The sequence below is a fragment of the Pipistrellus kuhlii genome, unplaced genomic scaffold, assembly GCF_014108245.1.
Source record: "Pipistrellus kuhlii isolate mPipKuh1 unplaced genomic scaffold, mPipKuh1.p scaffold_m20_p_2, whole genome shotgun sequence".
NCBI classification, from domain to species: domain Eukaryota; kingdom Metazoa; phylum Chordata; class Mammalia; order Chiroptera; family Vespertilionidae; genus Pipistrellus; species Pipistrellus kuhlii.
In genome coordinates, this window is record NW_023425515.1 from 112,993,152 (window position 1) to 113,135,056 (window position 141,905).

The following is a 141,905-nucleotide window of genomic DNA, read 5'->3' on the forward strand; positions in this document are numbered from 1 at the left end:
CCAAAAAAAGAGAAAGGAAAAGAAGGCCAGGTCTTCAAACAGAACCATGGTCGGAGGTGCTCAGGCCACCTGCATTCCCGCTCCCATCAGGCCTCTGGACACACAGTGATGAGAGGAGCCTGGGGCATGAGGTCCATTGAGAAACCATGGGCAAGTCTTGGTTTCCCTTGCTAGCCAACCAGCCCATTAAGAAAAGCAGGGAAGCTATGTAGGGGTCACCATCATGTTCAGAGAGGCACCCATCTCTGTGGGGAATGCATTTTGTATAGCCACTGTATTAAAGGGTTACCTCAAAAATTAAAAATGGAACTTCCATATGGCACAGCAATTCCACTTCTGGGAATGTATCCCAAGGAATCAGAGACATAAATTGGAAAGAATATATTCACTGCTATGTTCATTGCAGTGTTATGTACAATACCAAGATCTGGAAGCAGCCCATGTGCCATCAGTAGGGGGGTGGATAAAAATGCTTTGGTACATTGAGATCATGAAATACTGCTTGGCTGTGAAAAGGAAGGGAATCTGACTATTTGTGACAGCCTGGATGGACCTGGAGAGCCTTATGGTAAGTGAAATAATATGGATGGACCTTGACATGTTTAGTGCAAAAGCCAGTGAAAAGAAGACAACTACTGTGTGATTCCATGCACATGAGGTCTTTAGCGCCACTGGAGTCAGAGATGGAAGGTAAGATGAAGGTACCAGTGGTGATGGTGGGGGGGGGGGGGGGGAAGGATAGGAGGGTAAGATGCAGAGTTGTTTTTATTTATTATTATTATTTTTAAAATATTTTATTGATTTTTTACAGAGAGGAAGAGAGAGGGATAGAGAATGACAAACATCGATGAGAGAGAATCATCGATCAGCTGCCTCTTACACTCCCCCTACTAGGGATGTGCCCGCAACCAAGATACATGCCCTTGACCAGAATCAAACCTGGGAACTTTCAGTCCGCAGGCCAAGGCTCTATCCACTGAGCCAAACCGGTTTTGGCGAGAGTTGTTTTTTAATGGGGCCAAAGTTTCCATTGGAGAACATGGGAAACATGATGGAGATGATGGTGGTTTGGTTCCCACAACAGTATCAATGTCCTTATGCCACTGCACTGTGGATTGAAAAGCAGTGAGAATGGAAAATGTCACTGTGATAAAATTATCCTAAAAAGGAGAAAGGAAAAGAAGGCCAGGTCTTCAAACAGAACCATGATCAGAGGTTCTCAGGCCACCTGAATTCCCACTCCCATCAGGCCTCTGGACACACAGTGATGCGAAGAGCCAGGGGTGTGAGGTCCGTTGAGAAACCCTGGGCAAGTCTTGCTTCCCCCTTGCTACCCAACCGACCTATTAAGAAAAGCAGAGAAGCCTCGAGGGGGGCACCATCCTGTGCAGAGAGGCACACATCTCTGGGGAAGGCATTTTGTGCAGCCAGTATGGAAAGCAGTAAGGAGTTACCTCAAGAATTAAAAATGGAACTTCTTAATGGCAGAGCAGTTCCACTTCTGGGAATGTATCCCAAGGAGTCAGCGACATTGTTGGAAAGAATATATGCACTGCTATGCTCATTGTAGTGTTATGTACAATACCAAGATCTGGAAGCAGCCCATGTGCCCATCAGTAGACGATTGGATAAACATGCTTTGGTACACTGAGATCACAGAATACTACTTGGTTGTGAAAAGGAAGGGAATCTTTCTATTTGTGGCAGCGTGGATAGACCTGGAGAGCCTTATGGTAAGTGTAATAAGCCAGTCAGAGAATGACTAATGGCATATGATTTCATTTATATGTGGAATCTAATGAACAAAATAAATTAACAAAGAAAATAGAACATAGAAAGAGAACACACTGACGTTTGTCAGATGAGAAAGGGGCTGTGGGGCTGGGTGAAAAAGGTGAAGGAATTAAGCAAAGAAAAACAACAACTCATAGACAAAGATATCACTATAGTGATCACCAGAGGGAAAGGGGGTAGGGGGGTAGAAGAGGGTAAAAGGGGTGAAATGATCATGGAAGGAGATGTGACTTGGGGTATTGGGCACACAATACAACATGCAGATGATGTGTTATAGAATGGTACACCTGAGGTCTACATGACTTTATTAACCAATGTCAACCCAATAGATTGAATTAAAAACACAGGAAGAATATTGTGACAGAATCTATAACTTGGATGGACCTTGATGACATGTTCAGTGCAAAAGCCAGTATAAAGAGGACAACTACCGTGTGATTCCACTCGCATGAGGTCCCTAATGCCATCGGAGTCAAAGATGGAAGGAAAGATAAAGGTACCTGTGGTGGTGCTGGTGGGGGTGGGTGAGGGTGGGGATGCAAAGTTGTTTATTGGGACAGAGTTTTGGTTGGAGAAGATGGGAAAAGTCATGGACATGATGGTGGTGTGGGCCACACAACAGTATGAATGTGCTTAATGCCACTGCACTGTTCACTGAAAAACAGTGAAAATGGTAAATTCCACTGTGATAAAAGGATCCTAAAAAGAGAAAGGAAAAGGCCAGACCTTAAAACAGAACCATGGTGGGACGTGCTCAGGCCACCTGAACCCTGCTCTCAGGAGGCCTCTGGACACACAGTGATGAGAAGAGCCAGGGGTGTGAGGTCCATTCAGAAACTCTGGGCAAGCCTTGGTTCCCTCCTGTCTACCCCACAGGCCTGTTAAGAGAAGCAGGGCAGCTGCGCGGGGGTCGCCATCGTGTGCAGGTGCAGAGAGGCGCACAGCAGGCCAGCCCCTGGGACGCTCACACCTGAGGGAGCCCAGCCGCCCACCTGAAGCACAGCCGTCTGCAGCTGGCGATGGAACCCCCATGGCAACCGCACTCGCCCACCGTGTCACCGAGACGCCCTTGGAGGAGAGAGCTGAGAAGTGCCAACGGGGCTTAAAATGGGGGGCTTTTTAATGTTTATATTAATAAATATTTTAACTGCAAATAATTGATTCCCTATGATAATTGTGCCACCACAGAAATTGTAGATTTTACTCTCTAAAGTACTGACTCACAGGGCTTCTTCGATGATGTCCATTGTGGGACATGTGCTAGAAGCAGATGGTATCATGGTTCAAGGCTGGCCATGTCTCGCTGTGACTTGAACTTCATCTGAATAGGAGACCAAAGGTCTACATTTGAGGCCTTAAAGTTATAATGAAAGAACTCCCTTCCCAGGGTACAGACACACACACACACACACATGCACATTCATATACACCAATTCACAATCATTCATACACATTGACATTCACACAGCCTCACACACATGCACACACATCCCTTCATATATGCTTACATACACATTCACACATTTAGTCACACAATTCATACATTCACATACATATTCATACACCCCTACAAACAACCATACAAGTTGACATTCACATGCCCCTACACACACACTGTCACACACACTTAAGCACACAGTAACATTTAGTCACACACAGTGACATCCATATTTATACATATCTTCACACATGTTTTCACACACACACACACACACACACACACACACACACACACGAGCAGGAATAAGATAGAGAAGTGGGGAAGTCTCTTCCTCCTCCAGGAGCTCAGAATAACTGAGAATTTGCAGGGGGAAGAACAGGACTTTCTGGCAAATTCCACTGCAGGTAGCACTTAGAGAGCATGGCACATTTAACAACTCAGGGAAGCCTTCAGCTCCCTGAAGTTTGCCCGCCTCTGCTCCCCCTCTGCCAGATCCCTACCCTATGCGTTAGGTCACTGTGAGTGAAACCATGACTGGGCTATGGGGATAGGACCAGCCAGACAAAGTGACCTCAAATTAAAAGAAAAATAATCTCCACCCTCACAGATGTGTCTTGGAAGTCAGCCTACCCTGACTACGTACAGGTTTCTCTCAGGAACAGTTTAGCCTTATTGAAAATGTCACTATTTAGATACCTGAAATCTACAATTAATTTGCCAGTAATGTAATTTTTTAAAAATACAGAATTCTTAGAGTTGATTTTTAAATGAACCCTAAGGCATTATAGACTTTCTACTTTTAAAAAGTAGTTCCTCTCAGGAAATAATTTAATAGAGTTATTCTAGTGTATAAATCTGGGTAAACTATGAAATCAGATCCAAACACAAGATCTAATATTTAATTTAAGAAACAGTCTAAGCCGAAACCGGTTTGGCTCAGTAGTAGAGCGTCGGTCTGCAGACTGAAAGGTCCCGGGTTCGATTCCGGTCAAGGGCATGTACCTTGGTTGTGGGCACATCCCCTGTAGGGGGTGTGCAAGAGGCAACTGGTCGATGTTTCTCTCTCATCGACGTTTCTAGCTCTCTATCTCTCTCCCTTCCTCTCTGTAAAAAATCAATAAAAAATATATTAAAAAAAAAAAAGAAAGAAAGTCTAAGAAATCTTTAAAAAAAAAAAAAGGCACAATAGAATGTAAGAATTGTGGTTTTGACTTTGAAGAAAAAAATTAACTCTAGTTGTTCCATTAGAGATTTCAATTTTGTTTATCACATCTTAAATGGATATTAGCTGAACCCAGTGTGGTAATCATTTCACAATATATGCAAATCAAACCATCACCCTGTCTGCCTTAAACTTATACAGAAGTGTATGTCGATTATTCCTGAATAAAACTTGAAAAAAGGAAAGTGCCTTGAGAAATGGAAAAAGTGATTTTATAGGTAGAAAAATGCATACACCATAACTAAAAGGAAATAAATCAGGATAAACACATCATGAATGATATCATCAAGACAACAGAGCTGAAACCCATTTGGTTCAGTGGTAGAGCCTTGGTCTGCGGACTGAAAGGTCCCAAGTTAGATTCCGGTCAAGGGCATGTACCTGGGTTGCGGGCACATCCCCAGTAGGGAGTGTGCAAAAGGTAGCTGGTCAATGTTTCTCTCTGATTGACGTTTCTAGCACTCTATCTCTCTCCCTTCCTCTCTGTAAAAAATCAATAAAATATATTTTAAAAAAAAGACAACAGAAATAAAAATAAGTATGCAATTGAGCGTGGACACGTGTGTGTGTGTGTGTGTGTGTGTGTGTGTGTGTGTGTGTGTGTGTTGAACATTGCAGGTCTCACTAGCTTATGCATACAAAGAGGTCACATCGCAGTCCAGATTACAATGGCTTTACAGCCTTACAACCCTCTTACCAAGCACATACCAGCCTGTGCTCAGCACCAAATCCAAGGAGGCCACTTCCCTCATTCATCCCCCTCATCAGGGCTCTTTCCTCTGACCCTGCTGTGAATGTACTTCATTAGGACTCTCTGGAAGCTGAATTACTTGGCCTCAGGAATACATTCTATTAAAAAGAGATGCTCTTCATTCTAAAATTTTGCTTGGCTTTTTAAGAATATGTTTTTATTGATTTTAGAGAGGAAAGGAGAGGACTAGAGAAAAACATTGATGAGAGAAACATCATCAATCGGCTGCCTCCTTCATGCCCCCTACTGGGGATCGAGCCCACAACCCAGGCCTGTGCTCTGACAAGGTCTAGTGACTCTTCGTTCATGGGTTGACACTCAACCATTGAACAACTTTTGCTTGGCTTTCATTCTTGAATGCTAACATTGAGCTAAGGAAGCCAACAAGAAAACAACAATGTAGCTAATTGTACAGACCTTTTCTAGGCCCTCCACCCAAGTTATCTTATCATTTCTCAGTTATCCTCACCCTTTCTTTTTCATGTGGAACTTCAATAGATCTAGATGGCATTCTGCTCAGTCATTTTAGGCCTGGGGTGCAATTTTGCTCTCGTGAACTCTACAAAGATAAGGAGTCTTAAATCTGACCCAGACTCAGTACCCGAGTAGGCTACAGTTACCCACTGACAGATGCTGCTAACATGGCCTGCCTGCCTGCATCTCTGACTACTGCATCTTGTAGCTGTGCTCCATCTGCCACCTCTCTGGACTTCTCTGATGCCCCCTGCTTGCCTGGCCTCCCACCAGTTGCCTAATGACACTCTACTTGCTGGAACCCATGTTCCACCTGCCTCTCATCAGCAGCAGCTGAGGTTGAAGCTCCAACACCAATCCCACCACAGCAGACAAGTCTAGTTCCAGGTCCAAAGATCTCCCAGCCTGCTGGTAACGGACAGTGAGCTGAGGGTTTTTTCCTGGGGTTGTGTCGAGATGCCCAAGAATGAGCTTGGTAGACCAGAAGATTTAATAAGCAAAAGTGTGGAAAATTGATTACAAGCAGGTTCAGACTCACCACATGGAAAGGGGGCCCAACAATGGGCTGCCTGGTGAAGCCTTGTAGTCCAAGCTTATATATTTGCTCTAAGCTTGCTTTTATATCTATTCATGTCATCACCTGATTGATTCTCTCAATTGTTCTTGCCCAGCATTGAACCTGAACTCTCCCTATTTCTATGTGTTCTTTTGTTTCTATGCTGAACTTCCTTTGTTTCTATGTGTCAGTATACCTTATTGTTACAGGCCCTCTCTTGTTTTCCTATGCCTCCCACTTTGAGTCCAGAAACACTTTATTATTTCTGCTTGGTTGGTTCCTATGGTTAGGCTGCTCAAACTGCCATGTCTGTCCCTGTCTATGTTCCACCTACCTTTGTTTTCCACTGGACCCCTGCCCTGTATGCTTATGTCAAGCTAACTTTTCTCTCTACAATGCCCACCACAGTAACCCTACCATATCTGGGTATAACACTTCAAGGATTCTGTGGAATACATTTGGGATATTCCATTTTTTATTGTTTACCTGTTCCAGTTTCTTCAAATTAAGTTACCTGGAAAAAGTAAACAGCTGAAATTTGAGTGTATCTTGCAGATTAAGGACTGATAAGAGAAGAATATTGGACTGATTTAACACTGTCTTTTGATCTGCTTCACACTGCAGAATGGAGGTGATGCTAGATTGTGAAAAGTAATAAAGGCAATTACTTGTCTATTCCTCAGTGTGACCTAGTGCCATGATTGTACAAGTCTGAAATCTGTGGGGCAAATCTGAAATCTGATGCTGCAGTCTTAAGGAAAAATATTTTCTTCTATTGGAAATCTCAGTTTTTGCTCTTAAGACTTGGGTCAGCAGCTTGAAAGGTGCCAGGGCAGAATTGTCTAAGCTTCAGGAAGAGAGCTGGGAGGGCAGCTTTCCCATACAAAAGTGCCGGCAGAGGCATTCCTTTGCCCAGCCCTCCTCACACAGAGCCAGGAAGTGGGCGCCATATATGAGTCTCCACCCCATGTTTTTATTTTTTACTTTATTTTTAAATATTTTTATTGATTTCAGAAAAGAAGGGAGCAGGGGAAGGAGGGGGATAGAAACATCAATGATGAGAGACAATCATTAAATGGTTGCCTCCTGGGGACCAAGCCCAAAAGCTGGACACATGCCCTGACCAGGAATTGAGTCGTGACCTGCTAGTTCATAGGTCAACACTCAACCACTGAGGCACACTGTTCAGCCTCCATGTTTTTATTTTTAATAAATAACATAAAATTAACCATTCTAACCATTTTTAAAGATTTCCACTTCTATTTTTTCCATTGATCCTTAGAGAGAATGGAAGGGAGGTATCTCACATTGATTGGTTGCCTCCCATCCCCCATCCCAACTGGGGGTGGGATCAAACTTACAACCCAGATGTTATAATAATGTAACCCCTCTAATTATTGTGTGAAATGTTTGCTGTATGGAAACCCCCAATACACTGTAACTTCCAAAATTAATGAACACCCCAATATCTTGATATAAAAGCTCTGCATCCTTCAAGTGTAAATGCCCTGCTCCCAGTATAAGGCACACTGTCTGGCCCACATTGATAAGGACACAACTTGTTTATGGAGGTCTGTATAACCTCAGGACCAGCTTCAGCTGAGGTTTCCTGCCCAATAAGAGGAGGACTCCATGTCGCTCAGAGAGACAAGTCCCTGATTGCTCTGCTGTGCGAGCCTGAACCACCTGCGGCCGCCTGTCTCCATCTTCATTATCTGTCTTTTGGTGTATATCTCTGGGTTGCCTCTGCTGGAGCCTAGGACCCACTAGGAATAGGTAAATAACCGTTATGTGATTGCATATTAATTCTGTCTTGTGTGTCATGTGTTCAGGTTCAGCTCAGCTTTCTAAACATTGAAGTACCAGGGGATAGGCCATTATTGCTGACCCCTGGTCACCTGCATTTGTCCCACTAAGTCTAGACAAATAATCAATTAATTGAGGCTTAATTGGGACACCAGATCCATGTCCTTGAATAGGAATTGAATCCCAATCCTTTGATGGTCTGAGTGACACATAACCACTGAGAAACACCAGCCAAGGTACATTTTATAACCATTTTAAGTGTATGGTTTAGTGGCATTAGGTGCACTCACAACGTTGCACAGCTAGCACCACTGTCCAGAAGTCTTTTCCTTTTCCCTGTCTGAAACTACCCATTAAACAACTCTCCACCCCCTGCCCCAGCCCCTGGCACCATTCTACTTTCTGTTTGTATAAATATGGCTACTCTGAGTATTTCATATAAGTGGAATCATACAAATTTATCCTTTTGTATCTGGGTTCTTTCACTAGGCATAGCATCCTCCAAGTTCATCCATGCAGTAGTATATAACAGGACTTCCTTCCTAAAGGCTAAATAATGTTCTGTTATATATATATATATATATATATATATATATATATATATATATATATATATATATATATATATCACATTTTGTTTCCCCATCCATTGTTGAGGGACACTTGGGTTGCTTTGAATGCACATTCTTACCCTTAAGGCTGGCTTCAGGGGGACATAAGATAATGCCTCCCTCAGACGTTTTAATGCTGCCCAGAAGGAAATGTGATGTGTTGGTTGCTGGAAGTTGGAATCATGGCGGGACCCCAGAACCACTCTCCTCAGCCTGAGAAGGCATCCACACCCTCAATAGGCAGAGACTAGCTGGTGTGGAAACAGCTGGCTTCAGACTGGGTGCAGGAGTTAAAAAAAACAAGGGTGATATGCAGAATTAAACTTTGCAATGGATCCAATATTTAAGCAAGGTTATGTGTTAAGTGCTGTTACATATCAGATGACTATTGAATATTTGACTAAAGTCCTGAACTACAAAAGAAGCACATATGCAAAGGTTACAGACTAAAGGAATGTAATATCTAGCAGGTTTATCTAGTAGTGCTATTTTCCTTCATTATATCAACAATACACTTGCTACAAGAGGTCGCAGTGGATTTATAAATATTTGGGGCCCAATTACCATTCCATTGCATGCCCTTCACCATGATGTCACTTGCCTTTAGCAATGAGGGGACCACACTTACAGCAGGTATGTATGAGAGGATGAGATAGGTGACACGGGCAGGCATCCTGAAGATGCTGTTGGCGTGCACTAAGGGTCAGAACCCATGTCCACTCACTATCCGGTAAGAGTAGAAATTACCACTGCGGAAAGCTATGTCCACTTCCTCAAACATGTGCATATCCCAGAAGGGACTAATATGGACACATTATTGGGCACCTGGGTGTTTTCTCTCTCTCTCTCTCTCTCTCTCTCTCTCTCTCTCTCTCTCTCTCTCTTATCTTATTAGGACTTTATACACTGAGTGGCCAGATTATTATGATCTCTGAATGCATAATAATCTGGCCACTCTGTAGACTGACTACATAATTGGGATTTTAAGATAATGATTTTCCATGTATAAAAACTGCTTTGTGGGTAGTTGGAAAGAAGCAGAGGACTTACTAGTCAGAGGCTGGGGGCCATTATCTTTTGGTCCCTTGATATATCAAGATTTGCAAGCTTTCCCTTATACATAAGCATACTGAGTGGCCAGATTATTATGCGTTCAGAGATCATACTAATCTGGCCACTCAGTGTATATAACAAGGGTGCTTATGTTGCTTAGAGTTGTGCTGGAACCTGAAAAAAATGTTTTCTTTGGAAATTGCTTTTCCAGCAATTAGTCAATGTGCTTTGACTATACTTATTCTATACAAGCAGTTTGAGCTCATATACCTTGTTTTTAAAATCTCTTTTTCTCAGATATCTTATTTTAAACTGTTATATCTGTACTGTCCTTCAAATCATAGATTCAAAACTTTAAAATAACTAGTGTTTTTAACTATTGGCTGTGCCCTGGGAACAATACCAGTGGGCAAGGAGGAGGTTATTTGCTACATCAAAAGCTAGGAAACTGGAGGTGAGCTATGGTATTAGAAAACGGATTCCCCCTGTGGGGCCTCATACTGGGGGCTCCTACGTGGTATTGGACAGGACTGAAATAAAGCAAACTCTAGTGGAACTGGAAACTTCTACTTTCAAATCACAACTATCTTTAATTTTGTTATTAAAAAACGTCACAAATTTATCTCTTTATCAGTTTTATTGAGATGAATTGACATAGCACGGTATAAATTTAAAGTGTACGATGTGTTGATTTTATACATTCATATATTGGAAAATGATTATCACCATAGCATTAGCTAACACCTCCATTACACAACCATTTTCCACTTGTGTTGAAAATATTTGAGATCTACTATCTTAGCAACTCTCAAACACTGGTATATAATCTATATAATCACCACGCTGCATATTATATCCCCAGAACTTGTTATTCTTGTAACTAGAAATTTGTACCCTTTGGCCAGTATATTCCATTTCCCCACCCTCCGCCCCTGGTAACTACCACTCTACTCTTCTTTTCTCTATGTAAAGCTGAATGATTTCTCTATGAATTATACATTCCCTTTTGCTTGGTATGATTTTTATATACATCTATGTTTATATTATTATATTATAACATTAATAACAACATTATTACATAGTATTATTTATATTATATATTTGAATATATTTAAATAATTATATATATATAACCCTATCTAATAAAACAATAATATGCAAATTAACCATCACTCAACTATACCCAAAAGCCGTGCCCACAAGCCAATCAGGAGCAAATATGCAAATAAACCCAACCAAATGGGTATGCCACAGAGAGCAGGAGGGAGGCTTGTGTTTCCCCAGCAATACAGGAAGCCAAGCTTTCCACCTGCCCTTTCTGGCCTAGGCCTCCACTCAAGGCTACAAAGTTTCAATGATAGAAACACATGAATCCACACAGAAATGGCAGCAGCCACAGAGCTGGAAAGAGCAGGAGGCTAGGATTGACCCCGGCAATGGAGGAAGCCAAGCTTTCTGCACACCTTGGCCAGCCCAGGCCTCTGCTTAAGACTACAAAGTTTCAATTATACAAGTTACATAAATCCCAACAGACATAGCAGCACCCACAGAGTGATCAGAAGGCCTGGCTCTACTCCAGGATACAAAGTTTCAATTGTAGAGGAAAACAAATCTCAGATACCAGGGCCTCCACTTGGTTGCCCGGAGGGCGTGGCCAGTCTGCAAATTGCCACAGGCCCCTCGCAGAGGCTGCCCCACGCCCAAGGAAACCTCCACCCTGATCCTTAAGGGCAAACCAGCCAGCCCCCAGGGGGATCCCTCAGCCCCCCCTGCACCAGGCCTCTATCCTATCTAATAAAAGAGTAATATACAGATTGATCATCACTCCAACACACAAGATGGCTGCCTCCATGTGGTCAAAGATGGCTTCCCCCATATGGACACAAGATGGCCACCACAAGATGACCAGCACGGGAGGGCAGTTGGGAGGGACCAGGCCTGCAAGGGAGGGAAGTTGGGGGCGATCAAGCCTGCAGGGGAGGGCAGTTAGGGGTAACCAAGCCGGCAGAAGAGAGAAGTTGAGGGCAACCAGGCCTGCAGTGGAGAGCAGTTAGGGGCAAATAGGCTGTCAGGGGAGCCTTGTGGCCTAAACGGGCAGTCGGACATCCCTCAAGGGGTCCCAGATTGGAGAGGGTGCAGGGTGGGCTGAGGGATCCCCCTCCTCCCCCATGCATGAATTTCATGCACTGGGCCTCTAGTAGCTTTATAACTGGCATTGTATAGATTTAACATCCAGATGACTGTCTCTAATTTTTTCTCAGTGCATGGAAAAGAAAACCTGTGTATGCATCCCTGATAGAAGAATCCTTTGTGCCAGTTTTCCTCCGGATAAGACTTCCAGAAGGCAATATCTAGTCCATTATAAATCTTCCTAATTGCTATTTCTTGCCATGAACATCAGTAAGGCACCTTGGCAATGTACAGATTGTTGAGAATCACAGAGCAGACAGATCTCATTAGGAATCCCTCCCAACCCACAAAACAGCTGGCTCTCTCTTCCCTACTTGAAAACATGTTTTGATGAAATAGGTATTCGTGTTTTTTTTGTTTGTTTGTTTGGTTTGTGTGTGTTGTGTGTGTGTGTGTGTGTGTGTGTGTGTGTGTGTGTTTTCTAGCAAGAACGTACATTTCTTATCTGCAAAGTCTGGAGCGAAATCCCAAGTGCTCTTTAGGAGTAAATGGAAAACAAGGCCACAAATAAGCACAGTTCCAGAAGCGGCAGGTAGTCTCTGGACTGGTTCCCAGAAGTGCACACAAAGGAACTCTAGGCCTCATGTCACCGGAGGCTGGACGGCAGGACGGTGTTCCCGAAGCAGAGACAAACAACTCCCCAGCCAGAGCCTCTCAGGAACGCGTGTGGGCAGTAATTAATTCATGGCTGCTGGTTCCTGGATTCCAGCGAAGGAAACTGAAATGTCATACCTTCATTCACAACACTGTCTCATGGAATTATTTTTTCCGGATTCCTTGGGAAGTTAAAGTATTTGAGAAGAATATCAGGAACTGTTGTTTCAGCCTGTTTTGTGAGTAGATAATTGCCTTCCAACTCCATTATTTCAGGAAATGATATGTGCGGCATTGTTCCTGGATGGGGGTAGCACTGGTTTTAACGAGACCTGTGCATGCTTATTAAACAAAACAAAACAGAAGCACGCAGTCTAAGCCACTTCGCTGAACTCAGACGTTTTGCATCTGGTCTCTAGATAAGAGGCTGGCTCCAGACAACCAGCCCACATACCAATAACATTCTTTCAAAAGGGTGTAAGGAAAACATGTTTTGAGAAATGAGAAATTTCACCCAAATTACTAAATGTGGTAATAAATAACTTCGGTAAATTATCAAGTTGGGTTCAGCAGAGACCTATTTGAGAGGCTAGATTTTCCTCCAATTTGGGTCTGAATCAAAGGCCAGCCTGGGAACTACAAGTAAGACACATTCTATCCTGAGAAGTGCCTTTGGTTCCATGGAATATATTAGCTGGTCTTCCTGAAACGTGATGTCATTTGTGGTACCAGCTGGATGGGTGTGCCAGCTAAGGATTTACAAAACTAGTGTTTCCTTGCTTTAATGTGTATTTTAAGATCACAGAAAGCAGTCTAATCCAACTACGTGCTCCAAGGGGAACCACTTTGGACTTCATTTCAAGAAGTTTAAGCTACTTATGGTCATGACCTGTCAACATTTTTACGAATGGCTTATAAAGAGTGAATTCCCAAATGGGCACCTAAAATCAATGATGATGGTGATAAAATTCTCATAAAAGCAGACACTGAATGTAGCACATATATCAAGGCTGTATTTTAAAATATTACATAAGTTAACTCATTTAATCCTCAAAACAAACTTGTAAGGTATGTTTTGTTACTTTTACCACCTTTGTTTCACAGACGAGGAAGCTGAGGCACAGAGAGGTTAAGTAACTTGCCCACAGTCTCTTAGTTTACTGGCCGAAGAGGTAGAATTTGAACTCCTCGTGGACACTCTTACCCCTTAGCTACCCCATTTTTCATGGTCCTCAGACACTTCTGACTCAGTGAGGATACCGTGGACCCATGTCCTCTTAATAGAGACTAGAGGCCTTTGTGCATTGGAGGAGGGGGTGTTGCTCAGCCAGGCCTATGCCCTCTCACAATCTGGGACTGCTCACTTCTAACCACCTGCCTGCTCGCTCCTAACCACCCACCTGCTTGCTCCTTACTGCTCCACTTGCCGCTTCTTAGCGCTGCTGCACTCTAGCTTCTGAGCCCAGCTTCTGGCTGAGCAGTGCACGGACACCAGAGGGCAGTTCCTACATTGAGCATCTACCCCCTGGTGGTCAGTGCACATCATAGTGACCAGTCGTTACAGTTGCTCCTTCATAACAGTTGCTGGGCTTTTATATAGAGAGATTATTATTTGGATAGTCTGTCTATAAAATGAAATGTCCCAAAAATTTTTTTAAAAAAATCATGGTAGAGCTGAAACCGGTTTGGCTCAGTGGATAGAGCATGTACCTTGGCTGCGGGCACATCTCCAATAGGGGTGTGCAAGAGGCAGCTGATTGATAATTCTCTCTCATCGATGTTTCTAACTCTCTGTCTCTCTCTCTTCCTCTCTGTAAAAAAAAATCAATAAAATATATATTTTTTAAAATCATGATAGAGTCTCTATCATGATTTAAAATTAATTTCCTATAGTTGCTTTGGGGAAGTTTTATTTTTCCCTGAAGAGTACTAGTATGCTGCTACTATATGATCCTATATAATAAAGGGTACTATGCAAATCAGCCAAATGGCAGAACCGGTCACTATGACGCACACTGACCACCAGAGGGCAGACACTCAGTGCAGGAGCTGCCCCCTGGGGGTCAGTGTGCTCCCACAGGGGGAGCGCTGTTCAGCAGAAAGCCCTGAGCCAGGCTTACAGCTGGCGAGCGCAGCAGTGGTGGCGAGAGCATCTTTCTTCTCCACGACAGTACTAAGAATGTCCGACTGATGGCTATACCTTCACTATGTGTAGTTTACCTTAAAAGCTTTCCAGGACAACAAGCAAATATCATAAATTAGCTGGTGATAGATGGGCCTACTGCTTTTAGACCAAAAATAATTCAACCCCTTCATCTAGTATTTACCTTCATACTCAATCACTATAAAACAACTGTAAACAGCAAAGACAATTCAAATCTTCCTCAGTCAAACTCAGGACCAGCCTTACAACGAGGAGAGAACTTTCCTTTTTAGATACACAGCACATGTTCAAAGCATGAGATATAAAACACATTCTTTGTTCTTGAACAATTTAGTCTTCTGGGAAAGAAAATGGGAAATCCTTATATAGGGGCAGCTGCTTAATAAAACCCTACAGTATTTTCAAATTATATAAAATCAAAACATTTATATAGACAAAGGTACATTTTTTATATCTTAACATATTTTTTATTTCCCTAATTTATAGCACTTAGTGTTCTCAAAAGAAAATAATTCAGGCACTTGGGATAACAGTTATGAATATTTATGTATATCATATATATATATATATATATATATATATATATATATATACACACACAAAGGCAATAGAGCCAATTACGTAAATCTACAGCTGGGCTAGTATTTGTCATAATGTAAACAGTACATAGACATATCTATATATGGATGCTAAAAATTCCCACTATCTTAAATTCCAAAACAAGAACTTCACCTCTAGCCCTACTCTGTCTAGACTAGGAGTTGCTATAGTAAGCCACATTCTAACAAATCCATGTGTAAGGTAGTGAATTACTCTATCAATCACACATCTGAATCTATAGAGTAATTTTGTAACATTTCCATCATGCCACTTACTCCAATAATCTCATTACCTACAGAAAAATGACAACATATTAAAGCTGGAGATGCTGAGAAAATTGTCTAAGTGACGTGTTTAAGTTCCTGTATACATTCAGCGACAGGAACAGAAGTCTGTTACACTCACAGTGATAACTGCACCGGTAGCTGCCGGGCAATCAGGCACACTGGCCCCAAGGTTCTCAAAGAAGAGCCATAACTCCTTCCTCTGTCTCCATGGAAACATCAGTGTTGAGAGAAAACAATCAATTGGCTGCCTCCTGCAAGGCCTTGCTTGGGACTGAGCTCATACCTCAGACATGTGCCCTGACTGGGAATCAAACTGTGACTTCCTGGTTCATAGGTCTATGCTGAACCACGGAGGCACACCAGCCAAGCCCTTGCTCTACCTCTCCAGACCTGTTTTCATACCAGATGCAAACTAGACCAGTATATGGGGCTGGTTAGAAGTTTGGCTGTGGAGTCAAGTTCTGCTGGACTCTTCTACTCTACTACATTCTATGTGATTTTGGAGAGTTGTTCAGCCTCTGTGTATCACAGGTTTCTCACTGTAAAATGGAGATGATAATGTTATCCACTTCATAGAATTGTTGTGAAGATGTAAAGAGAAAATATGTATAAAGTCTTTGAAACAGTGAATAACTGTTGACAAGGTCAAAGGGTATGTGTGATAGATATAATTACTTGCATTTGAAATGAGAATCTTAAATCAGATTTAGTACTGTCAACATGTATGATAGAGACTTTAACCAAGACAAGAATCAGGAGGCCCATGGGAGGAACTCTCATATGGTATGCCATGAGAAAGCCCTATAGAAATAATTGTTTAAAACAGCTCTATGGTTATAACAGTCCCATACACTTCCTTTTTCCACCTGAAAGGAACTTCCCTCTTTTTTCACCTTTTATACAATTATTTATTCACTAGTGGCCCAGTGCACGAAATTCATGCATGAGGAGGGTGGGTGAGGAAGGGGTTCCCTCAGCCCAGTCTACACCTTCTCCAATTGGGGACCACTTGGGTAATGTCTTGATTGCTGGTCGGGCCTAAACCAGCAGTCGGACATCCCTGTCAAAATCTGGGACTGCTGGATCCTAACCACTCAACTGCCTGCCTGTCTGCCTGATCACCCCTAACTGCCCCTTCCTGACTGCCTGAATACCCCTAACCCCTATGCCTGATCTCTAACCCCTCTGCCTACATGCCTGATTGCCCCTAACTGCCTCTGCCTGCCTGCCTGATCACCCCCAAACTGCCCTCTCCTGACAGCCTGGTTGCCCCAACTTCCCTCCCCTGCTGGCCTGATCTCACCTCCAATGGCCCTTCCCTGCTGGCATGTTCTTGCTCCCAACTGCTCTCCCCTGCCAGCCTGATCTTGCCCCCTAACTGCCTCTGCTTGCCTGCCTGATCACCCCTAACTGCTCCCCCTGCTGGCCTAATCTCGTCCCCAACTGCCCCCACCTCCATGGTTTTGTCCTGGAGGAAGATGGCTGGTTAATCCAGTATAATTATCATATTATCATTTTACTAGTATAAATAGATTATATAGGATATAATTGCTTAAATTGGGAGGAAAGCCTATTTCTGCAGGAGGAGATGCTCTTGGTGGACAAAAATATATAATCCCTATATCTGGACTGATAGCCAGCCATATGCACTATACTGCCAAACTGGTCATTAAAAAATTGAACTGCTTTCTTACACCTTTCACCAAACAGCTGTTGCCCTTAAAACCTCTCGTCAGCCCCCTCCTTAGGTTCTGCCTTCGCAGTTCACTGATTTGGTTCTGATTGGTTGGTTTTTATACCAGTCAGCGTCAAAAACTCTGCCTCCTAGGCAGCCACTGGCTCCTCACAGTTCACCCAGCTTTGGTTCTGATTGGTTGGTTTATATGCCAGTCAGCATCTTTGACCAGAGAAGCGGGGCTGATCAGAGAGGTCAGGCTGATCAGCAGCCCCCATGGAGGCTGGGAGAGAAAGAGAGGCACAGCTGCTGGCGAAGCCTGGAGAGAGAGAGGCAAGGGCTGATCAACAGGTGCCATGGAGGCTGTGGATCAGAACCTGCCTCTCTCTGGGCCTGATCCGCAGCCCCCTTGGCAATCAGTGCTGGGTCCCTGTGCTTGCAGTGGCATCAGTCAGTGCTGGCTCATCACAGCAACCCAGCACTGACTGCAGAACTGACTTCTGGTGTTCAGTTGAGCCTTCGGTCATTATGGATTAATGACCTAATATTAAACATAATATATATTAGGATTAATTTTAGAGAGAGACAGAGAGGGAGAGAGATTTGTTGACTAGAGATCAAACTTGCAACCTTGACATATTGGAACGATGCTCCAACTAACTAAGATACCCGGCCAAGGCTGGAACTTCCTTCTTTTTGCTCTCAGGAATCCTGTGTGACTCACCATAACTGCAATTAGCAGACTGCAATGCCCTCTATCCCTAAGAGAAAAAACAACACCTTCTTTACTAATGAAATATCTGCACAACTTCTTGTATACGGGCAATAATAGGTGTGTTTCAGAACAGCTCTGGTTTAACCTGAGGAAGGAAGAGGGTCTGCTCTGGCCCTGGCAGATCTCAGCATACCTTGGCCTTTGCTGAGCTGCTTCAGGCTCAGGACTGGTGGCAGCTGGCCACAGGTCAGAGCTTGGACCCTCCCATGTACATTGATGCCCAGCAGAGGCAGCTACTAACTGTGGATACCTTTATGGCTTCTAACAGGTAGCCTAAGGCCAATCATAGGCAGCATCTGACATTGACCTGCACCAGATTCCCTCCTCAAAGTCACAGAACCAACACATCCAGAGGCTGTCTTCAGACCACCAGAGTACCACCCAAATAGCTCCACAGTTGGCACAACACAAAGGGAGATCTCAGCAGGCACCTGAAATCAGCTCTTACACCATGGTGGGGGAGATCTTCATAGTCAACCAGGCTGAGGGTCAACCCCACCCATGGACATGCCAACAGATATCAAGGCTGAACTACAACAGGAGGGCACACATAGTCCACACAAGGAAAAAAACAATAACTTAGTGACAGAAGCATGATTAAAACCCTGGACTTCTGACTCTCAAACCAATGCACGATACAATATCCAGTCTTATCTACCTCTATTTTCAACATCAAAGTCTATTATCATTTTATTTTTCCAGTATTTCCATGTGTGTTTGTTAGGATCCCTACTCTCTGCACAGGCCTCTAAAGTGGGAACACAGTTGCCCCATAAATGCTTATTGAACTAAACTGAACCCCTGGCTGGGTAGTTCAGTTGGCTAGAATATCATACCAATACAGCGATTTCAATCCCATCAGGGCTCATACAATTATCAATCAATGAGTGCATGGATGGGTGGAATAATAAATATTAATGTTTCTCTCTCTATAAAATCAATCAATAAAATTTTAAATGTATATTTAACTAAATCAGGCATTTTGCCATCCTTTTTCATTCTCTAAATCCTACTCAAAGTTTTATTTTTATTACTGGGGAAGGGAGGTCTCCTCCAGCCCAGCCTGCGCCCTCTTGTAGTTCGGGACCCCTCTCTCCTTACTGCCTGCCTGCTCACTGCTCCTTACTGCTGGGGTCACTGCTTCTTAGTGCTGCTGTGGAGGTGGGAGAGGCTCCTGCCACCACCACTGTGCTTGCCAGCTGTGAGCCAGGCTTCTGGTTGAGTGGCACTCCCCCTGTGTTGAGCGTATGCCCCCTGGTGGTCAATGTGCATAATAGTGACTAGTCATTCTGGTCACACTATTGTAATGATAGCTTAGGCTTTTATTATATAGATAATTCTTTGATTATAATTCAAAGATAGTTCCTACTGAAGTTCACTTAATCATAATCTGCTTGCTTTATATATCATGGCTTTTAATATCTTATTTAATATCATAATCTTGGTTTTTCTATTTTATTATTACATGTGCATAACTCAATTATAAATTTCTTTAAGGTGGAGTGCCATTGTTTCTCTCAGAATAGAATCTAGAGATAACACAATGTTCCAATGAATGAATTTTTTTTTAAAATATATTTTATTGATTTTGTACAGAGAGGAAGGGAGAGAGATAGAGAGTTAGAAACATCGATGAGAGAGAGTCATCGATCAGCTGCCTCTTGCACACCCCCTCCTGGGGATATGCCCACAACCACGGTACATGCCCTTGACCGGAATCGAACCCGGGAACCTTCAGTCCCCAAGCCGACGCTCTATCCATTGAGCCAAACCGGTCTCGGCCCAATGAATGAATGTTTTATTAAGTTTTACTTTGGCTCCCATATCTGACAACTAGCTCTTTAATTCCTATTATTATTTTTTTTTTTTACCAGTTACCATATTTTTGCCTCTAAAGATTAATTTAGAAATTATAACTCTACCTTAATTTGGAAGAAAGGATCAAAAGTTTTTAAAAATCCATTTTAAAATTTACTAAAAATGCTGTTTCTTAATTTAATTTTGGCTATACAGTTGTAATCCAGTGAATTGTACATTATTCTCTACTTCAATATAAAGTCCAAAACATCAGCAGGGGTATTTTACTGTACTTTTACTGTTAATAAAACTTTGAATGTGAAGAAATTTAAGAAAAAATACAATTCTCTTAAGTACTTCTAACCCTCTAGGTATACTACATGTGCTTTCCTTCATTTTGGTATTTTTGTTCAGTGATACAACCTACGTCTATTGTCTCTTAATACTCCTTCGTTCATAGATGTTATGTAGCCATCTTACAGAACTGCTTAGAGCAGCGTTTTTCAACCGCTGTTCCGCGGGAGATGTTGCCTGGTGTGCCGTAGGTGCAGACAAGACAAGAATTTTATAATTTTTCACTATTTTGTTTACTTAATATTTCATAATAAAGTAATTATAAAATACTTTCTTTGTGTTTATTTGATTCCTATTCAAGAGAATTACTTTATATATAGTCAATATAGGCACAGAGTTACATTTTTTAACATTTTCTAATGGTGGTGTGCCTCATGATTTTTTTCATGAAACAAGTGTGCCTTTGCCCAAAAAAGGTTGAAAAACACTGGCTTAGAGGGAGAAAAAAAAAAATCTGTTATCACAGTGACACCTGCTGGTTTTTAACTATACATTTTAGATTCCAAGTGAAAAACAGATTTAGTGTCAAAGTTTTTCTTAGTAAAATTAAATATTTATGCTTTAATATTTTTAAAATATTTTAATAAATTATTTGATGTATAATTAATTTTAAAACAAATTTAATCCACAACCGACCACATAAAACATTTTTGGTGACAATGATCTCAATGTAATTTTGTGATTTTTTTTCTTAAAAAATATAATTTCTAAAAAAGTTGCTTAAGCATTTCAGAGTACATGATTTTTGTTTTTTTAAAAAATTGGTTTATCTTGTGGTTTTCTTTTAAAATTCTTTACAAATTCTATTTTAAGGGAGTGCACTGTATTAAATTTTAAAAACATTTAAAAAAAGAAAAATTGTAATTTTTGCAATATGGGTAATTCCATATAAGTCAAGAATGAGATATGTAGTAATAGAGAAACTTTTCAACATAATCTAGCTGACCTCCTACACTGACTTTTTCTCCCCATTTTATTGAAATATAATTGACAAAAACATTATATGTTTCAGCTACACAGCATGATGGTTTGACATATGTATATATAGTGAAATGATCACACAATAAGTTAGCATCAATCACCTCACAGTTATAATATTTTTCTTGTAATGAGGACTTTTAAGATTTACTGTCTTAACAACATTCATGTGTACAATACAGTATTATTAACTGCTAGAGCCCCGATGAACGAAATTCATGCAAGGGCCTTGGCTCTGGCCCCCGCCTGCCGCCACCTCGGCCTTGGCCCCTGCCTGCTGCAGCTTAGTCAGGAAGGACAGACATCCAGAAGAATGTCCGATCTAATTAGCATATTACCCTTTTATTATCATAGATAATCTCCATGATGGTCACTACATCTCTAGAATTTACTAATCTTTAAGTCTGGAAGTTTGTATCTTTTGACTCCCTTCACTCATTTGGCCCACCCCCTATCTCTGGCAACCATCAATCAGTTTGCTGTTTCTATGAGTTTGTTATTTTTGTTGCTGTTTTAAGATTCTACATATGAGATTGTGCTGTATTTCTTTCTCTATTTTATCCTTTCTTATGGTTAAGTAGTATTCCACTGTATACATCTAACACATGTTCTTTATCTAATTATCCATCAAGGACACCAAGGTTGTTTTGGCAGCATATATAATGCTGCAATGAAAACAGGAGTCTATATTCCTATCTAAAAAAAAATAAAAAGAGTAATATGCAAATTGACTTGTCACTCCAACACACAAGATGGCCTCTCTGATGTGGTTAAAGATGGTCACCCCATGTGGACACAAGATGGCCACCACAAGATGGCCAGCGGGGAGGGCAGTTGGGAATGATCAGGCCTGCAGGGGAGGGCATTTGGGAGGAACCAGCCCTGAAGAGGAGGGCAGCTGGAGTGACCAGGCTGGCAGGGGAGGGCAGCTGAGGGGGGAGCAGGCCTGCAGGGGAGGGCTGTTGGGGGGGACCCAGGCCTGCAGGGGTGGGAAGTTGTGGGGGACCAGGGCTGCAGAGGTGGGCAGTTGGAAGGGAGTCCAGGCCTGCTGGAGGCAACCAGACCTGCAGGGGAGAGCAGTTAGGGGCAATTGGGCAGGCAAGGGAGCAGTTAGGCGTTGATCAGGCAGGCTGGGAGTGGTTAGGGGGTGATCAGGCTGGCAGGCAGAAGCAGTTAGGTGCAATCAGGCAGGCAGGCAGGTGAGCAGTTGGGAGCCAGTAGTCCTGGATTGTGAGAGTGATGTCTGATTGCCCGTTTAGGCCTGATCCGGTGGCCTAAACGGGCAGTTAGACATCCCTCGAGGGGTCCCAAATTGGAGAGGGTGCTGGCTGGGTTGAGGGACAAACCCCCCCTCCATGTACACAAATTTTGTGCACTAGGCCTCTAGTCCTATATAAAAAAAAGGGTAATATGCAAATTGACCCTAATGGCAGAATGACCAGTCACTATGATGCGCACTGACCACCAGGGGGCAGACACTCAATGCAGGAGCTGTCTCCTGATGGTCAGTGAGCTTCCACATGGGGAGTTCCACTCAGCCAGAAGCTGGCTCATGGATGGCCAGCGCAGTGGCACTGGCAGGAGCTTCTTCTGTCTCCATGGCAGTGCTAAGGATGCCCAACTGCTGGCTTAGGCCTGCTCCCCTAAGTTGTCAGTTGGACATCCCCCAAGGGCTCTTGGACTGCAAGAGGGTACAGGCCGGGATGAGGGAACCCCCACAGAGTACACAAATTTTGTGTACCGGGCCTCTAGTCTTATTAACAATTAGAGGCCCAGCACATGGAATTGTGTATGGGTAGAATCCCTACGCCATCTTCCACCTGCTCACCAGTCCCCAGTCCCACCCTGCCACCACCCACCCTGGTTCCCCATTTGCCATCCGGTGATCGGAGCCTGCTGGCTTGGGGGGAGGGACCAAAAGGTGGTCAATGCACCTCAAAGTGACTGGTCGAGTGGTTGTTCTGACATTATAGTCACTGGGCTATATTATATAGGATGGCCATTCTGGCAGGTGTGACATAGTATTTTATTGTGGTTTTGATTTTCTTTTCCCTTACAGCTAGTTAAGTTGAGCATCTTTTCGTACATCTATTGGGCATTTGTATATATTCTTGGAAAGGCCCTGTGCTCATTTTTTAATTTGATAGTTTTATTGTTTTTTTTATGAGTTCTTTATAATTTTTGGATATTAGCCTCTTATCACATGTATTGTTTAAAACATCTTCTTTCATTTGGTTGGTTGCCATTTTTGTTTGTTGATGGTTTCTTTTGCTATGCAGCTTTTTAGTCTGGTGTAGTCCCATTCATTTATTTTTGCTTTGATTTCCCAAAGGCTCAAGTTCAGAAAAATCCCTTGGAGGATGTCCAACTGACAACAAGGTCCATAAGTTTATAGTGTTTTCTTCTTGTATTTTATTATTTCAGGTCTTATATTTAAATAAGGGGCCTAGTGCATGAAATTTGTGCACTGAGGAAGGGGTCCCTCAGCCCAGCCTGCTCCCTTTCTCATTACTGGGGATGTCCTACTGATGGCTTAGGCCCGCTTCCCATTGGGAGCAGACCTAAGCCGCAGTCTGACCTCCCTTTGTGGGAGGTGACTGGACTGACCAGGGGAAGGCACCAGCCCCATCACCCTGATGCTGCAGCCACTGCCAGTCACCGCAGCCACCAAGGTGTTTTCATCAACACGGACTCCAGTCCCTTCACTATGAAAAAATGACAACTTTCTTTAGGCATTTTCAAGATGTGTTTTTCATAGGCTATGACCTTTCTTTATTTTTCTTTTTATCCTCACCTGGGGATATGTTTTTATTGATGTTTTCCCTTTCCCTCCGATTGCAGGCTTGGCCCCTTCCCAAGCCTAAAGCCTCTGATTGGAAAGCCCTCCCCCCCCTTCCTCCAATGGCTGGCTGGGTGCCAAGGAGGTTCCCAGGACCCAGGTATGTATGCAAATTAACCTCCATATTTGTCGGGTTAATTTGCATACTCACTCTGATTGGCTGTGTGAATAGCAGAGGTACGGTCAACTTACATGTTTAATATTAGGTAAGATATTTAATCCATTTTGAGTTAATTTTTGTATATGGTATCGCTTCTTGGCCTTTTGGCTAAGATCAAGTGTATATGGTGTCAAATAGCAGTCTAGTTTCATTCTTCTGCATGTGGGTTTCTAATTTTCCCAGCACCATTTATTGAAGAGGCTTTCTTTTCTCCATTGCATGTTTTTGGCTCCTTTGTAAAAAATTAGTTGCCCATATACATGGGGTTTATTTCTGGGCTCTCACTCTCCTGTTCCTTTAGTCTGTGTATCTGTTTATCTGCCCAAATCATACTGTTTTGATTATTGTAGCTTTTTAGTATAATTTGAAGTTAGAGAATGTAATACCTCTGGTTTTGTTTTGTTTTTATCAGGATTGCTTTGGCTATTCAATGTCTTTTGTGATTTTATAAAAATTTGATGATCTTTATTTCTTTGAACAATGCCATTGGGATTTTGATGAGAATTGTATTTAATCTTTATATGGCTTTAGCTAATATGGCCATTTTAAGTAGATGATAATTCTAATTGATGAACACAGTATCTTTCCATTTGTTTGTGTCTTCTTCAATTTCTTTTACGTATGTCTTGCAGTTTCCAGTGTATAGGTCCTTAATATCTTTTGTTAAATTTATTCCTAATACCACTTTCCATATTTTCTTTATGCATTCATCTACCCATGGTTACTTAGTTATTTACATGTCTTGGCTATTATAAACAATGTTGCAATGAACGTGGTATAGATAACTCCTCCAGATAGTGATTTTCTTCCTTTTGGATATATACCCAGAAATAAAATTGCTGGGTTATATGGTAGTTATAGTTCAATTTTTTGAGAAATCTCCGTATTTTCCATAGTGGTTATACAAATTTGCATTCCCACAAACAGTGCACAAGGGTTTCCTTTTCTTCACATTCTTGCCAACATTTATTTCTTTTTTGATAATGGTCATCTTACAGGTATAAAGAGATATCTCACTGTAATATTGATTTACATTTCTGATTATTAGTAACTAGAGGCCTGATGCATGAAATTTGTGCAAGGGGCTCAACCCTGATAGCCCTGGCTGCCTCAGCCCTCAGGGCCCCAGCTGCCTTGCAGCCCCAGCTGCCTCGGCCCTCGCTACCTGCCCCCCGGTCATTCCATAAGGTCATTTCAGGTCTTTCTGCAAAGTTATTCTGCCATCCAGTCTATTTAGCATATTAGCTCTTTATTATATAGGATAGTCAGTACTTGTTGCCCATTTTGTATGCCTTCTTTGAAAAAATGTCTATTCAGTTCCTTTACCCATTTTTTAATCACATTTTGTGTTTTTTTATTGAGTTATATGATTCTTTATATATTTTTTTTATTCTAATACCTTCTTAGATATATGGTTTGCAAATATTTTCTCTCATTCCATAAATTGCCTTTTTAATTTTGTTGGTTTCCTTTGCTGCACAGCTTTTTAGATCGATGTAGTGCCACTTGTGTTTTGCTCTTGTTGCCTTGGCAACAACAAAAAAATCATTGTTAAGAACAATGACAGCCGAAACCGGTTTGGCTCAGTGGATAGAGCGTCGGTCTGCGGACTGAAAGGTCCCAGGTTCGATTCCGGTCAAGGGCATGTACCTTGGTTGTGGGCACATCCCTGATGAGGGGTGTGCAAGAGGCAGCTGATCGATGATTCTCCCTCATAGATGTTTCTAACTCTCTGTCCCTCTCTCTTCCTCTCTGTGAAAAATCAATATATATTTTTTTAAAAAGAACAATGACAAAGAGCTTGCCCCCTAAGTTTTCCTCTGGGTGGTTTATGGTTTCAAGTCTCACTTTCAAGTCTTTAATCCATTTTGAGGTGCTTTTGTGTACGGTGTAAGATAGCGCAGTCCAGTTTCAATCTTTTTTTATGTGACTGTCCAGTTTTGCCAACACAATTTATTGAAGAAACTGTCCTTTCTCCATTGTATATTCTTGGTTTCTTTGTTGTAAATTAATTAATCATATATGGGTGTATTTATTTCTGGACTCTGTTCAATTAGTCTATATGTGTTTTTATGCCAATACCACAGTATTTTGATTATTATAGCTTTGTAATATTGTTTGAAATCAGGAAGTGTGATGCCTCTAGCTTTGTTCTTCTTTCTCACAGGAATGTTTTAGCTATTCAGGGTTTTTTGTGATTCTGTACAAATTTTAGGACTGTTCTAAATCCTGATAGGGATTGCTTTGAATCTTAGATTGCTTCAGATAGTATGGACATTTTAACAGAATTAATTATTCTAATCCATGAGCATGAATTATCTTCTATTTATTTGCTTTTTCTTCAATTTCTTCTGTCTTGTAGTTCTCAGTGCACAAGTCTTTCATCTCTTTGGTTAAATTTATCCCTAATATTTTATTCTTTGTGATGCAATTGTAAGTTGAATTGTTCTCTTATTGTTATAGTGTATTGACACACCACTGATTTTTGTATATTGATTTTGCATTTGCAACTTTACTAAGTTTATTAGTTCTAACAGTCCTTTGGGTAGTCTTTAGGGTTTTCTAAACATAAGTAAAACTGTCTTTATATGCAGATGACATTAACTTCTCTTACAATTAAATTTTTCACTAATAAATAGTGATATTTCTATAGAGTCTAAGTTTTCTATGCCAACCTGGTCTCAACCAAACTTTCTTTTTTTAAGTTTAACAGGGAAAAACAATTACCCCAAAGAATGATGGAATTCTGCATTCAATTCAATTTTTAAAAAGTCTAATACTTCCTGGGTTGTCTATGGAGTGGATTCATATATAATAGAGGCCCGATGCACTGGAAGGGGCTGGATCTTCTTCGAGCTCTGCACCTTGCTTTAAAAATTCAAAAATGCTGGACAACTTGAACCTGGTGGGTATTGATTATTCTCAGTGACCTTGAACTGCACTGGTCTCTATCTTATGGCACAGCCTGACCACCTAGTAAATTGTGAAACAGTAACAGATACCTTTAATAATTCAGAATAATTAATAAGACTGAAATTTCACATATTGACTTACTAATGTTTGTAGTACATGAATCATTCTTTATATAAAAAAAACTATATTATTTTTAAAAATTGGCGATACATCTATACCATAGATTTTCATATTATTGATGGAATTTTTTTTAAACATTAAAGTATCATTTATTCTATTTATCTAATGTGTTGTTGCTGACCCAACATAAAGTAAGCAGAATACTAAAGTCCATGTATTTCTACCATTGTACTCTTTCTCTAAAAGAATAAAGTGAGTGCATCTTGGTTTTAAGGATAAAGATTAAATCTTTATTAATAAATATGTGGTTGCCACGCCCTCACACTGAGATACCCTCACGTAGAAACAATCCATCACCAGCAGGCTGTGTGTGCAGCAGGCATGCATGGGTGGGCGGGGACTTGATGCTGTGTGCGCAGCATGGAGGGGGGCTCCTGCGGCTCTGCGCGGCGATGCCAGGAGCAGGACCCCCAGCCCCAGCTTACCTCTTTGGGACAATCCATCAAGGAGCTTCAGATGGGTGGGCAGGGGCCTACCTCTCTGGGGAGATCAATCACGGGGCTCCTGCACTGTGAGAGGGCACAGGCCAGGCTGTGGAACCCGCCCCCCGACCCCTACAAGTGGACAAATTTCATGCACTGGGTCTCTAGTTATACATAAAACTCTTACAAGTATACTGTAAACTGCAAGCTGTAAGCTGTGTTATGCAAATAGAAGTATTGTGTTTACTTACCTTAAATTTATTTTGACTATTTCTTCAGAGATTATTTGAATCTTGAATTTTTGTGAGGATCAGATGTTAGTGTATTTACTTACTAGAGGCCCGGTGCACAAATTTGTGCACAGGTGGGGTACCTCAAGGTAGCCCGCAAAGATGGGGCTCCAGCTTGCATTCCCAGCCTCGCAGCCCCACCTGGTGCCCTGCCTTGACTTGGTGCCACCCCCTTACCTGTTCCACCATCCCACCTATGAAGTGATGGATTGAGCCAGATGGCACCCCCCCCCCCCCATCTCCGTTGGTCACTGTCTATGGGGTAATCAGGCCCCTAATCGCACCCACCTTGGCTGGTGCTGCCTGCTCACCTGCTCCACCATCCCACCATGGTCCCACTCTCGTCAGGGCCCAATGGGGCTGGCAGCATTTCCACTGCCAGCACTATGTCACCGATGCCCTCCATGTTCCACACTGCCCCCTGGTGGTCAGCACATGTCACAGTAAGCAGTCAAACTCCCAGTCTCCTGGTAGGAATCCTGGCCAAACAACTGCCCCAGGGGACAATTTGCATATTAGGATTTTATTATATAGGATTGCTCTGTGGAGTGTATCACATTTGAAAATCCACATTACTTTTTTCTTATTTATAGGACAAAATATAAATATATCAGAGAAAATATTGTTTTGCTATTGTTCGTAATCAAGGCGAACAATAGCAAAAAATACTATTTTCTGCTACTAAAGTTAAAAAATGAAAATAACAAGATCAGGGTGCAAGTAAAATAACTAATTTTGATCCTCTTTTCATTTTATGACCACTAGGCAATGTAATATTAAGATTTCACATTTACTGGAGTTAAAAATGAATGAAATAATTATAAAACCTTTTGGTAATATTAAGAATAATCTATTATATTAATAAAATATTTTTTCTATATTGGTAACTTCAAATATTTTGGCTGAATTATTGTTTAAAATATTTTTCTGGTATTTTTTTCCCCCCGAGATAAAGACTTACAGTTCCACATGGCAAAAAAGAGCCCCTAGGATAAAATTTAACCCTTTCAGGGGACATCGGAATTCTAGCATATCACTAGGATGTCCCCTCTCAGGGGGGACATTGCAGTTTATTAGTGATTACGGGGAATTGAGTTAATTCAACGCACGTGTCCGCCGCAAAGTAGCGTCGAGTAGCTGGTAGCCAATGTCCAGAATGGTTCAGAGTGTAAAGGGTTAAGGGAAAGCTATCATTATGCTAAATTCCAGAGTTGTAAAGCCCTCTGCCTTTTAGTTTGCAATGCTAACCAGAGTCCAATGTATTAAAACATATATACAGGGTGTGGCAAAAGTAGATCTAGTATTCATATAGATAATTAAGACAATACAAAAATAAACTCTGTTGTGTGTGCTTACAACTGTAAACCTAATTTTGCTCCACCCTGTATATTAGAAAACTGTTTAAAAGTAAATGGAAGTGTTCAGATAGATAATTTATATGTTAAAGGAACAAAGTAGAGAATTCACCATGTGGCTGGAGGCATTTGTGACTCCTCCGTATTTACATGTACTTTGGGTTTAAAAACTAGTACTTCTTCCTACACACCCATAATAAATTTCTGGGCATTTTCATAAACCACAATAATGTTCTAAAAAGAAAAAAACAAAAGGAAACCAAAATGAAGTATTCAAATAAAAGTTATACAGGTTTTAGAAAACTACAGTAATCTTACTTGATTTCTTTCTTTTAAAAAATGTTTTTTAAGTGATTTCAGAGAGGGGAAGGGAAAAGGAACAGAAACATTAAATGATGAGAATCATTAATCGGCTGCCTCTTGCACAACCCCTACTGGGGATTGAGCTTGCAAACCAGGCACATGCCCTGACCAGGAATTGAACTGTGATCTCCTGATTCATATGTCAACACTCAATTACTGAGCCACAACAAGTTTTTGTTGTTGTTAATACTCACCCAAAGATACTTTTTCCATTGATTTTTTTAGACAGAGTGGAAAGGAGGGGGAGAGACAGAGAGTGAGAAACATCAAGGTAACACATCCATTGATTGTCTCCTGCACATGCCCCAACCAGGACAGGGATCTGAGCCTGCAACTGAGATATGTGCCCTTGACCTGAATTGAACCCAAGATCCTTTAGTCCATGGGCCGACACTTCAACCACTGAGCCAAACTGGCTAGGACTTGAAATGTGAGTTAATGAAAGCAAATCTTATTTGCTTTCATTAACTCACAAGTAGTAAAAAAATATCCATAGAAGCTATAGAAACAATCAAATTAGTTCACAGGTAGTAATAAGAAACAACTAAATAGAAGATATCTAGCACAATATTTGAAAGGAAATGTATCATCTTTTATACTAGAATAGGGTCATATTCTTGGGGGAAATATTAATATAATAAAATCAACATACTTATCTAACATGCCATATCTATACAGAGAAATCTCACTAGCTGCTGAATACCAAAAAGGCTAGAATAAAATTTAAAACCAAATAAAAATAAGGGAAAAGTGAAATTCTATAGGGTAATTTAGCTCCAGAACTTGTAATTGTCCTAAAGGCATCTCTGTCGCCTTGCAGCCAGAAGGACCCCAGTCATAAGGAGCTATGGCTGTATGGGGGACAAGAATCATGGTCTGGGGCTGTATTAGTCTGCTCTGGTGGCTATAGTAAAACACCACAGATGTCACAGCATAAACAAACATTAATTTTCTCTAGTTCTGGAGGAAAGTAGTACAACAATCAAGCTGTCAGAAAATTCCATTTCTGGTGAGGCGTCTCTTCCTGGTTTGCAAATAGCCACCTTTTTGTTGTGTCATGCAAGCTTTCCCTGTGTGTAGAGTGTGCTCTGTGGTCTCTTCCTCTCATAAGGACACCAGTGCTTAGGGCCCCACCCTTAATACCTCCTTTAACCTTAATTACCTCCTTGAGGCCCTATCTCCAAACATAGTCACATTGGGGTTAAGGCTTTGACATATACATTTTGAGGGACAGAATTCAGTTCATAACAGGGTTGAGGTGGAGAAACAGGATTGAGGAATCTCCATAGGGAACCACTTTCAGTGAGTGAACTAGGAAACCACCTAAAGTTTCTCTCTTTCCTTGAAGTAGAGCTTTGAAGGGGAAACAGTCTCCTCTAGGAATGCCACTCACGGCCCAACACTATGTTTAAGGATGAAATTCACACTACTTCTAAAAGTGTGTGAGAGTGCATGTGCCTGTGGTAAAGAACAGAGGAGGGGGAGGCGGGAACCCAAGGTGGACATTGACTTTGAAGTGGCCCAGGGTTAGTAGTGTCTCAAGGAACAAACCAGTGGTTCTAGAAAGAGAAATCTCCTCAGTGTAAGCATACTTAAAAGATTCTCTAAAATCAAGTAAAGAAGAATATGAACTCACAGTCCAAATCACTGATCACATTAGAAAACAAATTACCATAAACTTGTGGAAAAAATAGCAAACAACAAATTGTAGAGTCAGATCCACAAAAAAAGTAATTTAATATGTTTAAGGAAAAGAAAAAGAGGGAATAATGGAATTATCCTAAATGACAGGAAAGTGTGAGAAAGAACCAAACAACATCTGGAAATGAAAGAAAAAACACACAACCATAATTTATGATAGGTTAAGCAGGTTAGAAACAGTGAGAAGACAGAATGAGTGAAGTGAGCAAGAGTTAAAGAAACTATCCAGAATTTGCATGCATGGTCAAAATTCTACACACAGACAGAGGCAGAAAATATGAATCAGAGATACAGAGAACAGAGTGAGACCGTAAAACATAAGTCTAATTTGATACCCGAAAGGAGAGAATAGACAGAATGAAGGAAGTACAATATTCAAAGAAATGAAAATTGAGAATTTTTAGAGTTTATGAAAGATACAAATTCGTAGATTCAAGAAGCTCAATGAATCTGAACAGGATAATTTTAAATACTGAGAAAAAATGACTGTCAACACAGCTAACTTTCAGGAATAATGAAATGATAAACTTATAGGTAAGTCTAAATAAATATTGACTGCATAATTATTTTTGGAGTTAAACTGAGATAAAATAAACTTTAGACGCTAATTTATAAGTTGGGGGGATCAGACTTTGTACAAAAGTCTCATGTTTAGAAAGAAAATATTTTATGCTAATTATGCAAATTAAATTGGTAAGCACTAAAAGATAAAAACTGAGTTTTTTTTACCTTCTAAAATAGTAGAGAAAAAGTAAATGGAAAAACAAAACACAACTTAATCTGAAAGAAGGCAAAAAAAAAAAAAACCACCTAAGACACCCCAGAAGAGCAGTAAGGTAACAGAAAAAGTGTTAAAAAATTATAAGATAATATAAGTAAATCATAATATAGTAGTAAGTTCAATAAATATAGATTGATTAAACTCTTCAGGTAAAAGATAACCAGGTAAAAAGAAAGAAAAATTACAGTTTTTAAGAGGCACATCTAAAACATAATAGAAAGGTCCATCAGAAGGATAAAGAAATATATACCATACAAATATTAACCAGCTGGTGTGGCCTTTATATTTGTTAAAGCACAGAGTTTTAAAGCAATGTAGAATGAAATAAAAACATTATTAGGAATAGAGGTCATGACTATAAATATAAGACTCAATTCTAAACTTGGAAGATAATTCTAAATTTGTATGTACTTAATAACTAAGCTTCAAAATATATGAAACAAAAACTGACAAAATTACAGGGAGAAATAAAAAAATGGAAAATAAATTTTGCCATATCAACTTTATATGGACCCATCTCTGACCACAATCCAATTAAAGCAGATATCAGTAACGAGACAGAATTAAAAAATCTATGTTAGGAAATGAAATAAAAGTAACACATATGTAAGTAAAAAAAGAATCATAAAAAATAGAAAACACTTAGAACTTAAAAAAGTAAATATTTCTATAGCACTTACGCATTATTCAAAAGAAAATCATCATGTGAGCTACACAGAACCCCTCTTATCTCTGCTCAAGGGCATAGACAGCAAAAATGTTATAAATTATGTAATTACCATATAAAAGTTAATATATATGTGTAATACATATAAAAAGTGATTTGGAGATCAAGAAATATAAATGCAAGTGCTGACTACCAGAGTATTAAAAGGGAGGCAAACCAACCATCTCTTTTAGAAGTTATACTGAATAGCTAAAGAAAGAAGTTAGTATCTTAAATGTTTAAAGGTCAAAAGCCAATTTTTTCATTTTGGATTAAGAAGTCCCTTAGATCCTTACATAATATATACAAACTCATATGGTAAAGTACTTATTATTCCTATGAGATGGACATCTGCTATCAGAAATCCTTATTGCACCAGTTGAGTAACCACAGTTAAGAGTACATTCCTGCTCACACACAGTCCTATTTCTTGGTTATAGCTTCTGTTCAATGGTGCACTGGCAATTAATAGCATTCCAAAACTGCCTACAGTACAAAGGGAATTTTCATTTAAGGCTCCCCTAGCTTTTCATGTGTGGGATATTTTTGAAAAGTCTGTGTTTTTTTCCATCCACAGAAAGAGAATTAAGAAAATTCCAACATGCCTCTGTGTCAGCAAGAGCCCTTTTGAGTCCAGGTACCAGAGGATGATTGATGAACCTGTCAAGCCTACAGTAGCAGACAGAGAAAGTTGGCAGAAGTTCAATGTTATTGAAAGAAATCTCAAATACTTATTTCATCTCCTCTATTAACTTTAATCACATTTTCAACATGCAGCCAAGAATGCAGCTTTGACAGTACGCCATAAATTTACACAAGCCAGCATTGTCACTTTCTGCACTGGTAAGACTGAGATACATGAGAGAGTTGGATATGTTCTTTCTGTGCCTTTCTTTATTGAAGGGCAATAAAAAATATTTGGAAGATTTATCCATACCTCAAATTCATTTGCCATAAACCTCTTGAAATATTGCATTTAATTTTGCTTTGTTTATGGCAAATAAAAAAAATAACTTAGTTCCTCAATTACACTGTTAAATGCAGATTTTTAAAGCTCACAGTGATGACTGAGTTGGTACATGTTTCATCACAATACACCTGCTTATGAGAACAGATGCTAAACACTAAAAAGGATTTACATTTAACATGGATTATTTGCCATGAGGGCAAATACTTTTGGCATATTCAGAGCCAGAATAATTGTATGATTCCAGAGGAACTCCTTGCAGATTTTGCTGATTACTCATTACCCAGATGAAACATATTTAGAGATTATTTGTCTTACAAAGCTCACCCACAGCAAGAGAGACACAAAAATGAGGTAAATACTATGGGCAAGATTATGGTTCTTGGAAAGGCTAAAAGTCAAACTATATTTTTGGTAAGCTTTTCCTTCAAAGCATGTTTTAAAAGCTGGATGTATGAAGTGCTGGAAGGCCACAAAACTTAATAAGTGTGTCTTGTCAGCAGTGAAACACGTGGTATTATGCTGCACTGCAGACTTTGTAACCTTTCAGCAGTTCAATGACCAACATGTCCACCTTTGCTACAGTAGAGAGTGTTTTACTCTCACCGCTTAAAGGTGATCTCTGTTCCAAGGACCACTGTTTTTGTCTACATTACTCATGGAAAAACACTTGACATATTCTTCCAATAGCCAAGGAGGCTAAAGCGGGCAACTATTATATCTGCTTTCTAAGCCACAATAATAAACTAATATTAACTCCGTATAAGAATGAATTATTTTTCTAAGAGGTCTATACTTTCAGTTCTCTGAGACAATCAATAAAACAAAAGACCAATTCTGATTAACAAAAAAGTAAATTTATCCAATTTTTCTTCATACTCTTGCCCAAATAATCATATATAGGCACTTAAACAGGAAAGATATAGCACTCTTTTTCCACTAAACAATTAGTACTCAGGTAGAAGTTCCTTTCTCCTGATAGGAGTGCCACTAAATATATTGCTAGGCTTGAAGCAGAGGCTAAATGGTTTGATGAGAATAGTTAGTTCTTTGGGGGAAGTCAATGCTTTCACACTGTTGTGGTTCAGGTTCTTAAAAGGTTGAAAATTTTCCAAGGTCCTTCTCCATCTCAGCATATTGTTCTTTAAGCCTCTCCACAGCTTTTCTGTGCTCTTCATCCACTTCAGCCTGTTTGTTGTGTTGTTCTTTCATGAAGTCTTCCCACTGGATTATATGGTGGTTTTCACTAGCTATTAAATGGTCATTATAAATCTGAGGAAAGAAAATTTGAAATTCATGTGACATTTTCTAGACAATTATTTTTCTATGCAGAAGAGACAAACATAACTCTAACTCTTGGTATGTAGTTACTATAGCAACCATAGCTTGAAAATCACAATGATAAAACTGCATTATAGTTTTAATGTCCAACAAGAACATGACATATTAGAAACTTACTATGACTGAACATGGGTATCCACATTGCCAAAATTTCAAAAAATGTCTAGTATTGTTAAATGACAAAATCAAATACAATTCAAGTAAATTTTCATACCTCTATTTCTCCTCAAATCCCATTTAACTGCATTTAACTTTTAAACCAAGCTTAAAGAATATATGCTAAAAATAATTATTATAAGAAATTAAAATGTATGTCTTACACAAAACATTTTTTTAGATGCATTAAAAATAATTATGCATTGTTAGCCACTCAAGAAATCTCTTCTGGTTCAGTTCCATTCCTTAAAGCAAACAAACTCCAAAAGCATCTGTTGTCAAATATCTGGAGATGCTCCTTAATATTTCTATATGAAAATAAAATTTTTGCTTTTGAATATCACAACAATAGAGATAAAACAATGTATAAGTAAAAAAGGCATAAATTTAGTACAATTTCAATTATTACCTTTGAATATGTACAAGCTAAAGAGAAAAAGAGAGCATGAAAAATAATTATACCTCTGCCTCAAATATTCTACACACATCTTTAGCAGTTAAGTTTTGAGACAAGTTAAGTCCTATTCAACAAACAAGCAAAATGTGATGATGCAAACCATAGAAACTTACAAAACACCTGAAGCCATTACTAAACCCAGCACGCTAATGTAGACACCTGGTGTACTTACATATTGGTAGCTCAACTGCTGGAAGAGAGCTATGGGAAAAGATAAAACCAGGTTTTCCTTTGGCCTCTAAAGTACTTGCGGCCTTACTTTCTCTCTTATTGGACATGATGAGAAGCAGGAAGAAGAGCTGGATAAAGCATCACACTCTAAGTACTTATGAAATGCATATTTCTGTTAGCTGTTTTGTATATCTTATCTACTTCTATAAACCTCTCTTACAAGGTTACATTATTCTTACTTTACAGACGAAGAAATAAAGGCTTACGGACACTAAATTTACTTCTCTCTCCATGGCCACTCAGCTATGAAGTTGCAGAGTCTAAAAAGTCTTTCTAACATCTATGCTTTTTCTATCACAAAATGCAAATCAGATCTTTCCAGAGGAAATTCTACATAGGTAGCTAAAAGTCTCTCACAGACCAAATGAAAAAGGCTATTGCAAGAGCTTTTTCTGACAATCCTAAATGAAGTTCCTCAGCACTGAGGCTTCTCAAGTAAAAAGAGGGTGAGGGCCTGAAGTTTGACTTATAGTAAAACATTAGCCTAAAATATGTCCCATAGACTTTTGGAATTTAAATAGGTATTACAGTGGTGAGGAGAGAAGGTTAAGGAGGGTTTTATAGATCCAATAAAGTTGGGAAGCAGGTTAAACAAAATTCAAAACTTTACTTTTTAACTTTTTAGCCTCATGAATTATAATTGTCCAAAAGATGTGTAAAATAAATTATTTTCATAAAACTTTTGCACAATTAAATGAGAAAAGCCATTAGACTAAAAAGAAAAGACAAATACAAATAAATTTCCTCAAAATGGTATCTTGTTTTAGCTGTAAATTAATTTTTTATAATATAGAGAACAAGCTCAGATGTCACTTATAAGTTTATTATTTTATTTTTAATCAAAACACCATAATTGGCTCATCTGACCCTGTGATTTGGACCTGGTTCCACTTCCCACCAGGCAGCTCAATGAAGATTTGGGAGGCAATAAACCTTGCTTCAAATTCTGGTTCACTTATTACCAGTTGTATGATGCTGAGCAAATTAAAAGTTTCTTTAACTTTATATTCATAAATAATATTTGTAAAAATCAGAGGTAATACATTTCAAGTTCCTAGCTCAGTGCCTGTGGTGCTTAATAAAAGATAAATATTATTATTATACAAAATCACACTCTGGCCGGTGTGATTCAGTTCGTTGGATGTTGTCCCATGCACCAAAAGGTTGCTGGTTTAATTCCAGGTCAGGGCACATACCTGGGCTGCAGGCTCAATCCCCAGTACGGAGTGTGCAGTAGGCAGCCCAATAGATGTTCCACTCTCATATCAATGCTTCCCTTTCTCTTTCTCTCTCCCTCTCCCTTCCCCCATCTCTCTCTAAATACTCAATACATTTTTTAAAAAACTCACAAGCAAAGAATCCAGAAGGCATGTCACACTACTTTTTATCCCCTCCAATTTAAGTTTTTTTGCTCTTTAACTGTAATCATTTAATTTTAGTAATACTTTCTTGTAATAATTCGAACAACAGAATTTAACTCAAATAAAAGTAAGTATCCTCTTTCATTCCCGTGTTCACTTCAACATCAGGATTATTACAAATAATTTGTCGGGGAGGGGCTTAAAGATGATCTATTCTAGTGTCAAATATAGACATCTTTCCAAGGTCACACAGTGAGAAAGGGGTAGAATCAATAGTAAAAATCTAGTTTTCTGCTCTTTTTTGCTATATAATGCTGTTCAAACCAAATATTATGAGTCTTGAGGATTGGTTATGTTTTAAAATGGCAAAAATAAACATATTTCACATTTCCATATCAAAATAATTAAGAAATTTTAAAAAACACTATGTGAACCACTTAAGAGAGATATACCCTGTTTCCCCGAAAATAAGTCAGTGTCTTATATTAATTTTTTCTCCCAAAGTTGCCCTAGGTCTTATTTTCAGAGGATGTCTTATCTTTCCATGTGCTAGGTCTTATTTTTGGAGGATGTCTTATGTGGGACTTTAAAAATAAAAGTACAATTAACTTTGGTCTCGTTTTTCTTTGTTTCTTCTAGCAAGTGATCATATGAAATCATGTGGTATTAAAAATTAAATCACACAAGGAGCAGATGACTTTATTAGTGAATCCTACCAAATATTTCAAGAATAACACAAATCCTTTTCCAACGATTCCCAAATAAATTAAAAAGGATAGAAGATTTAACTCATTTTATGAGGCCAACACTGTACTAATACTAACTGATACAACATATACCTCAACAAAAAACTAGCAAACTAAATTCAACAGTATATCAAAAGGATCAGATGCTATAATCAAGTAGGATTTGTTCCTGGAATGCAAGGATGGTTCAACACACGAGATTCAATTGATAAAATACACTACATCAACAGACTGAAGAAAAAACACATAATCATCTCAATTGATACTGAAAACACATTTGACCCACAAACTAGTAATAGTAGAAAACTATCTCATCATAATAAAGGCAATATGTGAAAAACTCACAGCTAATATCATATCTGATTGTGAAAAACTGAAAGGTTTCCCTCCAATATCAAGAACAAGTATTCTGCTTTTCAACTTCTATTCAACATAGTATTTGAAGTCCAACCCGAGCTATTAGGTAAGAAAATAAAAGGCATCCAAAAATGAAAAGGAGAAAATAAAATTATCTGTATTCACAAACAACATGATTTATATGTTAAAAATTGTAAGATTCCACAAAAAAATGGCTAGAAATACTAAAAAAAATTGAGCAATTTTATAGAATACAAAATCAACAGGCAAAGTTAGTTGCATTTCTATACCCTAACAAAGAACAATCCAAAAAAAATTTAAGAAAACAATCCTAACTAATAAAAGAGTAATATGCAAATTGACTATCACTCCAACACACAAGATTGCTGCCCCCATGTGGTCAAAGATGACTGTCCCTATGTGGACACAAGATGGCCAGCATAAGATGGCCAGCAGGGGAGGGCAGTTGGGAGGGACCAGGCTTGCAAGGGAGGGCAGTTGGGGGCGATCAAGCCTGTAGAGGAGGGCAGTTAAGGGTAACCATGCTGGCAGAGGAGGGAAGTTGGGGGCGACCAGGCCTGCAGGGAAGGGCAGCTGGAGGGGACCCAGGCCTGCAGGGTAGGGCAGTTGGGGATGACCAGGTCTACAGGGGAGGGCAGTTAGAGGTGACCAGGCCTGCAGAAGAGTGGTTAGGGGTGATCAGGCTGGCAGGCAGAAGCAGTTAGGGGCAATCAGGAAGGCTGGCAGGCAAGCAGTTAGAAGCCAACAGTCCTGGATTGTGAGAGGGATGTTCGATTGCCTGTTTAAGCCTGATCCTACTGGGGCAATTGGACATCCTTTGAGGGGTCCCAGTTTGGAGAGGGTACAGGAGAGACATCCCCCACCCCCTGCCCTCTGTGCATGAATTTCATTCACCGGGCCTCTAGTTCCATTTATAATAGCATTGAAAAAGAATAAAATACTTAGAATAAATTTAATCAAAGAGACAAAAGACTTGTATGCTAAAAACTACAAAACATTGTTGAAAGAAATTAAAGACACAAATCAAAGGAAAGGCAACTCATGCTCATGGATTGGAAGATTTTATTTTGTTAAGATGTCAATACTATCCAAAGTGATCTATAGATTTGATAAAATCCTTATTAAAATCCCAATGATGTTTTTTACAGAAACAGAAAAATCCATCCTAAAATGTATATGAAGTGACACCAAATAGTCAAAACAAAAACAATTCTTGGAAAAGAAGAACAAAATTGATGTCTCATATTGTGTTAACCATGTGTTCATGATGTTTTTACATCTGGGGTCTTGCTGACCCTGGAGAGACTGTCCCTTCCAGAGCTAGCTTATTCCTAGAGACAGTAAACAACCACCCTGTGAGCATACCTTTTATATGCAAGCCAACCAATACAAAGCCCATACCCAACTATGTTCTTTATTGGACTCACACATTCTAGGCCACTATCTATCTACCCTAGGCCAGGTACCAGACAACTATGCTCTTATGCCCTAGAGCTTGATAAAATTATTCAAACTAGACAACCCTAAACCTGATTACCCTGCTTCACATATAACTTCCTTTGGAAACGACAATAAAAGCTCTTGCCCATGTTTTTCCTCCCTTTCACTCTGCCTGACAAACCCTAGTGCTTTGTTACATGGTCCTGTGTACACAGCATGCCCCCTCCTTTTGAGAACTATGAGTAACAAATTATCTTTATTGGAGATGGCAATCAACTCCAATCTGTTGTCTTAACCAAATCTAAACAATAAAACCTACATTAAAAAACACAATTCCTGCCGAAACCAGTTTGGCTCAGTGGATAGAGCGTCAGTCTGCAGACTGAAAGGTCCCAGGTTCGATTCCGGTCAAGGGCATGTACATTGGTTGAGGGCACATCCCCAGTAGGGGGTGTGCAGGAGGCAGCTGGTCAATGTTTCTCTCTCATTGATGTTTCTAGCTCTCTATCCCTCTCACTTCCTCTGTAAAAAAACAATAAAATATATATTTTTTAAAACCCAAAAAACACAATTCCTAATTTCAAAACATACTACAAAGCTACTATAATCAATGTGGTACTAGCACAAAGATAGACATTTAGACCAATGAAAAAGCCCTTTGTCCATTATCAAATTGTCTTTTTGTTGTTGTTGTTATTGAGCTATATAGAAGTTTTAAAAATATATTTTGACTATTAACTCCTTATTAGATACATGATTTGCAAATATTTCTCATTTTCTGGGGATTGCCTTTTCATTCTGTTCATAATTCATTTGATGCACAAACATTTTTAATTTTGATGAAGTAAAAACAAAAATTTATTTTTACTTTTATTGCCTGTGCTTTTGGTGTCAGAGCCAAGGAATCATTGACAAATCCAATGTCATGAGGTTTCCCTGTTTTCTTCTAAGAATTTTATAGTTTTAGGCCTTACATTTAGGTCTTTGTTCCATTTTGAAATAATTTTTGAATATGATACAAGGTAAGGGTCCAGTAACATTTTTTTTCTCTCATGTGGATATATAGTTTTCCCAGCACTACTTGTTTGAAAGATTGTCCTTTAGCTATTGAATGGTCTTGGCATATAAAGATTTAATACAATTCTCATCAAAATCCCAATGGAATTTCTACATAGAAGACATACAAATGTCCAAAAATCATAAGAAAAGATGTTCAACATCAATAATCATTAGGGAAATTCAAATCAAAACCACAATGAGATAGCCATTAGAATGGCTACTACGAAAAAACACACCAGAAAATAACAAGGATGTGGAGAAAAATGGAACCCTTGTACACTGTGCTGGTCGAGAGTTAAAGTGGTGCAATTTTTGCAGTTCCTCAGAAAATTAAAAATAAAATTACCACAAGTCCACTTCTGGTTATATATCCAAAAGAAAGAAAAGGAGAGATTTGAAAAAATATCTGTTCACCCAAATTAATAGCAGAATTATTCACAATAGTCAAAAGGTAGAAGCAACCCAGTACCCATGGATAGATGAATGGATACACAAAATATATTCATCTTTAAAAAGGAATGAAATTCTTATACATGACACAACACAGATGAATCATGAAGACACTATATAACAGAAGCCAATCACAAAAAGATAAATGCTATATGATTCCATTTAAAAAGAAATCTATAGTAGTCAAATTTTGGAGACAGAAAGTGGAATGGTGGCTACCAGGGGTGAGGAGGGGAGAATGGGGCATTAGTATGTAATGGGTACAGAGCCTCAGCTGGGAAAGATGAAAAAGTTCTGGAAATGGATGGTGGTGATGGTTGCAGAACAACTTGAATGTATTTTATGCTACAGAACTGCATGCTTAAACTGGTAAATTTTATGTTTTGTATATTTTATCACAAAAAAATTCAAATAAGGTTTCAGAAGATTCTTCATTACATCCTATCTAATAAAAGAATAATATGCAAATTAACCATCACTCCGCTATACCTACCAACCACACCGAATCAGAGTGAGTATGCAAATTAACCCCAACCAAGATGGCTGCAGCCAGAGAGAGCAGGAGGGAGGCTTGAGTTTCCTTGCCAATGGAGGAAGCCACGCTTTCCACATAACCTGGCGGGCCCAGACCTCCATACAAAGTTTCATTATAGAAGGTAAATAAATTCTAATAGAAATGGTGGCAGCCATGGAGCTGGAAGAGCAGGAGGCTAGGGTGATGGAGGAAGCCAAGCTTCTGAAGCCTTGGCTGGATCAGGCCTTCACTCCAGGCTACAAAGTTTCAATTGTAGATGATAAATAAATTTCAGATACCAGGGCCTCCATTTGGGTTGCCAGGGGGCATGGCTGGCCTGCAAACCACCACAGGCCCCATCACACAGGCCACCCCACACACCAAGGGAATCCTCACCCTGATCCGGGACACCCTTCAGGGCAAACCAGCTGGCCCCACCCATGCACCAGGCCTCTATCCTAGCTAATAGAGTAATCTGCAGATTGACCATCACTCCAACACACAAGATGGCTGCCTCCATGTGGTCAAAGATCCTGCCCCCATATGGACACAAGATGGCCACCACAAGATGGCCGGCAGGGGATGGCAGTTGTGAGGGACCAGGCCTGCAAGGGAGGGCAGTTGAAGGTGATTAGCACTGCAGGGGAAGGCAGTTAGTGGTGACAAGGCTGGCAGAGGAGGGAAGTTGGGGCAAACAGGCTGGCAGAGGAGCAGTTAGACATGAATCAGGCTGGCATGGGAATGGTTAGGGGGTGATCAGGCTGGCAGGCAGAAGTGGTCAGGGGCAATAAGGAAGGCAGGCAGGTGAGCAGTTGGAAGCCAGCAGTCCTGTATTGTGAGAGGGATCCCAGATTGGAGAAGGTGAGGGACACACACCCAGCCCTCCTCCCCCCATGCACGAATTTCGTGCACCAGGCCTCTAGTTCTTTATAAAGTGAATGCAACTGATTTTCTGAAGATATATTTAGAAAATGCCAAAACAAAAATGAAGAGAAAGTTTGTTTATGAGCTACAACTGTGTACTAGGAGTAATTAGCTTTAATGGTTTTGTCTCTTTCTACAAAAAGTAAAAAATAGAATTAATAAACTGCCTTACATATATATTTCATTAGACATAAATTTAAAGAGAAGCCAATCTTAAAGCCAAAACATTCAAGGGATAGGTCTAGAAATGAACTCTGGGACACATAATAATACATTTCTGCATGCTTTAGTCTAAGTCAGTGGATCTCAACTGGAAATGGATTTTTTTTTTTTAATATATTTTATTGATTTTGTACAGAGAGGAAGGGAGAGAGATAGAGAGTTAGAAACATCGATGAGAGAGAGTCATCGATCAGCTGCCTCTTGCACACCCCCCACTGGGGATATGCCCGCAACCAAGGTACATGCCCCTGACCAGAATCGAACCCGGGACCTTTCAGTCCCCAAGCCGACGCTCTATCCATTGAGCCAAACCGGTCCTGGCTGGAAATGGATTTTGATGCTTCTGTATCCCAGATTTCTGTTTATCATAGTATGGGTTAGGGGGAGGTGTTCCTGGCATATAATGGGTAAAGGCCAAGGATGCTGCAAACATCCTACAAAGCACAGGTCAGTCCCCCCTCCTCTATCCTCAACAAAGAATTATCTGGTCCAAAATATCAATAGTGCAGAGGTTGAGAAACCCTGGTCTCAGAGAAAACTCAGTCTAAAATGCCCTATGGAACATCTGTCAGTAACACACATGACATTAATTTTACATATGCCCGACACAAACAAATGAAAAAGTATTAACTTTGGTAAGAAGTGTTAGAATAACAACTGTCAGTAATGATTTTAAATAGAATATTACTTATTGATCTATTAACTCTGCATTTTCACACTCTATCAAGAACAATGTATAATCTATGCTATCTCACTGAACTCATAAAAATCATACTGAGACATAACTAAATCTAATAAATATTTGTGAACAAGATAAATCAAAGGATTCATGTTTACTTCATTACTATCTCTAGTTTGGTTGAATGTGGCTTCAAAAGTTGATACTTGTGTATGGAAACCAAGTTTAAACTATTCACACATATTAGCAAACTCACTTCCCTTGATGGAATATTTTAAGAGCCAGTGAATTTTATAGGCTACTTGTATTTTCTTTATTTTATTTTTTTGCTACTTGTATTTTCATTGCACTACTCTTATTGCTAGCACCCAAAATGCAACTTTGTATTAGTGAGTCGTTTTCAAGACATTTATTGTTCTTATAAATGTACTTTTAGATATCAATTGTGGGAAATGTGATTTGGATGAATGACGTTTATCATAATTTACTTCCCACAGAATTCCACAAATTGTCTTGACATAAAAGAATTAATGATTAATGGCAAGAGTCTATTTTATTCCATTACTACTCCCATCTTTCTTTGTTCTGAGAGCCATTCAAATACACAAAATGTAGCCAACAGTATAATTAAGGACAACAATTAACAGATTGCAAAATGCAGCTAGACGTCAATTTTGCTTTTTATGTATTTGCTAGATGAGAAATTAAACTTTACCTCTATGTCTTTTATATATGTGTAGTGTTGAAACCTTTGTCATGTCAAAGTTTTGGCAAAAGCCAGATGACAGAAAAAAAAATTCTTAAAGATACATATTTCAAATGTTTTGCTAACTACATAAACTCTGAAAAAGAAATAAAGACTAAAGGTTCATTGCCTTGGAAGAGTATAAAGAATTTTTATTCTTCTAGGAAAAGCACATCGTTGTGTGACTTATAGCTGGTTAATTTTATTACGTTATCTTGAGAAAAGAAAACAGTCAGGGTGGCTGATAATGCAAGTAGATTTCACAGACTCCATATCAGTCCTTAGGGAAACACAACATTTCAGTACATTCTAAAATAGTAACTTTAACGTGTACTCTATAGATAGTTCAGTAATGTTCTCTAACATAATACCTACAGAAATATGTTTAAGACTAAAATATTCTAAGGGCTTTATTATTTCTCAAGGCTATTTTAAGAAAAAACAACCATGAGACAGTATTTTTAATTCAGAAAATCATGAATGGGTAGGATTTTCAAAGGCTTTGCCAACTCTAATAAACCACAACAGGGCTCTTCTGCACAAAGTGCTTGCCTGCATCTTAAACAAATGATTGAACTGGCAGGGAAAATGTGCCACCTTACATATGAAGAGTGATATACAATTTGCAAAACGATTTCACATAAACCACATAATACAATCTATCAGGTAAGTAAAACATCCACCAGGTTAAGTAAAATAGGTATTTATTTTGCAGATGAAGCACTTGAAGCTCTAGGCGTTGCCCAAGAACATACAGCTAGCTAATAAAGAAAACAGCTAGAACTAGAAGACACTGTATTTTTTTTTTTTAAACCAAATCTGGTCATTTCCCTACTTATATATAGTTAATATACCAAATGTGAAAAAAGTTCAAAGTGCCAAGAAGAACCATTCCAATTCCAATTTAATTTTAGGTTAGTTCTGTTCAAGGATTAAAAGAATCGCCATTTTATCAGAATCCACTCTGACAAATAACGTGAGAGCATTTTCACATGAATCTGCTTAAATCACACAGCAACATGTTCAACATGCATTCACTGTGAAAGCCAAGAGAACTGCACGTTACACCCAGGAATAGCCAGTGTTCTTACAGAAAAAGTCTTTTTGCTTCTCAAACACAGAAATGCTCCTGGAGCCTTCAGAAACAACTTGTTTAATATTAGTTATCAAGGTTCTCAACAATCATCCTCAAATATAACCCTTTAGATTGAGGTGGGGAATGTCTGGCCCACAGGACATACGAAACCTGCGAAATCATTTGGTCTGCCCCTGCCAAGGCATTAGGGGTGAGTTAATTCAATGTTTGACCAAATATAGTAGGCTAATTTTAAAAATATGTATTTGTATTAATTTCAGAGAGAAGGGAGAGGGAGAGAAACATCAATGCTGAGAGAGAATCAGTGACCTGCTGCTTCTAGCACACCCTCCATTGGGAACGAGCCTGCAACCTGGGCATGTGCCCTTGACAGGAATTGAACTGGGGACCTTTCAGTCTACGGGCCACTCTCTATCCACTGGGTCAAATCAAACCGCCTAGGCCCTAGGGCAAGCAGGCTAATTTTTATGTAGACATCCCTCTCACAATCCAACTGGTGGCCATCTTGTGGCGGCCATCTTGTGTCCACATGGGGGCAGCCATCTTTGACCACATGGGGGTGGACATCTTGTGTGTTGCAGTGATGGTCAATTTGCATATTACCTTCTTATTATATAGGATTAGAGGCTTGATGCATAAAATTTGTGCAAGAATAGGCCTTCCTTTCCCTGGCTGCTGACACAGGCTGCCCTCTGGCACCTGTGACCCAGGCTTCCCTCCGGTCCAGGCTTCATCCGGAATGACGTCAGGAATGATGTCGGTCTAAGTAGCATATTATCCTTTTATTATTATAGACTAGTGCACATGTGTCAAACACAAGGCCCGTGGGCCAAATCCGTCCCACCAGGCCTTGCAATGTGGCCCGCACCGCGCTGTCATCACTGCACTCCGCTGCGTTTCCATCACAATGACAGTTTATGACTGTTCAGTAAACCATTCGACCCGCGATTTAGGCTGGATTTTAGATTCTGGCCCCTTCTCTGATTGAGTTCGACACCCCTAGACTAGTGGTTTGGGACCCCTAGTCTTTTACCTCCTGAGTATAATATACAAACTGTTTCAAACTTAACAAAGTAAAATTTTCCCCCTAGAAAAGTAGAGGATTAAAAAAAAATCTGTCCAGTCAGGAACAGCCCATTGAAGACCCTGTTCCTGCCTATACAGTGCTCTCTAGACACAGGGCAAACACTCCACCCAACCCAGACTTTCCTGCCTATGGCTTTGCCTTGCCTTTTATCAAGCTGCTCCGCAATGGCCCTGTTTCCTGACCTGGCCTGCTAGAAACAATCCTGCTCTTCTTGGGCAGCCTTCCCACCTGGCTTGAATGTCAAGTTCTTTCAGGAGGCTTGGTTTATCAAACTATTCAATGTTTAAACTTTATATCAATATTTAAAGTTGAGCAGAGGGTGAAGACATTCAAACAGGGGCAAGGTTCATTCCATTATATATTTTTATACAATGCCAAATCTGAACCATTATTGTAGTTTAAGCACAACACCTTCCAGAGAAATCGAGATAATAACACTCATTGATACTTGCACATGCAAAAAGGTGTGTATCTCAGAATGACTTAGTATTTTCAACATTTCTTAAGTGTGTCTTTATTAATTTAAAGCAATAAATAAACTATATAAATACTTCATGAAAACTATATGTGAAAACACCAAATTATAACACGGACTTAAACCTTTAAGCTATTTTTCCACATCTGAATTTAGTTAAGATATAATTAAAATAAGCAAAGCACTACCTGGCAAGTGATTCACACCCCTTACGACTATTCATTAAATAACCCATCCACATGCTTCCTTTCCTAGAAGAAATATACATACTATACTCAATGCTTCAGGCACGAAGGAAGATTTATATTTCCAATCTGGTGGGCATTTTTGTTCCATGTAAATGTCCTATTCTCTGTCCTCCATAAGACAAATACCACTTTTAAGGAAAAGATGGAAATGTTGAAAAGGTGGGGAAAAAATGGTCAAGGTATGTAATTAAAATTGTAAACATATAGATGGTGCAATCATGTACCCATACCTCTTCAAAACATTGTGAATGAATTAGCCATTTAAAAATTTTTTTTTAAATCATCGCATAAAAAAACAAATTTAGATAATTTATTTTAATCAAAAGCTAATGATATGATTATAAATACCCAAATGATCTATTTTTACCTTTTTTCGTTCCTGCTCCCTCTGTTGGAGTCTATAGACTGAGTCAGTAGCTGTTTGCACTGAAATAAAAGAGAATGGGTTTTCAATGAGCAACCCTTGATCAACAAAAGAATGACCTGGGGAAACAAATACTTGGATTGCTTTAGATCTCAAAAAGCTATGCAAAAAAACCTGATATTATTTTGGTTGTGGTGGGATAGGAAAGAGAGAGAGAGAGAGAAAAAGAGAGAGTGAGTTCTACCAATATATTCAGTATGTCATAATCAGAACTACCATCATTCTTGAGCTTTGAGTTGCAAGCCAAAGGCATTTAAGTACCTAATTCCAATGACAAATTGTCAACAATAACCTTAGAATTCTCTAAAAAGATATAAACTTAGCATTACATTTTGACTGTGCCTTTGCAGTGTCTTTCCCATCCACTAGTCCCCTTTCCCTTTGTCTCATGCATGCTATTGCTCTCTTGCAGGCATTACTGGAATGCTTCAACAACTTTCTACTATTCTTCTAGCCTCTGCTCTCATCTTCAAATTCATCCTGGCTGCCGCTGCTAAATTCAGATTTCTCCAGTTTATTTTCATTGAGTTGTTTTCCTTTCTAATAGACCAAAACTGTTAGTAGTAATTACTATAATTATTTATTATTATTATGTGCCAAGTATAGTAAGTACCTTCCATGTATTACTCCTTCTAATCCCGTTTTTCTATTTAGAAGAGAATCACTGTCACACTTTACAGAGTATTGGCTTTTGTAAAAAATGGGTAAAAGGTGAATGTCCCTCAAGGAGGTAATATGACCAATAAGTACAAAAAGTAAAATTAAAATCAGATCTCTGACTCTAAAAACTTGACTCTTATCCTCAATACTCCATTCCTCTTACAATTTCATCAATAGTTTTAATCCATGAGTTATTTAACCTTCTTCATTTACTGGATCCACTGTATTTATGTAGATAAATGTCATCACTTCACTGTTTAGTGTGCAGGCTAAGGGTCAGACTTTGGTAAATCTGGAGCTGAGCACTTATAAGCTTTCTCACGGATCTTGGGCATGTTTGCTTACTTATTCTTTCATTCATTTGCCAAATATTTATTGCCAGGTGCTGTTATTGCTACTGTTGCTAATTTTATAGCATCTTAGTTCCCCATTTGTAAAACAAACTACTAATAAGAGGATTTCAAAACTGACACAAGAATTAAGATAGCACATATTTAAATACTAATAAAAGTCACTTAACAAAGTTCTTCACACATAGTAAGCAGAGTAATAGATCTATTTAAAATAATCTATTTAAAATTACTTCTGACTGCTGTTATTTACTTCTTACCAAAGTAAATACCTTTTCATTTGTCTCTATAAAGATGTGTAGAATTAATGGCATGTGTAATACTAACAAATGTAAGCAGCCAAGATATGCTACTGTTCTATTATTAGAACTATTAGAAGCCCGGTGCACAGAATTCATGCACTGGGGTGGTAGGGTGGGGTTTCTCAGCCTAGCTTGAACCCTCCTCAGTCCAGGACCTCTCAGGGGATGTCTGCCTGTAGCTGACAGTTGGAAATCCCTCTCCCAGTCAGGGACCCCTCGCTCCTTACCACCCACCTGTTCGCTGCTCCTTACCACTCCGCTGGCCACGTCCCCATCACATTTCCACTGTATCCCAGCAAGGGCCCAGAGCTCCCTTTGGCCGGCGGCCCTGGCCAGGGCCCAGGAGTCCTTTGGTCATCCCTCACCGTCTCCCCTGCCGGCCTGGTTGCCCCACACAGCTTCCTGTTTGTTGTCTGTTCCGGTCATTTAGGACGTGACGACCCTTGGGTTTTTATATATTAGGATTATTCTGTTTCTGTACTATCCCTACTGAAAGTGCTTTCCTTATTCCTTTCCTATAATTAAAATGTTTTACTTGTTTCAAAAGCGTAGTTCAAGGTTACTTCCTTCATAAAATCACCCAGATTAATCCTTTCCCTAAAAAATTTCCCCTTATTTGGTATGTAACACCCTCCCACTTTAGTTTGCATTTGCTTAAATAGAGGTTTACCTAGCTGTTTTACATTTATGCCTTCCTATATCACCTCAATCTGGCCCTGACTAGTTCACAAGTTCCACAACAGGGCAGGGACTGTGATTCTCTTTCAGAAGAATTTTAGGACCCATCCTATGAATATATGGTTAAGAGGAGGATTCTGCTTTTAAAAGTCAGGTTTTCATCAGTAACCATTTGCTTTAGTCATATCAAAGATAGTATTTTAGTATTGAAAATTAGATTCCCTATCATTGTTTGTTCTAACAAAGAAGATGAAAACAAACCAAAATAGGAGCTGATTAAATCTGCCTTTTTTCTGTGGTATATTAATATTACATCATCTTTCCTGAGCAGTGGTTTTTATCATTTCCTGGTTGGTTTTCTTTTTTTTCTTCTTTTTTTGGAGGGAGGTGATAGAAGGAAGGCTATAAACATAACTTAAAAATATCCATTTTGTGGTCTTTGTTTCATTATTTTCAGGTTTTTCTTGGTTTAATCTGACAAGAGTTATAGAACATGACATTTACTTTGTCATTTGTTATATCCTTTAAAATTTAATTAGAACAGCCGAAACTGGTTTGGCTCAGCGGTAGAGCATTAGTCTGCGGACTGAAGGGTCCCAGGTTCGATTCCAGTCAAGGGCATGTACATTGGTTGAGGGCACATCCCCGGTAGCGGGTGAGCAAGAGGCAGCTGGTCGATGTTTCTCTCTCATCAACGTTTCTAGCTTTCTCTCTCCCTTTCTCTCTGTAAAAAATCAATAAAATAAAAATAATAAAATAAAATTTAATTAGAACAGATCGACAAAGTCATACTTTTGTTTCTTATTAGAATTGTCTCGGTGCTTAAACAAAATATATATTTTTAGAAAATTCTTTTGAAGTAATTTAGTTTTTAATTCTTTAGCCACACAATAAAAAAGGTTTACCGTACTTTCTGAGTATAATAAAGTCTGCTTTTCTAAAGTCTAGGAAAATCACCTGACTACGGCAAACATTCACTTTCTTCACAATTAGAGACTCAAAGAGGAAAAGGTCCATTTATCCAAACCTTCCTATCACTTCCACAGGACTTACTGGTCAATAGGAAGCACTTCCCCTGTTGTCTCAGTGTTTTAGGAGACTATACTGACTTTAAAAAGTCAAGAATTTATCTAATTATTTTTGCTCAATTGAAAGATTATTCAAGGAAATTAGTATCACAATACAATAATTGTGCTGCATATAGTAGTTAACAATGTCCCAACTGCCTTCACATAAAAGAAACAAATTCATCCTGTCATGGTAGGTATGTGTAAACCTCAAATACATACATAAGAAAATAATTCTGGTTTGGTATGAGGAGCAGATGTTGGCTGAATTCTCATGCATTCATTCATTTCAATAAACAAATAATTAGTGGTTACAATGTGCCAGCCACTGCTGTTCTAGTGATACTGCAGAAAACAGAGTCCCTGAGTTCATGAAACTCATTTTAGTTGGGGAGACAAAGCATATAAATATTTAGCACTTTAGGAAGTGATGGAGAAAAAGCAAGGTAGGGAGATCAGAGAATGCCAAAGTGAGGGTAGATGAATGTTAGAGTGGCTGAGTTAGGTCTCTGTTGACATCTGAGCAGAGACAAACAGGAAATGAGAATGTACAGAAAGCTGAGAAAAGAGTATTCCAGAGGGAGTAGCAAGTGCACAGGCCCTGAGGTGGAAGTGTGCTTGGCACATGAGAGGAAGTATAAAGTGGCCAGAGTAGCAAGACAAAGCAAGCAGCAGGGTGGGTGGGAGGGATAGGTGGGAGTGGTGGTGGTAGTAGAAAATAAAAGTCACTGAGCCAGAAGGATTTGTTAATGAAATACACATGAGGGGATAAAGAAGGAAAGAATGAAAAAGGGAAAAAGAATAGAAGGAGTGGAGACGGAGAGGAAAAGAATAGAGGGAGGAGAAGGGAGGGAAGGGGGGAAAGAGAAAGGACGAGTAAAGGAGGGAAGAGGGAAGTGGAGGAGATGAAGTAGGGGAGAGAGAGCACTCCAGAGAAAGAGATGAAGAAGGGAGAGAAAGACAGGAGTACAGATTTTTCAGCCTGAGCATCTAGGGAATAGTAATGTCATTCATGAAATGGTATAAAATGAGGTAAAAGCAGAACTGAGGAAAGAATTCAAGTCTGGTTCTGGATATGTTATACTATGATGCTTATTAGACATCTAAGTAGACTAAGCAGTTGGATGTAAAAAGTCTAGCAATCTAGAGTGGAGCCTAGGATTAAAACACACATGTCAAACACAAGGCCCGCGGGCCAAATCCGGCCCGCCAGGCCTTGCAATGTGGCCTGCACCGCGCTGTCATCACTGTACTCCGCTGCGTTCCATCACAATGACACGAGGTGACATAGGAGGCTTGTGATCTCGCCGGCCGCGGTACTTGCTATCTATTACGCATGCGCATAGATAACAAGTCACGGGAGATTCAGGAGGCGTGACCTATAGTCCGGCATCCGATGTGGTTGTGCGGGTGGCAGAGCAGAGGAGAGAGTGAGTGTGCGGGCATAAAAAATACACAGCAGAAGCTGCCAGTTCCTGGCATAAAGTGCAGGCATAAAAATCGCAACAGAATCTGCTATCTGTACCCAGCCAGGCATTTATTGACTGACTTTTTTTTTTCTCCACTCCATCTGCCAAATCAAGCTATCCCTGTGCAGTTTTCAACTTTTTCCTTCTAACGCAGATTTCCAATAAACTACATCTTTTACTGCCAATATTGATCCCAAAATGTCCAGGAAAAGAAAAGTTGACGGTGAAGGCAGACAATTTAATGACAAATGGGAAAATGAATACATGTTTGTGCTTAGAGAGGGCAAACTAGTGTGTATATTGTGTTATGAGACAGTGTCGGTGATGAAAGAGTACAATATACGTCGTCATTTTGACACCAAACATAATGTTAAGTATGGCAAATATACTTTGGAAGAAAAGCATAAAATTGTTAAAGAACTAAAAGGCAAACTACAATCACAGCAGCAAATGTTTACAAAGGCTACAGCGAAAAATGATGCTGCAGTGAAAGCAAGCTTTATAGTGGCTGAAGAAATTGCTCGTACTTCAAGGTGTTTTTCAGAGGGTGCCTTTTTGAAGCAATGCATGCTAAAAGTGTGTGAGCAAGTATGCCCAGACCAGATACAGAGTTTTCAAAATGTCAGTTTGTCAAGAAACACCATTGCAGATAGAGTTCAAGAACTCTCAGGAAATCTATCATCACAGCTGGCCGAACAGGCATGCAGTTATCTCGCTTTTTCACTTGCTATCGATGAAAGCACAGACAACACTGATACAGCGCAGCTGTCCATCTTTATAGGTGCTACGAAGACCGACCTCTCTGTCACTGAGGAACTTTTGGATGTAGCTGCCATGCATGGGATGACGACTGGTAGAGATATATTTGAGGCTGTGGAGAAATCTATAAATAATTTTAAATTACCCTGGGAAAAGTTGGTGGGGCTAACTACCGATGGCGCACCTTCAATGTGCGGAGAAAAGAAAGGCTTGGTTGGACTAATGAAGGAAAGAATGCAAAAAAGTCACTGCCACACACCCTTGATTACTTATCATTGCATTATCCACCAAGAGGCTATGTGTGGAAAAGTTCTGACATGAATGACATAATGACCACAGTCATTAAAACTGTTAACTTTATACGGGCACGTGGCCTGAATCATCGCCAGTTCCAGCAGTTTTTACAGGAGGTGGGTGCAGAGCATGGAGACGTGCCATACCACACAGAAGTAAGATGGCTGAGCAAGAGCGCAGTCCTCAAAAGATTTTTTGAGCTCAGAGAACAAATTGCTCTTTTCATGGAAAGTAAAGGAAAGCCCTTGCCTGAACTGTCGGATCCTGCCTGGCTATGTGATTTTGCTATGATGTGTGACATATGCGAGCATCTCGCCCAACTGAATCTGAAGCTGCAGGGATGCAAACAAGTCATCACGAAGATGTCTGACATGATCACAGCATTCCAGCGTAAACTTCAACTATGGAAGTCCCAACTGGAACAGGACAATCTTGCCCACTTTCCCGTTTGTTTGAGTATCTCAACCACTATTTCTGGTACTTTTCCTTGCAGTCGGCTGGCTACCAAAGTTAGCCGTTTACTAAGTGAATTTGAGCGGCGCTTCTCTGACTTTAGAACACAGCACTCAGGCTTTGACATCTTTGCCAATCCTTTTACAGTTGATGTCAACAATGTGCCCCATCACCTTCAGATGGAGATAATCGAGCTTCAGTCTGACAGTGGCCTGAAATCAAGGTTTCAGGATGTTGAAATTGAGGACTTCTACCCTCTACTGCCCCCTGACTCAATGCCAGAGCTCCGACTTCATGCTGCCCGTATTCTATCCATGTTCGGGAGCACCTATCTTTGTGAACAGATGTTTTCAATAATGAATCTGAACAAAAACAAGCACAGATCACGCATTACCGATGACAACCTCCATGCTGTTTTGCGGGTTGCTACAGCCCAAGAAATAAAACCGAACATTGACTCACTGATCCGGGGAAAACGGTGTCAGACATCTAGCCAGAAAACAAAACAGTGAGCATTTTAGGTACATTCCAATATTACTGTTTTGCTTGATACCAATATTACTGTTTTGCTTGATAGCATGTGAGTTGGTTAACAGCACTGTTAAGGAAAAGATTGTTCCACTCATTTTAAATTCACATTTCTGGTTAACATTGTCAGTTTATGACTGTTCAGTAAACCATTCGGCCCGCGATTTAGGCTGGATTTTAGATTTTGGCCCCTTCTCTGATTGAGTTCGACACCCCTGGATTAAAACATGAATGTAAAATGGGTGAATGACACACAGATAATATTTAAAACTGTGATTCTACATGAGACCACCAAGCAAGGTTATATAGACAGAAAAGATATCCCAGACCAAAGCCTTAGGACACTGATGTTAAAAGTGAAGAAAAGGTGTGAACTAACGAAGTAGAATGGAAGGAGGCATCTGTGTTAAACGAGAAAATACAAGAGAAAGTGATGTCTCAGAAGAAAAGGTGGACTTTGCTTATTACTTTCTCAAAAATGCACAGAAGCAATATTCTAAAGTTGAAAGAACTTGAGCTTTGGAGCAGAATTAGGATTGCGTGGCAATTCCTCTGATTATTATTGGAGAACCATGGATGTTAAACCACTATAAATTTCAGTTTCTATAAAGTGGGGAGGATAAAAAATATTTTACAGAGTTATGATAGTTAATGAAGAAAATACAGGTAAAATTCTAACTAATAAAGTACTTTAAAAATAGTACTGTATTTTTCGGACCATAAGACGCACTTTTCCCCCCAGAAGTGGGGGGGAAAAGTCCCTGCGTCTTATGGTCCAAATATAGCCTACACATATACTTTAAAAAAAAAGTTTTTTTACTTGCCCGGCTCTGTGTGGTCTCTGTGTGCTTGCCCGGCTCTAAAATGGTTCTAAATGCTGCTGTTTACTTTACAGGGTTGATTACATGTGTTTATGACTGTGATGTTGGGTTTTAATGCACATAAAATATTTTAGGACACTATTTGTTTCAGAATCTTTTTTTCTTCATTTCCCTTCTCTAAAAACTGGTGCGTCTTATGGTCCAGAGCGTCTTATGGTCCGAAAAATACGGTATTTTAAATCATAAGCTCTTAATGATTTCCAGGTAAAGAGGCAGAGGGTAGCAAAAACAAAGTTAGCCCCTTAAATACCTCATAGAATACATAAAAATCTATAAAAGAGTGAGAGGGGGAGAAACCTCCATTCTTTACTGAAAAAGGAAATATTATAATTGCATACTATAAATTTTGAAAAGTGGTGGCCAAGAATAGGAACACAGATTCTAATAAAGAACTGAGACTCCTAACCTCACCATAACTATTCCTCCCTCAAAAGTCAGAGAAAGAAAACGAGTAGGCAAAACTCTGAGAACTCTGATGTACTTTCATTTATCATTTATAGAGAAATAGATATGGTGGGGAAGGGAGAAGGAACATAATATGTGAGAGGCAGATAAGACAAAGTATCCATTCTGAAAGAAAACCTAATAAAATTCTCCACTGGTACTTTGTAATACAAAACAAACAAACAAACAAAACCCACCTCAATTGAATCTATTAAAAGTGATCAAACATACAGCATGAAATGAAAATGTGACTGTAAGGCTAAAGAAACAAACTGAGAACTATAACAACATCATTACAGATCTAATAAACAAACCAGAAACAAAAGTTGAATAGTTAACTGCAGAACAGAAACAAATACTATAAATCCTACCAAAGCTAAAATTCACAAGTGAGAGGTTGGGGAAGAGATGCAAGAGCAAAGGTTAAAAGTCTTAACCCTCCACTTCTCAAGGCATTAACTAATGCAGAAATAATGATGCTAACTTCAAAATGTCTTTTATTACTTTTCTTTGAATGATCTTTTAGTAACTACTACCTTTTATAGTAAAGAAACACATATTTTAAGATATTTCTTTCAGCTTTAAGTTTTTGTTCTGTTAAATTCAAATAAACAAAAAATTTTATATTAAAAAACTAGAGGTCTGGTGCATGAATTCATGCACAGATGGGAGCCCCTCAGGGTGGCCTGCCAGGATCAGGCTGAAACCCACAGTCCAACGCAGCCTGCAGTTCCTGCCTGCCACTCCCGCTCATCCCGTTCCCACTCATCCCGGCCCCACTGTGCCTGCCCCAGGCTTGTGCCCAATCAGTATCAACGGGGAGAGGCTCATGCTGCCACAGCAGCGCTCGCCAGCCCTGTGTCTGGCACCTTCCCAAGGAGAGTGGCCTGTGGGATTGGCTGAAACCAGTTCTCCAACATCCCCCAAGGGGTCTTGGATTGTGAGAGAGTGCAGGCCAGGCTGAGGGACCCCACCAGTACACGATTGGGCTGGGAAGGGACTAGTGGAGGGCTCCAGGGTGTGCCCGGCCCATCTCGCTCAGTCCGGATTGGCCAGACGGCAGCAGCAAGATAACCTACCAGTCAGAGCATCTGCCCCCTGGTGGTCAGTGCATGTCATAGTGAGCAGTTGAGCAGCCTTAGCATATCATTAGCATATTATGCTTTGATTGGTTGTTCGAGTGTTCTGCTATTTGGTCTATTTTCATATTTCCCATTTATTATATAGGATTATACGATTGCATTCTTATCAGAAGTTCTCACACAAAGACACTTTGCAAGATAGGTGGTGCTACATAGCCAAAAAGCAGAAACAATTCTGAGCTACAGATTCTGTAATAGGTCTCATTCAAATAATTGGAGATGTCTCCACTTTACTTTTGCAGTTATTTAGTTCTGTGCACCAGGTTAGATCACGATCCACAGTAGAGTTCTGAGATGCAGCTGATCGCACTGCCAGCACAGATCTCAAACACGCACAGAAGAGACCAACGTGGCAGTTCTAACTGGCACACAACAAAACTCAACTCATCACTAGTCTTGTAAAGTATTATATAACTTAGATCAGAATATATTCCATATATAGATCCACCTGATCAGTTAGTAGTGAAAATAAACAAGCCAGCACTATGGCTTAAAATGTCAAATCTTTAAACACAACAGGCCCAGGTGAATTTTTAAACTACATCAGCTTAAAAAGCAAGTAATTATCTCCATTATACCTGTGCTATTCAGGATAATTACTACATGAAAATACCTATATTGGAGCCTACTGAGCTCCAAAAGTCATTGATTAGTTTCTAAAACTAACAATGAGACCCAAAGCAGTCTATATATGTCAAAACCTTAATTATTAACTTTGCATTTTGTGTTTTAATTCTTCCTTTCAGGAGAATACATTTAAATTTCAGTTAATACTGTTTTAATGCATTGTAAAGACTCTGCTTTTTAAAAATATCCTATATAATAATAAAGGAATATTCTAATTATTTGTTACATGGTAACATCACGACTGATTGCAGGAGGCTGCCTGCGCATGCATAGGGAGGCATTGCTCCAGAGATGTGGTGGAAGCGGGGATGTGCCCGAAAGAGGCGGGACAATCCCCTGGAGGGGAGGGCAGGGGTGAGAGCCTGTGGCACCCCCTCACCAGTCCTTCACCACCCACCACTCACACTCAGAGCGCCCGCCACCCACCTGCCAGGGGAAGGAGCATAGCGCAGCAGGTGGGAGGCGTCCACGCTCTCCTCTCGCGCCATGACCGCGTAGAGCCGCAGCATTGCTCCAGAGATGGGGAGGAAGCAGGGAGGTGCCCAGAGAAGGCAGGACCAGCCTGAGGCGACTTGAGGGACCAGAGAAAGCCACAGGGGTAGGGGGCTGGGCCAGGCAAGCAAGGGCTCTGCATGGAAAGGTTCGGTGTCAAGGCAGGGTGGCAGGTGGGTGGGTGGGGCTGCGCAATTTCGCACGCTGGGCACCTAGTATATATGTATGTACGTGTGCGTGTGTGTGTGTGTGTGTGTGTGTATATGTATGTATATGTATGTATGTGTGTGTGTGTGTGTATATATATATATGTATATATATATATATATATATATATATATTTGAGAGAGGAAGGGAGAGGGAGAGAGAGACAGAAAGATCAATGATGAGAATCAATGATCGGTTGCTTCCAGCAGGCCCCCTACTGGGGATCCAGCTTGCACCCCAGGCAAGTTCCCTGACGGGGAATTGAACCGTGACCTCCTGGTTCATAAGTCAATGCTTAACCACTGAGCCACAGCAACTGAGCTGAAGACTCTACTTTTAAGAGGTCAGTCCTTGAAGGGTCCCGGGTTCGATTCCGGTCAAGGGCATGTACCTTGGTTGCGGGCATATCCCCAGTAGGGGGTGTGCAAGAGGCAGCTGATCGATGACTCTCTCTCATCGATGTTTCTAACTCTCTATCTCTCTCTCTCCCTTTCTCTCTGTATAAAAATCAATAAAATATATATAAAAAAAAAAAAAAAAAAAAAAAAAGAGGTCAGTCCTTACATCAGAAATAACTTTAACCCAAGAATGAAGCAAGTCAAAATAATTGTTTATAGATTTTTACCAAGTTTTATCCAATTTATTTTTATATACTCAAAATGTGGAAAAGGCAAGTTACAGGCAGAGTTCAAATGCATACATAAGCATTCTTATTAATAACTAGTGGCCCGGTGCACAAAATTCGTGCACAAGGGGCGGGGGCAGAAGTGTCCCTCAGCACAGCCTGCATTCTCTCCAATCTGGGATCCCTCTTGTAATCCAGGACTGCTGGCTCCTAACCACTCACTTGCCTGCCTGCCTAACTGCCCCTAACCACGCTGCCTGCCGGCCTGCTCACCCCCAACTGCCACTCCCCGCCAGCCTGATTACCCCCAACTGCCCCCTCTGCCAGGCTGCTTGTCCCCAACTGCACACCTGCTGGCCTGCTCGCCCCCACTTGCCCTCCCCATTGGCCTGCTCACCCCCAACTACCCCCTCTGCCAGCCTCCTAACCCCCAATGTGCGCCCCTCCCCCCCGACCTTATCAACCACAACTGCCCTCCCCTCTTGGCCCCTAACCACCTCTACCTTGGCCCACCACCATGGCTTTGTCCAGAAGAATGTCCAAAAGGTCTCCTGGAAGGTTTCCCAATCTAATTAGCATATTACCCTTTTATTAGCACAGATAGAAGCCTGGTGCACTGGTTTGCCCTCAAGGGTGTCCCAGATCAGGGTGGAGGGCTCCCTTGGGGAGTGGGACTGCATGGGTGAGGGGCCTGTGGTGGTTAGCAGGCCAGCCACACCCCCATTCAGGAGGGGTTCCCCACTGAGGACGGTGCTGGCCCGCTAGAGGGGTTGGGGAAGTACGCAGGCCGGCCACACCCCCATTGGGTGAAGGTCCCCTCTGGGGGTGTGTGGCCAGCCTTGGTGAGGGGCTGAGGGCCGTTTGCAGGCACCTCCCTCGGCGGCCAGCCGGGCAACCCAAGCCTTCCGCACTCAGGACTGCTCCGTGGCCACTGCCCTTAGGCCCCTCCTTCAGCGGCTAACCAGCGTTTGCGTGAAGCTTGGGTCACCCCTGGCGAACCATACCTTCCATGTGCCCAGGCTGGCTCCATGACTGCCACCCACAGGCTCCTTCTTCATCGACCAGCCCAGGTAGATGGGAAGCGTGACTTCCTCCATTGCTGGGGCGACCCAAGCCTCCTGCCCCCTCTGGCTGACCCCATGGCTACTGCCACTTTGTCCCACTAATTTGCATACTCACTCCTGATTGGCTGGTGGGCATCTCAAAGTGATGGTCAATTTACATATTTCTCTTTTATTATATATAATTTTAGTTTTATTTTTAGCACAATGTCTAGAATGTTTGTCAAGGTTAAGGAAGTGACAGTGTGAACAAACAAGGGCAAGTTTGTAGTAAAATGCAAAAGCCTGAGGTTAATTTTAGACTTCTTGTTGCTCCACTCAAAGAAACTAAACGTGAGCTTAGGGGATTTTTCCTCTCCAATCTCCTTTTAACATCAGAGTACACAAGACTAACCTGGACTTGCACATAAAGCCTTAACTCAATTACTATCCAAGGACTCTCAGCTGCTTTCCTTCATTGACCAGTTTTCTCTCTCTCCTCCCTGCCCAGAAGACATTTTTGATTTTGCACTTCAATAATCCATCATTATTTAGCAGCATTATCCTTGGACAAGCTGAATAGTGTCAATACAGATGCAAGGAGTAGCCTTGTATTTCTGATATATTATACTTCTAATTTTAAAATCAATTAATAAAACTCCTTTTAAACTATGATTTGATATGTTTAATATTCTTTTTGATTAACTATGTCTTCAAAGTAAAATATTTTACTTAATGAAAATAAGTAATAAAATACTATTATAATAACAGGATTTTTTTTTTTAAGTTAAAAAAACACTCTAATATCCTATCTATCTGAAAACATTTTATTTCAGTTCTTAAATCTTGGTTATCAAACTTTTTCTAATGGATAAATTTTTTAAGGTAAAAAAGGTTTCAATTTTCTCAGATCATAAAAGGATAAATAATCTTGTGCACTGCAGATGAACACATCTCACTTAGGATACACATTAATCACTAGATAAGCACTTCCTCTGAGACAGGGCATTCATCTCTATCCTCTCTTACTCCCACCAAATACTCAAGATACATTTTGGCATAGAACTCATGTGAAATAAAGCAATATAAAAAAATAGCTGGCTTACATCTCTGGAGAACTTGGTTTAAGTTGTCATGCATTGTTTCTCGACATTTGGGAAGAGCATGTTCATTTGTTTCATGGATCATGTTCTTCAAATTCTCAAGAACTCGCATTTCTCGAAGACCACGCTTTTCCTATTAAAAGAAAGTAAGAGACTAGTACATATTGTGCCTTAAATCTTAGTAATTACTCTCTGGGATTCCCACCCAGGTTTTGGTTGTTATGTTATTTTTTATTACTAAAATTTACAAGGCCTTCTTCTAATTATTGGCAATAAATGAGATGACACACAATCTGGAGACTTTTTAAAAAATTATTATGAAATGCTTCAAAAGTTCAAAAGTTACAATATGAGTAATAATTTTTATAACAATACTTTAAAATGGACATGAGAGCCTAGCTGGTATAGCTCAGTGGTTGAGCATCAACCTATAAACCAGGAGGTCACGGTTTGATTCTAGATCGGGCACATGCCTGAGTTTTGGGCTTGATGCCAGTTTGGGGTGTTCAGGAGGCAGCCAATCAATGATTTTCTCTCATCATTGAAGTTTCTATCTTCTTCTCCATCTCTGAAATCAATGAAGGCATGTATTTTTTTTAAACGGGCATGAGAAATTCTTAAAGAACAAAAAAAGAGGCCTAAATTATGATATATTTCATCCTGTACAGCAAAAGAAGATATTAGATGTCCTTGATTTTTTTTAAAAAAAATTTTCATTCTTACCATCTTATTTTCACTATATATATATATATATATATATATATGTGTGTGTGTGTGTGTGTGTGTGTGTGTGTGTGTGTGTGTGTATTTTTTTTAACCTGTTTCCATTTTTCTCAAGTAAAAAGTATTAAATAAAGGTAACATGAGGATACTTCCCTGTGCAGAAAAGAGCTAACACTGAAGGCCTAAGATTACTATCCCTTAGAAAGGCCTGATTGCTGTGGGCTGAAATAAAGGCCTGAAGAACTGAAATAAAGGCCTGATTGGCTGTGGGCTGGGAAATTGACCAGTAAATAGTTCCTTTCACTGGTATAAAACTTTCTACAAATGGTAAGACACCACTTTCGTTCCAGGAATCTGGAATGTGGATACATGCTAGGCAGAGATTGCCTACCTGACCAGTCCCCAATAAAAACCCTGGACTCCTGGCCTAAAGCAAGTTTTCCTGATGGATAACATTCCACGCATGCTGTCACCGCTAAGGAATGAAGAACATACCCTGTGACCACTAGAAGAGGACTCTTGGAAGCTTCTGCCTAGTTTCACCCAGACTCCTCCCTGTGCACTTGTTCACTTTGCTCTGTATTGCTTTGCCATAATAACACTGAGCCACCAGAACAACCATATGCTATGTCCTTGAGTTCTAGTGACTCACTGCATTATGGGCAGGGTCTTAATACCTCCCAGTTAAGGTTGGGCTAGACTTAGTGACTTGCTTCTAAAGAACAGAGGAGAGAAAACGAAAAATAATAACTTGACAGTGGAAACAATGACGGTTGATATCATCAGTGATGTCATGGTGATAGCATCCCCTGATGTAAAGTGATGACAAGAGCTATTTACTTCTGTGGTACTCTTCCCAAAATTTACAACCCTAGTCTAATATTAAAAAAAAAAAAAAAAAAAAAAAAAGGAATCAGACAAACCCAGATTGGGGGACATTTTACAGGGTACTGGCCAGTACTCAAGACTATCAAGATTATGAAAAACAAGAAAAGTCTAAGTAACTGTCACAAACCAAAGAAAACTAGAGACATGACAATTAAATGCTAATGTAGTACCTGTCCTGAACAGAAAGAATGTAATGGAAAAACTGGTGAATTCTATCTGGTGCTTAGTTAATAGTAATGTACCAATGTTGGTTTCTTAGGTTTTACCAATATAGCATGTTGATATAAGACATTAATAGAGAGAAAATGAGGAAAAAGTAAATAAGAACTCTCTGTACTATCTTAACATTTTTACTCTAAATCTAAAACCAATACAAAATAGACATTTTAAAAAAGAAAGGTGGTAAATTTGATCATAAGGAAATAAGAAGTTAGTTATGTTATCCTAGGTTTTTGTTTTGTTTTGAGTCATTATTATGGAGCAGCTGTGGTCAGATATTTATTCTTCTTAATTTTCCCATAGTAAAAAATTTAAAACTTATAGAAAAGTTGGGAAAATAAAACAATGAATCCTCATATTCCTATCAACAAGCTTCAAAAATTCTCAACTCATGGCTAGCTGAGTTTGTTCCTTCTATAGCACCCCATACATCTCCCTACACAATCCTGTATTCTTTTGAAGCAAATCCCAGACAATGTATCATTTCAACTCTAAATATTTCAACATCTACCTTTAAAAGACAAAAACTCATCTTAAAAAGCAGATACAATAAGACTACCTCTTTCACACTCAACAAATCTTTAATATTGTTAAAAATCAAGGCGGTGCCCAGCCGGCATGGCTCAGTGGTTGAGCATTGACCTATGAATCAGATCACGGTTTGATTCTCGGTCAGGGCATATGCATGGAGTTGGGGTCTCAGTCCCCAGTAGGGGGTGTGCAGGAGGCAACTGATCAATGATTCTCTCTCACCACTGATGTTTCTCTCTCTACCTCCCTTTCTTTCTGAAATCAATTAAAAAAAAATTTTTTTTTTAAGAAACACTCAAATCAAGGTAGCGTTCTCTCAACCCATGAATGTTCTTTTTATCCTCCAGTTTGTTTAAAACAAATTTGAAGTAAGATTCTTACATTGCAATTGGTTAGTATGTTTCTTTAATCTTTTTAAATCTATAGATTTGTCCTCCATCGTTTTTCCCCCCTTTGCAATTTGTTGGAGAAAAAAGTGAGTCATTTATTCTGCAGTTTCCCACAGTCTGTTTTTCTGCTGAATGAATCCCCATGGTGTAATTTAGCATGTTCCTTTGTCTCTTCTCTTTCCTGTAAATTAGTAGTTAGAACTAGAGGCTTGATCAGATTCAGGGTTTTATATTTTGTTTATAAAGAACATTTCAAAGGTTGGTTGTGTACTTTCAAGAGGACATTGCTAGCATTCTGTCTTCATTTATCAGCAGGAATATATCCAAAATGAAAAATTTCCCCTCATTGAGTATTTGGCTACTCTGAAGATTGCTAATATGAAAGGCAAAATAAAACACCTGATCATTTCCCTAAAAACAATGATTTGGTTCCCTAGTATTGTCTAAAGGTTTTTGTTTGTTTTTACATATTCCTGTAAATCAAAAATTTTAAAATGTTTCAAGTTTTTCATCCATTATAGTATTTCTCCTTCTTTGTGGTTAAATTATCCTTTGTCCAGTGGGAGTCTATTCAAGTTGGGTCTGGAATGCTTTAAACCAGGGTGGGGAACATTTTTTCTGCCAAGGGCTATTTGGATATTTAGAACATCATTCACGGGCCATACAAAGTTATCATTTTAAAAATTATCTTGCTATATTTGATCAAACATTTAATTAACTCATCCTTAATGCCTTGGCAGGGCTGGACCAAATGATTTCATGGGTCTTACATAGCCCATGGGCTGGACGGGCCCCACCCTGCTTTAGACAAAATTCAAATATTCTTTAGTAGTTTCTTTACTTCTGGTATGGCCTGATGCTCCAGGCTCAGACTTTAATCAGTAGGTCTCTAAATACCACTAGTATTTACATATAGTATGTGGAGACTGAGCACTAGGGGTGTTCACTCTACTGGCTTGGTCATTATTTCTAGAACTTTCAGTAGACAAGGCTAGGAGATAACTATTTTTTTTTTAAAAGGATACTTCTTAAGTTCTTATTCATTAGTCAAACTTAAATTCAGGACTCTAGGGTTTTTAATTACCCTTCTCTGCCTCATCTCTTTCCAGTTCTCAAACTGCCAATATAATTACTCATTTACTTTATTACCAATTTAAACAAATAATACCAATATTAGCATCAACAAAATAATTAATGAAAACTATTTTATTACTGTGTTTTAAAGTTATTGTACTTGGGATGATTTCTCTCTGCATGGTAATACCAACATCTACAAACATAGATTTGCTTTTTTACTTGATTTGAAGAGAACTGCTCATTAAAATTTAACTTTTTAAATTATGTAAAATATTTACATGACTCCAAAATTCTCTCTTCAAAAAAGTCTAGCTTCTATCCCTATCCTTTACATTCTATTCCCTCTATTACTCTGTTTAGGTAATTCTATAATTTTTTTTATTCCACCATTGTTTTAAAGAGTTATTGAAAGAGTTATTTCTGGTAGCAGGCAACCTAGCAGTCACACATTGTAGCAAGCGAATTTGTAGTCTCGCCTCTCTAATAGCCTATTAATGACAATAATTAATTATACAACAAATAGGCCCAATGATAATGTTACACGAAACAGGGTGTCAGAAATAGTCTCTGCCCTTAAACTTACCATCTGGTATGTGCTTTTTTATATTGATACTACTGACACCTATTACAAAAGGAAAACCAAAACGTCATTTTATTTATATATTTATTTTATTTCTGGGTCAAAAATTCTCAAAACAAAGCTCAGCACCTGGTTTCCAATGTAAAATACCCTAAAATTTTTCATATTCAGGTAAGTCCTTGGGTTAGGGCGGACTCAACATACGTCGTTTCATGGTTACATCGCATCTCCCATTTACAATATTTATTAAATTCCATCACTTCGATATATGTACATATGTGCTTTATGTTTTTTATCATTTATTTACCACAAATGAAGGTCAGGAATTATCTTTCTTTTAATTTTTTTTTTTACTGTTTCGCTTCTTTACTGCTGTATTTGTGCTCCATGTGAGTGACATAGGTGCTTATGTAGGTGGGTTCTGACTTATGGCAAAAATCATGTTACATCGCACCATAGGAACGGATCTCTGAATAACCCTAGGACCTGCTGTACAGTTAATTTTTCTTATGTTGAAAGTAATAGTAATAGTAAGTGCTCATGTAATGTGCTTCAAACAGTGCCTGGCAAGTAGGCACTTTAAAACGTTTACAATTATTAATAATATTAGAGGCCTGGCCCACAGACTCGTGCACCGGAGGGTCCCTTGGTGTGGCCTGTGGGGATTGAGCTGAAACAGGCATCTAACATCCCCTAAGGCAATGGTCGGCAAACTGCGGCTCTCGAGCCACATGTGGCTCTTTGGTCCCTTGAGAATGGCTTTTCCACAAAATACCATGGCCTGGATGAGTCTATTTTGAAGAAGTGACATTAGAAGTTTAAGTTTAAAAAATTTGGCTCTCAAGATAAATTTCAATCATTGTACTGTTAATATTTGCCGACCACTGCCCTAAGGGATGTAGTAGTGCAAGAAGCGACAGGCGGCCACTCCCGCTCATCCCGGCCCCACTCATCCCAGTCAGCTGAGCATCTGCCCCTGTCTCCCACCACCTTCGCATTCCCTGGTCTGCCGCACCCAGCTATGGAAAAGTGGGTCCCTGGGGCAGAGCTCCCGCGGCCTTGCTAGGGGTTCAGACTGAGACTTGGAGAAGTGGGGTGAGTGCCTGAGGGGTACCCAGGGCGGACTGGGGAGTCACCATAGCTACATGGCAAGGCCGCCCACTTCACGCATGCTTTTGCAAGTCCTGGGGTAGCTCTGATTTGATAGGAGGAGGCGGGCGCTAGGGATAGAGTTTGTGGTCTTTTTCCCTCCCTCCATCCCACAGTCCCAGCTGCCTGGGGAGGACACAGCCAGCCGGAAGAGTTGACAGGGGTCGGGGGCACCACACCTCTAGAATGGTGCCTGGAGAGCAATGGCCCAGCCTCCCAATGCAAACTGCAGCTCAGCCCCACCTGCTTGCAATCTTTCAGAGACTCAATCGCCTGTTTCTCTTTTCATCTGTTCAAAGTGACTGCCTGCTGGTGGTAAGTTCATTTCATAGTGACTGTTCATTCGGTCACACATACACAGACTAGAGGCCCATGCATGAAAATTCATGCTCTGGGGTGGGGGGGGTCCCTCAGTCCAACCTGTCCCCTCTCACAGTCCAGGAGCCTTCAGGAGTGGGAGGTGACCCAGTGATCAGGGGACAGCAACACCCTATCACACTTCTGCTGCTGCCACTGCCAGCAGTGCAAGCCTCAGCTGGCCCTGGTTATCTGAGCCTCAGGTGCCCTGGGCAGCGGGCAGCTGCCATCCAAGGCTTGCCTGCACCTTGAGCCAGTCCTAGGTGACTGGGGGGCTGAGGAAACTGGGGGATCCTATAGGCAGGTGTGGTGGGATTGAGGGGAATGGATGCCACCATCTTGTGCCTGTGGGTGCTGCCATCTTTGAGGGTGTGACAGTCAATTAGCATATTCCCTCTTTATTGGCTGTGGGTGTCACCATTTTTTAGGGTAGGGCAGCAATTAGCATATTATCTCCTTATTGGCTGTGGGCACCGTCATATTTGCAAAGACGTGAGGGTCAATTAGCATATTCCCTCTCTATTAGATAGGATTAGTACAGTTACTATCCTATCTAATGAAAAAGTAACATGCAAATTGTCACTCCAACACACAATATGGCTGCTCCCATGTGGTCAAAGATGGCTGTCCCTGTGTGGAAACAAGATGGCCACCACAAGATGGCCAGCAGGGGAGGGCAGTTGTGCGTGATCAGGCCAGCAGGAGAGGGCAGTTGGGAGGAACCAGCCCTGTAGGGGAGGGCAGTTGGGGTGACCACGCCTGCAGGGGAGGACAATTGGGAGAGAAACCAGGCCAGGAGGGCAGTTGGGGGGGGGGGGGGGACCAGGCCTGCAGGAGAGGGCAGTTGCCTGCAGGGGAGGACAATTGGGGGGTACCAGGCCTGCAAGGGAGGGCAGTTAGGGGCAATCGGGCCAGCAAGGGAGCAGTTAGGCATTGATCAGGCTAGCCAGGGAGTGGTTAGGGTAGGGGTGTCGAACTCAATCAGAGAAGGGGCCAAAATCTAAAATCCAGCCTAAATCGCGGGTCGAATGGTTTACTGAACAGTCATAAACTGTCATTGTGATGGAAACGCAGCAGAGTGCAGTGATGACAGCGCGGTGCGGGCCACATTGCAAGGCCTGGCGGGACGGATTTGGCCCGCGGGCCTTGTGTTTGACACATGTGGGTTAGGGGGTGATCAGTTAGGGGCAATCAGGCAGGGAGGCAGGTGAGCAGTTGGGAGCCAGCAGTCCTGGACTGTGAGAGGGATGTCCGACTGCCCATTTATGCCTGATCCCGGTGGCCTAAACTGGCAGTCACACATTCCTCAAGGGGTTCCAAATTGGAGAGGATACAGGCTGGGCTGAGGGACACCCTTCCACCGCTGTGCACAAATGTCATGCACCGGGCCACTGTGTGTGTGTGTGTGTGTGTGTGTGTGTGTGTGTGTGTGTATATATATATATATATGAACAATTTAATTTGATAATATTAGAGAGGAAATGAGAAACCAATAATTTAAAATTTTCTTTCAATTACAAAATTGGTTAGTCTTTAAGATTCAAAACCATATTGTGTACACATATACTTATTACATGATATATGGGACAGACTGCATACTGATATTTCATAATATGACAGTTACTCTAATAATCTAACTAAGAATGAGAGCTTAGGATGTCAAGTGAAATTCTAGCTTGTGCTGCCTTTTAAGGGATATTTTTCTTGATAAATTTAATCCATATTCAAACTCATCAACAGAATCCCTCCCAAACCCATAATAACTATACTTACTTGAAACTTTTTTTTGCCTCTAATTTTAATCATCAATTTTTTTCCTATCAGGATAATATCTGTTTTTCTTTCTCAGCTCAAACATCACCCCCTTTATGAAAAGTTTCCTCCCAGCTATCTTGGGAGTTGTTTCCTCCTTTGTGATCCCAAGTGCTTTGTGCCTATTTTATCATCACACTTCCACCATTAAATCTCTTTGTCCCTAGACTGTAAACTTCTGCAGGTAGAGACTGTTTCTTATTTTTACATATCCAGAAAGACACAGTCCTGAGTCTATTCCCCTCTCCTTCCTTTTTTAGCAACATCGAATAATATTTGGAGTGGCAAATGTGCCTATAACAGAGACTGCTAGATGTTTCCTACCTGTCTTCCTTTTGCTATATGAAATACAGATGTCAAGGTTGGAGCTCCACAGCCACCTTATAAACATAAGCATAAGAGCAACACCTCAGGGAAATAGAAGAAAAAAAAATCAGAAAGAGAGCTGACATCATAGAGCCACCATAACAGCCCTAGGTTCTGGGCAGTGTGAGAGAAAAATAAGTACTTCTTAAAGCTGTTATTTTCCAGGTGCCTGTTACTGGTAACTAAATACATCCCTTACCGGTATACCTAGGTATTCAATAACTATTCAATAAAGCATTCAAAAAATGAAGTTTTCTAAAAATAAGGAACTTGTACAGGACTACACACCCATAGCAAGCATACTGACTAACATGGATCTCTCCTCTGTTCTATGTGAGAGAGGACATGACATCTCCTTGTGGCTAGAAAGACAAAGTTGCAGAAGACGATGTCTCTACCCACAGACACTATCAAACTGATGCTCACTGAGAGGGCCCCACTGGGATCTCTGTTCAAAATGCTCACTGGAATCAAGGGAAGAAGAGATTTGTATAAAGTGGGGAAAAAGGGAGTCAATTGCCCAGAAAACTAGCAAACACAAAAAGAAAGCATAAAATATTATAATAGAACTTCAATAATTTAAGTAATGCTGCCACCATGTGGCACTTACTCCCCTCTTTTAGAAATAAAATTTTATAAAGAAAAAGATGATTGTGGCCATGTGCATTAACTTTTTAAAATATATAAATTATAAACAACTTCAGTTTTAAATACTAGGCAGTTTTTCTTAAAGTGAACTACATTTAAATGGTATAAAAGCAGATAAAACCTCTAGGAAGTACTGACAGCTAGCTCTGCTCAGCATTCCTTTGTCCAGCCATGCAATCTGGGTAAAGACCACATGGACTAACTGGAGGGTGTTATTGTTTGAACCAAGATAGAAGAGAACTATAAACAATGCGGATATCCTTATAACTCTAAAGTCATTACAGTGTTTTTAGCTTTTCTTTTCTAATTTGAGGAAAATGCTAGGAATATAATATACATAAAAGGTAACAGAGCCTGATATGTAAGGTTTCCATACTACACTACACCTCAGGAAGACCAACTGGGGAGGTCACTGTGTGAAAAGATTGGATCAGGTACACTTCAAGAAGATATATTTAGTTGAAGATAATGGCTCAAACTTAGCTGACAAAATATTTTTGAGCTCTCCCGAGACTATTTTTCAAGGACAATATATGAATGCCTTTTTCCCTAGCCAGTGTGGCTCAGTTAGTTGGGTATCAACCCATGCACTGAAAGGCTGCTGGTTTGATTCCTCGATCAGGGCACATGCCTGGGTTTCAGGCTCAATCCCTGGTGTAGGGTGCATGCAGAAGGCAGCTGACTGATATTCCACTCTCTTGTCAATGTATCTCTTTCTCCTTCTCCCTTCCCTCTCTCTAAAATTCAACAAAAATATTTTTAAAAGAAAAAAAGAATGCCTTGCTTCATGAAAGATGGGTCTGTGTCTGTCTCATTTACAATATAGTATTAGTTTCTGACACTCTTTCTCACACAAAATAAGGGCTTTAAAACATTTCTATAGCATTGTATCTATCATGCCCAGGATGAAATTTTATTTTTTAGTAAACATATTCCTTGGGTAATGCCAATAGCACTTTCTTAGCAAATCCCTATTCTCCCTATGACATCAAACACTGAACCCAAATTCATAAAAATTATTGTAAGTTCTGAATTAATACATGTTTATTTGATTATACTTGCTACCATTTTCTCTTAATAAGTTACCAACATTTGTCTAATACCTATATACCAGGGATTTTTTAAAAAGATGTTCTATTTAATGCTCACAAAACTTCTGCAGTATACATTATTCCCTTTTTTTTTTTTTAAATTAGGAAACTAAGCCTCAGTAAAGCAAGTAATCATAACTAGTAAGAAGAGTGCCAGGACTTGGACTTAGATATGTCAAGCTCCAAGGCCCATGTATTTTCTACTCTTTAACACAGCTTCTTCTCTAAAAAGATCTTAAGGGCAACAATGTAGAGTGTAGATACAGCTGGTCCTCGGTATAGTGAAGGACTGGTTCCAGGAACCCCTGCAGATACCAAATACCCAGAACGCTCGAGTCCCTTCTATCAAATGGCATAGTTCACCCATGTAACTTAATAACCTAAGCTCATCCTCCCATATACGTTATACCATCTCCAGATTACTTATAGTAAACACATAACACAAGTAAATGCTTTATAAATAGTTGTTATACTGCACTGTTTAGGGAATAATGACAAGAAAAAAAGTCTATACGTGTTCAATATAGACACAACCATCATAGGCTTAGCTATTTAATACACACCAACAACTTAACTTTTTTCCTGAATATTTTCAATGTGCAGGTGCAGAACCTATAGATACAGAGGCCTGACTACAATTCCTCTCCGTTCGAACATGCTCCTGGCAACGATGTTCCATCCTAGTTAAAAGAGGTATTGCTTTAATAGGAAGTGAGCTCTTGAATAGACATACTCAGCAGCATAAATGTAACACTTCTTTCATTCCATTCAAGATTCATTTCATAGAAAACATCTACATTATTTAAAGTATGACACCTGTATTCTTGGGATAATTAGCCAGTGAGGGAATTGAATTAGAGAATTCACCATTATGCCAAAAATCTATACTTCTTTTAGTATGTAGATCTCCCTGGCTGGATAGCTCAATCAGTTACCAATACACTAAGGCAGTGGTCGGCAAACCGCAGCTCGCGAGCCACATGCGGCTCTTTGGCCCCTTGAGTGTGGCTCGGCATTAGAACCACTTCTTCAAAATATACTCGCCCAGGGTGAAAACCAATTTCTTTGCATGGGCCACGAAGTTTCAATCGCACTATATGTGCACGCCGCATGTAGTATTTTGTGAGAGAGCCACACTCAAGGGCGAAAGAGTCACATGTGGCTCTCAAGCCGCGGTTTACCGACCACTGCACTAAGGTGTCAGGTTCAATCACCAGTCACGGAACATACAAGAAGCATAAATAAGTAGAACAGCAAATAGATATTTCTCTCTCTCTAAAATCAACAAATAATATTAAAAATATACATATAAAGTAGATCTTTAAAGGTATATCTAAAATTTTTTAAATAATAACTATTTAGTACGTAACCATACTGGCAAAAAAGGATGACTTATGAAAAAGATGATTGGTGATATCACCGAATGTCGAAAACCCAAGTTTTAGTCCAAGTTTTGCTAGTTACTCTTTTGAATCAGAGTAAGCATCCACAATGCAGCAGGCTTATTTTAGGCATTTTGAATACAACAGAAAATAAAAACACTAGGTCCTTATTCTCATGGTGCCTATATTCTAAAGAAGGAAGTCAAGTAATAAGCAAGTAGATAACAAGAAAAGTATCAGGTATTTATGAGAGCTTATGGTAGGCAGAATTCTAAGATGGCCCCTGAGACTCCACCTCTAGTGTACACACACATTCTCTCAGTTATGCAATCACGCCCTAGTCTAGGTGCTGCTCTGAAGATACTCTGAAGACATATTTTAGGTCCCAAATCAATTGACTTTAAAAAAAGAGAAGTTATCTCAATGGGCCTGGCTTAAATCAGGCGAGTCTTTAATAGGGACTGGACTTCTCTTGGCAAGCACGACAGGATTCCATTTGACGAAGACTCCATTGACAGCTTTGAAGATGGAGGGGGCCATGTGGCAAGGAATGTGAGTGGCTTCTAGTAGCTCACAGGGGCCCCTGGCTGACAGCAAGCAGGGAAACCTATTCCACCACAGCAGAGAAGTGAGTCCTGCCACAATCATGTGAATTAGGCAGAGAACCCAGAGCCCCAAATAAGAACAAAGTCTTGATCACAGCTTTGAGAGACTGAGCGGAGAACAGCCAGGCTTTACTCTCACTACTTTAATCTCCTTTAATCTCACTAAGGAATCCGTGATAGTCTTTATATAGTATGATAAGGGAATAGTCTCCGGGTAATTATATGAGTTTTCCATATTACTGTTATCCCACAACAATAATAATAAAGATAGCTAACAGTTATTCCTACCGTAGGTACCAGATAGTATACCAAAACACACACATACAGACATGTGCATACTTGCACATACACACCCCTTTCATCTTCACAACAACACTTTGAGGTAGACAGAGGCAGATTTTGAGTAACAGAGTCTGTTGAACTCAGAAATGGTATCTAATGCTGCATTGCTGTCTCTCAATTGTTGTTGCTCTGCACCACAGGCTTTTTTGTAGTGATAAGTGGTTTATGAAAAGGTTTTCTCCTTTGGCAGGTTTAGACTTCCTACTTGTTTGGAGTCTCATTTGAAAATAAACCCCAACTTACCCAGAATCACAAAATTGTTTGTGTAACATCATTTACCATCTATCCAAAAGTAGTTTGAGATGTTGAGATTTAATGCACAATGAATCAATTACAGATGTATAGACCAACGGTAACATGAAATAGGATAGCGGGTTGGTGTATCAGTATTGCCTGAACATACCATACAAGGTGGGATGGCAGATGGTTAAGCCAGAAAAGTAGGGAACAGGTTACAAAATGACGTTTGGATTTTATCCTATAGATGACAAACATTATAAAAGAGTTATGTCAGAGCACTCTGGCAAGGGGAAAAGACTGGATTTTACTGGGTTGATAAAGCAGGCACATAAGTCAGAAGGATTAGAGGTTTATGAGGTAGCATCCAGAAGACATGGTCACTAAATACGGGCCCTAAAGGTGAGAGAATAGCTAAGGATAATTATCATGTTTTAACTTGAGTGCTTTAGGCGGGTGCTGATGCCCCAACTGAGAAAAAAATATAAAAAATGGGCCTGAAAAACCTAGACCAATCAGTATTTAAAACCTTTTATTTTTTGCCATAACCGGTTGGCTCAGTGGATAGGGTCCCAGGTTTAATTCCGGTTAAGGGCATGTACCTTGGCTGCAGGCACATACCCAGTAGGGAGAGGCAGGAGGCAGCTGATCAATGTTTCTCTCTCATTGTCTCTCTCTCTCTCTTCCTCTCTGTAAAAAATCAATAAAATATATTAAAATAACAACAAAACACACCTTTTTTTTTCACTATATGTCACTGCATAGATGAAAAAAACTGAGGTTAGTAGACATTAAATATGCCAGAGTAGGACACCGAACTTGAGCCCAAGTCACCTAACGCCTAGTCCTATGCTCCTTAAGAATTACTACCATTACTATTAAAGCTTTGTAGGTTTTATGAACCATAAACAGAAATCAGAAACTTTAAAACTAAAGAATGTCCCTTCCATATATGAAAATCACTAATAATTAAGGCAGTATTTTTACAAAATAAATTTTAAATACTCACTTCAAATTCTTTCACAAAATAACGGGTTTCACCCTGAATAACCGGTCTGTGATCTAACAGCCTTGAATGAATTTCTCCAAGATCTATAAAGACAAAATAAAATTCAAGGTGAATCCATGTTAAGTGGTACAATCTCTAGCTTGTTTTTAGTCTTTCTATTTCCCACAAATATATGAATTTTAAAATTTAGTTTAGACAATGGATTAAGAGGAAATCGTATCTTATTAATAGACTCTTATAAATGAGTGGGATGTCAAAAGAAAAAAGGGAATAACCTAAACATATTCATGACAAAGTACTATACATCAGCAAGTAAAATGAATACACTAGAGTTACATTTATGAACATGAATAAATTCTACAAATATAATGTTGTACACAAAAAGGTCACAAGATAAAGCTATTTATATAAACTTTAAAAATATACAAAATGATACTTCCTTTTTGGAAACATACAGAAGAAATAAAACTACAAAGAAATGTATGAGAACAATAAATACCAAATTCAAGGCAGTGATTATCTTTAGAGGAGGGAGAAGAATGCAATTTGAGCAAGATAAATTATTATTATTTTTTAATAGCAGCTTTGGGCTCATAGCAAAATTAAGCAGAAATCACAGAGTTCCATTATACCTCTCACCCCCACATACACACAATCCCCCCTTTATCAACGTACCTGCACCACAGTGGTACATTTGTTACAATCAATTAACTTACATTGACACATTATTATCACTCAAAGTAAACAGTTTACATTAGGATCCACTCTCGGTGTTGAAAAATGTATAATGACATGTATTCAACACTGTAGTATATAGAATAGTTTCATGCTCTAAAAAACCTTTGTGCTCTATTCATCCCACACAGTGGTCTTTTAATGTTTACTTAGTAAGACGGTGGGTTAGTGTTCATTATAAGTCTCTGAACTTTTTAATGGGTTTGAAAAAGATATAATTAAAAAAAAAAGTTCTGAATTTTAACTGTTTTGAGTGTCATTCTATTCATTCTACTTAGTAACAACTACATAGTTTAAAGGGTAAACCTCATAATTCCTGGAGGAATTAAATCTTCAAATAAGAACATATACCACTCATTGGTATAATCTGTTCCTCAAGTTTCTTATTTTTACAGATATGCAACAGGGTAAATTTCAAGTCTCTATTTTAATGAGTTTTATTGGGATACATTGTGGAAAGTATGCTAAGTAAAAATACATAAGTAAAAGTACTACTTTTGCTTAAATCATTCAATGATTCATTACCTAAACAGTTCTCTGGGAAGATACTAGGAATTAATTTTTTTAAAAATTCTACTTAGTTAAGTTTGAGAAACAGAGAAAATCAAATTAGACGCCTTTACCTTCCATTTTCTGGGAGTCTATAGCATACAGACATGAACTATGAATGCCCAAGTGAGGACTACGCTATGCAGAAATTTATGGACCTAATTTGACAATTGAACTTATTCACATTTCAATAACCACCAGTGTCTGGGTAAGAGACAAGATTCCAAGCTCCTTAGAAGCCACATAAGGGCCTCCATGGTCTGGCTCCAGCCTCATCACCTCACCTGTCAGCAATTCTGAACTACCTGCAGTTTTCCAAACACACCATGTTGCCTCATGCATCCTAGCCACAGTTCATACTATTGTCATCACCTGGAACCATTCCCCAACCCCCTAATCCCTGTGATCTTCCTTCAAAACTGCTCAGACACCGAACTTCTTTAAAATTTTCACTAATTCCGCCGAAGCTGGTTTGGCTCAGCGGTAGAGCGTCGGTCTGCAGTCTGAAAGGTCCCAGGTTCGATTCCAGGCAAAGGCATGTACCTTGGTTGTGGGCACATCCCCGGTAGGGGGTGTGCAAGAGGCAGCTGGTCAATGTTTCTCTCTCATCAACGTTTCTCTCTGTTAAAAATCAATAAAAAATATATTTAAAAATAAATAAATAAATAAAATTTTCACTAATTCTATCTAGCTTCCTTTAGGTTTCAAGGAATATCCCTATTGTATGTTCCCAAAGCACCCAGTGCATATATTTCCATCATATCACTTACTAAAATTATCTCTCTCCTCCAGCAAGCATCTTCAAGACCAAATTATGTGTCCAGAGTGCATAAATGAATTAACATTTTTCTATGTGACTAAGAAGTCATTAAGCTTTGTTGATTTTGGGAGATCTATTTCTGTGGCCTGATATAATGGATATTTACTTAACCTTTTGGTGAGATGATTAAATTGTTTGGAAGTAGCTAATGATCACTTCTAAAACCATGAATTTAAGATAGTAAAGATTTGGGTGGGGGGAGTAGAGGAAGAAGACTCTGAAACACACATTACTATAGAAATTAAGCCACTGACTAGTTTTGTTTTAACATTACTAGAGGCCCAGTGCCAGCCAGGGGGGTGGGTAGTCCCTCAGCCTGGCCTGTGCCCCCTCGCAATCTGGAAGCCCTCGGGGGATGTCCAACTGACGGCTTAGGCTAAGGTGACCAGATGTCCCGCTTTTGGCGGGACAGTCCTGATTTTTAACAATTTGCCACACGTCCCGCGGTGTTTTAAAAAAACATTCTGTCCAAAAATCAGGACTTTTTTTTAAAACGCTACGGGACAAATTGGTAAAAATCGGGACTGTCCTGCCAAAAGCGGGACATCTGGTCACCTTAGGTTAGGCCACTCTCCACAGGGAATGGGCCTACGCCCAGTCAGACATCCTTACCACTGCCGGGGAGATGGGAGAGGCTCCCACCATTGCCACTGCACTCGCCAGCTGTGAGCCCAGCTTCTGGCTGAGCAGTGCTCCCCTTGTGGGAACGCAATGACCACCAGGGGCAGCTCCTGCTTTGAGCGGGATATGGTCAAAACCAGTTAACATCCCCCAACGGGTCCCAGATTGTGAGAGGGTGCAGGCCAAGTCGAGGGACCCCACCAGTGCACAATCAGGGTCAGGGAGGGATGTGGGAGGTTGGCCAACAGGGAAGGGACCACAGGAGGGCTCTAGGGAGTGTCCAGCCCATCTCACTCAGTCCTGAACGGCCAGACCCCATCATCGAACTAACCTACTGGTTGTAATGTCTGCCCCCTGATGGTCAGTGCATGTCATAGAGACTGGTTGACCAACCAACTGCCTGCCCCCTGGTGGTCAAATGTATGTCATAGCGAGCAGTTAAGCAGCCTTAGCATATCATTAGCATATTACGTTTTGATTGGCTGAACAGACTACTGGACACTTAGCATATTAGGCTTTTATTATATAGGATAAGATAATAAAACAAGCACATTATAATAATTCAGAGTTTGTTGGAGTCCCAAGGATTACAAATACATTAAGTCTCTAAAAATAATGTAAACAAATGTAAGCTACAGATTTTCACACAACTACGTGGGAAACATTCTTTTTTTGCTTGATATCTATATATATAAAAACCTAAGCTACCATTATGACCGAATAACTGGAATGACCGGGCGCTATGATGCACAATGACCACCAGGGGCAGACGCTCAATTCAGGAGCTGCCCCCTGGTGGTTAGTGCACTCCCACAGCCAATCTCCCCTGGCTGGCCAACCTCCCATGGTTCCTCCCCCGAGGCCAGTCAGCCTCCTGTGCTTCAATTCCCCCAAACCCCCCCTGCCCCCATCCTGCATCATCCGATCAGGGCCAGGCCCCAGGCTGGAATGGGGGACCGGGAATGGGTGGTGGCAGACAAGGCCCCTTTCCCAAGCGGACCAAGGGCCAGCTCCCTCCTTGGGGCTGGCGGCCAACCTCCCATGCCCTGTCCCTCCCCCTGCCGACAGTCAGCCTGCCATCCACCTGCTGCAGTGATGGCACAGCTGTGAGGGAAAGAGGAAGGGGGAGGCGGGAAACTGTGTGGTGGCGGGGCACTAACGATGGTAGCATCGGCATCCAGCATCCATTCCTTCTGTGCCCAGTGACTACTGCCTCCTCTTCTGACCCTGCTGGGGCCTTAGGACCCCAATCTGCCTGGCCCCAATCTGCCCTCATCACTGGCTAGGCCTAGGGACCCCACGCATGCACGAATTTTGTACACCAGGCTCCTAGTACAAGATAAAAGATACCATCTTCTGTTCTCCAAAAGTTCATACTCTACTGTGGGAGTTAGACAAATATCCCTTCACACAAAAGATAGGATAATCACTTTAATGGAAGATCAATATGCTATGGAATTATGGAAAAAGGAGAAATATAGAAAACTGCAGATCTCTCATTAAATAAGTTTTTTACTCTGACCTTAAATTTGGAGGCCTTCAATGTATTGTAATATGTGAAGCTTTGTATATCCTAAGGAACAATTTACTGCATTGCAACTTTTCCTGTTTATACCTTTGGTGTCAACATTTAGATGTTATTCTTCCTCACAACTTATCAGATCATCCCCTTTTCCATCCCTCCTTGTCTCACTTGGACTACATCAACAGCTGGTCACACCTCTCTTTAACCCCCTCCATACAAAGTCAATTCTCATTATTTGCAGTATTTATGTTTGTAAAGTTGCCATGAACATTAAACTATAGAATACTGAACTATTGCTCTTAAAAGTAATGTGAGGTTAGATTCCTGCAAACCTCTTGTCATATTTTTGTTAACCAAAATGCTATCTGTGTCATATAGGTTTGTTTGCCAAGATCCTTGTAAAACATCCCAGCCTTGGTGTTGAAGATCTGCTCTTCCAATAACACTTTTTCCTTATAACACTTAGCAGGTGTTTCTAAATTTCTACAGCCTCCTGATCTGCAGAACCTGCTTCATTAGCAAGTCTAACATTTTTTCACACTGTACCACCTCTGAGAATGCCAGCCAGCGCTAGGATTTAACATTTCCCTGACCCTTGGTAACTGAACTATCGATTTCTTTGGCTTTCAGCTTTACACAATGCTGTCCACTACACTTTCTCTATGGTTCATCATCTCATAAACCCATAAAGTTAGCCGCTTTTCCATTGCTTCATCACACCACCATAAATGTTACCCTGGCACTTTCTGAAGTGGCCTCACATACAGATTGATGAATTTTATTCTTTTTGTCTAGATGGCTGACTAACAGAACTCACAGCAAACAGCACTGCAGCTCACACCTGAAAGAAACTTCTCCAACACATGTATTGTCTCTCTAAGGCACAGCCTTCTTGTGTTTAGGGCCACTTCTGCACTATACCTGGAAATCACTTTAACAGCAAAACCAACAACGAAAGTTACATAAAAGTGAAAAACATGGTACTAAATAGAGAGCAATAAGGACACTTGTTTATTGTATGAGAGCTGAAAGAAAAAGCAGTGGTGTGTTGTTCAAACTCAGCTATGGCAGCTAAATTTTTTTCTCTCCTCTGCCTATGTGGGAATGACTACAAAAGCACCACCAACATTTTGGAGTTATGAATTTATCTTAGCAAACAGACAAACTCACAAATATGCAATCCGTAAATGAGGACCATCTATTATCTGCCCAAGTGCTTTACTTAAAATACAAATCTAATCACATGATTCTCATACTTATTATTGGACAGTTTCCTGCCATTGAAGAGAAAGTCTTCTATGGTCTGATTTCCATGGAACTCCACCTCATTTCCCAGACACTGCTGCTGCTGTAGGCCGCACGTCTTTGCTGGTGGTGTTTGAAAGTCCAAAATACCTTGCCCTCTTTTGTTAACGGCCAATACTTTATTCCTCAAGACTCAGGTCAGACACCCTATCCTCCAGGAAGATGTTCCTGTCTCCCAGTCCCCACCCCTAACACCCACCTAAGGGCCAGAAACCCCCAAAGACCCAGGGCAAAAGTATTGAAATCATTTATTTATATACTTCCCTTTCACTAGACTCTAGCAACAAAATTAAATATCCGTTCACAATTGACAGTCTTCAAATAAGATGAACTAAAAATAGATTTTTTTAGAACGAAAAGAATGAACGGTTCCATTGAAAAAGCCAAGGCTATTCAGACATATTTTCAATTGCATCTCAATTCTGGATTAACTTGAAAAACTTCCCTTGAATTATCTTTATTTAAAAAGTAAATTAAAATTTAAAAAAAAGTTTGTGCATCAAAGAATGCAATCAACAGAATGAAAAGGCAACCCATGAATAGGAGAAAATATATGCAAATCATGTATCTGAAAAGGGATTAATATCCAGAATAAAGAACTCCTACAACTAAAACAACAACACATCCAAATGGACATTTCTCCAAAGAAGCTATTCAAATAGCCATTAAGCACATAAAGATGTGAACAACACTGTATATTAGGGAAATGAAAACCAGAATTACAAGATACTACCTCATACCCATTAGGAGGAACTAGCAAGAAAACAGAAAACGACAAACTTTGGTGAGGATGTGAAGAAACTGGAATGCTCGTGCAGTTAGTGAGACTATAATATCATACAACCTCTATGGAAAAAAACATGGTGATTGTTCAAAAAATTAAAAAACAGAATTATCGTTGACCCAGCAATTCCAGTTTTAGGTATATTCTCAAAAAAAATTTGAAAGCAGGGACTCAAACATAATGTGCATACCCATATTCACAATAACAAAAGGTGGAAGCAACTGGAGTGTTCACCCACAGATAAATGGATACACAAAATGTGGTGTGTATACATACATACAACAGAATATTACTTAGCTTTAAAGAAGAAATTCTGCCCTAACTGGTTTGGTTCAGTGGATAGAACATTGTCCTACAGACTGAAGGATCCCAGATTTGAGCATATCCCCAGTGGGAGTGTGCAGGAGGCAACTGATCAATGTTTCTCTCTAATCAATGTTTCTAACTCTCTATCCCTCTTCCTTTCTCTCTGTAAAAAAGCAATAATATATATATATATATATATCGGGTATAGTAATAATTAATGTCGTTTTTAAACATTCGTTTAAAATCTTGCTTGGCGTTGACTTGTATTGACATAACCTTCAAACACGTGGTATCTACAGAACGTGTGAAGTGCAATTAACAAGTTTTGCTTGAAAAAGTTTGTGTTTGGTTTGGTTTTTGTTGCAAAACTAGGGCTAAGAAGATGGCGGATGAAGAGCATATTCGGCACTGCATGCTTTACGAGTTCCAATTAGGAAGAAAAGCAAGTGAGGCTGCAAAAAACATCTGTAGTGCTCTTGGTCAAGATGCAGTTAGCGCCAGAAAATGCCAGCATTGGTTTGAGAAATTTCGCGAGGGGAAATTTTTCGTTAGATGACAAGAGTGGTCGAGGCAGTGTGTCCAATTTTGATCAAGAAGCTCTTCAAGCTCTTTTGGTGCAAAATCCTCAAATTACCCAACAAGAGCTTGCGACAACTTTAAATTGTTCACAAAAAACAATTTCCAATCAATTGTGTGCACTTGGCAAAGTCCAAAAGTTTGGAAAATGGGTTCCCCATGAGTTGACCGACAACAACCGTAATCAAAGAGTCACAATTTGCAGTTCGCTCCTCTCTCGTCAAAACCGTTTGCCGTTTTTAGAGCAAATTGTTACCGGAGACGAAAAATGGGTGCTGTATGTTAATTTGAAAAGGCGGCCTCAATGGTTGTACAAAAATGAGGCTCCGCAGCCCATGCCAAAACCTGACTTGCATGCGAAAAAAGTGATGTTGTGTGTTTGGTGGAATTTTAAAGGAATTCTTCATTATGAACTTTTACCATCTAACCAAACCATTATAAGTGCAGTGTATAGTGCCCTATTGGAAAGGTTAGTCCAAGCTTTAAGAGAAAAAGAACCCGCGCTGATTAATCGGAAGGGCGTAATTCTTCACCAGGATAACGCACGACCGCATACTGCAAGAATCACTGCTGAAAAACTGCACCAGTTGGAATGGGAAGTTCTCCCTCAACCTGCATATTCTCCTGATATTGCCCCTTCCGATTACCATTTGTTTCGTTCTTTGCAAAACTTTCTTCTTGGAAAAAAATTTAATAATGAAGAATGCCTCAAAAATGCATTGACCGAATTTTTTGCATCAAAATCACAAGAATTTTACAACAGAGGGATTAAAATGCTTCCTGAGCGTTGGGCACAAGTAGTAGAAAACAACGGCAACTATATTGTTGATTAAATTTTGTTGTATTGTTTAAATAAATTCGATTTAAAAAAGTATTAGAAAACAACATTATTATTACTAGACCTAATATCCTAATATATATATATTTTTTTTTCTTTTTATTTTTTTTTATTTTTTTTTTTAAAGAGAAAAAGAAAAGGGAAATTCTGACACATGGGTGAAACTTGAGGATGGTAAGTCAAATAAGCCAATCACAAAATGACAAACAGTAATCCTCAAAGACAGGATAGAATGGTAGTTGCTAGAAGCTGCAGGGTGTTAGTGTTGAATGAGTACAGACTTTGGGAAGTATGTGACAGCTGCACAATGTGAATGTATTAACGCCACTGAACTACACACTTAAAAGTGGTTAAGAAAATTGGTTACGATGTATTTTACTACAACAACAAAAATAAACAATTATAATGTAGCCCTAACACCTAGGCCCACTCCTGCACTCTACAATCACAGCAGCTAAGGTTAAAATGAAATAGGCGGCATGGGGGGCTGCCTCGGGGGTGCAGAAGCGCTCGGGAACCCTCCGAGGGCTTCTCGAGCATTGCACTGTGGCGGGGCTGACAGGGTAGGGAAGGGGTGTAGAGGGCTGGCGATGAGAAACTGGCAAAGATCTTGTTGCAGGAAACACGGTTGTGCGCTTTGGACTCTACCAGCTTCTGTGAGAATCCAGGTTGTTACTAGGCTGTAAGCTCCCAGCTCGAAGCACACAATGGACCTCTGTACACGTGTCTGGAGCTTTCCTGCTTGCAGACGCTTTCAAAGTTGATCTCATTAGCTCCCGCCTGAGCAGGAGCAGACAGAGCTGGAGGGGGTAAAGCCAACAACCTCCCCACAGCCCCGCTCCGCAGCCCAGCCCGCTCCGGCTCCGAGTTCCCTCATCGCCGGGGGGGCCGCGCGCCGCGCCCGCGGAGGCACTGCGCCGGGGGTCCGGGCTTGGGGAGGGGAGGAGGCTCCCGTCTAGGTTTTGTCCCTGAGGAAGTAAGAGAGCTGGGGCTGGTCCTTCCTGGGAGAGCAGAGATCTAGGGGGCGCGGCCACACCCGGCTCGCCTCGCCACCCCCCGGGTCAGAGGGCGCCGCCGGGGAGGGGAGGCTGCCCTGGCACCCACCAGGGCCATGTCCCCTTCACTCCGTACCCTTGATAATGAGGTGCGCTGGCGAGCCCGCGGTCCCCAGCGAGTCCTTCTTTTTGTGGCCGCCCGCCGCGGGGACCTCACCACCCACAGCGGCCTCCGCGCCACCGCCACTCATCTCGTCAGCTCCGCCCACCGCGGCCGCGCTGCGCCTGCGCGTACTTGCCCTCCCGGTTCCCAGGCGCGGGTGCGACGTCATCATAGCGCGACGGGCAGCGGGGTCTAACGTTCCCCTGCTGCATTAAGGCCCAGCGGTGTGACTGGGGATGTGACTGGAGGAAGCCCATGCCGCCATGTTAGATTGGGGCAGGTGCTGCCCGGATTGGAAGGTGCCTTAAGCAATTTGTTCAAATCATTTATGGGGCTCATTTGTGCTGACGTGAAAAAGAAAAAGAAAATCTGTTCTTGTAATTACAAAATTTAAACCAGCTGTTATAAGGGCTACGTTAATTGTTGAAGGGTTGGGTTTTCTAGGTTGCTTTTAATTGTCCTGGTCATGAAGAGACATCTATGGGGCAGCCCTGTATCAAACTGCTGCCATTTGGTAAAACTCCATAAAGTTCATCTTCTAGTCTCAACAAGTCTTCACGCTTGTTCAAAGTACAAACACTGTGCAACTTTGCAGTGGCTTTTTCATTTCCTGTTCATCCAGGGGTTCTTCTAAGAACCATCTCTTAATAGGTGTACCAGTTAATAATGCAGACTTTTTTTTTTTTTAAGAGATGGAGTTACACATATGTTGATATATATGCAATTTGATATGTGTGCTACTTTGTTGTACTGACAGCAAGCTTCAAAGCTTCAAAGGTCAAATTTGCTGAAGATGTTAACATCATAGATATTTTTACACTTAAAAATGTCGAAATTTGTGCCCCCCCAAAAAAAGCATTTGCTGGAAGTTTTAATTCATTATTTTGAAGAAAAATGCTGCTGAAAGTCATCGTATACTCTGGGAAGCTTATGGTGAACATACTCCATCTCAAGATACTTGTAAACGCTGGTTTAAATGCTTTAAAAGTAATGATTTTGATGTGAAAGATAAAGAACAACCAGGTCAACTGAAAAAGTTTGGAGACAACAATTACAAGTATTATTGGATGAAAATGCATGTCAAACTCAAAAACAATTTGCAGAAAGATTAAACGTTACTCAGCAAACAATTTCCGATCGTTTACAAGCAATGGGAAAGATTTTAAAGGAAGGAAAATGGGTGCCACATCAACTGAATGAAAGACAAATAGAAAACCGAAAAGTCATCAGTAAAATGTTGCTTCAATAGCACGAAAGAAAGTCTTTTTTGCATTGAACTGTGGCGATGAAAAGTGGGTTTATTTTGAGAATCACTAATTCACAGAATCATGGGTTGATCCAGGTCAACCATCAACATCAACTTCAGAAAGACAATGATCTGCGTTTGGTGGGATCAGGAAATTGTGGTGCTTCTAAAACCAGGTGAAACCATTAATACTGATCGGTACTGACAACAAATAATCACGCTTTGATCGTGAAATGACCAGAATGTGCCAGAAGACACAGCAAAGTAATTTTGCTTCATGATAACTCACCATCACACACCTCAAAACCAGTTCAAGACACGGGTACTTCCCAGGCAAGATCTTTTAATGGTTAAAAGATCTTGCCTGGGAAGTACCCGTGTTTCCCCGAAAATAAGACATCCTCCGAAAATAAGACCTAGTGCATGAAAAGATAAGACATCCCCTGAAAATAAGACCTAGTGCAACTTTGGGAGAAAAAACTAATGTAAGACACTGTCTTATTTTCGGGGAAACGGTATTAACCCACCTGCTGTATTCACCAGACCTTGCTCCTTCAGGTTACCACTTGTTCTGATCGATGGCACATGCACTTTCTGAACAGCACTTCAAAATGTACGAAGAAGTTGAAAATTGGGTCTCTGTATGGTTTGCCTCAAAACAAGAAAAGTTCTATTGGGACAGTATCCACAAGTTACCTGAAATATGGGAGAAGTGTGTAGCTAGCGATGAACATTACTTTGAATAAAGCACTTTTGATGTTTCTCTTGAAATTATCATGTTTTCTTTGATTACAAAATTCGAATTATTAATCAGTACACCTAGTAATCTCTCCTCTCCCCCCCCCCTTCCTATACAAGGTTCTCCTGATTATTGCTGAAGGAGGCACACAAACCAAAATTTAGGGCCTAAATGATAGGATGGAAGAAGGCACAGCACACATGTGGAACCACTGGGGGTGGGAGATGGCCAGAAAGAACTTCTCAAAGAAGGCACACATCTCTCATCAGACCCCAAATGAATAAATATTAGCCAAGTTGGGGGGAGGAGGATAAAGGAACTTGGGGTTTTCTAGCACAGGAAATAATAAGCCCAAAGGCAAAAAGGCAAAATAAAAATAAAAATTGATGAGTCAATAAATAAATATAAATTCAGTTATTTGCAAGTTGTTGGGTCTGACTTTTAACTTTTCTAGTCTTACTTTCATTTACCAGCTTTAGTATTAGCCTCTAGAAAACATAATTATTCTCCCAATAGCTAGACACTTTTCTTACTTATTTTCTTCTGCACCTGCAATCCTACATTTCCTCTGAGCTGGTCTTCGTAGTGTACAGTGAGGTTCAATGTTTCTCCGACATTAACTAGCTGTTAAAAATGGAGATTATGAGTTCTGCCTCTAAAAAAATTGTTTCAGTATTTCTGGATAGCTGCTATCCCCCCTTACCCAATTGCAGATTGATTAGATAAAAGTGATTTAAAAAACTCTGGGTATAGTAGTTAAGACTTTGGAACCAAACAAAATTGGGTTCCAGTTCTGGCTCTGCCACTCACTTGGAATTTCTTTCCTGTAAAATAAAATGAAATACCCATCTTTTAAGGTTTGCTGTGGTGATTTAAAGAAAATACTTGTAAGACACTTAGTACAATGCCTGGAATATAGTATATGCTCAATAAATTTTATTACAATCTATCTCCTTTTATAATCTCTCATTCTTCCAATCTACCTTTATCACCCACCACTATAATATACTAGGAGCCCGGTGCACAAAATTGGTGCACTGGAGAGGGTCCCTCAGTTCCCCTCTCACATACTGGGAGCCCTCAGGGGATGTCCTACTGATAGATTAAGTCCGCTCCCCATTGGCAGCGAACCTAAGCCGCAGTCTGGTCTCCCTTTGTGGGAGTCAACCAGACTGATTAGGGGAAGGCGCCAGCCCCATCACCTGCTACTGCAGCCACTGCCAGTCAGCACAGCCACCAAGGTATTTTCATCAACACGGACTCCAGTCCCTTAACCATGAAAAAATGACAACTTTCTTTAAGCATTTTCAAGATATGTCTTTCATAGGATATAACATTTCTTTCTTTATTTTTCTTTTTATCCTCACCTGAGGATATGTTTCCATTGATATTTTCCGCTTCCCTTCAATCCCAAGCTCAGCCCCTTCCCAAGCCAAAAGCCTCTGCCCCAGGCTTTAGGCTTGGGAAGGGGTCCCCCCCACCCCCGCCCACCAGAACCTCCAAATCACAGGCTCAGCCCTTCCCAAGCCTAAAGTCTCCACCCCAGGTTTAGGCTTGGGAAGGGGTTGTCACTTCGCCGCCCTGAACCTGCCATCCCAGGCTCGGCCCCTTCCCAAGCATAAAGCGTAGGCCTGATGAGTTCCCTCCCTCCACTCCCACCTCTCCCACTGTGGCAGCAACCACCTCTGCCACCAACTCTGCGGCCCTGTGCACCTCACCCTGCCCCACCCGCACACACTTGCCAGTGCTTTCCCTCCAGCAGTCTCAGCCACCTTGTTTTCCACTTTCCCTTCCTCTTCCTTCTATGCTGTCTTCAGTCTTCACTCCTCCCTCCTTCTGCATATGCAATTAACCATCATCTCTGGGTTAATGTGCATACTCACTGACTGGCTGGTGGGCATGGCTTGTATAGCGGAGTGATGGTTAATTTGCATAATGCTCCATTAATAGGTTACATTAGGTTAGATTGTACTTGTTTAGCCCTTTACAATTTATAAAATGCAGTCAATTATACATCATGTGTCTTAATCTCATTAATCTAGTTGAAGTAGATAATAGACATTTTCATATGAGTAAGCTGGGAATCAGAGAATATGGTAAAGTCTCTGAAGACAGCTGTGATGATTCCTTCCCTCACTGTATACACATGCAACATGCTGCTTCTCCCATCAGAATATGGAATTTGTTCCCCTTCCCCTTGAATTTGGACTGGTCTTGTGACTTGCTATGACCAAAAGAACATGACAACTAATGTACATGCCCTTGACCGGAATCGAACCTGGGACCTTTCAGTCCACAGACCAATGCTCTACCCACTGAGCCAAATCGGTTTCAGCTATTTTTGTTGTTTTAATCTACTAAATTGTGTGTGTACCTATTTAAATTATGTCCCCCTCTCGGAGAAAGGATTCAAGCTGGCTTACAATGATCCCTATATTCCCACAAGATGGCACCATAGTTATCGAATAGCAGACCCATGGACAAAACCCTGGTCCTTCAACTTCAAGGCTGGCACATTCCAATATAGCAAAGCTGATGAGCTAAGAGGTCTTTCTACTGTACCATGACTATACCACACTTATTTCTGCCTCTTTATTTTTAGACACCACCCCCCACTTCCTGAAATGCTTTTTTTTTGCCCCCCCCCCCCCCTTCTGCCTATCCAATTTACTGAAATTTCCATAGGTTGTATAATAAAGAATTTGGCTGATATTTGTCCCTGGCTTCTGGGAGATAACCTCTAAACCCTTGAAATGTCCCAAGTAGGAAAGAAAGGGAGGCTGGAGCCAATGATTCAATCATCCATGTCTGTGTACTGAAACCCGATAAAAACCTCCCGGACACTGAAGCTGCAGTAAGCTTCCTGGTTGGTCCTTATATATTGATATGCTGCCAGGTAAGGAGTGAGGACAAAGAAGCTTCCTGTTTGGGGCCCTCCCAGGCCTTGCCCTATGCATCTAGTCATTTATCTGGCTCTGATTTGTATTCCTTTACAATAAATCTGTAATCCTAAGTACATCATTTTCCCAAGTTCAATGAGTCAACCCAGTGACTAATGGAATCCAAGGGGGAGTGGGAACCCCCCAAACTTATAGACAGTATGTGGGTAGCATAGGTAGCCTGGAACCCCAGAGCTTGTGGAGGAAGATGGTGCCCTGCACCTGCCATGTCTGAGCTAACTCTTAATCTGTGTCAGAATTAGGTGGCAGTTGAACAAACACCAACATGGCACTTACAGTCTGCCAAATACTGTTGTAAGTGCTGGCACACATTAATTTTTAAAATTCTTATGACAGTCCTTCGAAGCAGATACTATTATTACCCTTGTCTCACAGGTGAGCAGGGCAGAGGCACAGACAGGTTAAAGGACTGCCCAGCCTCGATCCCTGTGTATGTGTGTAAGTGTAGGTGGTGGGTGAGGAGAAAATGAAGGATATATGTAGGGAAGGAAAAACCATCTATAATTAAAAAAAGCAAAATATGCTAATTAGACCAGATGACCTTCCAGACGAAGCTGGAGCTGCGAGGGAAGCCCGAGTCCTGGGTGCCAGAGGAAAGCCAGTGCTGGCAGGAAGTCTTAACTCCTGCATGAATTTATTGCATTGGGCCTCTAGTCTATACTAATAAAAGGGTAATGTGCTAATTAGACTGGAGTGTCCGGACATCTTCCAGATGTCCAAATTCCTTCCAAACAAAGCCACGGTGGCAGAGGCAGAGGCCGAGGCGGTTAAGGGTGATCAGGCCACTGTGAGGGAGCAAGCAGTTAGGGGCAAGATCAGGTTAGCACAGGAGAGCAAAAAAATTAGGGGGCTATCAGGCCAGAAGGGGAGGGAAGTTGGGGTCGATTAGGTTGGCAGGGGAGGGCAGTTAGGCGGCGATCAGGCAAGCTGGCAGGCAAGTGGTTAGGAGCCAGTGATCCCAGATTGAGAGAGGGATGTCTAACTGCCAATTTTGAACATTGAACACCACCTGAAGAGTCCCAGATTGGAGAGGGTGCAGATTAGGCTGAGGGACACCCCTACTCCTGTGCACAAATTTCATGCACTGAACCTCTATCCATTCTAGTAAAAGAGTAATGTGCAGATTGACCATCACTCCAACACACAAGATGGCTGCCCCCATGTGGTCAAAGATGACTGACCCCATGTGGACACAAGATGGCCATCACAAGATGGCCATCACAAGATGGCCAACAGGGTGGGAAGTTTGGTGGGAACAGGTCTGCAGTGAAGGGCAGTTGTGGGCCATTGGGCCAGCAGGAGAGGGCAGTTGGGAGGGACCAGGCCTGTAGGGGAGGGATTTGGTGACAACAGGACCTGCAGGAAGGGCAATTGGGAGAGGGGGCCCAGGCCTGCAGGGGAGAGCAGTTGGGGAGACCAGGCCTGCAAGGGAGGGTAGTTAGGGGTGACCAAGTCTGCAGGGGAGGGTAGTAAGGAGTGACCAGGCCTGCAGGGGAGGGCAGTTAGGGGCAAATAGGTTGGAAGGGGAGCAGCTAGGCATCAGTCAGGCTGTTAGGGGGTGATCAGGCTGGCAGGCAAAGTGGTTAAAGGCATTCAGAATAACAGGCAGGTGAGCAGTTGGGAGCCAGCAGCATTGGAATGTGATAGGGATGTCCAACTGCTCACTTAGGCCCGATCCAGGTAGGATTTGGCCTAAATGGGCAGTCGGACATCCCTCGAGGGGTCTCAGATTGGAGAGGGTGCAGGCTGGGCTGAGTGACACACACCCATGCACGAATTTCATGCACTGGGCTTCTAGTTACTATATAACAGGCCATATGGGCTCTTCAATTTTTTCATCCAAACACTGTGAACATGTATTGAGCATTTTCTAAGTGTCAAATGCAGTGCTAGGGGCTGAAATATAACAGTGAGCATGACTGCTCATTCCTCTACTTCCTGGTGGAGTGTACAGTCCACCTGAGGGGATAATATGAAATTACTTACTACACAATTACTTTTCTGCAATTCTGTTGCTGATACCTTGTAGAGACATGTTTTAGCCGTTTGCATTGCTCTGTACACTATTGAGTAGTTGTTTTCTGGGGTGATCTGGTCCAGTGTATGCCTCTATTTCATTCCCTCCCTTCCCAGAAATCTTTCAACTGGAGCTCAGATAGCAAGGAGTTAGAGAAGGGCCCCTTTGGCAGCACTGTTCTGCTTGGGGGCAGCTCTGAGTGTGTCTTTGGCATCCAGGGTTAAAAAGGTCTTGTATGTTACCTCTTATTGTTTCTGGATTGATGAGACTATTTTGCAGTTTTTAAATAAAACTTGAGATCACACAATTGTATAGAAATTTCTCATACATTTTGCCTCCAATTGTAACATTTTGCAAATGTCAATATGACAATCAGGATATTGATATTGATACAATCTACCAATCTTATGCAGATTTTCAGTTTTACTTGCGTTCATTGTGTGTATTTAGTGCTGAACAATGTAATCACACATGTAGGTTTATGTGTTCATCATCACAGTCAAGATATTGAACAGTTTCAAGGATCCCCCATAGGGCCTTCTCATAACCATACCTACCTTCCTCTCTGCCCTCTCCCAACCCCTGGCAACCTACATTGTATTCTCCATTTCCAAAATTTTGTCATTTCAAAGATATTACATAAATGTAATCACACACTAAATACTCCTATGGTTTTAAGATTCGCTGTTCTCATCTTCATAGCACTTTATACAACATAATTTTATAGAGATTCTCAATACCAGATCCTTTAAACCTTGAAATTGTAAAGGGATTTTTAAAAATTATTATCCTTGTGAGAATTAAGACACCTAAGTCATGGAAATAATGTGAATTTAGTAGAAGTTCTGACTTCAGGGTTAAATTATTTGCTAATTCTCTGTTGAATCTTATAAAAATTAGAAAATAAAAATGAGTATTCAATTACATGCATATTGAGATCTAAAATTGAATTCATTATAGTATAAGCCCATCCAGGATAAGCATAATTGAGGAAGTAGACTCCTAAATTTATTTATTTTTTTATTAAATGCATTTCATAATGTTTTTTCCTAGAACATTTTCTGTATTACTGTTTGTCCTTCTTTTGTAACATATTTTTGAAGTGGGGAAGAAACTAATTAAAGCAAAAGGAGGGGGAGATTAGAGGGTCTTGGGGGTAAAATAGTAAATATTACTGCATATTAATCCCATGAAGTTTTGGAAATGCATCTGGCACTCTAGACCTGAGAGGTTGTTTGGTGTGAAGTGGAGGCTGTGCATCTCATCAGTGATTTTCTAGGCCAAAGCAACGTCAAAGTCCTGTGCGAAAGCTTCCAGCACTGAATTCTGCTGGCCCTCCTAGAGATGCTTCAGGTGCAGCTACATCACTTGGAGAACAGGTGGTGTTTTACTGAGAGAGCTACCATGAAGACAAACTGTGCTGGGTGACAGGGCCAAGCAACAGAATGCAGAGTGCTCCACCACACTGGCCACTCCTTCAGAAAATTTGACTCAACTGCAAAAAGACAAAAACACGAATTCTTTGATGAATGGCACCTAAAATTCAGACAGATGTAGGACAGCGGTTCTCATGGTGTGTTCTCTGCACCAGACTCTTCAATCAGAAACTCAAACTGGGCCCAGCAACCTCCAAGCTCCATGCATGATTACCGTGCATGCTAACGTCTGAGAAGTGCTGCATTCGTTAGTGCAATGCCTGTTACCTACTCCCCTAACTCCTGACAATGATAGTTAACTCCACAGTTCTTTCATCCAAGCAACAGGGCTTGTGTCAAATGCTGAAAACAGGCAGGAACTGCAAGGCTGGTGAAGCCAACCAGAGAGTTAAAAACCTCTAAGGCCCATTAAAATAAGGATGAAGGTGTGTGTGTTTGTGTGTATTTTGCAGGCCAGGAAAATGGGGCAGTGGAAGAAGGATAACATATACTACCCAAAGACGCTAGTTCATGGACTGCACCAAAGAAACTTTTGAATTTGTAATCAAATGGCTGTAAGTTTGTGGTATTGGTCAAAGCAAGCCTGTGGCCTTATTGTTTAGAGCTATGTCTTGTCCAATTAGTTGTGTGGCTACTTTATTTCAAGCTTAACTTGGACAGACAGGCCTGCCAGGCACAAATTTCTCAGATGATATTAGAGAGGACAAAAATTATCCACCGCAAGACTGTGAGGACAGATGACACCCAGCAGGAATGGAAAGCCAAATCTGCAGAAATCCATAATACAATTGGCTAGCCCTAGGGGCCCAGCCTCTTTGAAGCGGAAGCGACAGCATGAATAAGTCATCAAATCAACTCACCAAGTTGGAAAATATGCAAAGCTTTTATTCTCCCCACAAAGAAATTAAAGTTTAAAAGATTAAAACATTCCTAAAAGAACTGTGCTAATAGGAACAGATATCCTTGAGACACAATAGTAAAAATTGCCAACATTTCAAAATCTCCTGACTTCCTATCTACCTTTTTTCCCCCCTCAAAAGTGAAAGATGAGTTTCACTAGATTAGGTAGCAGTTGGAATGAGTTTTATTCAACAGCAGTATGGGGAATAAAGGCAGAGCCTACAGGAATGTGGGCTCCAGCAACAAGTAATCATTATTGCAAAATCAAATTCCCCATCTCATCTCTGATATGCCCGTATGTAACCCTAGAGCTGGGCCTCACAGTGTTATAAATCCAGCATACAAGGCAAAGAGCAGTGGGATATAGAGCCCCTTGTGTATCTAAAAGCTCTGCCCAGGCAAGAGAGATATATGATGGCAACTTTCTCCCCATTGCTTTTGCAATAAACTTCACCTAGAGCTCCAGGAAGAGTTGGGAATGTAATTCAGCTCCCATAAATCAGGACTAAAATTAAAATAGCCAGATATGTAGCAGCCTGCTCAGGTGTATGGAGAATTTGAAATTTAGTGGCCTGGTAATGAGTAGGAGCAGCTTATCCAATTAGGTAGAGAAAGAAGAAATACTGCTCTCTGGGGTAAAAAGCTAAATGCTTTAATCCATTAAAACACCACATCTCTGTCAAAACTAGATTAATATTAAAGTTCATGTAACATTTAACTTTTTTCAAAGAAATAAGGTAAAATGTTAGCGAATTACATAAATGAAAAAGCTATACTTAACAATAACTCAAATTTGCCTACTTACCACTTATACAATTACAATTTTAACACAATTTACAATTCTAAATTGTCTACTTGTCAGTAAACAAATTACTTGTGTAATTAACCTTTGGTGGGATGTACAGGCACATATGTACCTGATTATGAGTTTTAGTCTTTCCTACAGCACAACTTGAAGCTATTCTGGAAGGCCTTTCAGCAGGGCTTCGGTGATGTGCTAGCCATGTGTTCTTCCCATTTATCCCGTTACTACTTCCCTGCAGGAGACCCAACATGCCAACTGGGTGGAGCCAACGGAGGGCCTATATTTAACAGGAAGTAAAAGTGGGAATGTTTACATGACTGTTAAAAACCTCAATGCAATGGCCTTAGAGCTGAATCTGCATGGAGATAGGGCAGTTTAAACTGGGAAATCAGGTCATGTAGAGATGATTTGTCCTTGAAGTTATGCCACTTTTTTTTTAATTTTTTTATTTTTACTGTACTGTGGCAGCAGCTACTTGAGATTTACCACAGAATTTCACAAAATACTTCATGACATCTTAGATGTTTTGTGCCTAAAGACAAATGGCCTTTAAAAAATAAAAATTAAAAAAAATATATATATTATTGATTTTTTACAGAGAGGGAGAGGGATAGAGTGAGAAACATCGATGAGAAACATCAATCAGCTTCCTCTTGCACACCTCCTACTGGGGATGTGCCCACAACCAATGTATATGCCCTGGACCGGAATCGAACCCGGGACCTTTCAGTCTGCAGGTCGACACTCTATCCACTGAGCCAAACCAGTTAGGGCAAGACAAATAGCCTTTTGATATTGCTTGCAGTTTTATTATTTCTATTTGTTTTACAATCAGTATTTAAGACAAATTATGATCTTTTCTTATTTGGGATCTTTTGTCTGTGGGAGAGGGAGGTAAGGCCAATTGTATAGTCAGGACAGTCAAATCAACTCCAGGGCATAACATGGTGACAGATTATGAGCTCTAACTCTGAAATTGCATGGTTCTCATTCACTCCAGCCATGGACTGAGATGTTAGCATGTGAGTGAGTTCCCCTACACAATTTCCTAAACTAACATGAGATAATAAGATGGTTGTCAAGTGTCTGGTATAGAGCCCATAACATAGAACACACTCAGTACCTGGTTATATTTATTTACTTTCAAAGAATGTTGAGTGGCTGGTAATCTTGCAAAGAATGCTTCACATTTCAGAAATCTGTTCACAGATGGCTGGATTGTAAACTCTCTGAAGGCAAAGATGCAATAGTGTTATTCCCAGGGCCTAGCAGAGAGTCTGATACATAGTAGGTGTTAAGTAAATATTTGAGATATTACTGAATGACCAGTGCCACAGGCTTTTGGGAATTATAGAGAGAAAAAATGCTTAGAAAAGGGCATCTACTTTGTAGAAAAAATAGCATGGACAAAGATGGCTCCACTTTGTTTCAGAGGAGTGTCATTGATATTTAAGAAAAGATGAAAAGCAGTATGGTCCATTTCTCAACAGCTTGAAAGATGTGAGGACCAGAGACTTGAAAACTGGTAAGCAAATTGAATTAATGCTTTAGCAAAATTCAAGAGATACACGGCCAATTTGTCTTATCTCAGATAGGCTTACACTGAGCAGGTGCCTCAGGGATGATAGATATAGGTGGGGAAAAACTAAAGAATTAGTTTAAGAATTTGACCTTAAAAAAATCGATCTTTTATTGATCACTTTGTGTGTGCTAGGCATGGTGTTAGGTAATGCTTATACTGCCATTGCAAATTAAAAAAAAACACATAAAATCAGTCATCTTTATTTCTTTTTCTTAAGAAGAATTTCATGTGCACTGACTTATCCAATGTCTCACAATACTTGGTGAGGCTGAAGTATTTGATTTCACTCCTTTTTAAAAACACTGGTTTTGTGCAATAATTCACAAATGATAAACATTTACCCATTTAAAATATACAAATCAGTAGGTTTTAGTACATTCTGAGTTGTGTAACTATCTCATTTATTCTTGAAGATACACACACACACACACACATATATTTTATTCAATGTCTAGGCAGCTTTTTTCTAAAGTTTTAAAAACTACCTTCAAAAATTGATTAAGCAGAACTTTACTGGTACACCAATAGGATTACAGGTTAAGTTTGAGCCAGACACTAGTCTGAATCCCAGCCCCTTGATATTGGTTGTGACCTTAGGCAATTTTCATTATCTGCAAAAAGGAGATAAAATTAGTAAATTCATTTAAAATGCTGTCTGATACATACTAATGCCAATAAGTTAACTATTATTGTTGTTGTTATTAAAAGTGCACATTAACAGATATTCCTGGTAATTTAATATTGTGGGATCCTGAAATAACTTCCGAATCATGAAAATTGTAGTCAGTACTTATTTTATCGTATTCTTTGCAAATTAGTAATCCATGGAATGTTAACAATGTACTAATAAAAATTATTTTACAAGTTGATTATTTGGCATTCAGAGGCATTTTCCCAAACTATTTACTGGGACAGAGCCAGCTAGCCGCCTACTCAGTGTCCCTTTTCCCTTCCTCCTCATTGGCAGGGCACAGGCTTGATCTGGAAGGCCGTGTGGGGGGTAAAGGACTCTATTTCCAGACTCTGTCCCAGCAGGGATGCCAGAGATATAGATAGATATTGCTGAATAGGACTTCTAGGAATTAGTTTCCAAAGGAGTCTTTTTGTACTTCTCTTCCTCTTTCTCTGGGTCTTGATTATGGACTTGTCTGGAGCTCTGATAGCCATCTTGGATCATAAGATAAACTCAAGAACATTACTTGTTCAGTGTGAAGAAAGATGGGAGCTAGGGGTGTAATACCAGCAGGGGTCCTCAAACTTTTTAAAGTGGGGGCAAGATCACAGTCCCTCAGAGAGCTGGAGGGCCGGACTATATGAACTACTAATTCCTACTGTAACACCTTGGCTGTGCTCACTGCCCAAAAAACCTGGCGGGCCAGATCAGACTCCTCTGCGGGCCACATGTGGCCCGCAGGCAGTAGTTTGAAGACCCTTGAACTATGGACTGTCTTATGCTCATTTACACGAGAGAAAAACAACCTGCTTTAAAGTTATTTGGGTTTTGTGCTCTACACAGCTGTCTCTGATTTCAATTCACACTTTCACTTTTCTTTGTCAGCCCAAAATGGACTTTAAAGCGTACTACACTCTTTCAACAAGCATGCATTGAGCACCTGCTGTTGTGTGCCAGTCACTGTTTTGAGGGCTGGACATGCAAAGAAAAAGGAACCTCTGCTTTCAGGGATTAACAGTTTGGTGGAAGAGACATATAATAAAAAATAGTACAATGCCATTGGTGCCAGAAACAAGGCAGGCAGAGATGGGTCGATTGGTCTTAACAGACCTGACTTTCAGGAAAACATAAGCAAGCTGAATACTGATGAGGCCTTTAAGTGAAGGGCAAAGGGCATTTCAGGCAGAGAGGTACATGAAAAAAATGACCATTATGCACAGCAGCATTTCTATTAGAAATGTATTGTTTCGATTTAGACACTGAGAACAACATCTAACTTTTGCAGGAGCCAGGCCTTCATATTTATGCCTTCCCCTTATTCAGTAAGATCTAAATTGCTAGAGAGATATCTTGGCCCATAGTAACACTGGGAAACGTCTGTTGAAACAATGTTGTGCACTTCAATAAAGAACTGGTTAACAGATGTAAGGATTGAGGGTTAAGACTACAAGGTAGAAATTAGGTGTCTTCTACCCTTCCCTCACAGCAGACCTAAACTGAAGGGAAAAAAATAAAATGGTTGGGATGGGAAGGCTGGGTAGCCCATCTCTTGTCTACCCTATCTGTCCTGCTGACCTGCAGTCCAGGCGGATAGAGCAGTGTGAGGACAGGAATAATTCGTAGCAGTGAGGCATAATGTGAATGCTGTCTATTTCCTATCCTGCTCTTTCTACCTGACCTTTGATTCATATACTAGAACTTAGATTTAGAATCAAACCAAAATACTAACTAGCGTTAAACAGTCAGTTGCTAGAAGACTCGATTTTTCTTATTTGGAAATATAAGTTCTTTAGTTCTCAATAAATGATTATTTAATCAGCCACTAAGAGTTATACATTGTATAGATTTGTTAAATAAAGTGTCTTTGTTTTTTACATTTGCTTCAACAGCAGCCTTTCTATAAAAGCTGGCTTTTAATCTAGTATAGTTATCTAGCCCCAAATTAGTGGGATAGCAGGAATCTCCCATCTCTTTTTATCTACTGCATATTCCACTAAACTCAACAACAACAAAAGAACCATTAACTCGAGAATGAATCTTATTCTAGTTCCCTCTAGGGCAGTTCAGTAGTTAGTTTCACTTCAGTGAATAATGACTACAGAAAAGAAATAAGCAAACAAAAAAGACTTTTTCAACCACATTTACTGGTTCACATAAATATTTGAAAACAAACACATATGTCTTTTTCTCTATCCTTGGCACAATTTATTATAGATCTTAATAAACAAACAATGAATAAATATTCATAAGAGGAAACAGCATTTTAAAATATAATAGGTCAATAAGTAGCCAAATAGGTCAATCATTAAAAGGACTGTTTTTTTTTAAATTAAGCCACTGATTTGCAACTTTTATTAAAATAAATTTCATCTATAAAAACAAGCTGATTTATAACTTGATCTTAGCTAAAGTTTTGATAGCAGTTGAATTTTTACATTAAAAATTGCAAAATTTCAACTAAAGAAAAAATAATACATTCAGACATATTTATACTTTAAAAATTATATCAACTTCAGCAAATAAAAAATAACTACATATCAATTTACATTAGCCCTCTGGTCCAGAATACACTTTCCATTTAAAATATTTTTAATCTCTCTTCTGCACGGAATTGGGTAGCTTCTAGTGGGAATTTGTATACAGTCTGTTCTTGATGAAGACAACACTAGACAGATGTTGCCTGATGCCTGGATAATGCTGAATGTGACAAAACCAGCGAGACACATTAAGATATTTCTCTTTTTCTTGAACTGTCAGGTCAACCTAAGTAGAGATTAAAAACAACATACAGAACACATGCATTACATAAACACAACTATTAATATCATCTGAATAGAAGATAGAAACTGGGGTGGGGTGGGGGGGGGGAGGAAGAGGGGATCCCAGTTCTCAAAACAACATGTTCAGATAGTAGTGAAAAATTTTAGCCACTTAGGAGAACTATCCAATTGTTTAATACTTTTATGTTCAATTCAAAACCAGATATGCTTTCCAAGGAGATCTGGAGTTTTCAACAAATGCCAATTTTACATTAACTGAGGATCTGGAAGCCCAAAGAGTTTTTTTTTTTTTTTTTTTTTTTTTACTTTATTAGAAAAGAAAACAGGAGAAAAAAGAAAATAGCTTTAAAGAGACTAAGATATAGTTCTCTTTCTCTAATATTTTTCAGCACACCTAAAAAAAGTTTATTGGCATTTAACAATTTAACAAGGAAATACTAAGTAAACTCATTAGATAGATAGATGATAGATAAACTTAAGGGAATACTACCGTGTTTCCCCGAAAATAAGACATCCTCCAAAAATAAGACCTGCTTAGAGGTTTCCTTCTGAGTGAAATATAAGCCCCCCCGCTCCCTAGGCTAAACATGAGAGATTTGGCCCACTGATTCTGAAAGAAATGGAGTCACAAGAAATTCACCAGGAAATTCAGGAATTGGATTGTTATGATGTTCCAGAAGATGATGACATGATTGTCATTGAATAAATGAGTAAATTCTTGATACTGTAGGATTCACAGTTTGTCTGGTTTGTGTTAACAACTACTGTACTACCGTACCATATACAGGTAATAAATTTCCTTTATTTTCATTTAACAATAAATGTGTACCGTATTCTTCTTCATGGAAAAATAAGACATCCCCTGAAAATAAGACCTAGCTCGTCTTTGGGAGCAAAAATTAATATTAATATAAGACACTGTCTTATGTTCAGGGAAACAGGGTAAGTAAACTCATTAGATAGATAGATGATAAATAGGTAGTTGGCTATACATGGTTGGTGTATACATATGTGTACTATTGGTTCTTTTTATTGAACTCTGGGGGAAAAAATTCACTAAAGAAGACAATGATCCATTTAATTTTAAGTGATCTATGCTTACGACAAAGAAGGAAGAGCATTTCCAGTGGCAAGTGCCTCAAATCGACAAGAGATCTTTGAAATTCTGTTTGCAATAAAACTGAACTCTATCTTCAGTTGATGTAACACAGCAGTTCACTGAATTTACTTTCAAGCTATAAGAATGCACAGAGATTTGGCTGGAGAAAGATGCAATAATAACGGTTCATGACAATCATTTCACTGGGCTTAAAATCCAAAGTAGGAGACTTATAGACTTTTTTCTAAGACAAATCTTAGATTGGAATCATGAAGAGTTGTCAGGTAAAGAGAAAGCCAATAGGGCAATAACTCACAGCCATGACCCATGTAAAAGTAGAGCAGTTCCATCTGCTGTTGTAAATTCAGCATTCATTTAACAGATATTGTACGCCTCTGTGAAACTGACATGCATCTTAAACAAGGAAAAACACCTCTGTCACTCTTCTGGGTTCAAACCCATTAGTAGTCTGCTTATTGGAAGGTACTTTAAGTGAGATGGACATCCCATATCTGCTCAGAATTTAGCATATACATAATTGTGCTTATAGGAAAATATTCTGTTAAGTTACTGGGTCAAAATAACTGAAGGATAAATCCCTCTAGGGTGCAATTAATACAGAACAAAAAATAGTATTAGCAATAAAAGGACAGACGACAATATTTTCTCAATAAGTGTTTCAGTGAAATTCTATTTCCATTTTATGTTTACTACAAGGCAATTTAATAAGAAAAACTGAAGTAAGTTATCCTGCCTTCCTTTTTGACATTATGACATCAGGATACTATTGTAACATTTATCTTTGGTGGTTTCAACTACCGTATCTCTGTTGGCCCAGTTTACTTAAATTATTAGTAGTGAGAGTCTCACTGCTTTTGTTACATAAGAACTTAAGTTTGGGTTTAAGACCCACATACAAGCTGCTATTGCAAATTGTAAAAATACTGGAGGCCCAATGCATGAAATTTTGGGCACTGGGGGCCCTGTGCCCTCTCGCAGTCTGGGAGCCCTAGGGGGATGTTTGACTGCCGGCTTCCTGCCACCACTGCTGCACTTGACAGCCATGAGCCTGGCTTCTGGCTGAGCAGAGCTCCCCCTGTGGGAGTGTACTGACCACCAGGGAGCAGCTCCAGCATTGGGCATCTGCCCCCCGGTGGTCAGTGTATGTCATAGCAACCAGTTGCTCCGCCATTTGGTCAATTTGCATATTAGCCTTTTATTATACAGGATACTCATCTTGTTTCAGGAGGTGTAAGGTTGCATCTAGTTATCAGATATATGCTACTATAACTTTCACCTACAACTTAGTTAATCCTTGGCATAGAGATTTAAAAAAAAATTAACACGTGTCAATAATATCTTTTTTATGCAAAAGGTACTTTTTGTTAAACGAGATGTCATAGTTTCACATGTGAGAATTATGTTATTCTTGTCTGGTGTTGCTGTGCACAGGAGGCGCTTAAACACACATTGTGGAATAAAATAAATATCCATCTATATTTCAAAAGGTAAAGCATTTTATAAATAATTTTTTGGTTCTTTTTCTAACTCTTTTTAAAATATATATATATTATTGATTTTTTACAGAAAGGAAGGGAGAGGGATAGAGAATCAGAAACATTGATGAGAGAGAAACATTAATCAGCTACCTCCTGCACACTTCTCATTGGGTATGTGCCTGCAATCAAGGTACATGCCCTTGACTGGAATTGAAGCTGGGACCCTTGAGTCCACAGGCTGACTCTATGCACTGAGCCAAACTGGCTAGGGCTTTTTTCTAACTCTTTACCATATGTGAACTTCACCACTGATTTAGAAAGAAAATATAAAATTTTTTTTATAATAGAAGCTCAACCACTAGTAAACATAGCTGCAAATCTAAAAGGAAATGGGGGGTGAATTTTCTTAAATAAATAAATAAATAAATAAAATTCAAAATCAACTCCAGCAAACCTCTTTGCTGATAAAGTAAACAGATAAACAAGTTTTACTACAGGTTAGTTTCATGATCAGTTAAATCTGACCACTTTTTTACAATTTAGTCTCTCCAGAACTCTTTCTTTTAAAAAAATCTCCACTCAGCCATTTTGTGAGATGTTATTTTTCAGAATGAATTAAACTCCACTAAGAAGAAAGCAATTCCAAACAATTAAGTACAACTGCTTGTTGATCTATATTCAAGCTGCTCTTGCAGATTTTGAAGCAGTAAAGAGGGCAACATATTTTCACTATTTACATTTCAGAACAGCAGCGTCTGCTCTCAGAGGACTAGCATATGCTGCTACCACACTCATTATTTAAAATAACAAGCAAAATCAGTATTCTTCAACTTAAAACTTTCATACTTAGAGTCTCTAGTGTAAGGATTGTAACAGACCTACAGTATAAACTTATTTTTATTCCAAGACCTTAAACTTTGTCTAACATTTTATTCTAATGATTTTAAACCAGATGATCTATTTTAGAGAATGCAAATGTGTTCATTTTGCCTCAGAAAACTTTGCTAGAAATACACAGAGCTTTCCTAAAATGATAGTCACCACTTAACCTCCTTTTGGTTTAAACTCTGGAGCTTATCCCTTGAGTCTTAAGAAAATTATGACTGGCCTCAATGTGCTACCTTTGCTACTTTTTCAGTGGATTATCTACTTTTGAACTTACAGTAAACAAACAGATTTTCTGCACGAAACTGTTTTCTTAGAACATTTTGGATGGGATCCCCATCAACTATCTTACTTATAACACTGATTTTCCCTCATCCTTTCCTAGTGGACTGGTTTGGGTCCCCAACCCCACCCCCACCCGCTTTGTACAACAGGAAACACAATGCAATTGTTCTAGTTACTACTTCCTGCCTCTTATTGGTCTACATGCCAGTGTGTCTACAGTGATGCTTGGCTCTCCCTTCTTAGCCATTCCTTTTTTATTTCTATTGGCACTCTATAACTAGTTTGAACTTTAAAGCCAAACAGATAATATTCTTAGTCATTAATTTTCCATGAAGACATGTGAGAAACACTTAAAGGGACTCATTCCAGATCAGGGAGAAATGCTGGTTTGCTACCTTTCCAACTGGCACCCTGCAGCCTTTGAGACATGCTTTATGGCCAGCAGTCCTGGACTGCTCTACAGCTATTTCTTTTACTTTTCCTTTCTTTCTAAAAGAACAGCATATCTCCATCGGTGTTCCGAACTTCAAAACAAATGGATTTTAGAAGATAATAATCTTATACTCAAGCAGCACATAATGTTACAAAGGATTATAATAATCTTGAGAAACAGTCTGCTCATAGGGACTGCTATCTACTAGTGAAATCAGTTAAGAAAGCAATGAGTCACTGGAGTGATAATAAACACAGCCACACTAACTGGCAGTTTAACAAAGGAAGAACAGTATTATTCCTCAGGAGAATTTAGACAGATCAGATCTTAGAATTAGAGTAAGTCAGCCGCAACTAAAATTGGGCTCACAGTGAAACAAAACACAGTTAGATTATATGAAGACTTGAAGGTTTCCAGACTGCTGTTTTGTACACAGCACTGATTATACTTTAAGTATTCAATAACATGAACAAACAAATGAAAGAATGAGGGCAAAACTAAATATACTGCCAAAACAGAGCAGGGGAAACTGTCTGATGAATTTGAGCAGGAAGCCAATCTGAACTTTACATCTATTCTGACTCATTTAATATCTAGTAATTATTTTTTTCCTCATGTGGGTATATTTACACCTAACTCAACAAGATGTCAGTTAACACCACAGTGCAGTTCTGTCACAGTACAGGTTTTAGTCTGCGAGGCCTGTTCCTTGAGAAAGTATTTCTCCCAGGTACTCTGTACTTGGACCAAGGGTGGGAGAGATGGTTTGGTTATGAACTCATTTTACGAACACAAAAGGATGGCTAACTTATACATTATTCCACTCAATTACGTTTTTAAAAAGATAAGCATAATATCCTTAATTGCAATATGCTAGTCACTATATATAAAGAGGGTATATACATTACTAAATAGGAACTATAAATAGGTCCAGATCATTAATAATGTCAATGTAACCCTAGTTTTAACATGCAGCATTGAATGAAACACTACTCTGCTTGAAAACCAAATGCTCTGGAAGGCACCTAGATCCATAATTAAATAATTCTGCAGCCGGTGCTATGAATATTTTGCATTATGGAATTATGACCTTGTTCACTCTGCTGGCAAGGAAATTCCACACAAGCTCCCTCCTTCTCAGAGTATTCCTTTCCCTATTGCATGACTGCGTAAGCAAGGGAGAAAAATGTAAATATACACTTGGTTTGCAAGAATTATCTTTTTTTTTTTTTTAAATTACACTGTCCTTCTTAAGGGTCCTGACAGGCCTTTGTTAGCCTGCTGAGAAGCATAACATAGGATTAGAGATGGCACCTCTCTAATATTAACTTTAAAATTAAGTAATGCCACATTTAAATATGCATTTAAAATGACAGTATGTTGTTACTGTTTTATATAAATTATTCTTGGTCCTTTCTATAAGGTAGCTTTGCTCACAGCAGCATAGACTAATTCAAATCAAGTTATGCACTTCCCCAGGCTGAAAGACTCCTGGGTTTGCACCAGGAGATAGATACCTTAATAGCAAGCTCTCTTTACCTGGAGGCTTTTTACACTTCAAAATGAAATAAAAAACAAAACAAAAACTACTAACAAATTTTGAATCATAATGGAATAGAAACAGGCTGGTATGATCCAAGTATTTCATCTCTACTTAAACTGCCTTCACATTTAAATACTTTAGATTTAATTATATTGAAGTACTAAAGGCCTGACGCATGAATTCGTGCATGGATGGGGTCCCTCAGTCTGGCCGGCAATTGGGGCTGATCAGGGTTGGCGGGCTGGGGAAGGACCACGGGAGGTTGGCAGGCAGTGGGAGCACACTGACCACCAGATCCTTCATTGAGTGGGGTGGCCCCTGGGGATCAGTGCATATCATAGCGACCAGTTGACCAGACATTCAGTTATCTGGTCAGTCCTTCATATATACACACAATTAAAGCTTATACTTTCACTATAAAGTTATGCAATCTAAAACAGGATATATAAAGAGATTGCTAAATACTGCTAATCTCAACTAGCATTTAGCTACACAAGGCATTATGCTAAGAGCTGAAGAGGTCAAAGGGAAATATGACACGATTCTCTTCAATCTCATTTTGCTTTAAAATGAATCTCTCTTTTTAAGGGTGGGAAACATTCAATCCACTTATTCCTGTTGTACCAGTATAATTACTAATAGCCCCAATGTCACTGACAAAAGTGTTGGTTTGGATAACAAACCATATGATCATCCTACTTACAAGCAATATTTAGTCAAACTTACTGTAAGCTTTCTAAAACAATAAGTATTTCCTCGGAGAGCCAAAGCTATCTAAAATCAACATATTTTTTTTCCTGATAATTTAATGATTCTACTGTACATTCTACTTTTCTCTAAATGTCTCTTTAATTGGTCACTTAATATTCTGATCAGAAATTAGCACTAAATTCCATTTTCTCTTATTCACTAATTATTTTTCAAGTAAGAGTCTTCTCCAGCTGGTGTGACTCAGTAGTTGGGTATCAACCCATGCACCAAGAGGTCACTGGTTCAATTCCTAGTCAGGGCACAAGACCGGTTGTGGGCTCAATCCCCAGTAAGGGGCATGAAGGAGGCAGCCATCAATGTTTCTCTCTGATCCATGTTTCTCTCTCTCCCTCTATATTCCTCTCTAAAAATCTATAAAAAGTTTTATATCTTCAATGAGATTAAAAATTGCTTGAAAATAGTTTTATACTTTTTTTTATGTAACTTCAGCATAGAATAATGGGCATACATAGTAAGCTCTTACTAAGTAAACTTATAATAATTAAGAGTACTATGCTAAATTAAGGGTCAGACCAGGCCATTACAATAATAATGTTATAGAACTTGACACAATCACTTAGGTATCTTATCAAAATAATGCTTCATAAGTCCTGTAAACCCAAACAGAGGAATTACAGCTCTGCCAGAAGACAGAGTTTTCCTTGGCACGTCCAAAACCTGAGCTATATCTTTGTATAAAGTACTCAATATTCCTAAGCATTTGTTTCCTTCTCTGTAACATTCAACTAGTCTTCTCTCTTTCAGAGCTATGAGATAATGAGAAAAAAATACATATAGAACTCTGAAAAACATAAGATATGTGAATTATGTTCTTCAATGTTTATGGAGAGGACAGACTACATACACATATCAGGAGTTATGCCAAATAGTGGTGCTACAAATATGAATTGCTATAATCTTTAACTCAAGCAGTTTATAATATAAAAGACAGAGAAATTTTCCAAGAAGAGTTAATAGTAAAAAATAAAACAAGCCAGAACTGAGATAGCCTTCGAAGTACAAAAAGAAACAGAGGAAAGAGTACTTGAATATGCTTTAGGATCTCAAGAAGACTTCATCAGGAAATTAGTGCTAGTGATTGATTCTTGATGAAATACAAATCAATTTTGGAGGAATATAAAGGCTAGGCCAAGAAGCAAAAGAGAAAAGCAGTGCAAGGACACTGAATAGAAAGAGCAAAGACTGTGGAGACTCCAGGGAGTACATTATGGCTCAGAGAGGCGTGTAGGAAGAATGATGACGATGAGGTCAGAAAGGGAGGCAGGGCCACATGAAGAAGGGTCTCCTATCCTAGGGAGTGAAAGAAAGGAAAAGGGCCTTAGCCGGTTTGGCTCAGTGGATAGAGCACCAGCCTGTGGACAGAAAGGTTCCAGGTTCGATTCTGGTCAAGGGCACATGCCTGGGTTGTGGGCTTGATCCCTAGTAGGGGGCATGCAAGAGGCAGCCAATCAATGATTCTCTCTCATCGATGTTTCTCTCTCTTTCCCCCTCTCCCTTCCTCTCTGAAATCAATAAAAATATATGTTAAAAAAAACCCAAAAACCTGTTCGTAAAAAAAAAAAAAAATTGCCTTAGTAGCAATAAAGATGGACTGTAAGAGATGTGATTGGTTGCAGGAGGCCATTTCAATAGCTCAGACAGAACATAATGAATTCTAGAACTAGGGCAATGTCATCTAGAATTACAGAAATAAACACACGGTAGAGGTATCCATGAGGTAAAAACAAGACCTCACTGATTGAATGCATGAGGTAAAGAATACAGAAAAACATATGAGTTATTTTATCCACAGGGGAAAGATGGATGTTGGGAGGAGGTTTTAGACAGAGATGTAAGAAAGTACAAACTCTGAACCTAACTGTCTGGTTTCCAACATTTGCTTTTGCGATTCACTTGGGTGATCTCAAAGAAGACACCAGACCTCACTATGGCTCAGTCACTTCATCTGTAAAATGGGAATGATAATAGCACCTATATCACAGGGCTGTTATATGGATTAAATGAGTTAACATCTATAAAGCATACAAAACTGTCCCTATATAGTTAATGACATATAATTGTTTGTAAGTGGGAAACAATTTAAGATGTAAACAATTTAAAGTAATTGACCAGATAGAGGAAAATAATTGAAGATATGAGAAAGAAAGAATATAAAATTTGGGACAAGATCCAGAAAAGGGGCAGAAGGTAGAGAGGGAATTGAAGTAAGAGGTTAGATGAATGGATTAGCCTAGGAAAACAGCAAGATGATTCTTAGTCCAGAAAGAGGAGACAGGATGAATAAGAATGTACACATAGAAAAGGCTGAAAGGTGAGTAGAGTTAAAGGCTAGCCTCTATTTTCTATCTGAGTAAGGGAGGAAAGCTCTGTGATAATGATTGAAGATAAACAGGGGAGGCAAAAAATGGGATTGAACAAAAGGCTAAAGGTCTGAAATTGTGCCTGGGAAGAATAAAAGAGCTGATCAGTATTACAGCCTGGGTGAAACTGAATAGTATAAATTTATAGTGGTACCAATCTTAGTGTAATTTCTCCAACATAACTCGGCCTGGCTTTAGTATTGAAGGCATCTATTTAGATTAACCAAGAATTGGGGATTGGCAGGGAAAGGGTGGTGAGTGTAAAGTGGAACAAAGAAGCTGAAGATATTATAATAAAGGATGGATGTAGTTGAAGTTACACAAAAGGGATTCTAGTTTGGGTGGGGAAGAAAGTATACAGGTCAGAAAAAAGAAAGGGGTGACTTCCAATGATGGAATTTAGGGAGTAAGAGATTAAGAGCTAAGTATAGGAGGTTGCACAGAACATGCAGTACTGGAATTAAGAAGGAGAGGTGGGGTCCAGGTGATGAGGACGATCAAGTCCAAAGGGTGGCAAGAGAAGTAGCTGCAAAAAGGAGAAGTACAAGAAACAAATAGATCAAGAAACAGGAACCAACTATTTGATGGACACATGGAAGAAGTATTTGCATAAGGTACCTTGTATTAAAAATTATTCATTAAAATAAATTTTTTTTTTATTAATTTCAGAGAGGAAGAGAGAGGGAGATAAAAACATCAATGAGAGAATCATTGATCGGCTGCCTTCCGCAGCCGATCCCCTACTGGGGATCAAGCCTGCAACCTAGGCATGTGCCTTTGACTGGAATTGGACCTGGGATCGTCCGCAGGCCGATGCTCTATCCACTGAGCCAAACTGGCCAGAGCTATTCCTTTCATTTTTATTTGATAAACTGAAAATTGAAATTACTTAATTCAAGACAAATAAATATAATCATCTGAACATTATAGGAAAAAAGCCAATAACTTCAAATACTCACTATGAAGCGATGGAGTCCATAGTATAAAACAATATCTGCTAAGGTAAAGTTATATCCTGTAAGATAGACTTTATCTTCAAGATATGAATTAAGATCCTAGAAAGAAAACAAAATGTTTATTTTAAAACCAGTAATACTAAAGTTAACTACTGTATTTATCATCTGATTTTAAACATTTAGAAAGCTATTAGAAAACACAGTACTGACATTTTAGTTTAATAAATTATCTTTGACATTAATAGTAAGATTTATTCAAAATCACAAGTCATAATCACCTCATTTAAAAAAAAAACTAGGACAAACATTGTTAATCTTATTTTAAAGAAATAAGAAAAAATTTTAAAATGATATTCAAACTGATCATTTCAGACATCTAAATTTTTTTTGGGGGGGGTATGGGGGTGGATATGGAGAGGAACATTTTGTAAACATGCTCATGTTAGAAATATTTTTTTCATTGAAATGGAAAAAGCTCTTCGATTTCTAACTCTTTAGAGAATTATACTTTGTGTTTCATTTTTATATATTTAAAAAATTTTAAATGTGGTAGAATACATGGAACATAGATTTGCCATCTTGGAGAAATAGGCATAGGTAAACACCTGAACTGCTGCCTTGCACAACTATTGCAAAACTACAACTAAAAGACAAAATGGACATCATCCAGAACCCCAGGAGGGCTAGCTGAGTGGAAATTCTACAACTAGAAGGAAAGAGAAAAGCACACTGAGACTCACAGCAGCTGCGGAAGGTAGAGGTACAGAGGCGCTCGAGGAGAGGGCTGGCCACTAAGTATGCAGCTGGCTTTCTCCATCGGGGGAGGGAGACAAAAAGCTCCTGACTGCTCTGAACTCTGGTTCCAGGTGAGTCTCTGGAGACTCAGACTCATATGGGGAGAAACTGGGCTGTCTGGCTGTGGGCAAAATGCGAGGGCAGCTTTCTCTCAGAGGTGCTTGCACTGATTATCACAGGGCACTGAGACCCAGGGTCCACTTAGGGCAGGGCTGACAGGAAGCCATTGCGGTTTGCTCTGCCCTGAGATCCTGCCCCATGAAGCCCTTGCTGATGGCTCTGCCCTGAGACTCAGCCCCATCCAAGTTGAGCGCAGAGGCTTTTGCATATGAATGGCCTGGTTCTTTGAATTTTAAACTTACCTAACAAACTGCAGCTGAGTCAGTGAGACCCAGAATATCCAAAAGAAGACCCAAGGCCCCATAGCAGCTTGCACTGCTTCACAGCTGGGCCTCATTTGGACACCTCCAAAACCCATACAAAGAAGAGGAATCTGCAGATCTCCCTGTAGCTCCTGCTGGGTGGCCTCAGGCAGAGCCTAAATTACCACCTCCATGGAGATCCAAGAGCCAGTGTACCCTGGGGTCAGTGTGGGACCATCCAGATTACAACTCCTCAGATTCATAAGGGACACACTCAGGGGGCAGACTGAGCACCAAAGTCCCATTGAAGCAAGTCTTGTCTCATAAGGAATGTCTCCAACACAGAAGTTCTCCCATTATAGACACAGCTTATTCTCACAACCAATTGGCCTGGAGGCCAATTCCTCCCAGTGAGACTAACAACAATCAAGGCTTAACTACAAGACTGTGCACACAGCCCACAAAGAGGTGCATCAAGAGTGTTCACTTCAGGTAATTGGGGAGGCTGAACCACTGGGCCCTATAGGACACCTAGCACACAAAGCCACTCTATCAACTCAGGAAAGCAGCCAAAATGTGAAGACAAAGGAACAGGTCATTTAATTTTAAGAAGCATTTTAAAATAAGGTCTGAAACAATAATTTAACACTCCTTAATATAGTGTACATATTCTTAAAATAGAATCTACATCTATGTTTTAGTTATACAAACTCATAAGGTTATAATCTTATAACCAAGGACAAAAAACTGATTAGGTAATATTTCTGATTAGTCACATTAATGTCTTATGTTTATTTCCTTTTTAAAAGATTTTTAAAAAGTGTTTTTATTGATTTTTTTTTAGAGAGAGATGAAGGGAAAGGGAGAGCAACATCAATTGGTTGCCTCCCACAAACACCCTGACCAAGCAGCGGGCCTGCAACCTGGGAATGTGTCCTGACCAATAATCCAACCAGCGACCTTTCAGGTGCACAGGATGACATTCAACCAACTGAACCACACAGGCCAGGGCTGTTTATTTTATATGATGGAATACTAAGAGGTTATCAAAAAGATAATTTAAGTGAATATTTATAAACATGTAAATACATTCACAACACACTATCAGTAAAGAAAATAAAACACATGCCTATATGCAAAGAAAAAGCTTGGAAGGAACACAAAAAGGGTTCAGTAAATATCTGATGACTAAACATAAATGTTATTAACAGGTCTTTCTTCATGGAACTACTGTACAAATGTTTGAAATCTCTTTTATTTGTTTATTTATATTTTCTAATTTCTATAATACATATCTATTCTCTTTAAAATAAAAACAATATCGTAAAACAGCAAAAAGCAAAGAAAAATAAAATAGAATATAACCCTTCTCATCTGTGCTCATATGGCCAAAATCACATTGCAGTCCATTATCTGTATATCTGCCTCTCCACTGGTTCAACTTCTGTGAGGGCAGGGACTGTGTCTGATGGGTCACTACCACATCTGTTAGGTACAGACACTGTGGCAGAGCAAGGACCATAACCCAAATCACCCAGAACCTCATATATTTTGAAAATGGCAGCCAAATTGTCCCAATTAAAACTTATATATCTCAGATACAACATTTTGGTGGAATTACTTTTTATGCTCCTAATAGCAAATCTATTTTTTGAACTTAAAAAGCCAATTCAATGAAATCCTGCTCCTATGTTTCAGAATCAAGTACTTTATTACCGTCCCTTTTCTGGAAAACTATAAGAGATAGTTATATTTTTTATTTTTTTACTTGCCTGAAATATCACATTCACTTAGGGAAGATAAGCTTGTTCTCATCTGGAAATGCTGCCAAGCATTGCAGGGGGCAGAGGAAAGGGTCAGTGTGGATATTAAGAATGACAGATCACCAGGACAGGCCTACAAAGGAACAAGGCCTGAAATTTATTTCCTATCAATTCTATTTTGACAGTTTCTATCAAAATCTAGTTTAGCACTAGCCAGTTTGATCATGATCAAAGGCACAAACCTTATGCAGGCTCGATCCCCAACCCTGGTCAGGGCATGTGCAGCAGGCAACCAATGAATGTGACTTTTTCATATCCAAGTTTCTCTCTCTTTCTCTCCCATCCCTTCCACTCTCTAAAAATCAATGGGAAAATATCCTCAGGTGAGGATTAACAACAAAAAACAACCAACCAACCAAAGAAACAAAAAACATAGTTTAAGCCATTTTCCTCAGAATGATAAATGAAAAACTTTCAGTACTATAACATCATCTTGCACAACTTACTAGTATATGATTGATTTATATGATAATGGAAACAAAGTTACGTAGGAAGGAGTCCCTGCAGTGATATGAATGGATCAGCGGTCGCCAACCTTTCGGACCTCACGGACCACTGGTTGGCAACTGCTGGTTTGGATGATCTCTAGATACCTTTAACTTTTAAGCTTTCACAATTTTTAAGAAATTTGCTTTATTTTTATTTATTTACTTAAATATGTTTTTATTAATTTCAGAGAGAAGGGAGAGGGAGAGATAAAAATATGGATGAGAATCATTTATTAACTGCCTCCTGCATGTTCCCTCCTGGGGGTTCGAGCCCACAACCCAGGCATGTGTCCTAACTGAGAATGGAATCCTCACCTCCAGGTTCATGGGTTGATGCTCAACTGCCGAGACAATTTGCTTTATTTTTACAAACATAATTAAGAAAAATAATTCCAGTTGGAATATTTTTCATTCTTGGTGACTCAGAAGCCACATTTAGTTTATATTTTATCTCAACAGATACTTTTATTCTAATGTGATTTCTTCAGAAAGAAAATAGAAATCCTAATGTATTTAAGTCTTAAAGGAGGAAAATATAAGCTTTCTTATATCAATCTGACATTTTTTTTAAACTACAATCCCCAAAGATTCTAATTATCTTTGTCTTTAAAAAAATTACTTTACCGATTAAGGAATCAGGATTTCCTAGTGGAAAAATAAACATTAAGCCATCAGATTAAAAAAAGAAATCTTACGAAGTTTTAATTACTAGCTATGATAAGTGATATGGAGGAAAAGTACAGGGTGTGGAATTCTGAAGGAAAAGCATATAGGACAAGGAATGGCATCTTTTGAGAGAGAAGTGCACAAGGATGTTTCTGAGGAAGGGGTATCTAAGCTGAGATCTGAACAGGGAAGGCTGGCTGAGTCAGTTCAGGTAAAAACAATACCAGGTACAAACCCTGAGGCAGAAGGAAATAAGGACAAAGTTTCAGCTACTGACAGGGAAGAAAGATTCCTGCTATTAATAGGTCGTTCATTTTAGACTATAAAGAGAAGTCACAATACCTTCAACAGAATGCGGACATCATCTTTATTGGAGTTTCCATCTACTCGAGTAACTCTGAATTCTAACCATTGTTGAACTATTGCTTTTTCTTCTGCAGTGCTCCCAAGCAAATATTCTTTGTTGGCTTCCTTGACTAGATGAGCTGCTATAGTAGCCAATCCTGTTAGACATGGACCACTGTTTGTTTGAAGAACTGGAATCTTAAAAAGAAAAAAAAGAGTTCATGTAAATTTTTAAAACAAATACTAACAGGACTGCAATTCTAAGTAATTGCTCATTCCCTCAACTATTTTTCAAATACTCTAAGATTTCAATTTAAGGTTTTTTTTTTCAAGATGGCAGCAGAGTAAGTGGACTCTTCTTGCACCTCCTCTCAAAACCAAACAAAAAAACAACAACAATGCACAGGATTTTAAAAAATATATATATTTTATTGATTTTCTTACAGAGAGGAAGGGAGAGGGATAGAGTTAGAAACATCAATGAGAGAGAAACATCGACCAGCTGCCTCCTGCATACCTCCCACTGGGGATGTGCCAGCAAACAAGTTACATGCCCTTGACCGGAATCGAACCCGGGAGCAGGCCGACCCTCCATCCACTGAGCCAAACCAGTTTCGGCAAAGCACAGAATTTTTGTTTGCAGCCACTCACCTGAGGCTTTGATGGAGATTCTGGGGTGGGAGATATTGGGAGGAAGAAGGGGTGGAACTGCAGGCGGGAGAGCTGAGCTCAGTCACCCCATATTGCAGTAGCCATTTTTCCTGAGAGGCACAAGCCTTTCCCAGCATCAGCAACCTGGGGAAAGGCAAATAACCTGCTCGCGAGGATGATACACCTCACCCCACCTTCAGGAAGCCTGCTTGCCCTGCTTCACAACCCCTGCCTGAGGAGCCTGCAGCAGAGGCCAAGCCTACAAGTTGTGCAGTCTCAGGGAACATCAATGATTGGCTTTGAGATGGGGTGATCTTCTCCCTCACACCCCCCACTGTAACATGACTAATACTTCTCCCTTGCAGAACTGATAAAAAACCACCAATTTCCAGCAGACCCCACCAGACTAAATATGAGATCCACTCTGCTGAGATCAGGGGAATATTCCGTATAGACTCAAATGAGTGGCTCTGGGATGGGAAAACACACCCACAATCTTCCCTGGAATCAGAACAGCACCTCCCCCTCACAGCAGACTCAGGGGTCTCATCCTCCCAATTCTGCCAAAAGCCCTTTCAGAGAGAGCCTTTTTAGTGACTAAGTCTGACGTTGGCCAGCAGGCAGAAGCAAGCAAAGGAAGAGCCCAGGTGCCTTTGGACATTTGCTGACATGGCCCTGTCGACAGGCCTAGAGCACAGTGTGGCCTCTCCCTAGCACAGCCAAGCTCTGAGGAGGCAGCCATAAACTGTGGATTGCTCGAAGCTTTGAAAAGGTTGCAGAAGAGCAAAACATGGTTGGCTTTGGACAGCAATTAGCACCAAATTACCTCCCAAGACGCCATAAATGGCATACAAAACAGTCAGCTTCAGTCAACATAAAGCAGGATCCAAAGGGAGCTCCCATAATGAATTTAATTCTGCTGAGACAAAATCCACCTTAATTTCTTTTGCATTTTTTTATTGTATTGTAATTATTTTTTACTCTCTTTTTCCTTCTATATCTTTTTCTCTTTCCTTTTCTTATTCTATTTTTCTTTTCTTACCCCCTTTATTTTTTCCTTTTAGTAATTTTTTACCTTCTTATACTGTTTTCCTTTTCCTATTCTTTATTTTTGTAATTGCTCTCCCTTCTTTTCACATTCTCTTTTCTTTCCACTTTTTTCATCTTTTGTAATATTCCCCCTTTCTTTTATACTTGCTCTCTTCTAAATTCTCCTTTGTTTTGAAGTTGCTTTTGTTGTTGTGGGGATCTTCTGTATGTTTTGTTTATTTTCTAGTTTTATTTCGTTTTGTTCTATCAACACCTGCATAACAGCTCACACAATATGGTGGTGGGGGTGGGGGGAGTTGAGCCTCACAGTCAGCCAGCCTGAGGGAAGATCCCACCCATGAATGGGACAGACATAATCAAGAACCAGTTGCAATAGGAGAACCCAAATAACCAACCTAGACCAGATAGCTTTACAGGAGAGTTCTACCAAACTTGCAAAGAAGAACTAACACCTACCTTCTCAAACTATTCCAGAAAATTTAAGCTCTTTTTACAAAGTTACCATTTTCTTAATTTCAAACTAGATAAAGATACTCTAAGGGCCAATGTCCTTGATGAAAATAGATGCTAAAATCCTCAACAAAATTGGATCCAGCAGTACATTAAACAGATCATACACCATTACCAAGAGGGATTTTTCCCAGAGATGCAAGGCTGGTACAATATTTGCAAACCAATAAATGTGATGTATCACATAAACAAAATGAAGGTTAAAAAAAAAAAATCACATGATCATAGTAATAGATATACCACAACATAATAAAGGCCATATACAACAAACCAAGAGCCAATATCATATTCAATGGACAAAAATTAAGTGTTTCCCTTAAGATCAGGAACAAGATAAAGGTGTCGCTTTCACCACACTTATTCAACATTGTATTGGAAGTCCTAGCCACAGCAGTCAGATGAGAAGAAAAAATAAAAGACATCCAAGTTGGAAAGGAGGAAGTAAAACTGTCATTATTTGCAGATGACATGATATTACACATAAAAAACCCTAAACGCAATCTACAGTGTCAGCACAATCCTTATTAAAATACTAATAGCGCCGGGACCAGTTTGGCTCAATGGACAGAGCGTAGGCTTGGGGACTGAAAGGTCCCGAGTTCGATTCCGGTCAAGGGCATGTACCTTGGTTGCGGGCATATCCCCAGTAGGGGGTGTGCAAGAGGCAGCTGATCGATGACTCTCTCTGATCGATGTTTCTAACTATCTCTCTCCCTTCCTCTCTGAACAAAAAATCAATAAAATATATTATAAATAAATAAATAAATAAAATACTAATGGCATATTTCACAGATCTAGAACAAATATTATATGGAACCAAATTTATATGGAACCGGAAACAACCTCAAACACCCACAGTAATCTTAGAAGAATCACAATACTGGACATCAAACTATACTATGAAGCCAATGTAAGCAAAACAGCCTGATACTGGCATAAGAACAGGCATACAGATTAACAGAACAAAACAGAGACCCCAGAAATTGACTCATGCCTTTATAGTAAATCAACATTTGACAAAGGAGGCAAGCGCATAAATAAAGACAGTGTATTCCATAAATGGTTTGGGAAAATTGGACAGGTACATGCAAAAAAAATGAAATTAGACTACTAACTTATACCATGCACAAGAATAAACTCAAAATAGAAAAGACTTAAATGTAAGTTGCAAAACCATAAAAATCCTAGAAGAAAACATGAGCAGTAAAATCTCAGACATTTTACATAGCAGAATTTTCACTGATATAGCTAAGGCAAGAGAAACAAAGAAAAAATAAACAAATGTGACTATGTCAAACTAAAAAGCTCCTGCATGGCAAAGGAAACCACCCTCAAAATGCAGAGGGAACCCACTCTATGGGAGAACATATTTGCCAATTATACATTTGATAATGGGTTAATTTCCAAAATACATTAAGAACTCATACAACTCAACAAAAGGAAGACAAACAATCCAATTAAGAAATGTGCAAAGGAGCAGAATAGACACTTCTACAAAGAGGACATACAAATGGCCAATATACATGAAAAAATGTTCAAAGGCACTAGTCATCAGAGAAATGCAAATTAAAACTACAATAAAATATCACCTCACACCTGCCAGGATGGCTACCATCAATAAATCAACAAACAAGTGCTGGCAAGGATGTGAGGAAAAGGAAACCCCAGGGCACATGCAAACTGGTGCGGCCACTGTGGAGAACAGGATGGGATTTCATAAAAAAGTTAAAAATGGAACTGCCATTTAACCCAGTGATCCCACTTCTGGGAGTATATCCTATTTTTATTGATTTCAGAGAGGAAGAGAGGTATAGAAACATCAAGGATGAGAGGGAATCATTGACTGGCTGTCTCCTGCAACACTGGACTGAGCCTGCAACCCAGGCATGTGCCCTTGATCAGAATCGAACCTGGGACCCTTAGGTCCGCAGGCTGTCGTTCTGTCCACTGAGCCAAATTGGCTAAGTCTGGGAGTATATCTTAAGAATCCCAAAACACTAATCAGAAAGAATATATAAGCTCCCATGTTTATAGCAGCACAACTTACAATAATTAAGATCTGGAAACAGTCCAAGTGCCCATCAGTAGATGAATGGATTAAAAAGCTGTGGGACATTTACACAATGGAATACTATGCAGCTTTAAAAAAAAGGAGGATCTTTGAGACAGCATGGATGGACCTGGAGATTATTATGCTAAGGAAAATAAGTCAATCAGAGAAAGACAAGTATCATATGATCTCACTCATATGTGGCACCTAATGTACAAAATAAACTGACAAAATAGGTTGAGATGTATGGAATACAATGACAGGTCAGAGAGGAGAGGGGTAGAAGCGATGGGAAAAGGTTAACCAAAGAACATATGTGTATATAGGCATAGCCCATGGACATAGGCAATAGTGTGGGAAAGGCCTGGGTGGGGTTGGGGCTGGGTGGAAGAGGGCAAAGGAGGAGAAAATGGGGGATGATTGTAATGCTGCCAACAATAAAAAGAAAAAAAAAAGGTTTTACTTTAAAATACTAAACTATGTAATTTACATTTGATAAGAGATGTTTGATAATGATACTGGTAATAACTATAATGTACAAAATGTTTATAACTATGTATATACAAAAAAAAGTGAAAATCCTAATAATACTGCATTAGTTTCAATTTAGTTTACCTATACCCTATTTTATTTTAGCAAGGTGAACATGCTTAAATAAACCTGACTTCTGTAATAACAAAAACAAGAAAATTATAGTAACACTGAGTTCATGTTGCTATAATTAGAACCACCAAATGGGATCGAGGCTGGTTTTAGTGAGATGTGATCTAACACACTTACCTATCTCATTAACTAGGTGTGGAGTGTGATGGTGACTTGGTTTTCATGGACAGCACATTCATCAATTCTGGAGTCATTTCAAGTAAGGTCACTCTAAGTGTTGATCCATATATCATATTTTTAAAAAATATTGCAAAATATAATTGGGGCTACTAAAAATAAAGTCAGCTTCAGGTAATCGTCTGAAAAATAATCCTACTTTTCAATTTCCCCCTGATACAGCAATACTTAGGGTCAGATCATAAGAAATTGCTAATTAGTTTAAATGTTGTTGATGTCCAACTAAGTAAAGCATTATAAAAAACTTAAAATGGAACATTTCATCCAAGGGGAAGACTATCTATACTAATAAAAGAGAAAAATGCTAATTGACTGTACCTTCGCTATGCCCAAAGTCAATCAGAGTGAGTATGAAAATTAAACCAACAAAGATGGTGGTTAATTTGCATATGCTGAGGGAGGGAAGAGTGAAGACTGAAGACAGCATAGAAGAGGGAGGGAAAGCATGGGTGGGGCGATGGCTTGCAGGCATCTTCCTGCAACGGGGCCCCTAGTTATAAATAACAGGAATGCAATCCAAATAAATGCAGACCAAACATGAATACATTCTTGGGAAAACTGCTGCTCTTTTCAGCCATGAAATAGTATCTCATACTCATCTAGTGGTTTATATTTTTCAGGGAACTCTGATACATTAAGTCAATAGGACTCTGTGAAGTATCGATATAAGGGGAGATTAGCATTTTATGATTAGAGTCAAAGGTTACCCGAGTTTCTATGAAGATGGCGCCTAAAGTGAAGAAGGAAGCCCCTACCCCTCCCAAAGCCGAAGCCAAAGCAAAGGCTTTGAAGGCAAAGAAAGCAGTGTCGAAAGGCGTCCACAGCCACAAAAAAAAAAAGAAGATCCGCACGTCACCCATCTTCCGACAGCCAAAGACACTAAGGCTCCGGAGGCAGCCTAAATATCCTCGGAAGAGCACGCCCAGGAGAAACAAGCTTGACCACTAAGCCATCACAAGTTCCCCCTGACTACCGAGTCAGCCATGAAGAAGATAGAAGACAATAATACACTTGTGTTCATTGTGGATGTCAAGGCCAAAAAGCACCAGATCAAACTGGCTGTGAAGCTCTATGACATTGATGTGGCCAAGGTCAACACCCTGATCAGGCCTGATGGCGAGAAGAAGGCATATGTTCGACTGGCTCCTGACTATGATGCTTTGGATGTTGCCAACAAAATTGGAATCATCTAAACCAAGTCCAGCTGCCTAATTATAAATATAAAAATTTTACACTGAATAAAAAAAAAAAAAGTTACCCTTGAAAGTTAAAGGAAGTAACTCTCCACTTTCCACTTCCTCACCTACTACTATTACATTTTTGGGGGAGTCAAAAGTTATACATGGATTTTTAAACTCCATGAGGATTGGTGCCCTAAACCTCCACATTGTTCAAAGGTCAACTGTATTTCCCATTCACTACTTCTTGAATTCTCACTTTTGCCTTCACACTCAAATAAAACTACTACCTCTAAGATAACCCATAACTTCCCTTAAAAATGTATTAAAAGAAAATATGGAATCCTCTGAAGGTGTTGGTAATGTTCCATTATTTGACTATGTGGTTACTTGGGTATGTTCACTGTGTGGTAATTCACTGAGAATTGTATACTTTTTCTGAATGTATGTTGGGCAAGGGAGGATAAGGGTGGGGAGAAGGGGAGGATAAGGGAGAGTAGGGGAGGGGGAGGGAAGGGGAGGAGAAAGGAAAGGGAAGGGAAAGGAAGGGAAGAGAAGGGGAGGGTGGGTTGGGAAGAGGGAGGGGTGGGTAGGAGAAGGGGAGGGAAGGGAAGGAGGAGGGAAAAGTGGGGAGGGGAGGGGAGGGAAGGGGAGGAGGAGGGAAGGTTGGGGAGAATAGGGGAGGGAGGAAAGAAACGAAAGAACTTGCAAATGTTTAGAGTGTGTGTGATTGGGGGGAGGGGGGGTGGAGACAGATAACAATTTTAGAGAGATTAGTAAAAATAAATTATGCACAACCCAGCATACTCACACACACAAAAAAATCCCTGTTAGCTTTGTCTAATCATCATCTCCCAAGACAGGTATGTAATCTTGTCAGCATTTTACAGAGGTTTGTAATGTCAGAGTCAGGGTTCGAATAAACTACAACTGGCTCCAAAGTCCATTCTCTTTAGTACAGAAATCTTAGTTGCAATCATGGCACACCTACTACTTTCACACTCATCTTAATGGTGTTCAATTAATCACTTCTAAAGGGCTACATAAGGAATATGATGAACCATTCCCCTAGAGCTGGATCTCTGAATTGTTTTCAGAATTCAATTATTATTGATCGTTATTATTATGTTTCGGAGAACGACTTGTTGGCTTACGCTGTCAACTGTCTTAAAAACAAACAAACGCCAGGCTGAAATCTTATCACAAACCCTCATTCCTTCCCCAAACACATACATAGGAAATTTCAATAGCTGTCTTCTGCTAAAAGAAAGAAAAGGAACCAGACTGAGCACGGCCACACTGTATCGGCTTCAGCTTACCGCGAGGAAAACGGCGGCCCGGCGGGCCCTCAGCTAGCGAAGCCCGCCCTCCGCGGAGGGGGTGTCCGCCCCGCCGCCCCGCCGCCCCCCGGGCCGCACGGGGCTCCGCGCTCCGCAGCGGCTGCCGGGCGGTGCATGGAAGCTGCTCTCCCGGCAGCTGCTGTCACTGAAGGCAGGGCCTCCAGGCTGGTGTGCCCACGGCGCGGGGATTCTCTAAGCTTTGCCACAACCGGGTCACAACCCTCTCCCAGAAGGAAGAGTTGGGGCCGAGCCCACAGGAGGCGGGTCCCTCGCCCGCCCCGGGAGCGAGGGCTGCAGGTAGAGACCCGGGGCGCCCGCCAGCCCGCCCCCCGCGCGGACACGTGGGCGCCGAGGCCGCATCCTCCCCCTCCGCCCCTGCCGGCCGGCCTTCCGCCGGCCCCGCGGGCCCCGCTCCGGCCAGCTCGTCCCCTCCGCGCCGCCTCCGCTCCTCACCTGGCGCTCGCCCTGAGCGCTGTACTTGTTCCCTTTCCTCAGCCCAAGGGACTTCTCCAGCAGCGTCAGCTCGGCGGCCGCCGCCATCTTCCAGTCTGAGCTCCGGGCCGGGGCGGGACTGCGAGATCCCGGCGACGGCGGGAGGGAAGGCGCTGCACAAACTCTTCTCCTATTGGCTGAGCGCAGGGGGCGGGAGGCGCGCCTGCGCGGGGGCGGGGCCCAGAGGGGGTGGGCGTGGCGGGAGACAGGTGGGGCGGGCGGGGTCTCCGGCCCAGGAGATCTGCAGGTTGACGGGGAGCCAGCCTTTGGTTGCCACTGGAAGCTGCATCTGCCCACGTCTAAATGACAGGCTGATTGATTGCAGAGTTAACTGGTTAACTGACACTTTTTATTCATAGTTGAAACCGATATTTATCTTAGTCTGGCTCAGGAATCTGAATTTAAACGATCAAGATGAAGAGCAAAGAGTTCACAATCTGTTAAGGGTTTCCAACATAAAGTGTTAATTATGGGGATTTTAACTGTTTAAATTAAATTATTTTAATTTTTCTTATGTAAATCTACAGCTCAATAGTAGCAGTAGAATATAAATTTAAAGATAACTTATAGAGCACTGGGTAGTTAGTATCCTGTAGTCCCTCTACCCCCCTCCCCCTAAAAAAATCAGCCATTAGTAGTTTTAAGGGTCTTTATTAGCAATACCAGAAAGAGAGTGATATGATTTATGTAGCTTTTGTTATGTAAGTAAGCAGTGCACATGACATTTTCCCCTTAAGTTGCTATATTTTTGTATTTCAAAATAGAAAATGGGCAGTGTATGTTGAAGGCTTGAATATTTACAAAAAATTTCTGAAAAAAATTCTACATCGCAGAATGAATAAACAAAATGTGTTTTAGTTCGAGAGAAATGAAAATTCTCTTTTCCTTATATTTCTCCTGCTGCCAGTATTCTGGGTTAGGAAAGATGTCACACAATACAATATTGCCTTGTAAGCTTCTGTATTTCTCATTTAGTGATGAACTACCTAAAAGTGATAACTTTTTTGAATTAATGTTGAGTAAATGGGTGGAATATCACTTCTAACTTATGCTTTTTGATTGAGTTATTGAAAATAGATTTTGTAATTAAAAAGAAATTTTGTTTGATTTAGCATATTTTCAAGCTTCTTACTTCCCTTCCAGTCCTGAAGTTTTTTAACCTGGAATTTCCTTTTCTTCTATGGTGTTCATACGTTTGTTTTGGATGTTTATGACTAGGAAAATAAAATTGCTTGAATACTCCATCACTTCTGAGATGAAAAGGAATGGAGATGATTCCACAAAAAAAGAGGCAAATTTAAACTGGATTTCAGGAGCTAGAGATTATTCAATAGTAGCTAATTTTGTCATAATAGTAGCTGATTCTGTCTTTCAATATTTAAAGTGAACATGTATTTTTGTATACTTTTGCCTTCAAGTGGACATACATTTTTGTACTATTGATATAATTTTGTAATTATAATTTTGTAATGTAACTGTACTACTAATTCAATTTTGTATAGTTGGCTGGAAGGGCCTTTTGTTATGGACAACTGTAGTGTATAAATATAGTGGCTTGCCTGCTTTAAACAGAATTTATGGATGGCCATAGAGAGAGGTATCTAGGTGTCTCTGACATACTTTCTATACTAATACAAATAAATGAGAAAGAGGATCAGAAGAGCTTCATGTACAGATGCGTAGAAGGACCCTATAGTTGTTTTAATGCTCTGCTTTTGCCATCTTAAAATTCTTAACGGTGTTTTAAAAATAGGGCCTGCATTTTCATTTTGCACTAGACTTCATGAGAAGAAAGGAAATCATAATGATCAGAGTATAAATACAATTGATTTTAAAATAACAATACAAAAGATCAATGAAACCAAGGGCTGATTCTTTGAAAAGATAAACATGATTGACAAACCTTTAGCCAAACTCATGAAGGAAAAAAAAGATGACCCAAATAAATAAAATCAGAAATGGAAAAAGAGAAGTAACAACTGGAATACACGGGATTGTAAAAAAAGTATTACAAATAACTATATGCCAATAAATTGGACAATCTGGACAAAATGTATACATTTCTAGAAATATACAACCTTCTAAAACTGAATCAGGAAGAATCAGAAAATCTGAATAAATGAATTAAAACTAATGAAATCAAAGCAATGTTAAGAAAACTGACAGTAAAGAAAAGCCCTGGATTAGATAGCTTTTCAGGTGAATTTTCCCAATCATTCAAAAAAGAACCAGCATCTATCCTCAAACTATCCCAAAAAATTCAAGAGGAGGCAAGACTCCCATGCTCATTTTATGAGGCCAGCATTATCCTAATTCCAAAACCAGAGAAGGATACTGCAAAGAAAGAAAAGTATAGGCAATATCCCTGATGAAAATAAATGGTAAAATCCTCAACAAAATATTATCAAACAGGATCCAGTGATACATTAAAAATATCATACACTATGCTCAAGTGGATTTTAATTCAGGGATGCAAGGTGATATTATCCACAAATCAATAAATGTGATATGCCACATAGACAAAATGAAAGATAAAAATTACATGATTATATCAATAGAAGCAAAAAAGCATTTGATAAAATCTAGCACTAATCCTATATAATAAAGAGGTAATATGCAAATTGACTGTCACTCCAACACATAAGATGGTCGTCACAAGATAGCTGGCAGGAGAGGGCAGTTGTAGGTGATCAGGCCAGCAGGGAAGGACAGTTAAGGACGATTGGGCCAGTAGGGGAGCAGTTAGGGTCAATCAGGCTGGCAGGTGAGTAGTTAGGGGGTAATCAGGTTGGCAGGCAGAAGCAGTTAGGGACAATCAGGTAGGTGAGCAGTTGGGAGCCAGCAGTCCTGGATTGTGAGAGGTAAGTGGGATAGAGAGAATATACCTCATATGGCCATATATGACAAAACCACTGCCAACATCATACTCAATGGGCAATAACTAAAAGTGTTTCTTTTAAGATCAGGAACAAGATAGGATGCCTACTTTCATCACTCTAATTCAACATAGTACTAGAAGTCCTAGCTAAGGCAATCAGACAAGAAGAAGATATAAATGACATTCAAAATGGGAAAGAATAAATAAAACTGTCATTATTTGCAGATGACATGATACTGTATATAGAAAACCCTAAAGATTCCACCTAAAAACTACTAGAACTGATAAATGAATTCAATAAAGTAGCAGGATACAAAAAATATACCCAGATGCCAGCTGTATTTTTTTACACCAATAATAAAAGGAAACTAAGAAAACGATCCCATTTACAATTGCATAAATAACTTCATCAGAATAAATTTAACCTAGGATTTAAAAGACCTGTACTTATAGAAAACTATAAGACACTGAAGGAAGAAATTGGATAAGGTATAAATCAGTGGAAGCATATACTTTATGGATAGGAAGAATTAACATCATTAAAATGTCCGCACTACCCAAGGCAATCTACAGATTTAACGCAATTCCTATCAAGATACCAATATCATATTTTATAGAACTGGAACAAATATTCAAAAAATTTATATGGAACCATAAAAGAATCTAAATCAATCTTTAGAAAGAAGAACAATATTCAAAGAATCATGCTACCTGTTATCAAATTATAATAAAAGGCCACAGTAATAAAAACAACATGGCATTGGCATAAAAACAGACATATAGATTAATGAAACAGAATAGCAAGCCCAGAAATAAGCTCACTCCTTCATGGTCAGCTAATATTTGACAAAATAGGCAAGAACATACAATGGGGTAAAGATAGTCTATTCAATAAATAGTGTTGAGAAAATTGGACAGATATCTGCAAAAATATAGACCACCTTCTTACAGCATACACAAGAATAAACGCAAAGTGGATCAAATACTTAAATGTTAGACTTGAAACCACAAAAATTCTAGAAGAAAACATAGTCAGGAAAATCTCAGACATTTCATAAAAGTTGATTAATGTAAGTAGATTAGGAATATTCAGCATTAAACATCTCAAGCAAAGGAAACAAAAGAAAAAACAAACAAATGGGACTACATAAAAATAAAAAGGTTTTGCACTGCAAAAGAAATGATCAACAAAATGAAAAGACATTTCACTGAATGGGAGAACATATTCACCAATGATATATCTGATAAGGGGTTAATCTCTAAAATTTATAAAGAATTTATACAACCTCAACACTAAAAAAACAAGCAATGCAATTTGAAAATGGGCAAAAGACCTGAATAGACACTTCTCCATGGTATATATACAGATGACCAATAAATATGAAAAGATGCTCAACATCACTAATTATCAGAGAAATGCAGATTAAAATCACAATAATATATCATCTCACACCTGTCAGAACTGGTATCATCAATAAATCAATGGACAAGTGGTGGTGAGGATGTGGAGAAAAGGGAACCTTCATGCACTATTGGTGGAAAAACAGATTGGTACAGCCACTATGGAAAGCAGTATAGAAATTCTTCAAAAATTTAAAAAACGGAATTGCCTCAAGATCCAGTGATTCCACTTCTAGGAATATATCTGAAGAAACTCAAAACCCCAATTTGAAAGAATATATTTACCCCTATGTTCATTGCTGCATTATTTACAATAACCAAGATCTGGAAACAGCCAAGTGCCCATCAGTAGATGAGTGGATAAAAAAGCCATCATGCATTTATTCAATTGAATACTACTAAGCAGTAAGAAGAAGGAAATCTTCTTGGATGGACCTGGAAGTTTTATGCTAAGTGAAATAAGCCAGTCAGCAAAAGACAAATACTATATGATTTCACTTACATGTGGAATCTAATGAACAAAATAAATAAAATAGAAACATATTCATAGATACAGAGAACAAACTGATAGCTATCAGAGGGGAGGAATTGGGATAAAGAAAAAACACACACCCTAAAACTCCAAACCCTCACAGATACAGATAACAGTATGGTGAATACAAAAGGTAGCGGAGGCTGGGGTGTGTTCAAAGAGGTTATTGGTGACAGAAGAAGACTTGAGTTTGGGTGATGGACACAGAATACAGTATATAGATGATGTATTATAGATATATTATATATACCTGAAGCATATTTTTTTTAAATCAATCTTTATTGTTCATATTATTACAAAGGTTCCTCATTTCTTCCCCCCTCCACCAGGTTCCCACCCCACCCTTCACCCCCTCCCCATCCCCCATTGTCTTCATCCATAGGTGCACAGTTTATGTTCAGTCTCTTCCTCCCTCTCTTTCCCCGATAGTAAATCCCTTTTCAGATAATAAATCAGTTACTTAGCATTTTCTCATATCAATAATACCTCCACATGCCGAAAGATACACTTCACACAAAAGACATTTCCAAATAGGTCAACCAGCCTCATCCAGGCCCCACCCAAGGTACTCACAGATCAACACCCCAGAGCTATACTAACTCAACACATCCAGATCTAAGCCTTCATCACTTGATTCATCAGACCCTCAAGTTCCCGCAAAAGTTTCCAGCCATGTCTGAGAGGCAGCCGTGCGTCAGGGGCAGGCAAGGAGTGAGCTGTTCAGGGCCTGGCTGCTCCAGGCCTGGCCTCTGTTGCTCTGGTTCGTTCCACAACCAGCTGCTCCGGGTCTGGTCACTGCTGCTTCTGACCTAGTTGCTCTGGACTTGGCTGCTGCTGCTCCGGGCCTGGCTGCTCCCAGCCTGGCAGCCGCTGCTCCAGGCCTAGCCGCGCCCGACCCAGCTGCTCCGGGCCTGGCCGCTCCCAGCCTGGCAGCTGCTGCTCCGGGCCTGGCCTCACCAGACCTGGCTGCTCCGGGCTTGGCTACTGCTGTTCTGGACCTGGCTGCTCCTAACCCGGCTGCTCTGGGCCCGGCTTTTCTGGGCCCGGCCACTCCAGGTCTGGGTGTTCCTGGACTGGCCACCCTGGGCTTGGCCGCCTCCGCCTCAGGCCTGGCTGCCACTGCCCCAGGTCTGGCTGCTCCAGTGCTGGCTGTTGATGCTCTGGTTCTGGCTGCTGCTGCTCTGGGGCCTGGCCGTTGCTGCTCCGGGCCCGGCTGCCACTGCCTTGTGCCTGGCCACTCTAGGCCTGGCCGCCGCTGTTCCAACATTCTGTCCTTTTTTTTTTAAATGCATTTATGTTGCAATGTTGGCTGGTGAGTTGAGTTCTGACTTAGTCTTTGATTTTTCAAGATCTTCTTTGTATTCTTTCTTAGGTAATTTTACTATCTTTTGCTCTCACTTGATTTCTTCACATTGAGAACTTCTTTGGTTTCTTCCTCCTTGTCCTGGGAGCTCAGCAGGTTGGCCTGTGGCACTGTGGCACCCCTTTGTTCTCCGCGGGATCCTGCGCTGCTTCAGCCTGTTGCTGGGGTCAGCGCCGCCCAGGAAGCAGCCCCCGATCTTGGCTCCGTTGCCCGTGCTCAGCGGTCGAAGGCTCAGGGGCACCCCCCCCCCCCCGGGGGCCTTGTCGCCCGGCTCCTTGCTGGTGCCCGGCTCGCCGGTGTCCAGCAGGGGCTCCTGCTCCTCGTCGTGTTCCTCCAGTCTGGAGCTTTGTTTTCTCCTTCCCGCTAGGGGAGTCTAGGATCAGAGTCAACAGACTGTCCTCTGCATGCAGTGTGCGCGATTCTGGGGGCTCCGCTTTTTGCCGCTCCCCTGGGATTCTGCCCCACAGTCCCGTCTCCCCCCGCCCGAGCCTGGGTCCCCAGGGTCTGGCCTAGGACTGGGGTTCAGAGCAGTCGAAACTGGGGCCCACCACGGCCGGGGCTCCTGTTTCCTTCCCTCCAGGGCAATCCCGCATCAGAGTCAACATTCCTTCCCTTGCAAGCAATGTGCGCGACTCTGGGGGCTCGGCCTTTCGCTGCTCTCCCAGGACTCCACCTCACAGCCCCGTCTCCCTCTGCTTGAGCTTGGGTCCCCAGGGATTGGCCCAGAACTGGGGTTCAGAGCAGCCCGGACTGAGGCTTTGTTTCTTCCGGCCAGGGCAATCGAGCATCAGAGTCAACATTCCGTCCGCTGCGTGCAATGTGCGCCCGACTTCAGGGGCCCTGCTTTTCGCTGCTCCCTTGGGATTCCGCCTCACAGCCCCGTCTCCCCCTGCTGGAGCCTGGGTCCCCAGGGTCTGGCCCATAACTAGGGCTCAGCGCTGCCGGTTTGGGGGTTCAGCCCAGGCTGGGGGTTTTATTTCCTTCCTGCTAGGGAACGCCAGGCAGCTCCCAGCCCTCTCCTTCTCTCCGGCTGCGTCCTCTCCGTGCTGGTGCGTGCGCGCAGCATGTCTCCGTACCTTAGGCTTTTTCAGCTCCTCTGATTTTCCTTCTGGTTTTCTCTTTCCTTCTTGTTGTAGAATTTTCAGTCAGTTGACTACCTGTAGCTCTGGGCAATGTCCACTCTACATTTTAGTTGTATTCCATTGAAATTGTTGTGTGCTGCTGTGGTTAGATGTCTACCCGAGCAGCCATCTTGGATCCTCTCTTGAAGCATATTTTTATTAAGCAATGCCACCTCAAGAAATTCAATTAAAAATTTTTTAGCCTAAGTTGTATCATTCTTTCTTCATAGCAGTAATGGGAGATGTATGGACTCCAGGTATCATTCAGGGCTTTGGATGCAAACAACAATAACTACTTTGATTAATTTAAGTAGATTATGGATATTCAGTATTAAAGAATTTTAGTAAGTTCACAATAATGTTAGGAAGACTGGAGAAACAATCTCAAAGCTAGGGTTCCCAACCTAGCTGGTGAGTTGATTTACTTAGGAAACTGCTACCACTGATGTTATGGTCACAAAGTACAAACACCAGAAATTAGATTTTACTGCTACCCTACTATGACAAATACCATTTCAGCATCAGAGACATGATCTTCATTATTATGTCTTTAATCCCCATTTGAGGATATGTATTTATTGATTTTTAGAGAGACAGGAAGGGAGAGAAACAGATAGAGACAGGAAGGGAGGAAGAGAGAGAGAGATGAGAGAGAGAGAGAGAGAGAGAGAGAGAGAGAGAGAGAGAGAGAGAGAGAGAGAGAGAGACATGGATATGAGAGAGAAACATTGATTTGCTGCTTCCTGCATGATCCTGATCAGAGCTAGAACTCACAATCTAGGTATGTTCCCTGATCTGAAATTGAACCCACAATCTTTTGGAGCACAGGATTAGGTTCCAACAAACCGAGCCACCGGCCAGGGAAGGAACTTTACCTTTAACTCATTGGGAAACTGCTCCTCTCCCACCGTGGCCTTTGGAAGCTGGATGCCCTGGAGTACTTAGCTATTCCAGTACACATGGCAGCTCCATGCAGTGTGTTTCTCAACACTGCTCAACTCTGAATCAGAATGTGTGATTGGACAAACTTTTAGTCGCTTGTTTGTGTCCTGGCGGTAAGGTAACCTGAGAAATTGAGTTTTGACTTCTATATTCAGGACCTTGATTATGTATTTACCTCTAGTACCAAGACTAATGATCGCAATAAAGAAGCTGCACATTATGCAATGCTTGTCTGCTCTGCATTATAGAAACAATAACAAAAATGTATAACCATAAAAAAACTATAATTATTTGTATAACTATCAAATATCAGGGTGAGCATATGGAAATGAAAACAACTTGCTGATGGTTTTAATTAGGAAAAAAGCTTTTATTTCAAAATAGATGCTGAAGGAGCAGGAGGAAGGATAAAAAAAGAATTCTAGCTAATTCCAATATTGTTTATAATAGGTAACTGGTAGGCAGTAACCAAAAGAAGAGGGAATTAAGGTTATTACATAAAACATTATTCTAAAAGTAACCTTAGAACAAAAATATGAACTTTCCTAAACATCAAAAGAGAGATTGCAAACAAAACAGATTACATGTATGGGGGGATGAGGACAATATGTGATACCTTAATCAATAAAATAATTTAAAAAATTAAAACAAAAAATAAACAACAACAAAAAAACAGACCACTTAAGTGGTTGACTATATGTTTGTCTGTATGAGTATATATGATTTATATTGCATGAATCAATATAAAATAATTGAAGTACACTTTACAGATTATATGAATAAATATATATAGGTTTAACTGACATATAAAAATAAAATAATTCTGAATTAGCTAACAAAGCAAAATTTATATTATGTTGTTTACAGGAGCACATGCAAAACAATACAAAGGGCCTTTTATAATGCTAAAGGCTACAATATGGGATGAAGATAAAATAGTGATTAATATTTGTTAATAACATTACAAAATTTTCACTAAAGCAGATACAGCAGGGAGAAGCTAGGAGAACTAGAAACCCAGTAATAATAGGAGCTTTTAATATATCTCTCAATCTTAAAGCCAATGAATAAATAACAAACAGGAAGGATATAGAAAATCTAGACAGGATAATCAATAGTATAGAACATGTTTTTACATATGGATGTCTGAAACTTAAATAGATTTCTCTACCTTCTGCATTCGTTCCTAAGGTTGTTGTGACAAATTCCCACAATCTTGGTGGCTTAACACAACAAAACTTATTCTCTCATGTTCCGGAGGCTAGAAGTCCCAAATCAGTTTCATCGGGCCAAAAGCAAAAAACAGCAGAACTGCGCCTGCCCAGCTCAAGGGCAGCATCTTCAAACCTCGGTCTGTCTTTGCACAGCCTGCTCCTTCCTGTGCCAAAGCTCCGCAGCCTCTCCCTTAGAAAGACACGATGCTTGCATTTAGGGCCCAACTGAGTAATCTCCCATCTACAGATTCTTAATTTAATCATATCTGAGAGGACCCTTTTTCCTTAGGAAGTGGAATTTCCAGATTCCAGGGATTAGCACCTGATGCATTTGGGACCATTGTCAGCCTACCTTCATTTTGAGTGCACATTACTTCATGAAAATTGATTGTAGTTTAGGTTACAAACACCCCCCCCCCAAAACAAAAACAAAAACAAAAACAAAAAACAAACACACACAAAAAACAACCCAAACATTTAAAAAGTAAATAAATTCCAAAGAATAAAAAGAACTAAAACATGGTTCTTTGACCACACTGAAATAAAATCAGTAACTAATAATAAAGTAAAAATTTGAAAAGGCTTTTTTAGAAATGTAACAATAGTCTCATAAACAACTCTTGGATCAAAGAGGAAACACAGGCTGAAACTGCAGAATAACTTAAATCTGAGAGACAGTTATCAGAGAACAATTCATACTGTGATATTTTCATAGTATTAAAAATGAAAAATAACAAAATAAAACTATAATCTACAAAAAGAAGTTAAAAATAAGTAAAAGAAAGCAGAAGGAAAGAAGTAATAAGGATAAAAGCAATGTATAAGAAAACAACAAAAGAGTAGAACTATATTTACATTCAAATTACTAAAGTTGAAAAATTAGCTAAATAAATCACAAACTACTGTATGTAATAAGAAAACATAAACACAAAAATTGAAAGTGGCAAGAAGGAAAAAAAATCAACCATAGCAAAGAGAATTTTATTTTGTACAAGATTCTGCGAATGTGTAATCTTAAGTGTTTTCCAGAAAAAATTTTCTGATTTTTTTTTTCTTAAGTGAAATAAGCTAGTAAGAGCAAGACAAGCTTATTTGTGGAATATAATGAACAAAATAAACTGACAAACAAAATAGATCCAGAGACAAGGAAGCATGAAAGAATCTCAGAAGGGACAGGTGAAGGAGGAGCAAAAGAGATTAACCAGAGAATTATATACATACTAGAGGCCCCATGCAAAGATTCATGCACATTGAAAGGAAATGAATTAGAAGGTGGCTGGTGGGGCAGGACTGGGCGAGATGGGCCAGTCACACCCTGGAGCCAATTTCCTGTGCTCCCTCCCCAGCTGGCCACACCTGAGGCTTAAAGGGTGGGTGTCCCACTGGCAGGTGGGGTCCCTCAGCCTGTCCTGTAGCTATCGGCTGGAACCAGCAGTCCAACATCCCCTGAAGGGCCCCAGAGTGTGAGAGGGCACTCTGCAAAGTTGCTGATGCCCAGCAGCTCCTGTGTTGAGTGTTTGCTCCCTGGTAGTCAGTGTGTGTCATACCAGCTGGTCAGTTGATCGGCTGGTCACTTAGCCTTTTATATATATGTATGTGTGTGTAACCCATGGACACAGACAGTAGTGCGGTAGGCCTGGAGGGGGGAATGGAGGGCTCGGATGCTGGGTAAAGGGGGGTCAAAGAGGAAAAAAATGGGACATGTGTAATACTTTCAACAATAATGATACATTTTTAAAAAATGCAACTTAATGCAAAAACAAATGAAGGAAGCCTAATTTGAAATGGAGTTGGGAAGACCACTGGGATCGGGCCTAAATGGGCAGTCGGACATCCCTCTCACAATCCAGGACTGTTGGCTCCCAACTGCTCACCTGCCATCCTTCCTGATTGCCCCTAACAACTTCTGCCTGCCAGTCTGATCATCCCTTAACCACTCCACTGCCAGACTGATTGATGTCTAACTGCTCCCTGCCAGCCTGTTTGCCCCCAACTTCCCTCCTCTGCTGGCTAGATCACTCATAACTGCCCTCCCCTGGAGACCTGGTCCCTCTTAACTGCCCTCCCTTGCAGGCCTGGTGCTTCCCAACTGCCCTTCCCTGCTGGCCATCTTGTGGTGGCCATCTTGTGTCCACATGGGGGCAGCCATCTTGTGTGTTGGAGTGATGATCAATCTGTATATTACACTTTTATTAGATAGGATAGAGGCCTGGTGCAGGGGTGGGGGCTGGCTGGTTTGCCCTGAAGGTTGTCTTGGATCAGGGTGGGGGATCCCTTGGGCATGGGGCAGCCTGGGCAAGGGGCCTGTGGCAATTTGCAGCCTGGCCACGCTCCCGGGGCAACCAAGTGGAGGCCCTGGTATCTGGGATTTGTTTTCCTCTACAATTGAAACTTTGTATCCTGGAGTATTTATATTATTATATAATATAAATAATAATATGTAATAATATTGTTATTAATGTTATAATATAATAATATAAACATAGATGTATATAAAAATTGTACCAAGCAAAAGGGAATGTATAATTCATAGAGAAATCATTCAGCTTTACATAGAGAAAAAAAGAGTAGAGTGGTAGTTACCAGGGGCGGAGGGTGGGGAAATGGAATATACTGGCCAAAGGGTACAAACTTCTAGTTACAAGAATAATAAGTTCTGGGGATATAATGTGCAGCACGGTGATTATATACCAGTATTTGAGAGTTGCTAAGATAGTAGATTTCAAATATTCTCAACACAAATGGAAAATGGTTGTGTAATGGAGGTGTTAGCTAATGCTATGGTGATAATCATTTTGCAATATATGAATGTATAAAATCAACACATCATACACTTTAAATTTATACCGTGCTATGTCAATTCATTTCAATAAAACTGATAAAGAGATAAATTTGTGAAGTTTTTTAAGTAACAAAAATAAAAGATAGTTCAGCTTTGTAAGTAGAAGTTTCCAGTTCCACTAGAGTTTGCTTTATTTCAGTCCTGTCCAATACCACGTAGGAGCCCCCAGTATGAGGCCCCACAGGGGGAATCCGTTTTCTAATACTATAGCTCACCTCCGGTTTCCTAGCTTTTGATGTAGCAAATAACCTCCTCCTTGCCCACTGGTATTGTTCCCAGGGCACAGCCAATAGTTAAAAACACTAGTTATTTTTAAGTTTTGAATCTATGATTTGAAGGACAGTACAGATATAATAGTTTAAAATAAGATATCTGAGGAAAAGAGATTTTAAAAACAAGGTATATGAGCTCAAACTGCTTGTATAGAATAAATATAGTCAAAGCACATTGACTAATTGCTGGAAAAGCAATTTCCAAAGAAAACATTTCTTTCAGGTTCCAGCACAACTCTAAGCAACATAAGCACCCTTGTTATATACACTGAGTGGCCAGATTAGTATGATCTCTGAACGCATAATAATCTGGCCACTCAGTATGCTTATGTATAAGGGAAAGTTTGCAAATCTTGATATATCAAGGGACCAAGAGATAATGGCCCCCAGCCTCTGACTAGTAAGTCCTCTGCTTCTTTCTAACTACCCACAAAGCAGTTTTTATACATGGAAAAATATTTTCTTAAAATCCCAATTATGTGGTCAGTCTACAGAGTGGCCAGATTATTATGCATTCAGAGATCATAATAATCTGGCCACTCAGTGTATAAATTCCTAATAAGGCGAGAGAGAGAGAGAGAGAGAGAGAGAGAGAGAGAGAGAGAGAGAGAGAGAGAGAGAGAGAGAGACAGAGAGAGAAAGATAGAGAACATCCAGGTGCCCAATAATGTGTCCATATTAGTCCCTTGTGGGATATGCACATGTTTGAGGAAGTGGACATAGCTTTCCGCAGTGGTAATTTCTACTCTTACCGGACAGTGAGTGGACATGGGTTCTGACCCTTAGTGCACGCCAACAGCATCTTCAGGATGCCTGCCCGTGTCACCTATCTCATCCTCTCATACATACCTGCCGTAAGTGTGGTCCCCTCATTGCTAAAGGCAAGTGACATCATGGTGAAGGGCATACCAATGGAATGGTAATTGGGCCCCAAATATTTACAAATCCACTGCGACCTCTTGTAGCAAGTGTATTGTTGATATAATGAAGAAAAATAGCACTACTAGATAAACCTGCTAGATATTACATTCCTTTAGTCTGTAACCTTTGCATATGTGCTTCCTTTGTAGTTCAGGACTTTAGTCAAATATTCAATAGTTATTTGACATGTAACAGCACTTAACACATAACCTTGCTTAAATATTGGATCCATTGCAAAGTTTAATTCTGCATATCACCCTTGTTTTTTTTTACCTTCTGCACCCAGTCTAAAGCCAGCTGTTTCCACACCAGCCAGTCTCTGCATAGTGAGGGTGGTGGATGCCTTCTCAGGCTGAGGAGAGTGGCTCTGGGGTCCTGCCATGATTCCAACTTCCAGTAACCACCACATCACATTCTCTTCTGGGCAGCATTTAAATGTCTGAGGGAGGCATTACCTTATGTCCTCCTGAAGCCAGCCTTGGGGGTAAGAATGTTTATTCAAAGCAACCCAAGTGTCCCTCAACAATAGATGGGGAAACAAAATGTGGTCTATACATATAACGGAATATTATTTAGCCTTTAGGAAGGAAGTCCTGTTATTTATTACTGCATGGATGAACTTTGAGGACGCTATGCCTAGTGAAAGAACCCAGATACAAAAGGATAAATTTGTATGATTCCACTTATATGATATACCCAGAGTAGCCATATTTATACAAACAGAAAGTAGAATGGTGCCAGGGCTTGGGGCAGTGGGTGGGGAGTTGTTTAATGGGTAGTTTCAGACAGGGAAAAGGAAAAGACTTCTGGACAGTGGTGCTAGCTGTGCAACGTTGTGAGTGCACCTAAAATGGTTATAAAATGTACCTTGGCTGGTGTTTCTCAGTGATTAGAGTGTCAGTCAGACCATCAAAGGATTGAGGGTTCAATTCCTAGTCAGGGGCATGGATCTGGTGTCCCAATTAAGCCTCAATTAATTGATTATTTGTCTAGACTTAGTGGGCCAAATGCAGGTGACCAGGGGTCAGCAATAATGGCCTATCCCCTGGTACTTTAATGTTTAGAAAGCTGAGCTGAACCTGAACACATAACACACAAGACAGAATTGATATGCAATCACATAAGGGTTATTTACCTATTCCTAGTGGGTTCTAGGCTCCAGCAGAGGCAACCCAGCGATGCACACCGAAAGACAGATAATGAAGATGGAGACAGGCAGCCGCAGGTGGTTCAGGCTCACACAGCAGAGCAATCAGGGACTTGTCTCTCTGAGCGACGTGGAGTCCTCCTCTTGTCGGGCAGGAAAACTCAACTGAAGCTGGTCCTGAGGTTATACAGGCCGCCATAAACAAGTTGTATCCTTATCAGTGTGGGCCAGACAGTGTGCCTTATACTGAGAGCAGGGCATTTACATTTGAAGAATGCAGAGCTTTTACATCTAGATATTGGGGTGTTCATTAATTTTGGAAGTTACAGTATATTGGAGATTTCCATACAGCAAACATTTTACACAATAATTAGAGAGGTTACATTATTATAACATTTGGGTTGCAGGTTTGATCCCATCCCCAGTTGGGGTGGGGGATGGGAGGCAACCAATCAATGTGAGATACCTCCCTTCCATTCTCTCTAAAGATCAATGGAAAAAATAGAAGTGAAAATCTTTAAAAATGGTTAGAATGGTTAATTTTATGTTATTTATTAAAAATAAAAACATGGAGGCTGAACAGTGTGCCTCAGTGGTTCAGTGTTGTCCTATGAACTAGAAGGTCATGGTTCAATTCCTGGTCAGGGCATGTGTCCAGTTTTCGGGCTTGGTCCCCAGGGTGGGGCATGCAGGAGGCAGCCAATTAATGATTGTTTCTCATCATTGATGTTTCTATCCTGCTCCCTTTCTCTCTGAAATCAATAAAAATATTTAAAAATAAAGTAAAAAATAAAAACATGGGATGGAGACTCATATATGGCACCCACCTCTTGGCTTTGTGTGAGGAGGGCTGGGCAAAGGAGCAATGCCTCTGCAGGCACTTTTCTCAAGGGAAAGCTGCCCTCCCAGCTCTCTTCCTGAAGCCAGACAATTCTGCCCTGGCACCTTTCAAGCTGCTGACCCAAGTCTTAGGAGCAAAAACTGAGATTTCCAATAGAAGAAAATGTTTTTCCTTAAGACTGCAGCATCAGATTTCAGATTTGCCCCACAGATTTCAGACTTGCTAGTCACACAAACATGGCACTAGGTCATACTGAGGAACAGACAAATAATTGGCTTTATTACTTTTCACAATCTAGCATCCCCTCCATTCTCCAGTTTGAAGCAGATCAAAAGACAGTGTTAAATCAGTCCAATATTCTTCTCTTATCAGTCCTCAATCTGCAAAAAAAAAAAAAAAAAAAAAAAAAAAACACTCAAATTTCAAAAAAAAATACACTCAAATTTTTCCAAATAACTTAATTTGAAGAAACTGGAACAGGTAAACAATAAAAGCTGGAATATCCCAATGTATGCCACAGAATCCTTGAAGTGTTACACCCAGATATGGTAGGGTTGCTGTGGTGGGCATCGTAGTGAGAAAAGTTAGTTTGACGTAAGCATGCAGGGCAGGGCTCCAGTGGAAAACAAAGGCAGGTGGACCATAGGCAGGGACAGAAAAGGCAGTTTGAGCAGCCTAACCACAGGAACCAACCAAGCAGAAATAATGAAGTGTTTCTGGACTCAAAGTGGGAGGCATAGGAAAACAAGAGAGGGCCCGCAACAATAAGGTGTACTGGCACATAGAAACAAAGGAAGTTCAGCATAGAAACAGAGAAAGAACACATAGAAACAGGGAGAGTTCAGGTTCCATGCTGGCAAGAACAATTGAGAGAATCAATCAGGTGACAACACGAATAGATATAAAAGCAGGCTTAGAGCAAATATATAAGCTTGGACTACAAGGCTTCACCAGGCAGCCCATTGTTTGGCCCCCTTTCCATGTGGTGAGTCTGAACCTGCTTGTAATCAATTTTCCACACTTTTGCTTATTAAATCTTCTGGTCTACAGAGCTCATTCTTGGGCATCTGAATACAACCCCAGGAAAAAACCTCAGCTCACTGTCCGTTACCAGCAGACTGGGAGATCTTTGGACCTGGAACTAGACTTGTCTGCTGTGGTGGGATCGGTGTTGGAGCTTCAACCTCAGCTGCTGCTGATGGGAGGCAGGTGGAACATGGGTTCCAGCAAGTAGAGTGTTACTAGGCAACTGGTGGGAGGCCAGACAAATAGGGGGCCTCAGATAAGTCCAGAGAGGTGGCAGATGGAGCACAGCTACAAGCTGCAGTAGTCAAGAGATGCAGGCAGGCCATGTTAGCAGCATCTGTCAGTGGGTAACAGTAGCCTACTCGGGTACTGGGTCTGAGTCAGATTTAAGACTCCTTTTTTTTTTAAAAGTATTTTATTGATTTTGTACAGAGAGGAAGGGAGAGAGATAGAGAGTTAGAAACATCGATGAGAGAGAGTCATTGATCAGCTGCCTCTTGCACACCCCCTACTGAGGATATGCCCACAACCAAGGTACATGCCCTTGACCGGAATAGAACCCGGGACCCTTCAGTCCCCAAGCCGACGCTCTATCCATTGAGCCAAACCGGTTTCAGCAAGACTCCTTATCTTTGTAGAGTCCACAAGAGCAAAATTGCACCCCAGGCCTAAAATGACTGAGCAGAATGCCATCTAGATCTATTGAAGTTCCACATGAAAAAGAAAGGGTGAGGATAACTAAGAAATGGTAAGATAACTTTGGTGGAGGGCCTAGAAAAGGTCTGTACAATTAGCTACATTGTTGTTTTCTTGTGGCTTCCTTAGCTCAATGTTAGCATTCAAGAATGAAAGCCAAGCAAAAGTTGCTCAGTGGTTGAGTGTCAACCCATGAACGAAGAGTCACTAGACCTTGTCAGAGCACAGGCCTGGGTTGTGGGCTCGATCCCCAGTAGGGGGCATGAAGGAGGCAGCCGATTGATGATGTTTCTCTCATCAATGTTTTTCTCTCTCTAGCCCTCTCCTTTCCTCTCTAAAATCAATAAAAACATATTCTTAAAAAGTCAAGCAAAATTTTAAGATGAAGAGCATCTCCTTTTAATAGAATGTATTCTTGAGGCCAAGTAATTCAGCTTCCAGAGAGTCCTAATGAAGTACATTCACAGCAGGGTCAGAGGAAAGAGCCCTGATGAGGGGGACGAATGAGCGATGTGGCCTCCTTGGATTTGGTGCTGAGCACAGGCTAGTGTGCTTTGTGAGAGGGTTATAAGGCTGTAAAGCCACTGTAATCTGGACTGTGATGTGACCTCTTTATATGCATAGGCTAGTGAGACCTGCAATGTTCAACACACACACACACACACACACACACACACACACACATGCAAGTGCACACGCAATTGCATACTTACATTTTTAATTCTGTCCTCTGATGATACCATTCATGATGTGTGTATCCTGATTTATTTCCTTTTAGTTATGGTGTATGCATTTTTCTACCTATAAAATCACCTTTTCCATTTCTCAAGGCACTTTATTTTTTTCAAGTTTTATTCAGGAATAATCGACATACACCTCTGTATAAGTTTAAGGCAGACAGCATGATGGTTTGATTTGCATATATTGTGAAATGATTACCACACTGTGTTCAGCTAATATCCATCTAAAATGTGACAAACAAAATTGAAATCTCTAATGGAGCAACTAGAGTAAATTTTCTCTTCAAAGTCAAAACTACAATTCTTACATTTTATTGTGCTTTTATTTTTAAAGGTTTCTTAGACTGTTTCTTAAATTAGATATTAGATCTTGTGTTTGGATCTGATTTCATAGTTTACCCAGATTTATACACTAGAATAACTCTATTAATTTATTTCCTGAGAGGAACTACTTTTTAAAAGTAGAAAGTCTACAATACTTTAGGGTTCATTTAAAAATCAACTCTAAGAATTATGTATTTAAAAAAAATTACATTACTGGCAAATTAATTGTAGATTTCAGGTATCTAAATAGTGACATTTTTATAAGGCTAAACTGTTCCTGAGAGAAACCTGTATGTAGTCAGGGTAGGCTGACTTCCAAGACACATCTGTGAGGGTGGAGATTATTTTTCTTTTAATTTGAGGTCACTTTGTCTGGCTGGTCCTATCCCCATAGCCCAGTCATGGTTTCACTCACAGTGACCTAAGGCATAGAGTAGGGATCTGGCAGAGGGGGAGCAGAGGCAGGCAAACCTCAGGGAGCTGAAGGCTTCCCTGAGCTGGTTAAATGTGCCAGGCTCTCTAAGTGCTACCTGCAGTGGAACCTGCCAGAAAGTCCTGCTCTTCCCCGGCAAATTCTCAGTTATTCTGAGCTCCTGGAGGAGGCAGAGAGTTCCCCACTTCTCTCTCTTATTCCTGCCCAGGTGTGTGTGTGTGTGTGTGAAAGCATGCATGAAGATATGTATAAATATGGATGTCACTATGTATGACAAAATGTTACTGTGTGTTTAAGTGTATGTTACAGTGAGTGTGTAGGGGCATGTGAATGTCAACTTGTACGGTTGTTTGTAGTTGTGTATGAATGTGTGTGAATGTATGAATTGTGTGACTGTGTGTGTTAGCATATATGAAGGAATGTGTGTGCATGTGTGTGAGGCTGTGTGAATGTCAATGTGTATGAATGATTGTGAATTGGTGTATATTAATGTGCATGTGTGTATTTGTACCCTGGGAAGGGAGTTCTTTCATTATAACTTTAAGGCCTCAAATGTAGACCTTTGGTCTCCTATTCAGATGAAGTTCAAGTCACAGCGAGACATGGCCAGCCTTGAACCATGATACCATCAGCTTCTAGCACATGTCCCACAGTGGACATCATCAAAGAAGCCCTGTGAGTCAGTACGTTAGAGAGTAAATTCTACAATTTCTGTGGTGGCACAATAATCATAGGGAATCAATTATTTGCAGTTAAAATATTTATTAATATAAACATTAAAAAGCCCCCCATTTTAAGCCCCGTTGGCACTTCTCAGCTCTCTCCTCCAAGGGCGTCTCGGTGGCACGGTGGGCGGGTTCGGTTGCCATGGGGGTTCCATTGCCAGCTGTAGGCGGCTGTGCGTCAGGTGGGCTGCTGGGCTCCCTCAGGTGTGAGCATCCCAGGGGCTGGCCTGCTGTGCTCCTCTCTGCACCTGCACACGATGGTGACCCCCACGCAGCTGCCCTGCTTCTCTTAACAGGACTGTGGGGTAGACAGGAGGGAACCAAAGCTTGCCCAGGGTTTCTCAACGGACCTCACACCCCTGGCTCTTCTCATCATTGTGTGTCCAGAGGCCTCCTGGAGTGGGGTTCAGGTGGCCTGAGCATGTCCACCATGGTTCTGTTTTAAGGTCTGGCCTTTTCCTTTCTATTTTTTGGATTGTTTTATCACAGTGAAATTTACCATTTTCACTGTTTTTCAGTGCACAATGCAGTGGCATTAAGCACATTCATACTATTGTGCACACCACCATCATGTCCATGACTTTTCCCATCTTCTACAACCAAAACTCTGTCCCAATAAACAACTCTGTATTCCCACCCTCATAGACAAAGGCATCACTATAGTGATCACCAGAGGGAAAAGGGGTGGGGGAGGTAGAAGAGGGTAAAGGGGGTCAAATGGTCATGGAAGGAGACTTGACTTGGGGTATTGGGCACACAATACAACATGCAGATGATGTGTTATAGAATGGTACACCTGAAGTCCACATGACTGTATTAACCAATGTCAACCCAATAGGTTGAATTAAAAACACAGGAAGAGTATTGTGACAAAATCTATAACTTGGATGGACCTTGGTGAGATGTTCAGTGCAAAAGCCAGTATAAAGAAGACAACTACTGTGTGATTCCACTAGCATGAGGTCCCTAACGCCATTGGAGTCAGAGATGGAAGGTACTGTGGTGGTGCTGGTGAGGATTGAGTGAGGGTGGGGTACAGAGAGTTGTTTGTTTTTATTGCTTAATCCCATTCACCTTTTTCACCCAGCCCCACAGCCCCTTTTTCAACTGACAAATGTCAATCTGTTCTCTTTCTATGAGACTGTTTCTATTTTCTTTGTTAATTTATTTTGTTCATTAGCTTCCACATATAAGTGAAATCATATGCTATTAGTCTTTCTCTGTTGTGCGAACCGCATCACCATCACCTCCATGATGTTTCCTGTCTTCTCCAATGGAAACTCTGGCTCCATTAAAAAACAACTCTCACCGAAACCGGTTTGGCTCAGTGGATAGAGCACTGGCTGCAGACTG

General features: G+C 40.2%; 2 protein-coding genes across 4 annotated transcripts; both read right to left on the reverse strand.

The window, feature by feature from the left end:
- Positions 1 to 33,566: 33,566 nt before the first annotated feature.
- BLOC1S5 (biogenesis of lysosomal organelles complex 1 subunit 5) lies at positions 33,567 to 83,706 on the reverse strand. Its single transcript, XM_036443643.2, has 5 exons — positions 83,549 to 83,706; positions 74,359 to 74,441; positions 60,957 to 61,086; positions 47,776 to 47,834; positions 33,567 to 35,071 (listed from the first exon to the last, which is right to left on the reverse strand). The coding sequence occupies exons 1-5, from the start codon at positions 83,661 to 83,663 to the stop codon at positions 34,892 to 34,894; spliced, it is 567 nt and encodes a 188-aa protein (XP_036299536.1). The 5' UTR covers positions 83,664 to 83,706; the 3' UTR covers positions 33,567 to 34,891.
- An 11,854-nt stretch (positions 83,707 to 95,560) lies between these two features.
- On the reverse strand, positions 95,561 to 121,251 carry EEF1E1 (eukaryotic translation elongation factor 1 epsilon 1). 3 transcript variants are annotated; one of them, XM_036443645.2, is made up of 5 exons: positions 121,096 to 121,207; positions 114,501 to 114,590; positions 113,021 to 113,221; positions 108,548 to 108,643; positions 98,058 to 98,696 (listed from the first exon to the last, which is right to left on the reverse strand). In XM_036443645.2, exons 2-5 carry the CDS (start codon positions 114,522 to 114,524, stop codon positions 98,556 to 98,558), a joined length of 462 nt encoding a protein of 153 aa, XP_036299538.1. In that variant the 5' UTR covers positions 114,525 to 114,590; positions 121,096 to 121,207; the 3' UTR covers positions 98,058 to 98,555. The 3 variants fall into 3 exon arrangements, with proteins under 3 accessions (XP_036299539.1, XP_036299538.1, XP_036299537.1); XM_036443646.2 differs by lacking the exons at positions 98,058 to 98,696; positions 114,501 to 114,590 and adding an exon at positions 95,561 to 95,871 and having other exon boundaries at positions 121,096 to 121,251; XM_036443644.2 differs by lacking the exon at positions 114,501 to 114,590 and having other exon boundaries at positions 121,096 to 121,251.
- Positions 121,252 to 141,905: the final 20,654 nt, after the last annotated feature.

Coding starts and splice junctions, on each gene's coding strand:
- EEF1E1 (XM_036443644.2), bottom strand. CDS start 121,182: ATGGCGGCGGCCGCCGAGCTGACGCTGCTGGAGAAGTCCCTTGGGCTG. Junction 108,644..113,020: donor ATGTCCGCATTCTGTTGAAG/GTATTGTGACTT, acceptor TTTTCTTTCTAG/GATCTTAATTCATATCTTGA. Junction 98,697..108,547: donor ATGGACTCCATCGCTTCATA/GTGAGTATTTGA, acceptor ATCTCTACTTAG/GTTGACCTGACAGTTCAAGA.
- BLOC1S5 (XM_036443643.2), bottom strand. CDS start 83,663: ATGAGTGGCGGTGGCGCGGAGGCCGCTGTGGGTGGTGAGGTCCCCGCG. Junction 74,442..83,548: donor AGCGCACCTCATTATCAAGG/GTACGGAGTGAA, acceptor TTGTCTTTATAG/ATCTTGGAGAAATTCATTCA. Junction 47,835..60,956: donor AAACCAAGTTCTCCAGAGAT/GTAAGCCAGCTA, acceptor CTTTTATTTCAG/TGCAAACAGCTACTGACTCA.